The sequence below is a fragment of the Furipterus horrens genome, unplaced genomic scaffold (assembly GCF_987537825.1).
Source record: "Furipterus horrens unplaced genomic scaffold, mFurHor1.1.pri manual_scaffold_2, whole genome shotgun sequence".
NCBI classification, from domain to species: domain Eukaryota; kingdom Metazoa; phylum Chordata; class Mammalia; order Chiroptera; family Furipteridae; genus Furipterus; species Furipterus horrens.
The window spans coordinates 88,920,830-89,055,314 of NW_028327172.1; the positions used below are offsets into that span (position 1 = coordinate 88,920,830).

At 39.6% G+C, this 134,485-nt stretch overlaps 5 protein-coding genes, 1 non-coding gene and 2 pseudogenes across 9 annotated transcripts in view; 7 read left to right on the top strand and 1 right to left on the bottom strand.

Moving 5' to 3' along the window:
- The window catches only part of CD3E (CD3 epsilon subunit of T-cell receptor complex), a 9,544-nt gene extending 1,018 nt beyond the window's left edge, over nt 1-8,526 (top strand). Inside the window, exons 2-8 of one of the 3 annotated variants that reach the window (XM_090266025.1) lie at nt 1,150-1,170; nt 2,207-2,221; nt 4,770-4,787; nt 5,192-5,407; nt 6,254-6,421; nt 6,961-7,007; nt 7,851-8,526. In XM_090266025.1, the coding sequence (XP_090122151.1) occupies nt 1,150-1,170; nt 2,207-2,221; nt 4,770-4,787; nt 5,192-5,407; nt 6,254-6,421; nt 6,961-7,007; nt 7,851-7,907 (542 nt within the window). In that variant the 3' untranslated portion in view covers nt 7,908-8,526. Of the gene's footprint in view, nt 1-1,149; nt 1,171-2,206; nt 2,222-4,769; nt 4,788-4,831; nt 5,088-5,161; nt 5,408-6,253; nt 6,422-6,960; nt 7,008-7,850 lie in introns of those variants that run through there. The other 2 variants (XM_090266026.1, XM_090266027.1) reach the window with 2 other exon arrangements.
- Nucleotides 8,527-28,889: 20,363 nt separating this feature from the next.
- On the bottom strand, nt 28,890-31,575 carry CD3D (CD3 delta subunit of T-cell receptor complex). Its single transcript, XM_090267894.1, has 5 exons — nt 31,440-31,575; nt 30,119-30,337; nt 29,573-29,704; nt 29,254-29,297; nt 28,890-29,037 (listed from the first exon to the last, which is right to left on the bottom strand). The coding sequence occupies exons 1-5, from the start codon at nt 31,531-31,533 to the stop codon at nt 28,972-28,974; spliced, it is 555 nt and encodes a 184-aa protein (XP_090124020.1). The 5' UTR covers nt 31,534-31,575; the 3' UTR covers nt 28,890-28,971.
- Nucleotides 31,576-37,395: 5,820 nt separating this feature from the next.
- CD3G (CD3 gamma subunit of T-cell receptor complex) lies at nt 37,396-49,053 on the top strand. Its single transcript, XM_090267895.1, has 7 exons — nt 37,396-37,547; nt 45,669-45,692; nt 46,124-46,342; nt 46,957-47,088; nt 47,760-47,803; nt 48,199-48,282; nt 48,875-49,053. The coding sequence occupies exons 1-6, from the start codon at nt 37,445-37,447 to the stop codon at nt 48,262-48,264; spliced, it is 588 nt and encodes a 195-aa protein (XP_090124021.1). The 5' UTR covers nt 37,396-37,444; the 3' UTR covers nt 48,265-48,282; nt 48,875-49,053.
- Nucleotides 49,054-60,165: 11,112 nt separating this feature from the next.
- Nucleotides 60,166-105,728, top strand: UBE4A (ubiquitination factor E4A). Of its 2 annotated transcripts, none has more exons than XM_090266028.1 (20): nt 60,166-60,300; nt 65,345-65,506; nt 74,822-74,995; nt 75,601-75,713; nt 76,648-76,800; nt 77,799-78,000; nt 78,227-78,429; nt 78,635-78,826; nt 79,740-80,073; nt 81,155-81,275; nt 83,963-84,267; nt 85,528-85,660; nt 88,131-88,318; nt 89,878-89,978; nt 90,091-90,204; nt 91,641-91,815; nt 97,916-98,096; nt 98,521-98,668; nt 101,109-101,266; nt 105,536-105,728. In XM_090266028.1, exons 2-20 carry the CDS (start codon nt 65,386-65,388, stop codon nt 105,663-105,665), a joined length of 3,246 nt encoding a protein of 1,081 aa, XP_090122154.1. In that variant the 5' UTR covers nt 60,166-60,300; nt 65,345-65,385; the 3' UTR covers nt 105,666-105,728. The 2 variants fall into 2 exon arrangements, with proteins under 2 accessions (XP_090122154.1, XP_090122155.1); XM_090266029.1 differs by having other exon boundaries at nt 60,167-60,300; nt 77,841-78,000.
- On the top strand, nt 68,307-70,417 carry LOC150019018 (cell cycle checkpoint protein RAD1 pseudogene; annotated as a pseudogene).
- On the top strand, nt 86,662-87,685 carry LOC150019019 (MKI67 FHA domain-interacting nucleolar phosphoprotein-like; annotated as a pseudogene).
- LOC150019020 (small nucleolar RNA SNORA36 family) lies at nt 97,639-97,772 on the top strand. Its single transcript, XR_016509501.1, has one exon. It is a non-coding gene; the product is annotated as a small nucleolar RNA SNORA36 family (small nucleolar RNA).
- Nucleotides 105,729-112,422: 6,694 nt separating the features above from the next.
- Nucleotides 112,423-119,150, top strand: ATP5MG (ATP synthase membrane subunit g). The gene is made up of 3 exons (XM_090266030.1): nt 112,423-112,555; nt 116,175-116,335; nt 118,428-119,150. Exons 1-3 carry the CDS (start codon nt 112,504-112,506, stop codon nt 118,524-118,526), a joined length of 312 nt encoding a protein of 103 aa, XP_090122156.1. The 5' UTR covers nt 112,423-112,503; the 3' UTR covers nt 118,527-119,150.
- Nucleotides 119,151-134,485: the final 15,335 nt, after the last annotated feature.

Genomic DNA, 134,485 nt, shown 5'->3' on the forward strand with positions numbered 1-134,485 from the left:
GTAAGTGCTAAAGCTGACCTGGGAAATCAGGACTATGTGTCTCCAAGGCCTGTGCTCCTAATGTCTGCACTATCGGAGGTAGCCTGGCTGCAATGGTTTTATTTCAGAGCCCTAGGAGATGCTTCCCAGCTAGGGCTCCTATTAAAGCCTCAGGCATGATGTCTTCACTTCCTGCTTCACCTTTAGTTTCTCAGGCTTGTATGTACGCACAAATTACCTGGGGATCTTGTTAAACTGCAGCTTCTCTTACAGTAGATCTGAATTAGGGATTGCAATTCTGCATTTCTATAAGCTCTCAGACTTATTAGTCTTGTACTGCTCCAAAGAACGCATTTGGATTGTCAAGGGGCAGGGTGCAACTCCTGCAGGAAGCAGTCAGACATTTTCTTAGAGTGCTATAGTATCAATTATGCTCTGCAGAGAGGGCGGGGGAGAGAGAATGAATGAGTATCAAAGACCCAAGTTCTAAAGATTTGGCACCATGGTTATGACAATGTGCCCAGTCTGCTCTGGGTATTGGCAAGGGGCAGAGGGGTGCAGTCTCTCACCCAGTGTAGAGGCTATTGGTAAAAGAGAGGTCCAAGTATACAGAAAACTTTCAGGCCAATCAAGGGAAACTGGTCATTGTACTGAATTGGAGTTATTGCTGAGTGAGGGGATCTGAAAGGACCCAGTAGAAATGTGACACAGGCTGTAGCTGATGAGTAACCAGAGTTTCAGATATTTTCATCTCTGTCTTAAGTGCAAAACAAATGGAAAAACTGAAACATCGAAGAAGCAGGAACCAGAGATGCTTGTACCCAACCAAAAGCTTGTGTCTCTTCTTCCACAGAGACCAATTTTTAAAATGAAGATGTGGCTGCAAAATTTTGTTGCTATTTCTCCAGTCACCCAAAAAGCAGCCCCAGCTTTTTCTAACTTCTGTTTGTCAAATATTGTGTTTTCATGTTTAATACTAAATGCTTTCTTGCTCTGTTTCATCCCAAATTGACCAGGAATTTGGGGTACAGGAATGACTGATCCAGCAGTATTTGGGCAGGATTTGAGGTGTTCAGAAGTGGTCAGACAAGACCACAGTACTTTTTCTGCTTGGAATTTCAGGCACTCACACATTTACTAACTCTTTTTTTCTTATTATTTATTTTCTAGTTGGTGCTTGGGGGGAAGAAGGTGAGATACCTTTTCTTGTTATGAAATCAGTCCAGCATTCTTTGCACTTATGAGGGGAGCTTTCTCTAGACCTCCCTCAGAGTTTCCACAAAGTCCGATAAAAGTGGTTTCTACCATCTTCTCCTGTGCCTTTTCCTCATAAGTCTAGAGATAGTTCTGGCTATAGTCAAGAAGAGAGAAACACAGAAATCATAGGAAATAATGAGTCTTAACTATTCAAAAACAAAACAAAACTGAGACTATTAAGTCGAAAGCACCAACAGTTTTCATTTGTTTGCACTGAGAGTTTTTAGAGGGTAGGTGGATTGAATGAATGCATAGGGATGCAGCTTTTGAGTGCACATTCAGAACTCATGTCCAAATACTCTGAATGTGTGTGTATATGTGCTCATATGTGCATGTGCATATGAATGTGCCTGGCCTGGACTTATTTTCTCAATCATAGCAGTAGAGTCAAAAATTGTCCCAATATTGGAAGCCTTTCTATTTTTTTGTGTTTAAAGGCAGTTATGGTACCAATCTACATTCCAGTGCAGTTCCTAATTTATAGTGTCCTTGGAAGCCCCCCTCCCCATTTTTTTTGCCATGCAGCATATTTGAATAGCTCATTTCTTCTGCATGCTATTGCCATTTAGAGTTGTTTTTTGTTGAGCATTTAATTTATTTTCAATATACATCCGTTTTAGTGCTCACTTCGGCAGCACATATACTAGATCTGTTTTTCTCAGCTTTATTGAGATATAATTGACATAAAATATGATGTAAGTTTAGGTGTAAAATGTCATGAATTGGTGTAATATATATATTTTATATATATAATATATATATATGATTTAGAATTTATTTTTATAAATAGCCATCAGTTGTTTAATGTAGGATATAGAGCCCAGAACAGCTTTTCATGTATAGCCATGGGGAATTTGAAGAGCTACTGTTATTTAAAGGTTGAAGAAAGAGTCCTAACCCATGGGAGCAGGATCTGATCTTAGTCACTGATAGAAGTATTGCTAATGGTTTCTTATTGTTTCCTTTTCAGAGAATGAAGATACTGGTAAGAGGATTTTTGCCCTATACAACCTCTTTTCAAATGGTGGTTTTAGAGGACAATCATTGAAATAAACACTGATAACCAGAACTGTTAGAGAAAAAGTACAATTAACTTTCAATAGAATATGTATGTGGAGTATCTTTTTTGTTTGTTTGTTTGTTGCTGTCATGTTTAACCATAGCTAAGCATGGAATGTATCTCTGAGCATATTTTCTGGGAAGAATATACATGTGGGTAAGGGTTAGAGCCACCATAAGTTTTTGTGTAAATCGTGAGTTCATTTAAGGCAGAGATGGTGTCTTACTTACCTGGCCCAGTGCCTGGCACAGGACAAGTGCTCAGTGAATTTTTTTCATGAATAACTGATAAGACACATTAATAAATCAGTAATTCCCTCCCCTCAAGAAGCCAATGGTCTTGTGTGAGAGATAAATAATTGGTAGTATACTTTGCTGCATGCTATTATATGGGTAGAGACAGAGTAAAATAAAATATAAAAAGAGGATTGATTGGTCAACTCCACAGAGTAGTTGAGGAAAGCTCCCCAGAGGAGGTGATTCTTGAGCCAAGTTTTTTTAAATGAGCTTGTATGTTAGGGAAAAAGAGGAGTTAAGACTGTGTAGTATGAGGTTAAGAATCTAACTTTGCAGCTAGACTGCCATATCTGAATTCTGGCTGGATTTCTTACTTGATGAGTTCCTTTGAATAATTTATTTAACTTCTCTATTTCACAGCATCATCACAAACTACATAGCTTATAGGATTGCTATGAGGATTGAGTAATTCACTTAGAATATTATCTAACATATCAAAGGCAGTTAGTGAATTTTAGTTATTATTACATGGGAAGCATGCAGACTAGATAATAAGCATTGAAGTTTATTGAGCATGTATGTTCTAGGTATTACTATAAATATTTTACCTGAATGTCCCCATCTAACATCCTTATTCTACAAATAGGAAAATCAAGTTTAGAAAATAAAAATAGTCCAATCGCAGAGATAAATTTAAATGTAAGTTTAGCTGATACTGAAGCTCACATTCTCAAACATTATGAAACACTATCTCTGGATGTGTGTAAAATCTTTGTGAGCCTATGTTCTATTTCTAAGCATAAACTTACAGGCCCTTGTATGAGCGTGTATAAGTCTCAGCTCTGCTACTAAATTTGTACCAATGGGAGTTGTGAACAGTTTTCTTTACATTTCCTTTTCCATCAAACACACCAGGTGGAGCGAAATGCCTATTAGCTTTTTAAATTCTTTTATTTATGGTTTCTAGTTTATTAGCCTTTCTAAAAAATATCATCACTGAAAAACTATTTCTAAGTAAAAATAGTATCAACTCTCTATTGTCATTATACTGAACTCCCAATTATTAACAGGTGGATAAACCCGGAGAATGACTTTTTTACATCCCATATGATCTCAGCCAAAGAGTTGCCTAAGCGACTGGGTCAGAACTCAGTTCTATTCTACAATGTAACAGAACCTTATGAAGGAAAGAAAGGAAATAGCTAATTTTTTTTTTTAGCATCTGCTATGCTCCATTTATTTTTGTCTCCATAATTCATTTAATTCCCACAAGTACTTTGTGAGGCAGATATTTTATCTCCATTTTCCAGATAAGAAATGGAGGCTTAAAGAAGTTAAATGACTTGCCCTTGGTCACACAGTCTAAGGCAGAGCTGGAATTCAAACACAGGACTTCTGGCTCAGTCCAGTGTTCTGTCCCCAATAGCACACTGTAGCAAAACACCCCCAAAAGAGAGAAGACTGTCTCTGAGCACCACCACCTCTCCTCTTTTCCAGCTGTCATATCCAGGCTGAAATAGCCTGATTCTGCTCAGCGTTTCAACTACAAGTCTTCCAGAAAATGAGGTGCACCCCAGCCCCACATCCCTGGGGTAAAATTGCCTGCTGTGGGGAATGTGACTGGATCCCAAAGTTCAATAATGGATTTCAGTTGTCCACACCAACAGTTCCTCTCTCTAGCAAAAATAATTGAGAGTTGATTATGCTCAGCAATATTTAAAATAAAGCCACTTTTTGTTGGGAGAACCATTCCCTTAAAGTGTTTATATTGCTTCACATAATTTAAGGGCTATAACATAAATGTGGTGTAGAATAAGAAAAAAACATTTTTGGTCTCTACTATGAGGGATTCTGTTAGTTATAAAAAGAACGTCTGAATAATGAAAAAGAGGTAAGCCCAAGAATCAATGATTCAAAAATGTGAAATCCTCTGTATCTGAGAAGACACTTCCATGTCTATCTGAAATATGGTTCTTGCTAATGCAAGAGGATAGTAAGCTTGAAGACTTCTAGAACTTTTCAGCTTTAGAATTTGAAGACTTTCTGAGCTTTAGTGGATCTAGAGCATAAAGCACATGCTGGTATATTCTCAATTTGATGTATCTGAGTTATTATCTACAAGCTCACCTCTTCAGGAATCCTTGGGGATAATGTTCAGTCCTACTTGAAAAGTTTATCTACAATTTAAATTTAAACCAAGGTTATTTTCTTATGTTCTTTTCTTTTTTCATTTTCAGGTGTATCTCAACAGATGCGTAAGTTTATCATTGTTTTAGGTATTCCCTATCTGTGGATAGAAGAGAAGGAATTAATTGATTGAGAGAAATAATCTCAAGAACTGAGGACCTCCCAACATTATATTTTAGAAACACTGCAAATAGGGACTTTAATAGGTCTTTCTTTACTTCCATTCTCCCCTTTTCCAGTCCCCTTTCCATGCTTACACTCTAAAGTCACTCTCAAAATGTTCTCTAGTCCCTCTCTGTGTAACATCTTTCCTACATTTTAGCCAGCACAGTTCCCTTTGACAAGAAAATCTAAGACCTGAATGACAGGTGACTTTCTGCATTTGGCTGGTTATTTTGTTACTAATTTTCTTTTCCTGAAATCTTAGTGGCTTCTTCTTCAGATTTCCCTTTTCTTCTCTCCCATTCCCCAGCATATAAAGTCTCCATCTCTGGAACCAAGGTAGAGCTGACATGCCCTGAGGCTGCTGGACTTAAAACAACTTGGGAAAAGAATGGTGTAAAACAAGATGATGATAAGGATCACCTAATAGTAAAGAATTTTTCAGAAATGGAAGACAGTGGTTATTATTCCTGCTACACAGATGAGTCGAAAAACAATCGCAAATATCTCTACCTAAAAGCAAGAGGTAATATAGGTCTCCAGTGCAAGCACTACAAGACTATTTAGGAAGGACTATTTCAAAATGGTTTCTCTGTTATTTCACCTAACCCAACTCACAGTCCCCTGGCATCTTTATGCCTCTCCTGCACTCAATACTGGGACTCTCTGGGGCCATGTAGCATCAGCGTGTTCTGAAATATTGACTAAACAGCAATATGGGACTGGCTAGGTAAGCTCAGTCAGCACTTCATCTAAAACAACAACTTCCCAAGAGACATGACTGGGTCATTTGCATTACAGCACTCCAGAATTATGGCACATTGATAAGAGTTAGTCAGAAGTTTTATCCAGAAATAAATTCTTCAGAATGGTTTGCAAAGGAGACTCAAATCTACTATAATAAAATGTCATAAGCTAAGGCATAATAATAAATCCTAATGATAGCTAACATTTATTGAGTGCTTATTAAGTTTCAAGCACTATACCAAAGACTTTCCAGGGATTTTTCTTTCATGTAATACTCTCAACAACCATATGAGTTAAGTACTATTTTATTCCCATTTTATAGATGAGTGAATAAAGTCTTTGGGAGCTAAAAACACATTTCATAATTCTCATAGCTAGTGATTAATGGAGCTGGGACTTAAACCCAGACTGTCTCCAGAGCTTCTACCCATAACAGCCAGACTTTGCTTGTTGTTATAAACATATTGAAAGGGAAGGTTCTACTTGCTATGGCCAGCATGTGAGTATTAAAAGGAGAATCACCTTCATTTATTCCTTTATCATTTCCAATGTCCTTGTGTCTCTCTTTCTTGGTGATTTTTCCTCTTCTTCCACTCCCCTGTTCCCCTCGACACCTGCTCCCCAGTGTGTGAGAACTGTATGGAGGTGGATCTGGCAGCAGTGACTGCAATCATCATAGTTGACATCTGCATCACCCTGGGCTTGCTACTGCTGGTGTATTACTGGAGCAAGAATAGAAAGACCAAGGCCAAGCCTGTGACCAGAGGAATAGGTGCTGGTGGCAGGCCCAGTGGTAAGAAACATGGAATTGAATGGGAGGGGATTCCCAGCTGGGGCAGGATGGGCAGCAAGTCCATCACTGGGTCAAGACAGCTTCTATAGACTATTCACTATGTTGCCAAGATCTCAACAGAGGGTTTCATATTTCAGATTACTCTTCTTCCCACCTTAGAAAAGTACAAAACAGTTCAGTAACAGGATGGGCTTCCTCAAATGTCTGTCAGTGTTTTGAAGTAATCAGATTCTACCTCCAGTCTATGGGGAGAGAGACTCTGGGACATTAATTTCTGCCTTTTCCTTTCCCTTCCTCCATGAGAAAGGAAAGAGTGAAAGGACTTTGAGCTGAGAAAAGCCACAAAATGTTAAGAAAAGCGGTGGTGGGGGCATTAGTGATGGGATGAAAGAAAGAAGAGAAAAGGTGGCTGAAATGGAAAAGGGAGAAGTAGAAGAGAGGAAGTATATGTTTGCCATCCTTGATCTGGGTCTCATTGCCACAAGACTGGTGTTCCTGAATGGAAACAACAAATCTCCCCCCACCACTTTCCTCTGCAGGACAAAACAAGGAGAGGCCACCACCTGTTCCCAATCCAGACTATGAGGTAACAAGAGATAAAGTGGGGAGATAAGGTCTTTCTATGGGAGAAGAGGACAGGTGCAACTGCTAATCTGGCCTGCCCTCCTCTCAGGGCTCCAGAACAGTTTACGATATGCCCACCTCTGCCTCCATCTCAAGGCTGCATGGCCTCCACCACTGAGCAGCTGGGGGGTGGGGCAGGGATGACACTCCTCTTTCTCTGGCTTACTTATTCATTAGCTGGGATACAGCCATGGGGAATAACACTTATGTAAATTCTAACATAAACTCAGGGTTGATGTACCACCAGCATGCACAAATACAGTTGTACCAGTTATTGAATTATTAAAATACTTCACTGATAAATAGCCTCAAGCTTCCCTATCCCCTTCACATAATGCCAGATATCATAGCTGCTCCCCACTGAATTGCCTCTTGATTTGACAACTAAAGAGTTAAGGTCTGGCATAGCAGAAAACCATCAGCATTCTTCTGATTAGTTGCTGTGTGTACACTACAATTATTAAATTTTGAATATCATACTTGAACAAACTCAACAAATATTCATTGTGTACCAGCCAAGTATACAGTATTCACTTTCCCATGAATGACTTTATTTAATTCTGATGAAAACCCTGATAAATGGGTCTTTAGATTCCCATTCTTAATATAAGAAAGCTGAGACTCACAGAAGGAGGTGACCAGATCAAGGCTATTACCAGTTATTGCCAACTTAGAGTTTCAGCCTGCCTCCTGACTCCTAGCACAAGGTTCTTTCCACTGCACTAAAGCTATATTGTTGGAGTCCCATCTTTCTTAGGAACTACTTCCTCCCATCCTGCTGACCACTGCCTCTATTTACTCCTAGCCCATTCGTAAAGGTCAGCGGGACCTGTACTCTGGACTGAATCAGAGATGCACCTGACAGCTCCTGAGAACACTGCCTCTCCCATTGGCCCAGGCTTGGCTTCTTCTTCTCCAGGCATCCTGCTACTCCATTTCCTGGGCAAGTCATGGACTCCACAGGAAAACAGTACCTCTGCCTAGTGTAGAACTCACTGACACCTACCGCCTTGTCCCCTGCCTCTTTCCAGTCTTCTCTGCTGGAGCCTAGTCCTAGGACATTGTTGCTTCATTGTTCTTTGAAATATCATTGTTACTCACCCCCTCACCATGGCCTGCAATCTTGTTAGGATATTTATTTCTGCTATTCACGACCACTCCCAATTCCTTTCTTCCCTGGTGGATGTTACTTCTCCCTTCAGTGCCCTTCTTTTCCTGCTTATCAATTGCCCCCAACCCTAACTGTTCTGTCTACTTTTCTATTTTTCCAACTCTTCTTGTAAACCCTTTGTGGGAAGGCTCTGGGTAAATGTTGGCAGAGGTCTTGGCCCAGTCACAGACACTGGCCCAGAGCCAGCCCTTTGTTTCCTCTCCCCTGTCTCCACTGTAGGCCCCTGGATGGTCATTGCCATCTCCATGAATGTGCTAGGTTTCTTGTCAGCTGGGAGAGAAAAGAAATAAAGTGTATTTGGCTAAACGAATTACTGTCTCTCTTTTATTGGAGGCCCTCAGAGGCTACCTTGTTTCCTGAAACAACTCAGAACCTCTGTACCTTTGACTAAATTCCCAGCTTTGACCCCAAAGGCAACTACTACCTGTTTTCATGGCAGCTCTCTTTGGAGAGGAGGGTATTAGGGAATAATTGAAAGAGAGAGAGAACAATTAGTCACTTGACTAACATCTCTTGAAGAAAAACATCAAGGGTGGCAGAGACTGATGTCTCCTTGACAAAGTGGTCAGTTCAGAAAATGGCTGAGACAGAAACAGGCCTTAAAAGACAGATGAAGGCAGCAGCTGAGACAAGTGTGGGTGCAAGGGGACTGGGTGCCAGGACATAGAGTTCCACAAGCTGCACCACCAACTAAGTGACCTTGGGCACATCACTTAAACTCCTAGTGCCTCTCTTTCCTCATCTGAAAATCAGATATGCTGAAAAGATTAAATCAATTAATCTAGGCAAAGTGGTTACCAGGGCCTGGTGCCTAGTAAGCTTAAAAATAAAAATAAAAAATCTGAGGTCAGATTGTGTCTGCCTTATTTTCATGACTGCATTACCAGTGCCTAGAATAGAGACTGGCACATGGTGGGGGCTCAATGTTGAGTGAATGTGAAGAAAGAGCTGTATACAGTTCAATACCTAGTAGACAGCATCACAAGTGATCATGATTTGAGGTGATGTGCACCACTATAACTGCCTTCACCAATAGGGCTAATCAAGATGTGACTCACACCTTCTATCTCAGCAGTGGGTTTCATAGTTGGTGAAGACACCTAGGTACACTTCTATTTCAACTTCAAAATGTGAAGGAAAAAAGTCTTTAATGCAGTCAGTATGATGTAAAAAACATTTTTTATTATATAAAGCATTCCAGAAAATGTTTATTAAAAACTGCTTTTTATAAGATTAACTTTATTGTAAATGAGTAGATAAATTTCTATTAGAATTTTGGTAGAGGTTTTCATAAATAAAGGATCTTCATCATGTGAAGTAAAAGAGAAAAAGAAAGCTGCAGAGCCGGGACTGGAGGAAATGGGGGAAGGAGGTGCCCTCAAGCAGGCACCACTCCCTCCACTAAGAGAGGCAGCAGCTTGCAGCTAGAAGCAGCTGCGGTTTAGTAGCCAGGATGTGGGCTACAGGCTGAGCGAGGTGAGAGATACAGCAGTAACCAAAGGCCAGTGTGGGAGGGCTTCTTCCTCAGGCTCCTAAGGCACATGCTTGCTCAGCTTACAGAGAGGAGGCCAGAGCACTGAGGATATGTCTTAGTTCAGCTCAAGCCAGCAGGCTCTCTTCACTCCCATCTGCACTCAGAAATCTCCCTGCTGACCACAGGGCTATTTATGTGTGTGACCAGGACTGAAAAATCCATTCATGGTTACCAGTCCTCAACATACTGTACACACTCAGCATTGGGCTTGTGGCTACAGTTCCTATATGATGGTCCCTGTTGAAACGCTGCTCCTTTTCCTCTAAGCACTCCATACTTACGCTCATAAGGAGTCTCCATGATGTTGACCTTCACTAGCTGCTGATCAGCAGGCTGGCTCAGGGGTGGCAGTTTTGTCCCAGGTATATTTGATGATGCCCAGTCAGGGAAGGTGTGGTTCAGCATGAAAAAGCAATAACATCTAAAATTTAGTGGGCATTTGCTCTGCTTCAGAAATTGTGCTTAGCACTTTATGTGTGTTATCTCATTTAATTCTTATGATAACTCGACAGGGTACATGTTGTTGTCTTTGTTTTACAGATGAAGATACAGGGAATCAGAGAAATAATGTCACTTCCTGTAAAGATGTACAGTTAGTGAAAAACAGAGCTGGGCCCTGGCTGGTGTGGCTCAGTGGATTGAGTACCGGCCTGTGAACCAAGGGGTTGCTGGTTGGATTCCTGGTTGGAGAACGTGCCTGGGTGGCAGGCCAGGTCCCTGGTTGAGGGTGTGAGAGAGGTAACCACATATTGATGTTTCTCTCCCTCTTTCTCCTTCCCTTCCCCTCTCTCTAAAAATAAATAAATAAAATCTTTTTTTAAAGAAAGAAAGAAGAACAGAGCTGAAATTAGGAGCCAATATTGCCCAACTCCAATGCTCTAGACAATTACCCAGGGTCAACTGTAATCATAAAGAATACTTTCCATTTTCCTGACTTAAGAGCTCTGTATGTAATTGTTTAGGTATTCTTGGTATGAGTGCTTTTCTTATCACTCATGTGACAGACCATCACTGTGCTAAGTGCTCAGGGAATACAAATAAACAGTTTCAGTATTCAAGAAACTTGTAGTCATATAACACAGGGGAACAGTTTTTAACAAAATTCCTGTTCAGTTTGATTTTTTTTCCAGCTGTTTTAGACTTAAATAAGCATACTAATTTCAAAACTGCAGTTAGTTTTCTTCTATCACGTCAAGTTTCTTCTGTACAGCTTATCTTTTTTCTAAGTATATTTTATTGATTATGTTGTTACAGTAGTCCCAATTTTTTTCCCTTTGCTCCCCTCTGCCCAATACTCCCCTTCACTCCAGCAATCCCACCCCCCTTAGTTCATGTCCATGGGTCGTGCATATAAGTTCTTTGGCTTCACCCTCTCATATATTATTCTTAACTTCCCCCTGTTTATTTTGTTTCAACCGATTATCCTTCTTAGTCCCTGCACCATTTCCCCATTTTGCCCTGTCCCCCCTTCCCAGCTGATAACCCTCTGAATGATCCCCATACCTATGATTCTGTTCCTATTCTGGTTTGCTTAGTTGGATTTTGTTTTTATTTTTTAGATTCAGTTGTTCATAGTTGTGAGTTTGTTGTCATTTTAGTGTTCATAGTTTTGATTTTTTTTCTTAAATAAGTCCCTTTGAAATTTCATATAATAATGGCTTGGTGATGATGAGCTCCTTTAGCTTTACCTTGTCTAAGAAGCACTTCATCTGCCCTTCCATTCCAACTGATAGCATTGCTGGATACAGTAATCCTGATTGCAGATTGCCTTTCATCACATTGAATACTGCTTGCCAGTCCCTTCCTCCCTGCAAAGTGTCCTCTGAGAAATCAGCTGATAGTCCTATAGACACCCCCTTGTAGGCAACTCTCTGCCTCTCTCTTGCTTCCCCCAGGACTCTGTCTTTATCTTTCACCTTTGGCATCTCAGTCATGATGCATCCTGGTGTGGTCCCCTCTTGGTCTAGCTCACCCAGGACCCTCCGTGATTCCTGGACCTATATGTCCATCTCCTTCACAAAATTTGGGAAGTTTTCCTCATTTTTTTCAATTCTTGCTTCCTCATTCTGCACTGGTTGACTGTTTTTGTCTTCTTCCTTATGTTCCAAATCATTGATTTGAACTCCAATTTCCTTCCCTTCATCATTGGTTTTGTGTGGATTTTCCTTTGTTTCACGTAGCATAGCCTTCACTTCTTCTCTTAAGCGTTTGCCGTACTCAAGCATATCTGTCAAGCCAGTGAGCATCTTTATCACCAGTGTTTTGAATTCTGCATCTGTTAAGTTGTCTATCTCCTCATCTGTTAGGTTGGCTACTTCCTTGTTGCTTAGTTCTCTCACTGAAACCTTGATCTTTTTTTCCTTTTGGGCCATACTTCTCTGTCTCCTCATTCTGATAGGCTCCTGTGTTTTTTGCCTCCGTGTCCCAGGTAGAGCTGTGGCTCCTGTTATGTTGTAAGGGGTGGAGCCTTAGAGATTCGTGAGTACAGGGCGACCTGTTTCACCACGTTGTGGCGCTATGTGTGGGGGACGGGTCCGAGAAGGAACAATGCCGGCTGCCCAGCACTCGCCCCTTTTCCAGGCTCTCTCCCACTTCTGCACTGGACTGGAGCCCCTCTAGCTTTTGCCCTGGCCGTCGTTCCCAGAGTGGATGGGTCTGTGGATGTTCTAGGACAGTGTGGGCCCTTTAAACAAGCGGACTCTGCTGATATCAGCAGTTTCTGCCTCCACCCCAACCCCCACTGGTCTGCATAGACAGAAGCAATGAGGCTTAATTTTCCCCAGTGCTGGGACTGTGAGCTTCAAGGTCCAGTAAGGAGCTGGGAACACTCCCCAGGTGTCCCTCCTGACTTTTTAAAACGTGTGACTTCGCTTTTCACCAGCCCGCCACTGGTGCCACAGCTCTTGCTACCACACCGCATCCCCTCTGCCCAGGCTCTGCCCCTCCTACCTGTCTGGATGAGTATTTCTTCTTTATATCTTTGTCTGCTGGACATCCATGCAGTTTGATTTTCTGGAACTTCTGGTTGTTTCTAGTTTTGAGATAGTTGTATTCTTTCTTAATTGTGGAGGGAGATGCAGTGTGTCTGTCTACACCTCCATCTTGGCTGGAAGAGTGTACAGCTTATGTTAATGTGACCACTCTAGGCTGGATCAAGCCTGTATCGAGGGAAGCACTAGTGCTCTCCTATTAGCTGAGAGCAAACCTCCCTTGAGTAGGGAGGGGTGGAGGATGAATTTGGAGACCACCGAAATGTTCATACTTTTCTAGGCTATTCAGTTACACATGAGACAGTGTGGTGAGAAGTTGTGTGCCACTCGATATAGTGAATCATATTCCAAAGTGTAGTCTTAGTTCTTCTCTGTATAGAAGGAGTTAGCAGAATTTATTTATTTTTATTTACATATGTACTTATTTCTTTTTTTTCAGGTCATGTCTGCCTCTGCTATTTCTCATCATAAGTGCCTAAACTACCTTGATTCATTTTGTTATATCTGTGGCAGTTTCACCATTCTTAGTCAAAGGACAAACATCAGCGCATTTGTCAGGCAAGACCATTTTGCATATTTTAAAGTAAAACTTGGTGCTCAAGATAAGTCTTGGGCCCCTCACAAGGTGTGCAAGCAGTGTGTTGAGAGTTAATTAATGTGGGTGAAGGGAATATGTGATAAATATGTGATAAACCTATGGTTAGGCAAAAGCCCAGAGATCATTCAAGTGACTATTAATTTTGTATACTGAAAACGTCAGAATATATATGGTGTCAGATCATAGAGACCCAAGATGGAGGAGGAGTAAGTGGAAGCTACACTAACCTCCTTTCAGGACCAGTTTGGAATGACAACTTAATTGTGGAGAAATCATCTGGAATAAGTAACTGAACAGTAGCGGGAAAGAAAATTTATAACCATGGAGAGACAGAAAAGGCTGCTTCATCACAACGTGACTGGTAAGAAGTGCAAAGATGCAGAAAGGCTGGCTGGGCTTCCACGAGTGGCAGATGAAGGGACTGAGAAACAGCTCAGCAGTCGGGGGTACCCCGTGACAAGGGCAGGGTCTAAAACCCCAGCTGGGCTTCCCAGCCTACAGCAACAGAATGGAAAGTAAAATAGTATCCAGCTGTGAAAAGTGAAAAGCCACAGGGTTTTTGCTGGCCTGAAAAAAACAGCTGGAAAAAGAGAGCTCTTAAACGGATCACATACAAAAATATTTTGGCACCCTCTTACCCTGGGCTCAAGCAGAGGGAGGACAGAGAGGACTAAAGATGCTTGGGGAAAAATTGGGGTGGTGGATTTGAGGAGAGAACGGAGGGAGCAGCCGACCAGATCCCAGTGCTGATTCATTCCCCATACAGCAGGCAGACCATTCCCCTCCAAGTGGCATCATCCTGAGGGGAAGCAAAAGCCCTGCCCTCAGTAATTGACCTGCCCCACCCTTGGTGCTTATGCCTGAGGACTGATCACAAATTGAAGAGATTAACAACTAAAGGAGACAGACAAAGGCAGTAAATCTCTGGTGGTCTCCAACAGGCTGGCTAGACCCAGATGGTATGTGATCTGAGACCACCAGGGGCAGATCCAGGAAGTGCATATGAATCTAAAAAACAGCAACAAAAAAGAAGAGTCACAAAAATGGGGAGACAGAGAAACAACACCCCATCAAAAAGAAAGGAGGAATCCCCAGAAAGAGTGTTAAATGAAATACAGGAAAGCAAACTATCAGACAAGGAATTCAAAACATGCATTACACAGAAGCTCAAAGAGCTCAGCAAGCTCAAGGAAAACTACAAAGAACTACAGGGAAATTACAAGGAACTTATTGAGAATTACACCAGCATGAAAAAGGACATAGAAGCTATCAATAAGAGACAGGAGGAAATGAAGAATACAATTTCTGAATTGAAGGACACAGTAGAAGGAATTAAAAGAAGGCTAGATCAGTGAGCTGGAGGACAACATAGAAAAAAATTCCCAGACAGTGCAAGAAAGTAAAAAAAGACTGAAAAAGAATGAAGAGGTTTTAAGAGAGCTGCAGGACAACAGGAAACGTAATAATATCCACATCACAGGAATACCAGAGGGGAAGAAGAGGAGCAAGGAATAGAAAGCCTGTTTGAAAAACTAATGACAGAAAACTTCCCTAACTTGATGAGAAAAAAAATCAGGCAAGTCTAGGAAACACAGAGGACCCCAATGAAGATAAACCCAAACAGGCCCACTTCAATACACAGCATAATTAAAATGGCAACATTTAAAGACAAAGAGAGAATCGTAAAAGCAGCAAGAGAGAAACAGCTAATAACACACAAGGGAGGTCTGATAAGGCTATCATCAGATTTCTCAACAGAAACACTACAAGCCAGAAGGGAATGACAAAAAAATATTCCAAGTAATGAAACACAAAGGACTACAACCAAGACTACTCTACCCAGCGAGGCTCTCTTTCAAAATAGAAGGTGAAATAAAGAGTTTCCCAGACAAAAGAAGGCTAAAAGGATACATCTCCACCAAACCAGCATTGCAAAAGATGCTAAAGGGTCTGCTTTAAGAAGAAGAAACAGAGAGAGACAGAGAGAAACACAAGTACAAAAGGGGGAAATGAAAATGAATAACTATTAATAATAATCTTAAATATAAATAGATTAAAAGCACAAATAAAAAGACATAGGGTAGTCAAATGAATTAGAAAGCATGACCCACATATATGCTGTCTACAAGAAACCCAACTCAGAACAAAAATCTACACAGACTGAAACTGAAGGGATGGAAAAAAGTATTCCAAGCAAATGGACATGAAAAAAAAGGTAGGGTAGCAATACTCACATCAGACAAAACAGATTTCACAGCAAAGGCCATAAAAAGAGACAAAGAAGGACATTTCATAATACTTAAGGGAACAATCCATCAAGAAGATATAATGGTTGTAAACATATATGCACCCAATATAGGAGCACCCAAATATGTAAGGAAATTTTTTAGAGACTTCAGGAAGGATATAGAGAGCAACATGTTCATAGTAGGAGACTTTAACACCCCATTGTCAACAATTGACAGATCTTCAAAGCAAAGAAACACCAAAAATATTGAGGCATTGAACAACACCCTATATTAAATGGACTTCGTTGATATATAAAAAACATTTCACCCCAAAGAAGCAAACTATATATTCTTTTCAAGTGCCATGGAACAATCTCAAAGATAGACCACATGGTAGGACACAAAGCAAACCTCAACAAATTCAAGAAAATTAAAATTATATCAAGTTTCTTTTCAGATCACAATGGCTTGAAACTGGAAATCAACTTCAAGGAAAAAACTCAAAAACTTTCAAACTCATGGAGAATGAATAACATGCTATTAAATAATGAGTGGGTTTACAACAACATCAAAGAAGAAATCAAAAAGTTTCTGGAAACAAATGATAATGAACACACAACAACACAAAACCTATGGGATAGAGAAAAAGCAGTCCTGAGAGGAAAGTTCATAACAATACAGGCCTACCTGAAAAGGACAAAAGAACCTGAAATAAAAAATATTAACTACAGCTACAAGAACTAGAGAAACAACAACAAACAAAGCCCAGAGCGAGTAGAAGAAAGGAAATCATTATGATCAGAGAAGAATTAAATGACATAGAGACTAAACAAATAATTCAAAAGATCAATAAAACCAGGAGCTGGTTCTTTGAAAAGATAAACAAAATTGATAAGACTTTAACGAGGCTCATCAAGGAAAAAAGAGAGGAGATAAACAAAATCAGAAATGAAAGAGGAGTAATCACAACTGATACCACAGAGATACAAAGGATTGTAAGAAATTACTACAAACAACTGTATCACAAGAAATTTGACAACCTAGATAAAATGGACAAATTTCTAGAAACATATAATCTTCCAAAACTGAATCAAGAAGCAGAAAACCTTAAGAGACCAATAACAACTAGTAAAATTGAAGCAGTAATCAAAAAACTCCTGGCCCACAAAAGCCCTGGACTGGATGGCTTCACAGGTGAATTTTATAAAACATTTAGGGAAGAACTAACACCTATTCTTCTCAAACTAGTCCAAAAAATCCAAGAAGATGGAAGACTCCCAAACTCTTTCTATGAAGCAAGCATTACCCTAATTCCAAAACCAGGTCAAGACACAATAAAGAAAGAAAAATACAGGCCAATATCGCTGATGAGCCTTAATGCTAAAATCCTCAACAAAATATTGGCAAACCAGAGCCAGCAACACATTAGAAAAACCATACACCACGATCAAGTGGGATTCATTCCAGGGATGCAAGGATGGTTTAATATTTGCAAATCAATAAACATAATACACCACATAAACAAAATGAAAGACGAAAGCCACATGATCATATCAATAGATGCTGAAAAAGCATTTGATAAAGTACAACACCCATTTATTATTAAAACACTCAGCAAAATGGGAACAGAGGGAGCATACCTCAACAAAATAAAGGCCATATATGAGAAACCTGAAGCCAATATCATACTCAATGGGAAATAACTGAAAGCATTCCCCTTAAGATAAGAAACAAGAGGAAGCTATCCACTCTCTACACACCTATTCAACATACTGTTGGAAGTTTTAGCCACAGCAATCAGACAAGAAAAATAAAAGGCATCCAAACTGGAAAAGAGGAAGTAAAACTGTCATTATTTACGGATGACATGGTAGTGTATATAGAAAACCATATAGACCACAAAAAACTACTCGATATAATAAGTGAATTTGACAAAATAGCAGGATACAAAGTCAATATTCAGAAATCAAAGGCATTTCTGTACACCAACAATAAAATATCAGAAATAGAAACTAGAAAAAAAAAATCCCATTTACATTAGCAACAAGAAAAATAAAGTAACTAGGAATAAACTTAACCAAGGAGATAAAAGAATCAGAAAACTACAGAACACTTAAGAAAGAAATTAAGGAAGATACAAATAAATGGAAGCATATACCATGTTCATGGATGGAAAGAATCAACATCATTAAAATGTCCTACTATCCAAAGCAATATATAGATTCAATGCAATCCCTATTAAAACACCAATGACATTTTTCACAGACCTACAATAAATACTTCAAAAATTTATATGGAACCAAAAAAGACCCCAAATAGCAACAGCAATCTTAAGGAAGAACAACAAAGTAGGAGGAATCACAATACCTGATACCAAACTATACGACAACGCCACGGTAATCAAAACAGTCTGGTACTGGCTTAAGAACAGACATATTGATCAATGAAACAGAACAGAGAGCCCGGAAACAAACCCAGATCTATATGGCCAACTAATATTTGACAAGGGGGGAAGGAACATAAAATGGAGTGAAAAGAGCCTCTTCAACAAATGGTGTTAGAAGAACTGGACAGGGACATGCAAAAAAATGAAACTAGACCACCAACTTATACCATACACCAGAATAAATTCAAGATCAAAGATTTAAATGTAAGCCATGACACCATAGAAGTCCTAGAGGAAAACATAGGCAGGAAAATTTCAGATACTCCACGTAGCAATATTTTTACCGATATATCTCCTAAAACAAAAGAAATAAAGGAAAGAATAAACAAATGGGACTACATCAAATTAAAGAGTTTCCGCTCAGCAAAAGAAAACATCACCAAGATGAAAAGGAAACCAACCATATGGAAAAATATATTTGCCAATGATACCTCAGACAAGGGATTGGTCTCCAAAATACATAAAACTTATACGACTCAACTCCAAAAAGACAGACAACCCAATTTAAAAATGGGCAAAGAACCTGAACAAACACTTCTCCAAAGAGACATATAAAAGAGTGGTCAACATCACTAGCCAACAAAGAGATGTAAATTAAAACCACGATGAGATACAACCTTGCACCAGACAGAATGGCCAGCACCAACAAATCAACAAAAAACATGTGCTGATGAGGATGGGGAGAAAAGGGAACCCTAGTGCACCACTGGTGAGAATGCAGACTGGTGTAGCCACTATAAAAAACAGCATCAAAATTCCTCAAAAAACTAAAAATGGATCTGCCTTTTGAACCAGCAATTCCATTGCTAGGATTATATTCAAAGAATTCTGAAACACCAATTCAAAAGAACATATGCACCCCTACGTTCATAGCAGTACTATTTACAATAGCTAAGTGCTGGAAACAATCTAAGTGCCCATCTGTAGGTGAGTGGATCAAAAAACTGTGGTACATTTATACAATGGAATACTATGTAGCAGAAAGAAAATAGGAACTTCTACCATTTGCAACAACATGGATGAAACTAGAAAGATTTATGTTTAGTGAAATAAGCCAGGCTATGAAAGAAATATAACATATGATATCACCTAATATAGGAGACTAATGAAAAACACAAACACATGAGCAAAATTGAACCAGAGGCATGTAAACAAGGAGTAGACTAACAGTGACAAGGGGGGAGGAGGGAGGGGGAGAAAAGGGATAAGAAGGGGAAGGGTCTAGTCAAAGAATATATATAAATGACCCATGGACATGGACAACTGGGTGGGAACTGACTGTGGGAGAAGGGGTGGACAGGGTGTGGGGAAGCAATAGGGGGAAAAGTGGGACAACTGTAGTAGAAAAACAAACAAAAATTTTTAGTGGTGTGAAAAAATGAAAGCAAAATGAATTAATAATTGAGCCAACAAATCCCCCTTCACACACACACCCCAAAAAACCCTGACATGTAGGGAAAAAAGAAGTCAGCATATAACAAGAAAAATAAATATAAGATAGAGTATCTTGGTCTACCATCAGCTACACATCCAGTGCCTCATTGAGCTGAAATCCCAGACCAGCTTTCATTTAATTGCCCTCTTTAGAAAAACAGGCGTATGGTGAAAAACTAAGTGACAGAAATGATGAAGATTTTGAAATTGAAGATGACTCAGTTCATAAGGAATTTGATCAACATGAGTTGAATGATTTGGCATGAGGTTTGGGACTATCTAAAAAGGCTTCAGAACTCCTAGCATTAAGACTGCACAAGGATCCGGCCAAGATGGAGGCCTAGACAAACACGTTGCATCTCCCTCAACAACTAAGAAGGAATACAATTACCTCAAACTAGAAACAACCAGAAGTTCCAGAAAATCAAGCTGCACAGATGTCTAACAAACAAAGATATAAGGAAGAAATACTGATACAGCAGGTTGGAGGGGCAGAGACGGGGTGGAGAAGGCGCGGTGTGGTGGCGGCAGCAGTGGTGGCAGGGGCAGGCTGCCGGAAAGCACAGTCACACATTTAAAAAAGTCAGGAGGAATACCTGGGGAGCACTCCCAGCACCAGGCCAGACCATGCAGCTCACGGTCCCAGTGCTGGGGAAAATAAAGCCTTGTTGCTTTGACTATGCAAACCAGTGGTGGTTGGGGCAGAGGAAGAAACAGCTGGTCTCTCAGCAGAGTCTGCTTGTTTAAAGGGCCCCCATGGTCCTAGAACATCCGTAGACCCACACACTCTGAGAACAACAGCCAGGGCAACAACTAGAGAGGAGCCAGTCCCATACAAAGTGGGAGAACTGCCTGGAAAAGGGGTGAGTGCTGAACAAGCAACATTGTTTCCTCTCAGACCCCTCCCTCACATACAGCGCCTCAACGTGGTGAAACGGGTTGTCTTGTACTGATGAGAAAACCTAAGGCTCCGCCACTTACAATGTATCAGGAGCGACAGCTCTACCTAAGACACAGAAGCGAACAAACACAGGAGCCTGTCAAGATGAAGAGACAGAGAAGTATGGCCCAAAAGAGGGAATGGATCAAGGTTCCAGTGGGATAACTAAGTGACGAGGAGATAGCCAACCTAACAAACGAGGAAATAGCCAACCTAACATATGAAGAGTTCAGAACACTGGTGATAAAGATGCTCACAGCTTGACAGATTTGCTTAAGTACAGCAAACGCATAAGGGAAGAAGTGAAGGCTATGCTAAATGAAATGAAGAAAAATCCACACAAAGCCAATGGTGAAGGGAAGAAAACCAGGGTTCAAATCAATGATTTAAAACATAAGGAGGAAAACAACAGTCAACCAGTACAGAATGAGAAAACAAGAATTGAAAAATATGAGGAGAGGCTTAGGAGCCTCTGGGACAACTTTAAACATGCCAACATCCAAACCATAGGGGTGCCAGAAGAAGAGGAAGAAAAAGGAACTTAAAACTTATGTGAGAAAATAATGAAGAAAAACTCCCCATATTTGATGCAGGAAATAGACATACAAGTCCAGGAAGCACAGACAGTTCCAAACAAACTAGACCCAAAAAGGACCACACCAAGACACATCATCATCAAAATACCAAAGGTTCAAGATAAAGAGAGAATCTTAAAAGTAGCAAGAGAAAAGCAGAGAGTTACCTACAAAGGGGTACTTATAAGAATATTAGCTGATTTCTCAAAAAGAACTTTGAAGGTAAGAAGGGACTGGCAAGAAGTATTCAAGGTGATGAAAAGCAAGGACTTACAACCAAGATTACTCTATCCAGAAAAGCTATCATTTAGAATGGAAAGGCAGATGAAGTGCTTCCCAGACAAGGTAAAGCTAAAGGAGCTCATCATCACCAAGCTACTATTATATGAAATGTTAAAGGACTTACTTAAGAAAAAGATCAAAATTATAAACATTAAAATGACAACAAACTCACAACTTGATAGTTTAACTGAATCTAAAATATAAGAACAAAATCCAACTAAGTAAACCAGAATAGGAATAGAACCATAGGTATGGGGATCATTCAGAAGGTTATCAGCTGGGAGGGGGAAGGGGGAGAAATGGAGATATGGTGCAGGGATTAAAAAGCATAATTTGTAAATACAAAATAGACAGGGGGAAGTTAAGAATAATATAGGAAAGGGTGAAGCCAAAGAATGTATATATACGACCCATGGACATGAACTAAGGGGGGTGGGATTGGTGGAGGGAAGGGGGGTACTGGGCAGAGGGAAGCAAAGAGGAAAAACATTGAAACTACTGTAACAACATAATCAATAAAATATACTTAAAAAAAAAAAGGCTGCATGAGAAAAACTTGCTTGAAAAAGGAGCCCAGGTATCCTACTTTCAATCAAGAGAAATTGCATTTCTGTAGTACTTTTGAAGTGATGATGGCTTTGTGTATTGCCATAACATACATGGTTTAATGGAGGAATTGGGAATTCCAATCTATAATGCAACTGAATGGTGACTGTTCATCGACAGCTCAAAGTGGAGCTTGAAGTGTGTCCTCCTCCACAATGGCAATTTATTTGGTGCAGTCCCAATTGGCCATTCAGTTTGTTTTCATGAAGAATATGAAGACATAGAATCATCGATCTGTTGCAATATCACAAGCACAATTGTATCATCTGTGTTGACTTTCAAATGGTCTGCTTCCTTCCTGGTCAGCCATGCAGATATACCAAGTATCCCTGTTTTCTGTGTGTAGTGGGACAGCAGAGCTCATGAGAAGCATTGGGTGGAGTCAAACTGGCCTCCAAGATCTGACCTCAAACCTGGTTATCCAAACGTTCTACATGAGTAACTTGTTGACAGAAAGAATGTTATATCTCCACCTCTGCACATAAAACTGGGTCTCATGAAGCAATTTGTTAAAGCTTTGCCAACTGAAGGAGACGTTTCAAGTATTGCATTTTGGCATTTCCTAGCCTGTCATTTGAAAATATAAAATACCTTAATATGTGTGTTTTGTAGCAGAACTTTACACTTGTACACAATTTGACTTACAGTAACAACACATTGCCTTTATAGAAATAAAATAACTCTAAATAAACAGTATATTCATGTAATTCTTTATTTTTCTTTGTATGTACATTTTGTATGATTTTTGGGACAAAGGGAGGGTATCCTATATCTTAAAAAGTTGATGTGATAGAGAAAAACTGGAGTCATTTTTGGATTCAGATGCCAAAAGTTAGTCAAAAACAAGTGTCAGATCTAGCTCAACAAATTTGTGTTCCCCAGTATAATAGTACCCAAACATGCAGGAAATTAAACAAAAACAGAACAAATGTGATTAAGCACACATGACTACTACAGACAGTGTTACAGGTGTTCTGAGAAAGAACTGAGAGAGTTGAAGTGGTTGGGAAAGCTACATGGATGAGGAGAGACTTGATCTGGGCCTTAAAGGGGAGGATGGGTAGAACTTGAAGACAAAAGAGAAGGCACTATATTCACTAAAAATGAAATAGATAACCTAAATAGCCCTATAGTTATTAAATAAGTTGAATTTATAGTTAAAAACCTTTCCACAAAGAAAAGTCCAGACCAAGATGGCTTCATTTGTGAAATCTAGCAAGCATTTGAGAAATAATGCCAACTCTACACAAACTCTTCCAGAAAACTGAAGAGGAAATACTTCTAACTAATCCGATGGAGATCAGAACTTATCTTCTGCACTGTTTAATTGTATGTGTCAACTTGGCTGAGCCATAGTAGCTAGATATTTGGTCAAACACATCTGGGTGTTGTTCTGAAAGTGATCTTTCTTAGTTGAGATTAATATTTAAATCAGCAGACCTGGATTAAAGCAGATTTCTCTCCATAATGTGGGTGAGCCTCATTTAATCAGTAGAAGGCCTTAAGAAAAAACAGACTAAAGTCTTCTAAGTAAAAGGGAACTCTCTGTCTCTAGACTGCCTTTGGACTCAAGCTGCAACATCAACTCTTACCTGAGTCTCTAGCCCTCCAGAAGACACCTGGCAGACTCTCTCTCTCTCTCTCTCTCTCTCTCTCTCTCTCTCTCTCTCTCTCTCTCTCTCTCTCTCTCTCTCTCTCCCTCTCCATACTCTCCATATATATAATATATGTGTGTGTGTGTACTTATGTTCACAAGAAGTTTTTATTATGTTGACCTTCACTAGCTGCTGATGCATATATATATATATATATGCATCGTATTAGTTCTATTTCTGTGGAGAACTCTGACTAATATAACCTGATATCAAAACCAGACAAAGACATTACCAAAACACTGCAGACCACCCTGGTTGGTGTGGTTCAGTGACATGAGCACCGGCCTGTGGACCAAAGAGTTGCTGAATCGATTCCCAGTCAGGGCACATGCCTGGGTTTTGGGCCAGGTCCCCAGCTAGGGGCATGAAAGAGTCAACCAGTGCATTCTCTGACACAGCAATGTTTCTTACCCTTTCTTTCCCACTACCTCTTCTAAAAATAAAATTTTTAAGTATTTTAATGCATACCAACATTCCTTATAAATAGATGGAAAAATTCTTCACAAAATTTTAGCCAATTTAATCTAATAATATATTTTTAAAAATGTCATAATAACCAAGTACAGTTTACTTTAAGAATGCAAGATTTGTTTAACAGATCATGTCATCTATGTAATTTACCATGTAAAAAATTATGATGTAATTTATATGGTTTTACTAAAAAAATAAAACCATGTAAACATCTCAGTGGTTGCAGAAGAAGCACCTGACAATACTCTCCAACTATTTTTGCTAAAAATTCTCAACAAACTAGAAAGAGAAGGAAATGTCCTCAGCTTATTAAATGGGTTTTAAGAAAAACCTAAAGCCAATATCATACTTAATAATAAAAAACAATGCTTTCCCCTCTAAGATCACAAACAAGGCAAGAATGTCCTCTCTCCACTTCTATCCAACATTGTACTGGAGGTTCTAATCAGTGCAATAACCCAAGAAATTTAAGTAAAACACATCCAGATTGGAAATGGAAAAGTTAGGATATCTTTATTCACAAACAACATGACCATCTATGTAGAATAACAATGGGATCTACAAAAGCAAAAAGATCGATGTACAAAGAGCAATTGTATTTTCATGTACTATCAATAAACAATTGAAAATTGAAATTATAAAAGTACCATATACAATAACATCAAAATATATAAAATACTTAAGAACAGACTTCCGGCCAAGATGGAGGCATAGACCGACATGCTCTGTCTCCCTCCACAACTAAGAAGGACGACAACTACCACAAAACCAAAAATAATAAGACGTTCCAGAAAATAAAGCTACATGGAAGTCCAACATATGAAGTCATAAACAAGTGATGCTCGTCCAGACAGGTAGGAGGGGTGAACGCGCGGCTGCGGAAGATTGAACTGTGCTGGAGGCGGCAGCTGCAGCAACGAGCAGCGGGACCCGGTAAGCAGACACCTGTATTTGGGGGGAGGAGAGAAGCACCTGGGAGCTGGCCCTCGCTGCAAACCAGACACGTTGGCTCACGATTCCAACGCTGGGGAAGGCAAACCCCATTGTCTCGGATTGTGGGGACAGGGGAGGCTCCCAGATCCTCAGCGGAGAGTAACAGCAGGAATACATCTTGGACCCCCACCCCCAAGCAAAGTGCCACAGTGTGGTGAGAAAGGTCACCAGGTTGTGACAAGCACACAGGGCTCCACCCAATATAGCACAGGAGGTGTGACAGCACCCCGCCCAAGAAGGAAAGATAAATAAAACAGTCAGAATGGCAGAATTAATGATTGAAATACCAATCACACAGCTAACGAAAAAACAAATAAAGGCCTCCACCAATGAACAAATAGCGAATCTTTCTGAGGCTCAGTTTAGAGCTATAGTGATAAGGCGGGGCTGAATTAGGACAAGGAAGGAATGAAGGCTAGTCCTGCTGAAATGAACAAAAATACATACAAAACAAGTGGTGAGGAAGGGAAAGCCATGGATCAAATCAACAAATCGAAACATAGGGAGGGAACAAACAGTCAAGCAGTGCAGAAAGAGGAAACAAAAAATGAGGAATATGAGGAGAGGCTCAGAAACCGCTGGGACGGCTATAAGCAAATGAGCATTCAAATTATAGGATTGCCAGAGAGTGAAGAGGAAAAGCTAGAAATTGAGAAATTATTTGAAAAAATAATGAAGCAGAACTTCCCTAACTTGGGGAAGAAAATGAACTTACAGGTCCAGGAAACACAGAGAGTTCTGGATAGGCTGGACCCAGGGAGGACCATACCAAGACACATTATCATCAAAATGTCAAAAATTAAAGATAAAGAGAGAATCTTAAAAGCAACAAGAGAGAAGAGAAGAATTATGTACAAAGGGGTCCCAATAAGACTATCAGCAGATTTCTCAAAGGAGACTTTACAGGCAAGAAGGGACTGGCAAGAAATATTCAAAGTAATGAAAAGCAAAAACCTACAACCACAATTATTCTATCCCGTGAAGCTGTAATTCAGGATAGAAGGGCAGAGAAAGTGTTTCCAGGACAAAGTAAAACTGAAGGAGTTTGTTAGATCCAAGTCACTGTTATATGAGATGTTAAAGGGACTTGTTTAGAAGAAGGAGGATCAAAACTATGAACATTAAAATGAAAACTGTATCACAACAACCAACAGGAGAAGCTAGGGGATCAAAACAAAGGTAAATTAAGTAGGTAATGAGAGTGGAAAAAGAACTGTAAGTACGAGGAACATATTGGGGGGAGGTCAGCAGGGAGGGAGGGGGAAAAGGGAGGGATGATGCAGGAATTAAGAAGCATAATAGGAGGGAGAGGAGCAGACAGGAAGATGTTGAGAAGAACTATATGCACAAACAATGGGCATGGACTAAGTGGGGGACAACTGGAGGAAGAGGAAAGCAGGGGGAAAAAATTGGGACAACTGTAACAGCATAATCAATAAAAGAAAAGAAAAAACAAACAAAAAAAGAACAAACCTGACAGAAGACATGTTCATGAATTGAAAGACTCAATATCATTAAGATGTCAGCCGTGGCCAGGTAGCTCAGTTAGCTGGAGCATCATCCAATATGCTAAAGTCATGGGTTTGATCCTGGATCAGGGCATACACAAGGATCATCCAGTGAATGCTTAAATAAGTGTATCAACAAATTAATGCCTCTCTGTCTCTCTCTCTCTCCTTCCTCTATCTCTCTAAAGTCAATTTTTTAAAACATCACTAAGATTTCAATTCTCCCCAAATTGATCTAAAAATTCAATGCATTCCTGATCAAAATCCCAGCATGCATTTTGTAGTAAGAATTTGAGAAGCCAATTTATATGGGAGTGCAAAGGAACTAGAATAATCAAACTATTTTCTTGTAAAGTTATATCCCAGCGATTCCCCTTCTGAGTGTTTATCCAATAGAAATAAAAGCATATGTCCACACAATGACATATGTGTAAATGTCCAAAGCAGCTTTATTTGTAGTAGCCAAAACCAGGAAACAACCCAAGACTATCAAAAGGTGAATAGATAAATAACCATGTATATCTGCACAATGGAATACTACTGAATAATAAAAAGAGAATAATCTATTGATAGATGCAATAAGGTGGATGAATCTCGGAATAATTATTCTGAGTGGAAGAAGCCAGACCAAGAAAGAGCACATGTTATATTATTTCACTTATGTAAACTGTAGGAAAATGAAAATTAATCTGTAATGACAGAAAGCAGATCAGTGGTTGCCTGGAGTGTTGGGGGATAAGGAGAGAAAGGAGGGAAGGATTCATGCAAAGGAACACAAGTAAACGGTTCAGGGTGTTGGATATGCTTATTATTCCAATTGTGATGATGTTTCACAAGTTTGTACATATGCCAAAACTTACCAAATTTTACACTTTAATATATGCAGTTTATTCATGTCCATTTACCTCAGTAAATGTGCTTTTTCAAGGCAGGTTGGGGAGAGAGGGGGAAGAGAGAGAGAGAGCCAAAAGGAACACCAGGTTCCAGAAGTACTCAGATGAACAGCAGTGTTTCTCAACCTTGGCTTCCTGTTAAAATCACCTTAAGTCCTAATGCTCCAGACCAATAACATTAGAATCTCTGGAAGTGGAATCACCCAGACAGCAATGCATTTAAAGACCCCCAGGCACTTCCAATGTGCAGCCAATGTGGAGAACTGGTGAGAGATTTACAGGGGTATAATAGCATATGAAGAATAAACATAAAGGGAAGTATGCAGGACATAAGCATTGGTGTAATACATGACATGGAAGGGTTGCCCAAGGTCAAAGTATGATCTAGGGTTAGGAAGACTACAACAGCAGCAATATAACGATGAATCTAACATGGGTTGTAAATTGGAAGTTTATTCTCTCTACCAAAATTAGGGTCTGTGTGTATCTTGAAAAGATAGTGGCAAGAAACATTCAGCTCTCTAGCTAGGTGGTTGTTAATTCTTTTCTTTTGGGGGGAAACCCACTCTAGAAAATGCCCACTCCCATTAAATTTCCTGGAGTTCATTAAATTACTCTATTCAAAGAACAAAAGGAGGGAATCCCACATATGGTAGACAGAACAGGCATAAATGATACAAGAGGGTGGCCTTAGTTCTTCCTCTAAGCCAGAGACTCTCTGAATTGGGATTGTTTCAGAATCACCTAGGTACTACATGCCTAGAGTGAGGCCCAAGCATCTATATTCTTAATAAGTTCCTTAGGCTCCCAAAGTTTCAGAACCAAAACTAACCCACCAGATGAAGAGGACATCTGCTGAAAATATCCTAAGCCCCAACCCAGTCTCAAACTCCAGCTCTCCAAGTGAGCAGAGAAGAATGATGTGTTTTAATTGATGAAGGGTTTCTGATGCCAGTTTTTCACCCATGCAGAAGGTAGGGGCAGGGCAGGTTCTGGGGAAAGGAAAATAAATGGTAATGAAGGGGCTTAGGCTGAGACCTCCTCACAGCTAGTGGCCTCACAGAGGTCATAAAGCCAAGGTCAGCCCCTTAGCAGAAGGGGGAGTTTCTCATATACACATCTCTTGAAAAGAAGTGAGTCCCAGGGCCTTTAATGTCTCTGCTACCTACGCTCATGATGTCATGGAAACTTCTGGGTGGCTGGGTCCCTGAAGACTGCAACCGCCTCCACCTGTGGTGAGGAAGTCAAAACTCTGAAAGGGTTGTGATAGGGCCTTACTAGAGGCAACAACTAGCTGGGGGAGTGTGGTGAGGACATCCTGCACCCAGGGAACCCACCAGGTCAGAAACACCAGTGAGCCAGGAGGTAGTGAGACTGACCATCCCACTATTCATGTGGGGTAGAGGAAGAGAAGCAATGAATGAAGAGCACGAGTGGACAGGGAGGACAAGGGCTCTGCCGAATCAAGACACCTCTTATGCCATGCCCCAGAGCCTTGAAAAGTCCAGGCACCTGCTGGGTGAGAGAAGACATCTTTATTGGCTGAGAAGGAGAGATGGTACAGTTGATAAATGGTGCTCCTATAAGCCATCAGTCTCAGTTTCACTTGTTTCGAGGCCAGTTTTCACCAAGACGACTGTACTGAGCATCATTCCGATCTCTGAGAGGCTAAGAGATAAGAATGGGGCAGGGTCAGGACTCTCCCAGGGAAGACACCCCCCCACCAGCAGATCTCTGAGAGCTTATGCCTGAGCTTTTCAGACCCTACTGCCAGTGAATTCCCCACTACGACCCTTCATACATGCATATATAACACCTAGTGCCAATTTCTCCTTCCTACTCATTCCTTCCTCCCATTCTCATCTTTTTCTCCTCAGGGCTCACCTGATAGAGCTGGTCATTCCTCAATAGAGCTTGAGTGTCAGCAGCTAGAAGAACCAGGGAAATACAGTTATAAAGGGCACAGAAGGCTGAGACAGCGAGACTCCTACAGCTGGTCACACTGTCAGAAGTCTGCATGAGCAATATGGGCACAGAAGTTCTTTCAATAAACAGTTGTAAAAATCTTTATGAGATTTCAAGAGTGATTCCCACATGAAACATAACCCGCTCTAGCCCCGTTCCATTCCTTAGTAGATGCACACTCATACCCACACCCACAACACACACATACACACACACATGCTCTGTCCCTTCCACTTACTTATAGAGAGCCTTCCAGTCTCATGTCCAGCAAAGCAGTAGACTCCCAAAGAAAGGAGCAGAGTGGCAATGACATCAGTAACCACCATGCCAGCCAGGGTAGCTGAGTCCAGCTCCACACAGTTCTGGCACACTGAGGCAGGGAGACAAGAGGAGAGGCGGGGTGTTTTCAAGATCAGAAAACCATCCCTGCTTCCCAGGGCAGCCCCAGGACTTCTCAAGCCAAGGCCTGAACTTAAGATCCTTGGAGAAAGGCCTACTCTTCATCCCTACAAATCCCTAGGGAGAGCCAAGAAGTAGACTCAGCTTTGTAGGAAATTTAACAAAGCAAAGACCAAACCACTCTCCCAATAAGACCCCTACTGCTCTTTCTTCATTAGTTAAGCTCTCTCCAATTCTGAGACCCCAAAATCTGGCTCATACCATTATAAGAGTGACCCCAGTTTGTTTAGAGAACAGATTGGTCCACTACAGCCCCCACCAGCTAGAAAGTTCTCACAGCCAGAGGCCCCATCCATTCCCACCCAAAGGTTTAGGAGGCACATACTCCGATAATATACTTGCACAGTAGATATGTTGATGTCATTATTTTTTCCATGGCACTCATACAGTCCCCGTGGGTCCAGGATGCGTTTTCCCAAGTCCATACGTTTATTGTCTGAGAACAATTTCCCCCTTGTTCCCTCTATCCGTGTGATGCTGTTATTGCAATTCAAAAACACTTTGTCCTCAAGTTCTTCCACAGATGGCAACTGCAAAGGGCTCACTGAGAAAAAAAAATACCCCACACCCCTTGTTTTGCTGATGCTCATACTTAAGGACCACTGTCCAACAACTAATAAGGGCCAATGATGGTTGAGGTTATGAGAAGCCGGTATGAATTACCAGCCCAATGAATGGTCCAGAAGGGAACCCAGGGCAAATCCCATGTAAACAGTTTTAGTTGTTCTATCCTTGCTTAAAGGGATGGGGGCAGGAAAAAATTATATCAAATCTATTCTTGGGGCTCCACACAAGTAAAGTCTTGTGGGGAGTTTAAGGGCACCTTTCTAGATCCACTGAACTGCTTTGACTAAGAGCATCTCCACATTCCACAGAGGTACTGTGAAATCTACATTCTCCCTGAGCTTTATACTCAGTTACCAACTGGATACAAGAACATCCTCTAGAAAACTAGCGCCTCTGAAACAGGACAGGAACATAAGCATGTATACTCAGGGAGATACAAGTACATCAGATACTTCATATCCTGCACTCATGTCTTCTTGGGGATCTATTTCCAATGTAAATACTGAATGTTCCAAAGCCACTGACTCCTAGGGTAACCACTCAACCCAGTTTGCCTGGGATTGATGGGGTTCCTAAGACACAGACTATCAGTTTTAAAATCAGGCAGACAGAAATGAGTTGGTCATTCTCCTACTCCCAATCTGCCCTCCCTCGTGCTCAACCTAAAGTTAGCTTTTCTCTTAAAGCATTCCCCTGAGTGCTGGGGCATGGCTCCAGGAGTTGACATAATGATGGTCCAATAACCAATAGTCCTGGAGGCTATCTACCCTAAAGGAACAGTGTTCCCATTATCAGTCCTAGTCTCGGGTATACACATACCAGCAACATTTTCTATGGATCTTTGGCCTAAGGCATTCAGAGAGATAGTGAAGCCAAGATGTACCGCTAACTGGAGTCTGTCAAAGCCAAGAGACTGTTTCCACTACCTGGCAATACATCCCAACTCTGCTCTTCCTAACAACCCTGCCTAGTGAATTGAAGCTAGCACTGAGGGCTTTCAAGTGGACCTCACTCCAGGTGGTAATGTCCCTCTCAGGTCCCTTCTCCAAGATGCTTCCACCCACCTGGAGAAGCCTTACCTTGGGAGAGGAGGGCAGCCACTATCAGGCCAGCAAGAAACCTGCTTTGTTCCATCTTCCAGCAGAACTCATGCATTAGATAAACCCAGGTCATAGAACTATCAGCCAGAATGAGAGCTTCCCTCCCCCAACTGACTCACATACCGGAAAAGTAAAGGGTGGGGGAGGAACTAGAAGGCTCCTATTTCTCTGCTCTTTTCCGTTGATAAAGGATAAGGTAGGCTGCAGATGGGGTAGGAAGGAAGCAGGTGCAAATTGCTCTTTCTGAGCAGGGAGTTTAGGGTTGAAGTGAAAGGGAGAGCAGAGAATATGGAAAAGGTTGCCTAGAATTCTGGAAAGTAAAATGAAATTTGGGATGGTTCTTTCCTGAGTCACTGATGAAAAACAAAAACTTCAGAGTTCCTGTGAACAACAAAACTACATCTACTTCCCACCTAAAAACCGCCACCTATCAAAACTTGAGAGAAACTGTGAGTCCCATCCCATACCAGCTAAGTTCCTCCCATGCCTGGTCGTTCTTGGGACCCTGGCCAAGGTCCTCTCTGAGCAGCTTGGGAAAACAAACTACATAGTTCTTACCAGTGAGAGGTTCAGCTTTAGAGCCTCCCAGACAGAGATTTGAATTCTGTCTTCAATACTACTGTCTACCCATTGGGCCAGAGCCAGTCATGGAATTTTTCAGAGTCTAATTCCTTCAGGATCATGATAAGATTTGTGTTATTTTTCCTAATTTTAATTACAATTGACAGTCAATGTTATATTAGTTTCAAGTGTACAGAATAGTGCTTAGACATTCGTATAACTTACAAAGTGATCTCCCCTCACCAGGAAGTCTTGCACCTACCTGACATTATATATAGTTATTACAATATTATTGACTATAATCCCTATGCTGTACTTTACATCGTCATGACTACTTTGTACTTACCAATTTTTATTTCTTAATCTCTTCACCTTTTTCACCCAGCCCCAGAACTCCCCTCCCATCTGGCAACCATCAGTTTGTTTCTGTATCTATGGGTTTGTTTCTGTTCTGTTTGTTTGTTTATTCTGCTTTTTGGATTTTACAGAAGTGAAATCATCTGGCATTTGTCCTGCTCTGTCTGACTCATTTCACTCAGCACAATTCCCTCTAGGTCCATCCATGTTATTGTAAATGGTAAAATTTTATTCTTTCTTATGGTATGCAGTTATTGCCTTTTTATTGTTTTCTGATTGATTTTATAGTTCTTCTCTGTTTCTTTCTTATTCCCTTGCTCCTCTCTCTTGTATATTGATGACCTCCTGCAGTGTTATGTTTGGATTCCTTTCTCGTTATTTCTTGTATATCTGTTGTAGATGTTAGGTTTGTGGTTTCCATGTGCTTCATATATATCAAACTATGTCTATAGCTGTCCATTTTAAACTGATGATCTTTAAGTTCAAACACATTCTAAAATCACTACCATTTTTACTCACCTCCTCCACATTTATGTTTTTATCATTATTGTTTCTTCTTTTGTGTGATTGCGTGTATCCTTTAATTTACTGTTGTAATTACACACGATCATCCTAATTTTGCATTTTTTGTTACATTTTAAAAATTATCTTAATTTAGGTTTCTGATTCAAAATAATTTTGAATTTTAATCTTTGTACTTGCTTTAATGTTGATCGATCCACTGCTTTTATTATGTGTTTGTCTTTGTTGGTGAGATATTTTTCTTTGCAATATTTACTTATTCGTGTTTTTTATTTTCTTCCTCTTCTTCTTAAAGGAGTCCCTTTAATATTTCTTGTAATACTGGTTTGGTGGTGATGAACTCCTACAGTTTTTTGTTGTTCTTTTTTTGTCTAAGTTCTTTATTTATTTTTTATTCTAAATGATAGCCTTTCTGGGTAGACTCTTGCTTTCATCACTTTTAATATTTTATCCTAACCCCTGTGGCCTGCAAGTTTCTGTTGAGAAGTCAGCTGGCAGTCTTATTAGAGATCTCTTGAAGGTTACTAACTGCTTTTCTCTTGCTGCTTTTAAGATTCTCTCTTTGGTATTTTAATTGTGATGTGTCTTGGTGTGGGCTTCTTTAAGTTAATTTTGTTTGGGACTCTCTGCACTTCTTGGACTTGTATGTCTATTTCCTTCATCAGCTTAGGGAAATTTTTCATCTTTTTTTGTGTGTGTGTGTGTGTCACCCAGGTATATGTTTATTATATTTTAAAATTATATTTTATTGATCGTGCAATTTCAGTTGTCCTGATTTTTTCCCTTCTGCCTCCCTCCACCAAGGAACCCCCTCTCTCTCCAGCACTCCTCCCACCATTGTTCTTGCCCATGGGTCATGCATATAAGTTTTTTGGCTGTTTTATTTCCTATACTGTACTTTACAACCCCATGGCTGTTCCGTGACTACCTATTTATACTCCGTAGTTTCCTCACCTCTTCACCGATTCCTCCACACCTCCCTCCCATCTGGCAACCATCAAAATGCTCTCCATATCCATGATTCTTTCTCTGTTCCTCTTGTTTGCCTTGTCTTTTAGATTCAATCATTGATATATACATATTGTCAGTTTTCTGTTCATAGTTTTAAAATTCTTCTTTTTCTTAAATAAGTCCCTTCAGCATTTCATATAATAATGGTTGGTGGTGATGAACTCCTTTAGTTTTTTCTTGTCTTGGAAGCTTTTTATCTGCCCTCTATTCTAAGTGATAGCTTTGCTTGGTAGAGCAATCTTGGCTGTAGGTCCCTGACTTTCATGACTTGGAATATTCCTTGCCAATCCCTTCTAGCCTGCAAAGTTTCTTTGAGAAGTCAGCTGACAGTCTTATGGGTACTCCCCTATAGGTAACTAACTGCTTTTCTCTTACTGCTTTTACGATTTTCTCTTTATCTTTAACCTTAGCATTTTAATTACAATGTGTCTTCCAGTGAACTTCTTTGCATCCATCTTGTCTGGGATTCTCTGTGCTTCCAGAATTGCATGTCTATTTCACTCAATAGGTGAGGGAAGTTTTTCATTATTATTTTTTTAAATAGGTTTTCAATCCCTTGCTCTTTCTCTTCTCATTCTGGTACACCTATGATTCAAATGGTGTCATGCTTCATGTTGTTCCATAGGTCCCTTAAACTATCTCCATTTTTAAAATTATTTTTTCTTTCTGCTGCTCTGATTGGTTGTTCTCCACTACCTTATGTTCCAAATCACTGATTTAATCTTCTCCTTCATCTATTTGCTGGGTTTTTTTAGTATATATTATTGATTATATTCTTAAAGTAGTTGCAATTTTTTTCCCCTTTGCTTCCATCTGCCCGGTATCCCCCTTCCCTCCAACAATCCCACTACCCCTTAGGTCATGTCCATGGGTCGTGCATATATGTTCTTTGGCTTCACCGTTTCCTATATTATTCTTAACTTGCCCTGTCTATTTTGTACCAACCTATTATGCTTCTTAATCCCTGCACCATATCCCCATTCTCCCTCTCCCCCCTCCCAGCTGATAATCCTCCAAATGATCCTGTTCCTATTCTGGTTTGCTTAGCTGGATTTTGTTTTTATTTTTTAGATTCAGTTGTTCATAGTTGTGAGTTTGTTGTCATTTTAGTGTTCACAGTTTTGATCTTCTTTTTCTGAAGTAAGTCCCTTTGATGTTTTATGTAATAATGGCTTGGTGATGATGAGATCCTTTACTTTCACCTTGTCGGGAAGCACTTCATCTGCCCTCCCATTCCAAATGATAGCCTTGCTGGATACAGTAATCCTGGTTCCAGGTTGCCTTACATCACATTGAATACTGCTTGCCAGTCCCTTCCTGCCTGCAAACTGTCCTTTGAGAAATCAGCTGATAGTCCTATAGGCAACCCCCTGTAAAAAACTCTCCGCCTCTCTTGCTTCCCCCAGGGCTCTGTCTTTATCTTTCACCTTTGGTATCTCAATCATGATGCATCCTAGTTTGGTCCCCTCTGGGTCCAGCTTGCCTGGGACCAAGCGTGCTTCCCAGACCTGTATGTCCATCTCCTTCGCAAAATTTGGGAAGTTTTCCTCATTTTTTTCAATTCTTGCTTCCTCATTCTGCACTGGTTGGCTGTTTTTCTCTTCCTTATGTTCCAAATCATTGATTTGAACCCTTATTTTCTTCCGTTCACCATTGGTTTTGTGTGGATTTTCTTTCGTTTCACTTAGCATAGACCTCACTTATTCTCTTATGTGTTTGCAGTACTCAATCATATCTGTCAAGCCAGTGAGCATCTTTCTCACCAGTGTTTTGAATTCTGCATCTGTTAGGTTGTCTATCTCCTCATCTGTTAGGTTGGCTATCTCCTCGTCGTTTAGTTCTCCTACTGGAACCTTGATCCATTCCCCCTTTTGGGCCATACTTCTCTGTCTCCTCATTTTGACAGGCTCCTGTGTTTGTTTGCCTCCATGTCCCAGGTAGAACTGTCGCTCTTACTATGATGTAAGGGGCAGAACCTTTAGGGATTCATTCGTCAGTGCAGGTCGACCGGTTTCACCACGTTGTGGCGCTGTATGTGGGGAGGGGTTCGAGAGGGAACAATGTCACCTGCCCAGCACTCACTTCTTTTCCAGGCTCTCTCCCACTTCTGCACTGGACTGGCGCCCCTCTAGCTTCTGCCCTGGCCATCGTTCCCAGAGTGGGTGGGTCTGCGGATGTTCTAGGACCAGGGGGGCCCTTTAAAGAAGCAAATTCTGCTGACAGAACAGCAGTTTCTGCCTTCACCCCAACCCCCACGGGTCTGCACAGTCAGAAGCAATGAGGCTTGATTGTCCCTGGTGCTGGGACTGTGAGCTGCGAGATCTGGTGAGGAGCTGGGAACCCTTCCCAGATGTTCTTCCTGACTTTTACAATGTGTGACTTCGCTTTCTGCCAGCCTGCCGCTGCTGCTGCCACCACCGCACCGAATCCTCTCCACCCCGGCTCCACCCCTCCTACCTGTCTGGATGAGTGTTTCTTCTTTACATTTTTGTTTGCTAGACTTCCATGCAGTTTGATTTTCTGGAACTTCTGGTTGTCTCTAGTTTTGAGGTAGTTGTATTCTTTCTTAGCTGTGGAGGGCGATGCAGCGTGTCTGTCTATGCCTCCATCTTGGCCGGAAGTGTCATTTATTTGCTGTTGATGTGCTCTAATATATTCTTTATTCATGATAAGGATTTGAACAAAATGTTTGCATGATGCCTGAGACATCACATGTACTCAATAAAAGATAGCTATTAATATGATTAGCTCGTAGGCAGAATTGAGCCTTTCCAGGAAACAAATGGACTTTTTTGGTTTATGGGGATCTGAAACTCCCTACACTGCTGCAGTTGGACTGTAATTTACCTAAGGACAAAGATCACGTATGTCTCACTAATTTCTGTATTTTCAACACCTGACTTGTGCCTTCACATAACGAAAGTTTCATATATTTTTATTGACTTGCTGACTGACTGACTGAGGTAGACAGGGGCCTAAGATACTGGAAATGTATGGCCTATCTTGATGGGTTTGTCCTACCTATTTCCTTTCAGGCAGGCACCTCTTTGATGTTATCGGCTTAAAAGGACAGTAAAAAAAATTCCTGAATGAGGACCTGGACTGAGGTGGCTTTCTTCTCAGAGCTCTAGCCCTGAGCACCTGAGCAGTCTCACCTAAATTATTAGTTCTAGCAATGACAAGCAACAACTGGCTGAGATACTGGCAATAAGTGGTAGTGAAGATGTTTATCTCCCTTGTGAAGAAAGGGGCCCAGGTCATTTACCACCCAGCACCCAAGGCTATTCTCTGTGCAAGCCAGAGTCTCTGAGATGGGAATCCAGCACTCTCCCCTTCTCCCTCCTCACCACTTCACAACCTTCAGGCCTTAACGGAAAAGCAAGAGATATCTGCACCTGCAAGGCTGCTGAGGCTCCAGCTGCACACACTTGAAGCCATGGGTGGAGACTCTGGGCTCTTGCTTTCTTTCAGGGGCCCCAGCCAGAAGAACGCTGGGTGGAGCCAGGCTAGCTACTGAGCAAGCTTGCTGGTTAATGCTAGAGCCTGCTCAGTGCTTCTGTGAGAGAAGGACAGAGACTGACATGGAGCTGGGGAAGCATCTGGCTGGCTTCATACTGGCTATTTCTCTTCTTCAAGGTAAGGGCCTGCTTACGGGGTCTGGCAGCCTAGAGAAAGACTCAAAGGAAGAGGCCACCACTGGGGACAAGGATATTGGGATCCCTGATTTTGAGCCTACTGCAGCGGTCACCTCAGAGTTCAGAGAGGAGAGGGCAAAAATGAAGCCTCTTACTATTCTCTGTTAGAGAGAAGCAGCATCCCATAATAGAGATGGGGTCCTTTTATCTTCTCATAAATCAAATCAGAGAATTTAGCTGGCTAGAGAGAGAACCTAGATGTTGCCATCTTGGATTTGAATGTAGCCCAAAAGGGCACAGTCCAGAAACCTGAAAGGAAAAGATATGTGTTTTTTTGTTTGTTTGTTTTTTGTTTTGTTTTTGTTGTTGTTGTTGTTTTTACCTCAGAGCTGGGGTTAGGAGTAGATCTGTGAAGCATTCATTCAGTTGGTAAGTTCTTTCAACTGATCAACAAGTATAGTGATGTCCTACTGTGTAGTAGGCTAGGAAGATATAAAGCTAAATAAAAAAACCTTCTGCTCTAAAGAACTCGTAAACGAATTAGATAATAGGTTTCAGTGTTGCCATATTGAGTTTAAGGTATAACATAAGATGCCTGTATAAATATTAAGTTTTAAATATCCAGCTGGAAGTGGATGAACTGGGCCAATGACTACATTTGGGACTACAGATGGTTCACTCAATGGGGAAGTTAACATCATGAAAGCTGTTGAAATCACGCAAGTCGTCGTCGTCGGCAGCCGTCCGTCTCGAGAGACGATGGTGTAGCTTCTTAAGAGTATCTGCACCGCCGAGAATGGTTGTGCAGTCCGACTCGGGAGTGACACGGTATCTGTCTCCTCCCGTGTTAAATCGACATCTTGCGATGACGCTGGAGTGTCCTCTCCAGTGGAGCTGAAGCTACAGAGCCTGGGCAGGGTGATATGGAGGGTCTGCTGTTGCCCATGCAGCAGACCCCCCCTCTCTTCGCAGCTGAAGGATCCAAGGGAAAGACGGAGTCAATACAGCTTGGCTTCAGGTGCGCCGCAGGAGTTGCCGGTGTTGACTACAACGTCAAACCGCCTTAGGGACTCCGGCTCCGGATTTTCTGTCGGGGTTTACTCCCTTAGCCTTTCCCCTAAAGAGGTATGCCGCAAGGCAGCGGAGGTTTTTTGGAGTCAGAGTTTTCCTTCTCTGATGATCACGCAAGTATTACATTAGATATGAGGAAGAGAGGCTGAGGGTGGAATTATAAGGATACCTTTAAGATGTAGCTAGAGAAAAAATATCTCTGGAAAGAGAAAAGGAAATGACCAAAGAGCTGGAATAATCAGATGAGTCTAATACCTTGGAAACAAAGAAAATAGAGAACTTCCAAAGTAGAAATTCACCAAGAGTATGAAATATTTAAGAGCGATCCACTGATATAAAAATATATTTAACAATTTAAGTTGTGGTATTTGGCAAAATAAAGTTCATGGATGATTTAGAACAATAAAGTTCATGGATGATTTAGAACAGTTCCCTTGGGGTGGGATGAGTAGAAGCCAAATGGAAATGAGTAAAAAGGGAAGGACAATGGTAAAGAGGAGCAAGTGTAGACTATTTTTTAAAGAAGTTTGGGTGAGAAGGGATGAGAGTTAAGAGTGGTAATTAGAGGGGGAAATGGAGTCTAAGAAGGAATTTTTTTGAGTGTGAAATAAACTTGAGCACATTTCTAGGCTAAAGGAGAAGATAGTAAATAGATTGAGGTCCCGGAGTTGATGTTGAAAGGACAGAGGCAATAGTAAGGTGAAGGAAACCTTACCCTCTGAGACAAGAAAAAATGAAGTACAGATGGCTTTGGCTGTGGGAATTCTTGTAGATGGAAAGGAAACCGAAGAAGAAAGAACAGCATCTATGTTCTCAACAAACTAGAAAGGGAGGCAATGCCACCTTCCAAAGCTGAGCTGGGTGATGGTCGAGTGGGGGACATGAAAAGATCAGTGAGAGTGTGGAATTATTTATGAGGGACAGCACGGACCACACCGGCAACACGAGTTGAAGGACAATGCAGAAAGCCTGTGTGAAACAGCTCTTTCTGTAAAGCAGAAATCTAAGCTCAGCCACCAATGAGCTGTGTGAACCTGGGCAATGTCTCCTCCCTCTGGGCACAGTTCTCTCAGCAGGCAACTTAGGAAATCTGGCTAGATGAGTTCTCAAGTCCCAAAAGGAAGCAGAACTCAGATAAGCAAGATTGAAAGATGTCAGCAAACCCTCTTTCCTATGGAACCTGAGTTTAAAATGAGGGGTCTCTTTGTCCTTCCCATGGTGATCAGGTGGTCAGAGAGAAGAGTTAGTGAGAAATCTACTTGTTTGTCTTGTTTTTAAAAAATTCAATAATTTATTCGTTTATACATTTATTCAACAAATATAAAGTTCCTATTATGTTTCAGGCACTGTGCTGGGTACTATTCATAAACAGTTCAGCCTTGTGTGAAGGTCTAAGACAGTTGACTTTTTTCTTAAGAATATTTTATTGATTATGCTACGGCAGTTGTCCCAGTTTTCCCCCTTTGCCCACCTCTGCCAAGTACCTCCCTTCCCTCCAGCAATTCCCCCTCCCTTAGTTCATGTCCATGGGTCATGCATATAGGTTCTTTGTCTTCTCCATTTACTTTACTATTATTAATGTCTCCCTATTTTGTATCTACCAATAATGCTTCTTGGTCCCTGAACCTTTTTCCCCATTCTTCCCTTCCCCCTCCCCACTGATAGCATCCCACATGATCTCCATATCTATGAGTCTGTTCCTGTTCTAGTTGTTTGCTTAGTTGCGTTGGTTTTTTTATATTCACTTGTTGGTAGTTGTGAATTTGTTGTTATTTTACTGTTCATAGTTTTGATTATTTTTTTCTTAAATATGTCACTACATTTCATATAATAAGGGCTAGGTGATGATGAACTCCTGTAGCTTTACCTTGTCTGGGAAGCATTTCATCTGCCCTTCCATTCTAAATGATAAGTTTACTGAATAGAGTAATCTTGGTTGTAGGTCCTTGATTTCATCACTTCGAATACTTCTTGCCAGTCCATTCTTGTCTGCAATTTCTTTTGAAAAATCAGCTGACAGTCTTATGGGAACTCCTTTGTACATTAGTCTCTTCTTTTCTCTTGCTACCTTTAAGATTCTCTCTTTATCATTAGCCTTTGGTATTTTAATTATGATGTGTCTTGGCATGGTCCTCTTTGGATTTAGCTTGTTTAGGACTCTGTTCTTCCTGGACTTCTATGTCTATTTCTTTCCCCAAATTAGGGGAGTTTTCATTCAATATTTTTTCAAATAATTTTTCAATTTCTTACTCTTCCTCTTTTCCTTCTGGCACCTCAGTAATTCAGATGTTGGTATGTTTAAAGTTGTTCCAGAGGTTCCCAAGCCTCTCCTCATATTTTTCAATTCTTGTTTCTTCACTCTACTAGTTGACCGTTTATTTCTTCCTTATGTTCCAAAGTATTGATTTTAACCCTGACTTCCTTCCCTTCACCATTGGTTTCATGTGGATTTTTCTTCATTTCTTTTAGTATAGCCTTCACCTCTTCCCTTATGCATTTGCCATACTCAATAATTTCTGTGAGCATCATTATCACCAGTGTTTTGAACTCTTCACCTGTTAGGTTGGCTACCTCTTTGTCACTTAGTTATCCTTCTGAAGCCTTGATCTTCTCCCTCTTTTGAGCCATACTTCTCTGTCTCCTCAACTTGACAGCTGCCTGTGTTTGTTTCTGTGTACTAGGTAGAGCTGTTGCACCTGCTACGTTGTCAGGAACAGAGCCTTAGGTATTCATCAGTGATGAGCAACCCTTTTCACCACCTTGTGGCACTGTATGTAGGGGAGCGGTCAGAGAGGAAACAATGCCACTTGCTCAGCACTCGCCCTGTTTCCAGTCACTTCACCTGCTTCCCATATGTGACTGGCACCCCTCTAGCTGTTGTCCTGGTGATGGTTCCCAGAGTGGGTTGGTTTGCATACATTCTAGGACAATGAAGACCTCTAAACAGACTCTCCTGAGAGACCAGCAGTTTCTTACAGTGCCCCAACCCCACTTGTTTTCACAGCTAGAAGCTATTAGGCTTTATTTTTCCTGGTGCTAGAACTGTGAGCTGTGCAGTCTGGCCTAGGACTGGGATCATTACTCTGGTGTCCCTCCCAGCTTTTATAATGCACGACTGCTCTTTCTACTGGCCAGCCATAGCCACTGCCTTGCCACCACTGTGCTGCATCCTCTCTGCTCTGGCTCCTCATCTCTGCCCCTCCCACACAACTGGATGAGTATTACTTTTTTATATCTTTCGTTGCTCGACTTCCATGCAGTTTGATTTTCTGGTAGTTCTGTTTTTTTTTTTTTTGTTTTGAAGTAGAAGTACAGTATTCCCTCACTTATTGCGGGTATTATGTTCTAGACCCCCTGTGAGGTAGGAACCTTACATTTATTTTACACTCTTAAACCTACGTAACTTTAACAATATATGTATACAGTACTGCAAAGTCCCACAATATGGCAAAAAATCCACGATAAATAATTAAATATAATATTTTTTAAAATCCCGCGATACAGTGAGGCCATGATAAGTGAACCGCGATATAGAGAGGGACTACTGTAATCCTCCTTATGATTGTGGAAGGAGGTGAAGCATGTTTACCTACAACTGTATCTTAGCCAGAAGTTTGACAGTAGACTTCTTCCAACTATTTCCACCATACTTTGATTCATGCCCCATTTTTTCCCTCTAGCCATATTACCTCTCTTGTCCTTTTCCAAATCTGTATTTTTGCTGAGCTATTCTTTCGCCCCAGAATGTCTTTCTGTCTTGTGAATTCTTACTCATTCTTTAGACCCAGCCAACAGTCACCTTCTCTGGTAAGCTTTCTCTGTCACTCACACTTGGGCAAAATCAATAGTTTTTATCCCCTTTATATGTATTCATATAAGTACTAAATGATCACTTATGTTTTATTACATTAATTACATATGTAATTTTTTTCCACCTCATTGGAAACTCCTTGGAAGCAGCAACTAGTTCTTCATATCACCATCCTTTTCTTTCACTTTATTTAATCATGTCAGGAACATAAAAGTGCTTAGTAAATGTAAATTAAATCCAATTGAGTTGAACTCCAGTGCTAATTCTCTATAGTACTTCTACCATACAACTCCACTGCTCTGGGTTTTGAGACAAATTTTAGATCTACTAAACAGCTAACTATCCTAGGACATTCAGGGTTTCTATAAGAAATGGATCATCAGACTTCTGGCCAAGGTGGAGACCTAGACAGATGTACTGTGTCTCCCTCCACAACTAAGAAGGAATACAACTACCTCAAAACAAGAGACAACCAGAAGTTCCAGAAAATCAAGCTGCATGAAAGTCCAACAAACAAAGATATAAAGAATAAATACTCATCCAGACAGGTAGGAGGGGTGGAGTCAGCGTGGAAAGGACGCAGTGTGGTGGTGGAGGCAGCAATGGCAGCAGTAGGCCAGCATAAAGTGCAGTCACATGTTTTAAAAGGTCAGGAAGGACACCTGGGGAGCATCCCCAGTACCAAATCAGACCATGCACCTCACGGTTCAAGCATCAGGGAAAATAAAACCTAATTGCTTTTGACTATGCAAACCAGTGGGTGCTAGGACAGAGGAAGAAACTGCTGATATATCAGCAGATTCCACTTGTTTAAAGGGCCCTCACAGTCCTAGAATGTCCACAGACACATCCACTCTGGGAGCGACAGCTGGTGCGGCAGCTGGAGGGGCGCCAGTCTCGTACAGAGTGGGAGAAGTGCCTGGAAAAGGGGTGAGTGCTGAGCGGGTGGCATTGTTCCCTCTCGGACCCCTCCCCCACATACAGCGCCACAACATAATGAAATGGGTTGCCCTGTACTGATGAATGCCTAAGGCTCCACCCCTTATAATATAACAGGAGTGACAGCTCAACCTAAGACATAGAGGCAAAAAACACAGGAGCCTGTCAAGATGAAGAAAAAGAGAAGTATAGCCCAAAATGGGGAACATATCAAGGTTCCAGTGGGAGAACTAAGCGACGAGGAGATAGCCAACCTAACAGATGAGGAGATAGACAACCTAACAGATGCAGAATTCAAAACACTGGTGAGAAAGATGCTCACAGGCTTGATACATATGCTTGAGTATAGCAAACACATAAGAGAAGAAGTGAAGACTATGCTAAGTGAAATGAAGGAAAATTCACACAAAACCAATGATGAAGGGAAGAAATCTGGGGTTCAAATCAATGATTTGGAACATAAGGAAGAGAAAAACAGCCAACCAGTGCAGAATGAAGAAGCAAGAATTGGAAAAAAATGAGGAAAACTTCCCAAATTTTGCCTAGGAGATGGACATACAGATCCGGGAAGCATGGAGGGTCCCGGGTGAGCTGGACCCAGAGGGGACCACACCAGGATGCATCATGACTGAGATGCCAAAGGTGAAATATAAAGAGAGAGTCCTGGTGGCATCAAGAGAGAGGCAGAGAGTTGGCTACAGTGGGGTGCCTATAGGACTATCAGCTGATTTCTCAGAGGACACTTTGCAGGCAGAAAGGGACTGGCAAGCAGTATTCAATGTGATGAAAGGCAACATGCAACCAGGATTACTGTATCCAGCAAGGCTATCATTTGGAATGGAAAGGCAGATAAAGTGCTTCCCAGACAAGGTAAAGCTAAAAGAGTTCATCATCATCATGCCATTATTAATATGAAATGTCAAAGGGACTTAAGAAAAAGATCAAAACTATGAACACTAAATGACAACAAACTCACAACTATCAACAACTGAATCTAAAAAATAAAAAGAAAATCCAATGAAGCAAACCAGAATAGGAACAGAATCATAGGTATGGGGATCATTTGGAGGGTTATCAGCTGGGAGGTGGAAGGGGGAGGAATGGGGATATGGTGCAGTGATTAAGAAGCATAATTGGTTGGTACAAAATAAACAGGGGGAAGTTAAGTATAATATAGGACACCAAAGAACTTATGTGCATGACCCATGGACATGAACTAAGGGGGATGGGATTGCTGGAGGGAAGGGGGGTACTGGGCAGAGGGGAGCAAAGGGGAGAAAATTGGAACTACTGTAACAACATAATCAATAAAATATTCTTTTTAAAAAGTCATTTGTTGGAACCTTCCTCATAATTTAGAAAGAACTAATTTTTCTACCCCAAAGACAATGCTATCTTTACATCTGATTCCAATAGCTGTACTACTACTTCCCAAAACCTTCATAGCATATTCAACTTGAAAAACTCTTCCATCAGGTAAGAATGTAGAGGCTTACAGGTCATACCTTGTGCCAATTGAGCCCATCCTGCTGAAACCAGTGGGATGTACCTACCCTCACTTTAAATGCCAAGCACGTGTTCAGAGGTCTCCAGAACACTCACACTTCTAATGAACTGGATACAAATCTGAAGGGTTCCAGTGACCCCCTCAGGTCTGTTAATTTTTTAGAACAACTCACACAACTCAGAAAAACATTATACTTACTATCACAGTTTTATTATTAAAAAGAAAATCAGGACTAGCCAAATGAAGAGACACATAGGGTAGGGCCTGGGATGTTCCTGTGCATGGAGCTTCTGTGCCTCTCCCTCTGGAATCAGAATACATCACCTTCCTGGCATATTGATGTGTTCACCAACTAAGACGTTCCACTGGGTTTCATTACATAGGCATGATTAATTGAATCATTGGCCATGTGACTAAATTCAATATCCAGAACCCTCCTCTCCCAGAGTGCAAAGTCCTAATTCTCTAATCATGAGGTTGGTCTCAACCAGCCCCCATCCTGAATCATCTCATTAATATACACTCATATATAGTCCTAGGTTCCACCAAGAATAACAAAGGCACTCCTAAAATGCCAAGGGTTTAGAAATTCCTTCCCAGGAATTCATGACAGAGAGCAGACAAATTCTTTATTACACAACACCTGAATTTAATTTGGTGATTTAGGTTAACAATACAGGGACATAGGTCTAGATACTGTATTAGAATATCTCTTCATCTTTGCTTCAAATGACCACAGGACATCTGAATAACTGCATGCCCAGCTGATCCTCTGTCTCTCTTCTTCTCTACAGGTACTATTGCCCAGTCAAAACAAGGTAGGGAAATGGCTTCTTTCTATGCTCAAACTCTGTGGAAATTATGAAAATATGGCTTCCTACAACAGTAGTTCTGGTATATGTATGATAAATAGCAAGCCTCTTCATTGTCAACCAAATCAGTGGCCAGTCATGACCAGCAATTAACTGATTCTTGGAGGAGAAACAGGATGCTTGCAGCTGGCACTACTCAAAATGTTATATATGAATCAGTAGCATTTACATCACCTGGGAGCACATTAGAAACGCAGAACTTCAGCCCCTCCCCAGAACTACTAAATTAGAATCTGAAATTCTAACTAGATCTCCATGTGATTCATGGACACATTAAAGTTTGAGAAGCTCTGCTGAACAGTCTTCTTCTGATACCCTGGGATAGAGAGAATTTAAGAGGCAAGATCCTTAATATACGGTGGCTTTTCCCTTTTCAGGAAAACATGTGGTAAGAGTGGATGACAATCAAGAAGATGGTTCAGTACTTCTGACTTGTAACTTGAAAGACAAATATATCAAATGGTTTAAAGATGGAAAGGAAATAACAGCAGAAAAAAATACATGGAATCTGGGAAGTAGTTTGAAGGACCCTCGAGGGACATATTGGTGTCAAGGATCAAAGAACAATTCCAAACCACTCCAAGTGTATTATAGAAGTATGTGATCCCCTATGGTTTGTTTGTTGTGAAATTAAGCTGTATTAGCTGTTGGAAACTTCCTATCCAGAGTGAGTATGAAAATAGATGCTAAACAGTGATAAAATAGGTGCTAAACAGCCAATTCTCTTAATCTCAGCTTGCCTCTTTTTGATTATATAACAAGACAGTTCCTCCAGCTTCTTGGTAGAGCATAGCCAGTCCTGAAAGCCTGGTTTACCTTTGGGTGGGCTCCCTGGAGTGGAGCAGTCACCAATTTATATAAACTGAGTTAGGGTGGGTAGGGAAGAAAGGAGATTATAAGGTAAACAGCAGTGAGATGCAGAAAGCAATTGAGCATGGAAAAGAGGATCTGGTCTTCCTTCTATTTCACATAATTCCAGGTAATAAGACTACATGGGCTTCCCCAGGACTCCTGGAGGAGAGAGGGATATCAAGAAGCATTGTATTCTTAGTCCAAGGATCTTCCCAGGCAATTCCCTAGCCATACAACCCACAGAAGGAGAAGCCTGTTGCCCTAGCTAAACAAACGCATTATCGCTGGTGGCAGGAGAAAGATTCAGAAAAATGACTTTCACACCCTGAAGTAGGCTTGTCCCTCCCTTTCCTCATAGTGTGTCAGAACTGCATTGAACTGAATGCATCCACTGTGTCTGGCTTTGTCTTTGCCGAAATCATCAGCATTTTTTTCCTTGCTGTGGGGGTGTACTTCATTGCTGGACAAGATGGAGTTCGGCAATCAAGAGGTAAAAGATGTTCTTAGATGAGATATGAGACCACCTGGAACCCTCAGCTTTCTTCCTACCAAAACAGTCCTGAGAGAAGAGACTGTGTTGGCACATGTTACTAATGTGCACGGTTGGGTAAGGCTCTCTCTCTAGTCAGGAGAAAAGGATACTTGCTATTTTCACAGCATAGCTACCTGTTTCAAGATCCAACTCCCTCTGATTTGTCCTCTGTGTTTTTTCTTTTTTTAACTCCTAACTGAAGTAAAACCTACATACAGAAAAGTGTATAAATCACAAGCATACAGCTCAGAAAAGAAAAAATTTAACCAAGCAAGCACACCCATTAATCCAGCACCCAGTTTAAGAAGAACATTACCAACACCTTAGAAGTTCTCCATGTGGTTATTTCCAGACTCTACCTATCCCCAAAAGTGAGAACTATCCTGGCTTCTAAGATTGATTAATCTTGCCAGTTTTTGTTCCTTCTGTAATATGGACTAATACAGTAAGCACTCTTGTATGTGGCTTCTTTTACTCAACAATATGCTTGTGACATCCATCCATATTCTTGTATGTAGGTGTATTTCACTAATTCTCATTGCTATTTAGTATTCCATTGTGTGAATATAATCAAATTTATTATCCATTCCACCTCATGTGTGTATGTGTGTTGTTTATCTTTTGTGCAGCTTCAGACAAGCAGACTCTGTTATCCAATGACCAGCTCTACCAGGTAAGGGAATGAGGAATGACAGAAACATTGCTACAATCAGTGGTGATTTAAAATTTTTGGAATGGGGGCAGGAGGCAAATTATGTAGAAGATACTATATAGATAAGAAACTGCTTAGAACATACCAGATGATGGCATAGTTATCCCTTTAGGTAGAACGGGTGAAATAAGGAGAAGGGTTGAGCAAGACTGAGGTCAAGATCTAGTGAGAAAAATTAAAGAACACTGAGAGGGAAAATATATACAGAACCTCCATCTTCTTGTCCTTTCTGCCCTCAGGGACCACAGAGCACCCACTTCTAAGTCTTGCACATAAAAAACATTCAATATATATGCATCAAATTAATTACTAAAGGATGAGGGGAAATGAGCTCATGACTATGCTGTCCTTTTTAGCCTCTCAAGGATCGGGAAGATGACCAATACAGTCACCTTCAAGGAAACCAGCTGAGGAAAAGTTGAGCTCAGCAGTCAGAACAGGTGTGTCCTTCTACACCATTTCTAAAACAGTACCTTTGCATTACCTGCCCTTCCACTGCTGCCAAGTTTATTCCTTTCCTCAAACAGCTATAAAGACCAGATGTGGGGAGTAGGGTAATTATGGAGGCCCATTTCTCAAAACACAGGGGCCAGTGCTAATTTTCTTGGCCTAAGAAAATATGAAAGCTGTGTGTATCTTTAAATCTTTTCAGAACAAGAATACTGAATATTAATATCAATTCTATATAAGTGTTTCTCAATATCCACACTATTAAAATTTTGGTCTAGATAATCTTTTGTGGTGGGGATACTGTCCTGTGCCCTTTGCTTTGTGGGATTTTTAGCAGCCTCCCTGGCCTCTATTCACCAGATGTCAGCAGTACCCCTGTTTTGACAACCAAAAATATCTCTAGATATTGCAAGTGTCCCTCAAGGGCAAAATTGCTCTTAGTTAAAAACCACTGATCTATATTAACTTTTCAACCAACCAATGAATCAATCAGAAGTTTTGATTCAATCAGGAAAACAGGGCCCAAGCATTATTATTTGGTTTTCTGAACCACTTGTTGTTGTTTTTTTTTTTTTAATACAGGTATTCTACTTTGTATCCAGTTCTCAGAAACAAAGCAATACATTGTGGAGCATTCCTAACAGAGATACTTTCAGCTCTAAAACTACTCAGAGTTTCAGAGGTGACAAATGGAGAAGAAAGGTCATCAGAACAAATTTATTATTTTCTCAAAATTAAAATAAAACTAAAGTAAAAACATGTATGGTTTTTCAGTAGTATCATCTATTGGGAAGTAATTTTTCTGTAAATGATAAAAAAAAGTCAATAACCCCCTCTATTTGAATATAATTTTTTAAAGATTTTATTCATTTACTTTTAGAGAGAGAAAGGGAGGAAGAAAGAGAGGAAGGGAAACATCAATGTGTGGTTGCCCCCTGCATGCCCTCAACTGGGGACCCAGACTGCAACCCAAGCATGTGCCCTGACTAGAAATCAAACCGGCAATCCTTTGGTTTGCAGACTGGGGCTCAATTCACTGAGCCACACCAGCGGGGCTTGAATATAATTTTTTAAGTTTTTACTTTTATTTACTTTTTGTATAGGTTATAATTCACATGGGTCAAATATGCAATGAAACATCTCCCTCCACCTCTATCCTCAGCGACCGAGTTGCCCTCTCCAGAGGCAAACAACATACTAACTTTTGTATATCTTTCTAAGATGTATAATGTATTCTATATCAGAGGTATTCTAGACATACATGAGCAAATTCTTAGTTACACATTTTCTCCCTTCTCCCTTTTTATACACAAATTGTATCATAGTATACATCTTACACCTATCATCTTAAAGAAACCTGAAACTTATTTTATATCAGCATATAAAGAAGCTTTTTAAAAAATATATTTTATTGATTATGTTGTTACAGTAGTTCCAATTTTTTACCCCTTTGTTCCCCTCTGCCCAGTACCCCCCTTCCCTCCAAGCCCACCCCCCTTAGTTCACGTCCATGGGTCATGCATATAAGTTCTTTGGCTTCACCCTTTCCTATATTTATCTTAACATTCTCTGTCTATTTTATACCAGCCGATTATGCTTCTTAATTCCTGCACCATTTCCCCATTTCTCCCCCTCACCCCGTCCAACTGATAACCCTCCAAATGATCCCCATATCTATGATTCTGTTCCTATTCTGATTTACTTAGTTGGATTTTGTTTTTATTTTTTAGATTCAGTTGTTGATAGTTGTGAGTTTGTTGTCATTTTAGTGTTCATAGTTTTGATCTTCTCTTTCTTAAGTAATTCCCTTTGACATTTCATATAACAATGGCTTGGTGATAATGAACTCCTTTACCTTCACCTTGTCTGGGAAGCACATCATCTGCCCTTCCATTCCAAATGATAGCTTTGCTGGATAGAGTAATCCTGGTTGTAGGTTGCTTTTCATCACATTGAATACCGCTTGCCAGTCCCTTCCTACCTGCAAAGTGTCCTCTGAGAAATCAGCTGATAGTCCTATAGACACCCCACTGTAGGCAGCTCTTTGCCCCTCTCTTGCTGCCCCCAGGATTCTCTCTTTATATTTCACCTTTGGCATCTCAGTCATGATGCATCCTGGTGTGGTTCCCTCTGAGTCCAGTTCGCCTGGGACCATGCGTGCTTCTCGGACCTGTATGTCTATCTCCTTCGCAAAATTTGGGAAATATTCCTCATTTTTTTCCAATTCTCACTTCCTCATTCTGCACTGGTTGACTGCTTTTTTCTTCCTTATGTTCCAAATCATTGATTTGAACCCCAGTTTCCTTCCCTTTACCACTGGTTTTGTGAAGTTTTTCCTTCGTTTCACTTAGCATAGTCTTCACTTTTTCTCTTAGGCGTCTGCCATACTTAAGCATATCTGTCAAGCCAGTGAGCATCTTTTATCACCAGTGTTTTGAATTCTGTGTCTGTTAGGTTGTTTATCTCCTCATCTGTTAGGTTGGCTATCTCCTTGTCGCTTAGTTCTCTCATTGGAACCTTGATCAGTTTCTCCTTTTGGGCCATATTTCTCTGTCTCCTCATTCTGACAGGCTCCTGTGTTTGTTTGCCTCCGTGTCCCAGGTACAGCTGTTGCTCCTGTTATGTTGTAAGGGGCAGAGCCTTAGGGATTCATCAGTAAAGGGAGACCTATTTCATCATGTTGTGGCACTGTATGTGGGGAAGGGGTCCGAGAGGGAACAATGCCGGCTGCCCAGCACTCGTCCCTTTTCCAGGCACCTCTCCCACTTCCGCACCAGACCGGCACCCCTCTAGCTTCTGTCCTGGCCATCATTCCCAGAGTGAGTGGGTCTGCAGACGTTCTAGGACTGTGTGGGCCCTTTAAACAAGCGGACTCTGTTGAAACCAGCAGTTTCTGCCTCCACCCCAAACCCTACTGATCTTCACAGTCAGAAGCAATGAGGCTTGATTTTCTCCGGTGCTGGCACTGTGGGCTGCGTGGTCTGCTGAGGATCTGGGAACACTCCCCAGGTGTCCCTCCTGACTTTTTAAAATGTGTGACTGTGCTTTCTGCCAGCCTGCCACTGCCACCGCTGCTGCCACCACTACATCACGTCCTCTCCGCCCCGTCTCTGCCCCTTCTACCTGTCTGAATGAGTATTTCTTCTTTATAACTTTGTTTGCTGGACTTACATGCAGTTTGGTTTTCTGGAACTTGTCGTTGTTTCTAGTTTTGATGTAGTTGTATTCCTTCTTAGTTGTGGAGGGAGATGCAGCATGTCTGTCTATGCCTCCATCTTGGCCAGAAGTCCTCTAAAGAAGCTTTTTAAAATATTTTTTATTGATTATGCTGTTACAGCTGTCCCAATTGCTTTTGCCTTTGTTCCTCTCCACCCAGTGACGCCCTCCCTCCAGTTGTCCCCCCACCCAGTCAATGCCCATTGGTTGTGCATATAGTTCTTCTCAACATCTTCCTATTACTCCACTCCCTCCTACTATGCTCCTTTTTTTTTTTTTTATTTTATGTAGTTTTCTATGTACAGATGTTTTACCTCTTTGGTTAAGTTTATTCCTAGGTACTTTATTTTTCTTGTTGCTATGGTAAATGGGATTTTTCTTTTAGTTTCTATATATGCTTCTTAATTATTATACCATCTCCCTCCCTTTCCCCCTTCCCCTTCCCTAATGACCTCCCCCAAAAATGTTCGCCATACCTATAATTCTTTTCCCACTCTCATTGCCGACTTAGTTTGTTTCGATTCCCTAGCTTCTGCTCTTGGTTGTTGTGATACAGTTTTCATTTTAATGCTCATAGTTTTGATCCTCTTTCTCCTAAACGAGTCCGTTTAACATTTCATATAACAGTGGTTTGGATCTGATGAACTCCTTCAGTTTTACTTTGTCCTGGAAGCACTTCCTCTGCCCTTCTATTCTGAATGACAGCTTCATTGGGTAGAGTAATCGTGGTTATAGATTTTTGCTTTTCATTAGTTTGAATATTTCCTGCCAGTCCCTTCTTGCCTGCAGAGTTTCTTTTGAGAAATCAGCTGATAGTCTTATTGGGACCTTTTTAATGTAATTCTGTTCTTCTCTCTTGCTGCTTTTAAGATTCTCTCTTTATCCTTAATTTTTGACATTTTAATTATAATGTGTCTTGATGTGGTTCTTTCTGGGTCATATTTTTTGGAACTCTCTGTGCTTCCTGAACCTGTAAGTCTATTTTATCCCCCAAGTTAGGGAAGTTCTGCTTCATTATTTTTTCACATAATTTTTCAATTTCTAGTTCTTCTTCTTCTTCACCTTCTGGAAATTCTATGATTCAGATGTTGGCCCAATTATAGCTGTACTACAGGTTTCTGAGCCTCTCCTATTTTTCATTTTTTGTTTCTTCTTTCTGCACTGCTTGACTCCTTGTTCCTTCTCTATGTTCCAATTTGTTGATTCAATCCCTGGTTTTCTTTCCCTTACCACTAGTTTTCATTCATTTCAGCAGGACTAGCCTTCATACCTTCCCCGTCTTGATTAAGATCTGCTCTTAGATTTGTAAGCATTTTTATAACCAAAGCTCTGAACTGTGCCTCAGAAAGATTTCCTATCTGCTGAGCCATTAGATTAGATATTTGCTGTCTGGTCAGCTTCGTCACCAGGATCTCTATCATGATCTGTGCCATCCTGACAGTTTTGCTTCCTGGGTGGGGATGTCACACCTTTGACGCTATAGGGGCAGAGCCCCATGCACTCATCACTACTGGGTGACCCTTCTCACCACACTGTGACATTTTCTGTGGGGGTGACAGTCCAAGATAAATCCCTGCTGTTCACTCACCACTAAGAGACCAGGAGCCTCTTCATTCATCTCCACCCCCTCCGGGCCTCACAGTCCAAGGCAATGGTGGTCTGCCTTCCCCAGTGTTGGAATTGCAAGTTGACAGGTCTGGTCTACAGCCATGGGTACTCCCCAAGTGCTTCTCACCTCCCCTTAAATACAGGTGTCTGTACTTACCGCCGTCCCACCACCATCCCACCACTGTCGCTGGTGCTGCTGCCGCCACCAGCACAGCTTGACCTCTCCACCCTGGCTTCACCCCTCCTACCTGTCCGGACAAGCACCACTTCTTTATAACTTCATATGTTGGAGTTCCATGTAGCTTTATTTTCTGGAACTTCTGGTTATTTCTGGTTTTGTGGTAGTTGTATTCCTTCTTAGTTGTGGAAGGAGACAGAGCGTGTCAGTCTAGGCCTCCATTTTGGCTGGAAGTCCAAGAAGCCTTTTTTAATGCACCCACATTTACAGATCTATTGCAATTTATTTAACCAGTCCTCTACTCATTTAAGTTGGTTCCAATCTGTCACTCTTACAGTGAATGCTGCAATGACTAACAGTGTATAAATGTCATTTTTTAAATTGCATTGAGATATAATTTGCTATAAATTTCACTTACTTTAAGTGATTTCACATGTTCCTAGTAATTTTTAGTTAATTTATCTAGTGGTACAACCATAACCATAATGCAGTTTAGAACATTTCCATCACTCTCTTTTAAGATCCCATATGCTGTTTGTAGTCACTCTTTATTCCCACTCTTAGCCCCATGAAACCACAAATCTCTTTTCTGTCTCTTTAAATTTGCCTTTTCTGTTGAAGCATCCAGTACACCAAAAGTTTGTGAATTCGATTCCTAGTCAGGGCATATGCCTCAGTTGCAGGTTTGATCCCTGGTTTAGGCGCATATGAGAGGCAACCAATTGATGTTTCTCTCTGAACTCTCTCTCTCTCTCACCTCTCTCTCTCTCTCTCTCTGTCTCTCTGTCTCTCTCTCTCTCTCTGTCTCTGTCTGTCTCTCTCTCTCTCTCCCTCCCTCTCCCTTCTCCCTCTAAAATCAATAAAAATATCCCCAGATGAGGATAAAAAGTAAATAAAAATAAATTTGCCTTTTCTGGAATTTCATGTAAATGAAATCATACAAAATGTTGGTCTGGACATTATCATGCAAGACTTTGTGTGGACACACTTTTTTGTTTATCTGGGGTTGATACTTAGTAGTTAAGTATTGCCAGGTTATATGGAAAATTTATGATTAACTCTTTAAGAAACTTCCTGCTTTCCAAACTGACTGTACCATTTTACATTCCCACCAGCAATGAATGAGGGTTCCTGTTTCTCCATATTCTCACCAATATCTGTTACTATCATTTTTTTAGTATAGTCATTCTAGTGAGTATAAAATAGTATCTTATTGTGACTAATTTGCATTTCTATAGTGACTAATAACGTTAAACATCTTTTTATGTGCTTATTAATCATTTTTATATCTTTAGTGAAATGTCTATTTAAATCTTTTTTTTCTTTTTATTGAATTTATTGGGGTGACACTGGTTAACAAAATTTTATAGGCTTCAAGTGCACAATTACACCACACATCACCTGTATACTGTATTGTGTGTTTACCACCTCAGTCAACTCTTCTTCCATCACTGTTTATCCTCCCTTTATTCTTCTTCACTGCCCCCCATACCCCCTCCTCCTAGCAATCATCACACTGTTGTCTGTGTCTATGAGGGTTTTTTTTTTTTCTCTCTTTTTATTTTGCTCAACCCCTCCACCCAACCCTGCTTTTTCAGCTGTCAGCCTGCTCTCTAAGAGTCTGTCTCTATTTTGCTTGATAGGTTATTTTGTTCATTAAATTCCACATATGACTGAAATCACATGGTATTTGTCTTTCTCTGACTGGCCTTTTTCACTTAGCATAATACTTTCCAGGTTCATTCCTGTTGTCATAAATGGTAAGATTTCCTTCTTTTTATGGCAACATAGTATTTCGTTGTGTAAATGTACGATAGTTGTTTATCCACTCATTTACTGGTGGGCACTTGGACTGCTTCCAAATATTGGTTATTGTAAATTATGCTGCAATAAACATAGGGATGTGTATCTGCTTTTGAATTAAGGTTTCTTCAGATAAATTCCCAGAAGTGGAATCACTAGATCATAAGGCAGTTCCACTTTTTATTTTTTGAGGTAACTCCATACTGCTCTCCACTATGGCTGCACCAGTCTGCATTCCCACCAAATGTGCACAAGGGTTTCCTTTTCTCCACATCCTCACCAACACTTGTTTGTTGACTTATTGATGATAGCCATTCTGATAGGTGTGAAGTAATATCTCATTGTGGTCTTAATTTGCATTTCTCTGATTATTAGTGTCATTAAACATCTTTTCATATGTCTATTGACCATCTGTATGTCCTCTTTGGAGAAGTGTCTGTTCAGGTCTTTTGCCCATTTCAGAGAAGTAGATGTTAAGCACTAAAAAAAAACAGAAATTTGTATAGTGTGGCATGTGTTACAGGGATAAGCTTTTTGTATAGGCTTCAAATTTAGCTCTCTTTGAATATTTGCCAGTTCATAAAAGTGGTTTAGAATACATTCAAAGATTGATTTCACTACAAAAATGAACACACTTTCTGGGGTCTAAGGGATTTGTATTTAAAGATACTCCAGTCAGCAGAGGGGTCATGTTAAACATTCTGCAGAGAGAATTGTTTCAGATCTGCTGCTGCCAGGTAAACCTTCACACTACTGAGCCCAGGCTCCAGACAGAGCTGTTAAACCTCTTTCTTCATAGCAATGACGCTAGAGGAACCAGGTGTGGTGCACGCAAGAGCCTAGCATATTTGCTGGAAGTGGGTTGGTCATGGTCTGCAGGGACAGATAGCAAGGCCCAACTCTGTTTTAATTGGGTTGTCGTCTTACTCTTTGTTATTTGTTGTTTGTTGAATGTAGAAGTTCTTATATATTTGAACACAAGTCCTGTATCAGGTATGTAATTTGTAAATATATCTACCAGTCTGTGACTTGTCTTTTCATTTTGTTAATGGTGTCTTTTGAAATACAAACTTTTTAATTTTGATGAAGTCCATTTTATCCATTTCTTAAAATCGATTGTGCTTTTGGTGTCATATTTAAGAAATATGTGCCAAACCCAAGGTCACAAAGATTTCTCCTGTTTCTTTTTATATTTTTAAAGTTTTATAGTTTGATTTCTAATGAGCACTGTCATTCTGAACATGCTTAAGACTATATGTAACAAATACAAAAAAAATGTAATTGCTGATCCATATGATTTTGCACTTGTAATTTGATTAAAATTGGCAAATATCACTTCATAGAAATTGGACCAATATACACTCCCAATACAAAAAGAGAGAATTTCTTACTCCATATACATTCCAACACTGTAGTATTAAACATTTTGAAATTTGCCAATCTGTTAAAAATGGCATCTCTACATAGTTTTATCTTCACATGAGGACTTTTTCTTTCATTGCTTTAGAAAAAGGGGGAGAGAGAGAAACATTGATGTGAGTGAGAAACATCTATTGGTTGCATCCCATCCACATCCCAACCAAGGATTGAACCCACAACCTACGCATGTGATCTGACCAAGAGTCAAACCTGCAAACTTTCAGTTATGGGATGATGTTCCAACTAACTGAGCCACACTGGCCAGTGGTCTCAGTGTAGTTTCAATTTGCATCTTTCTTATTAAAAATGAGTGAACCATTTGCTTTTTCTTCTAGGAAATATAAGCTTATATCCTTTTATGTTTTTCTTATTGTCTTGCAAAAACCCTTTTCATATTTGAGAAACTAAATTAAAGAATCTAGTTTGTGCCCTGACCCAGTGGCTCAGTTGGTTGGAGCATCATCCCATACAAGAAAAGGTTGAGACTTCAATCTCCAATCAGGGCACATGCCTGAGTTGCGTGTTTGATCCCTGGTGAGGGCAAATATGGGGGGCAACTGATCCACTGATGTTTCTCTCTCTTTCTCTCTCTCCCCGCCTCATCTCCCCCTCTCTCCCTTCCTCTCTAAGCCTATCCTCGGATAGAGATTTTTTTAAAAAGAATCTAGTTTGTGACATTAGTTGCAAGTATTTTTATTATTTGTATTTTTACTTTACTTATAGTTGGTTTTCTATGCCCATTTTTATGACTTCTAGGTTGTTTCATATTTATAAAAGTCTTCCCCTATTTTAAGTGTTTTGTTTTTTTTAATTATCCCAAGAAGTTTGGTCATGATGGTGGCATAGATAAAGACAGTACTCAGAGCCTCCCACAACCACATCAAAATTATAACTAAGGAAAAAAACATCATTAAGAACCACATGAAGTCTAGCTGAGCAGTTATATCCTATAGCTAAGGATATAAAAAAAGAATGCCACACAAGACTTGTAGGAGGGGCGGAGAACAGGCTGACCCCACACACACTTGTGATGGTTAAAAATAGGAATGGAATCTCGACTGTCAAGGTCCCCACTGAGCAGCAACGGTCTCAGCCCCACATCAGGTCTTCCCAGTTCCAGTGTGGGTAAGAGAAGTCCCCATAATTTCTGGCTGTGAAAACCAGTGAAGATTATGGCTGAGTTGCTCAGAGAGCTAATGGAGTTCCAGGCATTTCTCTTGAAGGGCCCATGCACAGATTTACAAGGGCTCACTTGCTCTGAGTTCAGGTGTGGGTGCTGCAGTTCAAAAGGCAGTTTGGGGAGAAATTGAATTGTCTGGCACCAGAGAAAGAGCTGGAGGGGCAACTTTTTCTCAGGCAGAGGTTCTGACGAAGGCCATTGTTCCTTTGATGAGCCCTCCTCATGCACAGCAGGCAAGTGGGCACCATATATGAGCCTCCATCAACCTGGCTGACACTGTTTGCCCTGCACTAGTGATTCCCTGAAACACTGCTCCACCCAACTTTCAGACCCATCCAAGGCCTTTCCTATGGCTTTTCAGCAAATGGTGTGTCTTGGCTCAAACAAGCAGCATCTGGCCTCAGTGTGCCCCATACATCTTGCTAAGAGGACCAGACCCAGCAGTATAAGCAGCCAACCTTGGTCACAGCTTGACCTCCCCTGGGCACCTCTAAGCCCAGTACAAGTAGCAGTCATCTGCAGACTGCTTTGTAACTCATGCTGGGTGATCCTGGGAAGCTCACAGGCAGTGGCTGACCTTGGCATGTACCTTGAGAAGGGAAGCCCCAGAGCCAGTGCACCCAGTAGACAGCTACAGACCATGCTGAAGCATTACCCAACCACCTTCACAAGTGACATACTCAAAAGTGAAGTTGATGGCTATCTGAATTCCACTGAAGTGAATTCTGCAACATGGAGTTGGCCCCTGCACAGCAAATATTTCATGGTGGTCACAGGCAGTCTTGGCAGGGGCCAGCCCTCACAGCCGATTGGCCAGGGGGTAAATCCCACCCATTAACATCCCAACAGCAATTAAGGCTTAACTACAACAAGAAGGTGTACACAATCCAAACAGGTGTACACCTGGAGCACCCAGCTTATGTGACTTGGGAGGCTGCACTACTGGGACCTATATAAAACCTACTACATAAAGCCATTCTACTAAGACTGGGATATGTAGCAAGCTTACCTAATAGTAGAAACAAACACAAGGAGGCTGCCAAAATGAGGATACAAGGAAACATGTCCCAAATGAAAGAATAGAACAAAACTCCAGAAAGAGAACTAAACAAAATGGAGACAATCAATCTACCAGATACAGAGTTCAAAACACTGGTTATAAGGATACTCAATGAAATTAAAGGAAGAGTAGAAGAATTTGGTGAGAACTTCAACAAGAAGATAGGAAGCATAAAAATAGAGATAGGAAACATAAGAAAGAACCAGTCAGAAACGAAGAATACATTACAGGGAATCAACAGTAGAATGATGGAGCAGAGGATCAAATCAGCAAATTGGAAAGTAAGAAAAACAAAAACACCCCAATCAGAATAGCAAAAAGAAAAAAGAATCCAGTAAATGAAGACAGTGTAAGGAGCCTCTAAGATAACTTCAAGAATACCAATAGTCACATCATGAGAGTACAGAAAAAGAAGAGAGCAAGTAATTAAAAACCTAGCCCTGGCTGGGTGGCTAAGTTAGTTGGAGTGTTGTTCCATATACCAAAAGGGTTATGGGTTTGATTCCCAGTCAGGAAAATACCTTGGTTGTGGTTTTGGTCCCAGGTCAGGACATGTATGAGAGGCAACTGATTGATATTTTTCTCTCACAGTGATACTCCTTCCTTCCCTCCTTTATTCCTTCCTTCCTTCTTTCCTTCCTTCCTTCCTTCTCTCTCTCTCAATGAAAACATTTAAAAAATAAAATAAATGAACAAAGTGGAAACAAACTCATGCATACAGAGAACAAATTGATAGTCACCAAATGGGAAGAGGGTTGGGAGAATCGGTGAAAAAGGTGAAGGAATTAAGAAGTACAAACTTGCACTTATAAAAGTCATAGGGATAGGGAATATGATCAATAATATTGTTAATAACTATGTATGGTGTCATAGGGGTAATAAACGTATTGGGGTGGTCATTTCATAAGTTACATAAATGTCTACTTGGTATGTTGTACACCTGAAAATAATACTGTGTCTCACTGAAATTGAAAAGTAATAATTTTTTTAAATCTTAAAATAGCGTATTTTATCATACTGCCTACCGACCAATAATCGCTCAAATTTTTCAGTTATTGTTATTGCTGATTGCTATTGTTGCTGCTTCATAGCTAATAACGAGTGAAGAGTAACAGAAACTACTTCAAAAAGGCTTAAGACAGTAGTAAAACTAGAAAACAGAAACCCACATAAATTGTAGTAGTGCCAGGAATCCCCAAGTCATATCTGCTGGCCATACACCGATCTCCGAGAAGGCGCCCCAGATTTCACTAAGTTTCAAACAGCCCTTCTGGATTTCTCAGTCGCCGGCGCCCGCAGCGGAAGCCAAGGCCACTTCCTGCTACATCCGCCCCGCCCCGCCAGGTGGCGCAAGCGCCGTGAGCGTGATTGCGCGCCAATTTCGGGCGTTGGGTGACACACCCTGTTTCCGGCGTCTGGTTGAGATTCCACAGGCCTGGCGCCTAATCATGATGTAAGCTCCGGTTGCCTGGCTGACTCGGAAGTGGGAATTCTTCGGCCAGTGAAGCTGTCGTGTGTCGTCGCTGCTGGCCCTTCAGGCTCTGGTAAGAGAGGAAATAGCTGAAGGGGAGGGGATCGTGGAGTCCGCGGTGGGGTTCTTCTCTTCTAATCGAATGCCAGTTCAGGCCTCTGCACTCTTACCTCCTCCAAATTCCTTGTCCTGTGCTTTCCTGACCACTGACCCTCTCCTTCATGAACTTCGATCCTGTCTGATTTGGGAACCCGTGAGGAATCCCATCTCTGGAGTCTATACCACTCTTTGCCATTCCTCTTCTGGAAAAGGCCCGAAATCTGGCCTTGAATTATATGTGACTTCCTTTCTCTAGAACGTGCACCTGGTGGGTGGGTCTCCCTCCTTGCCGCCAAGCCCTTATGGAACCCGGAGAGATAAAAATATTAAGAGTGGACAACAGATAGCCGGATGCCAGAGAAGATAATATTAAACAGGAGTCGCAGTACACAAACCAGTTGAAAACATATGGCAAGGTGTTGACATTTCATAGGTGATCACTTCACCGCTCAAAACTCACCTGGCACTCTGCTTTATGCTTCCTCCGCAATTAGAAGAGGCTTATATTTGAGGAGTCTTCTCCTTGGAATCAGTTTTTCACTCCCAGAGCAAGAATGTATTTAGTCTCGCTGCCCTGAACTGAGATGAAATGGGACCCAAGAAAAAATACTGTCTGCTTTTTGACTGATTATATCCTAGCTTGCTGATGTGTTGGAAGGATCTATTGCCACATAGAGGGGCCTGAAAGGATTGTTCGATGGAACATACAGCAATGAAAACATTTTTTGAATTCTTTTTTTTGTTTGTTTGATATATATATCACTCATCAAGACAGAGACCTTATGGATTATGATTTAATAGAGCTTGATTTTGACAATCCCAGTTTTACAAAGTACTTCACAAGTATTTGTTTAAAAGCAATACCAAGTCTGATGTTAAAACATTTGTGTGCTCTCCTCTTTAAGAGTTGATAACAGATTAACAGTACTGTTTGTAAACTAAAGATTGAATCGGGATTGTGACAGTATTTTGTAGGTGGGGATAGACAGCTATTACAGATGCAGGCCCTTGTAGTGAGTATATCAGAGTGGAACAGTTTTAAGGAGAACATTAAAAAAAAAAGAAACCCATAAGCTCTAAAGATTAGTGGTGTACTATCACAAAGGCTAATAATAGGATAGTTCTGTATCTTTGTATGGCAGTGAAAATAGCAGACTATAAATTACCAGTGACATTGAATTTAAAACCAAAAAATATCAAGGTCCCATTTTATCCAACCTTTCTTTCGGAATGGGTGGTGTCTAGGTACTCGTTTACATTTGTGAGGCCATTGAACAAATCTAGACGGAGATCTCCACAAAGGTTCTCATCAAGTGATTAGTCTTCACTTTTCCTATAAAACTTTTCTGTAAGTGGTTACATAGTGTTAGCCCTTTCTCCAGGAAAATAGTTTGTGCACAGTTTTGAAGTCCATATGAAAAAGATGAGGTTAGTAAGATAGGCAAAAACCTTTTTGTTTTTCAAAAAGACTCACAGCAGAAATGGCAACAGATTTACTTCCATTCTCTATTCTATACCTGCTGAGATTCCATAGAGACATGTGTCTGGCTTGACTTTCCACCTTCAATCCAAGACAAATAGTAAAACCTTTACCCTGAAGTAGGTTCGTGGTGCTGCTATTGATTATGAGGTCAGGATTAATTACACATAAGACTGAATCATTCAATAAATACTTACTTGGGATTTTGTGATTATGACATATATAATGCCAGACACAGGAGAAGTAATCAAATATGAACCTGTATTCCAGTTGCTTATAGTCTAGCACAGAAGAAGATCTGCATTAAGGAATACAATGTAGAAAGTTATAAATTCTATTAAAAATATAGGTAAAATGTAATGGGAAGCTAGCTTCATATGTGCCAGTAAAGTTTTCAGAAAAGGAGAAGATAATGCTGTTTATCCTTCCTTTCTCTTGAAAGTCTTAAGAGCCTGTCTGTCATATGTTCTATATTACTTTATAGTTGGCCCTTGAACAACATGAGTTTAAACTTTGCTAGTCTGTTTAAATACAAATTTTTTTCCAATACATACTTAGAGTACTGTAAATGTATTTCCTCTTTTTTATTATTTTCTTAATATTTTTTCTCTAGCTTTCTTTATTATAGTGTATAATACATATCACATACAAAATACGTGTTAATTGACTGCTTATGTCATTTGTATGGCTTCTGGTCAGCAGTAGACTATTTGTCAAGTTTTGGCGTAGTCAAAAGTTATAAGTCGATTTTCCACTGCATAGTGGATTGGTGCCCCCACCCCATGTCTTTCAAGTGTCAACTGTACTTCTTTCTGTGTAGATGGTACAGGTGATGCATCTCCTTTGTTCTAAAATGAACTCTTTTGAGTTGTGTTTTTAAAAACCAATTCAAACTTGCTTACACGATATAAGGAAATCTATTGGCTTTTATAACTGAAAAAACTTTCCGTCTCTCACTTATGTTTTCCTGTATGTTGGCTTAGTTTTAGGCTAAGCCATTTCTAGATGGTGGAAAGATGACAACTCCATGTTTATGTCTTAACCAGCGTAGCAACTTAAGCAGTTTTTCCTTTTCAGTACATTCAGCCAGAGGCCTGAAGCTGATGTTTAATGAATCTGATAGGCTTTGCTAAGGTCTTGTGCCTGAATCAGTCACTTGGGCCAGAGAGTGCTGTATTCTTTTTGGCCAGGCCAAATTCATATACTCATTCCTGACGCTAGTGGGTGAGGTCATCTCCTTTTAAATATGTGGACTAAGAAGGGATGGATCCACATAATATAGGTAATTATGTTGAAGAAGGAGGATAGTGTTTTCGAGACAGAAAATAACAAGAGCTCACTATGCTTTTTGCATTCCTCTGGACATCAAAGTACTTTAGAATAGAAGTAGGGTAGTAGTCAGGTAACAATGAGACTATTATTGTCCTCTATAAAATTAAGGTTAATAATTAAGTTTATGCAGTGATTAAATGGGGGGAAAGTCCACTCCAAGATTGTTAATTTAACACTAAATATGCTAATTTTTTGCATTATTAAGCTCAACTAAACTATGTATAACAAAAAATAAAACACAGCAACAAATAACAGTTCAATTCCTTGAAGCAGTAAAGCCTAGCACCGTGCTGAGAGAAGACTAGACTATCTGCCTAAGTCATTACAGCTAATTAGTCATCAGCTCTTATTCAGAAAACATGACAGAGGAACTTGAAGCATCTGGTGGAGATGCCTCAGAATTGTCAAGAAGTTTTATAGTCTCTTTCTCCAAAAAATAAGGGTAACTTTTCCAATTTGCATTAGCTCTTGTTGATATGATTCTGTAAGAAATCTTACCTCTATAAATTAAAGGTAGACCAAATATTCTTTTTTCCTCTTTTCTTATACCTCTGCCCTCACTTCTGCTAAGACCTCTGTTCTTATAGTAGTTCAACATCCTTGTAAGCAGAATATTCATACCCTTTTTCTCTTCACATGCTTTTCTGGGTTGTATTTCTGTGCTGTGCCCTTAAATTTTCAGAAATAGGAGAAAGCTTTTCAAGAAGCTTTGCTCATCCCATTGTGCCTGCATGTCTCCTTAGTACTTGAATTGAGGAAATGTAATCAGAAGAGTGCAAATGCAGGCTCAGTCAGCTCCACTAAATACCTTTAAGGTTATGTCTATTTCATATTACACATTAGGAATTTGTGTTTCTTCAATATTGTAAAAAATCAGATAAACAAAGAACATTAAATATAGAAGTAATCAAAGATTATTAGTTTTTAGTGGAAGAAATATTCATAGTTGTAAGCTTAAGAGTAGAGATAGATTTATATATATGTATATATCCAGGAAGTATTCAGCCATGTAATATGAAAAATAGAGACATTTATTGAAGAAGATACAAGAAACATTGTACATAGGACAATGATGCCTCAGGCCCCTTCAAAGTAGGCACCTTGGGACCTCACACAATTCTCCCAATTGCCATCAGATGCCCCATTGTGTTTTGCTGAATCTCAATGGTCTGAAATCTCTTTCCTTTCAAAGGTGATTTTAGTTGTAGGAAAAGCCAGAACTCTCAGGGCACCAAATTGGGACTATACCTGGGCTGAGTCACCTGGGCGATTTGATGTTTCACCAAAATGCTGGATGAAACATGCTGCACGAGCAAGTGCAATGTCAGATGAAGCTGCCAATCACCAGTTGCTCATAGCTGTGGCCTTCTGAATCATCTGAATAGTTTCCACAGAGCAATGTTCAAGCTTAACACAAAATTTGATGCAGATTTGTTGCTCTACTCACTCAGTCATTCTAAATGCGATGACCACACCATACACATGCTCACTCAGTGGCTTCTGCCACCCCCAATTACTAGTACAGTGAAGTTGTCAAATTGTTCGTGCATGTACATTCCAGCCAGGTTTCATTGATGTCACGCAATCCATCCTTGTTATGTTAACAATGGTTGGACTTTTTCCAGACAGACGTGTGTGTGTGTGGTTTCCCACAACATGCTGCTAATCTAGTTTCTATCCTGATTTGTCAATCCATGTCTGAGATATAGGCTTACATTTGGTTTATATGTAGCTGAGGAATTCCCAGCTCCAATAAATCAAGTCATGGAAGCCTAAGCAAGTACCACCTTATGCTAAATGAGTACTAGTTGAGTTGGCCAGCCTAGAGATTTATGGGAAATCCATAGCTTGGATATTACTTTTAACTGTCATATTGTTACAATTAGTAGGTGAGTCTCCTCTTTTTTTTTTTTCTTCTACTTAATCTATATTTTAAAGGTATAACAAATAGAAACATGTCAACAGATAAATGAACATTTTGTTAGCGTTTTTGTTTTAGCCACCCCCAAAGCAGGCCAACTTGTCCAGTTGGTAGTTTGTAACCATTTTGCCAAAATGTCTTCAATCTTGGAATAGGAATGTTAAAGTCTTACCAAAGCCTTTAAAAACATGATATGTTTGAGAAATGGAAAAGAAAACAACTATGGGTATATTACAACTGTTGTGTTATCTTCCCTTCTGTGTCTAATACCTGTCCTTTTTATAGCCCTTCCTTCCAGGTCTGGATGGAGGACACTTTAAAGTGAAATGACAGACCAGGAGAATAATAACAACATCTCAAGTAACCCCTTTGCTGCTCTTTTTGGCTCTCTGGCTGATGCCAAGCAGTTTGCAGCAATCCAAAAAGAGCAGCTGAAGCAGCAGTCTGGTAAGTGGAGAAGCCAATAGCAGCAGATCAGTTGACCTAGAATGGGTCTTCCCAAATTAAATATTTTCTGGGCCCTTAATTGCAATTGGAATTTAAGTTTGGGGCAGAAGTTGTTTTTGTTTGTTTAGGGCATAAATTGGAATGGGGGATTGTTCATTTTTGTTGTTTATTTTGTTTTGGAGACTTTTCCTCCCTGTCCTCCCTGTGCATAAAAAAAAGACCAGATAACAGGTGGCTCTGTAGTAACAGGGTCGTGACCCCAGACTGTCAAGCTGTTTTATTTTTTTAATTACCTAGAAAAAGATTTAAATAAATCTTTTTAACATAGGAAACTGAAGTTGTTAGGCAGAGGTGCCACAAGCAGGTCACATGCAACTATAGAAAACAGATATGTAAAAGGAAAAATTATAAAAGTTTTTTGGCCTGAGATTTGTTCTCAAGCCCAGATTATAGTCTATCTCAAGTGAAATGCTGCTTCCACTCCACGGAGTGGCCACTATTGTAGCTTACTGCTATTGCAACAGAATTCTGAGAAAATATGATCCTTAGTCTTAGTGTGAAAAAAAAATCAGAATAATATCTCACTGATCAGAAAAATGGTTTTCCTCATCTGGGACCAAAATTAAGAATCAAGCCTAGTTTCCTGTTGCAAGGAGACATATAGACTAAAGGAATTAGGGTGATTTTTCTCAAACTTATTTGTGTTCAGAGGGTATTCACAATATTTCAATTCAGAAATTTTTCCCCATATATTACCTACAAAAAGGACAAGTGTTTTTCTTTTTGAAAATGAGAAATGTTTATATTTTCCCTTTATTTTATTTATTTCAAAAGGGTTCTGACGTGTAGCTGAATTGTGACCTTGCTCTGTTTAGGATTGAATAAAAAGGAGTTAAGGGCAAGACAGATGAGTCATAGACAGGGTGATGGTTGAAGCAAGGGAGAAATAAATATAATGCTGACTTTTTTTTTTTTTTTTTTGTATTTATAACTACTTGCTTCCAGTAATACGAAGAGAGAAACAACAGGCAGTGGTGTCTTTTTTTTTTTTTTTTAAGACTTTATTTATTTATTTTTAGAGAGAAGGGAGGGGAGGAGGAAAGAGAGAAGAGAAACATTGATTGGTTGACTTTCACACACCCCCAACTGGGGACCTGGCCCCGCAATCCAGGACTGTGCTGGCAACCCTTCGGTTTGTGGGACAACGGCCAACACACTGAGCCACACCAGTCAGGGTGGCAGTGTGCCTTAATGCTGTCTTTTTAATGTGATAGAAAGAGGCAGGTCTGTGTCTCAGTCTCTAAAATCTCTTCCAGATTTCTAGGATACTGGCTCAGAATGAGAAACTTTGTATCAGGAGATTGTAGGTAAGGAAAGAGAATGAGGAACAGGAAAAATAAAATGAGAAAATGAAATGTATGAGTGTGTGGTTGAGGGCAATTTTGCTAAATAGGTTCTTAGCTCCTATCATTCTTGGAGTACAGAGAACTTAACTGTATGAGTAGAGTGACAGAACACTTGTCATTCTAACTGTAAACAAACATAAGGCTGGCTAGAGTTGGAAGCATTGTAGGCACCAGGCAATGGGGACAAATCAGGTGCATGCCCTTCTGTTACCATTTTAGCATCTCATCATCTTAGTTTGTTTACATTGAGTTTATTATGCCACTACGTCTAACCTGTTTTCTTTTCCACCAGTAGTTAATACACTGCCAAAACTTTTGGCCCCATATATTGAGCTTCACTTTTATTAAATTCACAACACTGAAGCAGCTCTTCTGAGAGTTTTGCCTGGACTTTCTAAATAACCATTTTGTCAGTAACAAAAAGCATATACAGACCTATCTGTGGCTTTTAGTAAAAATACTACTTTTATACTTATTCACCACAAGTGTCATGCTGAGAGGCAGTCTTTTAAGTTGCTTGATAAAAAAGTAAAGGGATTTAATCAGTAAGAAAGAAAATAACAAATCACAAAGAAAAAAAGTATGAATAAAGAATTTATATAATAATCAAATTATTTTAAAAGTCAGTCTCAGTAGAATTGCTCCTTAAAAATAATTAGATAGTATTTCTGTTTACCTATGACATTTGTGAAGATTTAAATAGGCATTTTCTCATATTGTTACGGCTACATAGGCAAAATTGAACACCCTGAAGCGGTGTATAAAGTTAAGCAAAAGATTTTAATAATGGCCAGGAGTTGGGCAGACCCTGAGCTGGTCTTTAACATGCTCCAACCTACAATGGAGTCTAAACACTGGGTTTTTATACTGGTGCAGTCTCTTTGTTTCTTCTTTGGCGGGAAACAGCCTTAGGAAGAAGGGGCTGGGCTGGACTGCAGGAATGTCTTGGCAGTAACAGGAACAGAAATTCGCAAGGCTATAAGGTTATCTCCGTTGGCAGCATAGCTCTTCAGCCAGGGACGAACTCCCTGCGAAGCAATTTATTTTCAAAGGGCTAGACATTCTGCAAAGCACAACCTTCACAAATGTTATAAACTAGACACAAGTAAATGGAAGGTGATAGAGTCTGAGTTGCTTTTAGCTTGTAAATCTCTAATTGCTATAACACTCCTTCTTACATTCCTTTTTTCAAGGCCTTTTAGCAAGTCCTTGCTACTTCTTACAAAGAACATTTAAAGCCTTTACATACTTACATATTGAAACTTTTTACAGGGAATATTTGGTGCCCCTACAATATATTGTTGGTAAGCATGTAAATTAGAGCACCATTTCTGAGATAATTGGTAGTATATGTTAACTTTTAAGTGTTCAAGTTCTTTAACAGTTCTACTTCTATGAATTTAGCCTACAGAAATACTCATACAAGTACAGAAAAAGAGTAAGTTAATAGTCTCTGCAATACTGTTTAAAATCATGAAAAATTGGTGACAATCCAAATGTTCATCAGTTGAGAAGTAGCTCCATAAATCACAGTATGTACATACTATGCGATACACTGCAGTTGTTGAAAAGAATGAGGTAGACCTGCGAGTGACTTAACAGAGAAGGATGTTGGTGCTGATTGTATTTAAAAAGCAAGTTGAAAAGCAGTATATTCATACAGTATAATCTCATTTTTTATAAAAACTAAAAATCATAGAAATAAACATTAGCACCAGAATAGGAAAAAAATGTGCAAAACTTTGCTAAGTTAAGGGGTTGTCTATAGGGAATGGGTTCAGAGGGGACTATTTATGTTATATTTCCCTGTACAGTTTGGAATTATTAAAACAAATGTGTTCTGGCTGTATCACTTCCTCCTCATTTCTCCAGAAGCTTCATCTTGCTGACCTGGCTGGAAAGGGCTCTCAGGCATCCAGACCCCACCACAAAGGTGTTTCCTGGTCCACAAGAGCAGGTGTTGGAGCCAGGAGCATCCCTCAGGGCCAACTGTGCAGTGGACAATGTCCCTATTAACCAACAGATCCCAGATAAGAGTGACTACAGCTCGGTGGTCAGCCTCAACAACATTAGGAATCTCCAGTGTTCTGAATGCTATTTATTTCTGAGAACATGGCACGTGTTTTGCTACTAAAAATGGAATCAAGGTTACAATGGAAAATGCAAAGTATGTGCAAGCAAATGCTTCTTTTCAGGCTGCAATATTTCAGGAGGTTAAAGTTCAGGAAGAGCTTGTTACTTTTCTAATTAAGCTGTCCTTTTAATCTGCTTTTCTATTTTTGGATCAAATCCTAAGCCACAGAATTTAGCTGCACTTGGAATGTGTTACCAAAGTTATGGTTACCTTGTGATGCTATATCTGGAAGAAAGAGTCATGACAGTCTATAAAATCAGTACTCAAGAGTCAGAGGAAACTGAATTTTGATTTCTGCAACACCAATGTTACTAATAAAATTATTCTGAAGTCAGAGGGACTCCATGAAGCATTTTCCAAATAGGATATGACTAGTGAGATCCTACAGATCACCATCTCTTGACAAGCCTTATTGCAGGTTATCTTCTTTAGGGTATGCAGGAAGCTCCCACCTTAACTATCCCAAAGATTCTTATTTGATGAAATCATTTAATTATAATCAGACCCACGTCAACAGATAAAAGATTTCTTTTTTTTTTTTTTCAGATAAAAGATTTCTTTACTGAAATCCTCTGCAAAACCATTAGTCCTCCTTTGTAAGGTATCTGTCTCTTCAGATAAATAGCCAACGATTCCTCTCATTATCATATATGATTAGAAATGAAGATGGACAAATATGTTTTGTGGAATAGTACCGCTGCCCTGATAAAGAAGTTCCTAAATCTGAATCTTAAGTATGACAATACACTCTGACATTTATATATACATTCACGATAGATCATGTTCTCATTCTCCATGATTTCATATTGGATTTTCTAAAGGGAGGAAACATGGATGAGATAAGAGCAAGATCCCCGTACCCTAAAGTTAGTGTATATTTTGTAAGTAAATGTTTTAATATAGTCACAGATTATCCAGTACTAGACTATCCTATCGTTCTGTCTTTTGAACTCATGGGAATTATTATGAGCCAAGATGAGTAAATTATATATTTTATTCTGTTTAAGTAAGACATTTCAAAAGCTGGAAAATGTAAAGTTTGATGGGGCCATATAGGAAATGTTCTTTTATTTATTTACTGTTAGAAAAAGCAAAGGTGTGTGAGCATTGCTTATTAGTGTGAATTTTGGAGAACATATCTTAAAACAACGATTCTTAAAGTGTTGTGCCTAGACCGACACCATCAGCATCACCTAGAAACTTGTCAGAAACTCTATGAGTGGGCCAACAACCTACAGTTTAAAAAGCAGCCCCTTCACTCCCAGAAATCCTGATATATGCTAAAGTTTGAGAACCACTATGTTCAAGGATACCTTTTTTTAAAATAGCATTGAATTGCATTAAAGTGATTGCTTTTTGTTGTGACTTCTTCATAAACCTTCTGAAGTGTAGACATCACCAAACAAATCTGAAAATTATATGATTTATTTTTAAAGTATTCATTTTGAAGAAATTATGAACAAGGTATAAAACAGTCTTCAGAGTTATAGATTTTCTTCCTGTTCTCAGAACTGTTCAGAGTAGGGAATACTAAAGTAAGTACTTATTAGATACCTTCTATTTCACTGTAAGAGTTTCCCAATCAACTAAGGAATAGAAAGCCAGTTACTAATTGATTTTGCATTTCTTGGGTAATTTGCAATAAAATAATTTTGCAGCATGTAGATATTTAATAAAATGTAATACTAAAAAATAAAAGTAAATGAAAAGTGTTCCCTAAAATCAGGAAAAGGCCATATAATTAAAATAAGTAAAGGCATATTGATCTATTAGGTAATTTTTTGTTCACTAGGATTCTGTAGGGAAAATCATATTGCTAATTTTGACAATGTGCAGTACAATTAATTATGAGTAGAAAGAAAAAAACTTTTTTTTAACCTTTGATTTGTAAATGTGGTAGGACAAGATATTGCCTAGTCGCAAGATATTGCCTAATACAACTCAATAGCAAAAAACAAAAACAAAAACAAAAATTGTATTAAAAAATAGGCAGAGGATCTGAGTAGTACAGATGACCTACAGGTACCTGGAAAAGGCAATCAATGTCACTAATCAGCAGGAAACTGCAAATTAAAACCACAATGTGATATCACCTCACACCTGCTAGAATGGCTATTATCAAAAAGAAAAGAAACAAGTATTGGTGGAGATGTGACGAAAAAGGAACTCTTTTGCTCTGTTGGTGCGAATGCAGATTAGTACAGCCACTATAGAAAACAGTATGGAGACTTCAGGTCAAGATGGTGGCATAGACAGACATGGCTCACCTCTTCTCACAACCACATCAAAATTAAACTAAAATATAGAACACCTATCAGCCAGAACCATTAGAAATCGAGTTGAATGGAAGTCACACAACTATGGAATTAAAGAAACCACATCCATTGAGATGGGTAGGGGGCCACAGACACTGAATAGGATGGTCCCACATGCACGTGTGGTAAATAAAAATTCGGAAGGAGTATCCAAGAGCGAGGAGTCCCAGCCCCACACCAGGGTCCCCAGACCAGGGTTCCAGTGCCAGGAAGATAAGTTCCCACAACTTCTGGCTACACAAACCAGCAGGGATTTAGTCCATGGAAGAAACTTCTGGAGCCCCAAGCAGTTCCTCCTAAAGAACCCACATGTGAACTCACCATCTCAGATTCACTCCCTCTGAGCTCAAGTACTGGGATAGCAGCTTGAAAGGCACCAGTGGCATACAGGGAGAAACTGAAGTGTCTGGCATCAAGCCAAGCAGAGGCCATTGTCTCTCTTCTGAAACCTCCCCCTACAGAGCTGACAAGCTGGTGCCACATCTGAGACTCAATCCACCTGGCTGACACTGTTTGCCCCTCCTTAGAGATCCCTGAGAGACTCTGCCCCACCTAACTCACAGACCCACCCAATCTGTTTTTCCATGTGAATGGCTGGGCTTGGCTCATGCTACACAATTTCCTAAATCCTCTCAAACAAGCAATAGCTGGCCTCAGTGAACCCCAGGCCCTGCACTAGTTTCAGCGAGCCTAGATTCACAGCTTGGCTTAGCCTGGGAATCTCCAAGCCCAGCAACAGTAGCAGCCACCTCAGATTGCTTTATAGCTCAGGCAGGGTCTCCTAGGAAAAACACAGGTCGGGGAAACCACCCATTTCCACCTGGGAATCCCAGGGCCAGCATACCAGTGGCCAGCTACAGACCACATCAGAGCAGCATCATCCAGCCCCTGCACAGCTGATCCTCCACGGAGGGCAGAGGTTGGTGGTAAGTGGTCACAGCTGCTTATTGCATCTGACTGGCCTGATAAATCCCTCCCATTGATCTGCCAACAGCAACCAAGTTTCAACTAGAAGAGGAGGGTATACTCAGCCCACACAAAAGGTGTACCTTGAGTACCCAGCTTGGGTAATAGGGGAGACTATGCCACTGGAACCTACAGGACATCTACTACATTAGGCCACACTACCAAGACATGGAATCAAAGAAGCTCTACCTAACACATAGAAACAAACAGGGAGGCTACCAAAATGAGGAGACAAAGAAACATGGCCCAAATGAAAGGACAGATCAAAGCTCCAGAAAAAGAGCTAAAGAAAATGGAGATAAGCAATCTATCAGATGCAGAGTTCAAAAGACTGAGTATAAGGATGTTCAAGGAACTCAAAAGCATAAAAAGGATCCAGCCAGAAAGGAAAGATACACTAATTTAAATAAAGAACAAGTTACAGGGAAACAACAGTTGAATGGACAAAGCTGAGAACAAATCAATGATTTGGAACAAAGGGAAGCAAAAAAGTACCAATCAGAGTAACAAGAAGAAAAAAGAATCAAAAAAAAAAAAAAAAGAAAGTATAAGCTTCCTCTGGGACAACTTCAAGAGGTCCAATATTCGCATCATAGGGGTGCCAGAAGGAAAAGAGAGAGCAAGAAATTGAAATACTATTTGAAAAAATAATGAAAGAAAACTTCCCTCATTTGGTGGGAAAGAAAAATAGACATTCAAATTTAGTAAGCACAGAGAGTTCCAAACAAGATGCATGCAAAGAGGCCTACTCCAAGGCACATCATAATTAAAATGCCAAATGTTAAAGAGAGAATCTTAAAAGCAGAAGAGAAAAGCAGTGAGTTACCTACAGGGGAGTTCCCATAAGACTGTCAGCTGATTTCTCAAACAAAACTTTGCAAGCTAGAAGGGGCTAGCAAGAAATATTCAGTCATAAAATGCAGTTACTTAAGCCAAGATTGCTCTACCCAGCAAAGTATCATTTAGAATGGAAGGGCAGATAAAGAGCTTCCCAGACAAGAAAAATAAGGCGTTCATTATCACCAAACCTTATTATATGAAGTGTTAAAGGGACTTAATTTAAGAAAAAGGAGATCAAAACTGTGAAAAATAAAATGGTAAGAAATACATATCTATTAACAATGGAATCTAAAAAACAAACTAAGCAAACAATAAGAGCAGACAGAATCATAGATACAGAGAGCATTTTGATGGTTGCCACATAGGAGGGAGGTGTGGGAGAGTGGATAAAGAGGTGAGAGATTAAGAAGTATAAATAGGTATTTACATAGTAGTCATGGGGATGTAAAGTACAGACTAGGAAATGGAGTAGCCAGAGAACTTATATGCATGACACATGGACATGAACAATGGTGGGGGGATTGCCTGAGGGAGTGGGGGAGGTGCTAGGTGAAAGATGGCAAAGGTGAAAAAATCAGGACAACTGTAATAGCATAATCAAAAAATATAAAAGAAAAAACAGTACGGAGATACCTCAAAAAAATAAAAATAGAATTATCATACAACCCAACAATTCCCCTCTGGGTATTTATCCAAAGAAAACAGAAACACTAACTCAGAAAGATACATGCACCCTCATGTTCATTGCAATGTTATTTTCAAACATCAAGATATGGAAACAACCTAAGTGTCCTTCAACAGAAGTACAGATAAAGAAAATGTGATATGTACATACAATGGAATATTATTCAGCCATAAACAAAAAAGAAAATCTTGTCATTTGTAACAACATGTAGGGACCTTGAGGGTATTATGTTAAGTGAAATAAGTCAGACAAATATTTTGTGATCTCATTTATATGTGAAATTTTTAAAAGCCCTGGCCAGGTAGCCCGGTTAGATAGAGCATTGTCCAAATATGCCAATGTTGTGAGTTCGATCCCTGGTCAGGGCACATACAAGAAGCAACCAATTAATGCATAAATAATTGGAACAACAAATCAATGTTTCTCTCCCTCCCTTCTTTCTCCCTCCTCTCTAAAATCAATAGATAAAAATATTTTTAAAGGAAAAAAAGAGCTCATAGATACAGAGAACAGGTGTGGGTTGGGGTGAGTGTAATGGGTGAAAGGAGATCAAAATTATGAACTTTCAGTTTTAAAATAAATCCATGGAGATGTAATTGTATAGCGTGGTGACTATAGTTAATAATACTATTCCATATTTGAAAGTTGCTAATAGAGTAGATCTTAAAAGTTCTCATCATAAGGAAAAAAATTGCAACTGTGTATGGTAACATGTTAACTAGACTTAGTTTGGTGATCATTTTGCAATATATACAGATATCCACACTTACATTATAAACCTGAAACTAAATAATGTTATATCTTAATATTTTTAATGTTGCCTGATTTGAGATGTTCACTAATTAGCTGATTAACTTGTTTCACATGCAAAATTATTCTCCTCTTGGTTTCATTTATTATTTTTGGTAGTATCCATGATTCTCTTAAAAGAGAGGAGTGTAACTGTTAATGGCTTACATTTTTTGGCAGATGAACTCCCAGCTAGCCCGGATGACTCAGATAATAGTGTGTCAGAGAGCCTGGATGAATTTGATTATTCTGTGGCTGAGATTAGCCACTCATTCCGTTCACAGCAGGAAATATGTGAGCAACTCAACGTCAATCACATGATCCAAAGGATCTTCCTCATTACTCTGGACAATAGTGAGTTACAGACTTGCAGCCGGTCTGTTTATTACTCTGCCCTTCCTGCTTTGGCTAGGGACTTGCTCTTAGAAATCTGTTGTATCTAATGGTTAAGCAGACCCACTGTACTCCCTGGAACACAGGGCTTATATTTCAGTGAAGCTTCGATATAACCTAAAATCAGTAGTTAGACACAGCTGGAACTTTCATTCCCATTTTGATACTGACTGGGCTATATAGCTATTTGCCTTTACTACCTTAAAGAGGAAATGGGAATGAATCCATTTTCTTCTCAGGGGTGACCTAAACATTTATACGGAAGCTCCAACAGGTATGAGACAGTATTTTCCCTCTGTGCCTTATCTGTTGTTAAACCCAACGTAAGTGCTAATGGCTGGGATTTACTCTTTAAATGTCATGATGTTAGGTTTATAACAAGCCCATACTCTTTTAACTGGGGGGAGGGCGGGGGATTTAAATCTTTAGACACTGCTTTATAAGTCAAGATCATTCTGATATTACCTGAGTCAAACTTGGAGTTCAAGAGAAGTGCTATCAAGATCAGTTGTCTGTATAAAGCAGAAGTATTATCCTTAACCTACCAGATTAAAACAATTTCCCAGGTGACCCAAGCTTGAAAAGTGGGAATGGTATCCCCACCCGCTGTGTATATTTGGAAGAAATGGCAGTAGACCTTGAAGATCAAGACTGGCTCGATATGAACAACGTTGAGCAGGTAACATTCAGATATTCCTTGTGTGCCTTCAGCAAAAATTAGCCATGCAGTTGAACTCTGCTCATCTTTCTCCAGCCATGATTTTGCTTACCTCCATCTCTTCCATCGTTTGTGGTGTACCTCTTTTGGAATCTTATTGACTATGGCCAGATGTCCAAATCTAACCATTAAGACCAGTTAAAATGTCTCCTTATCTCTTTCTTCTTTACAACTTTTCCAAAATCAAAACAGGCATTTTACCTTATAGGTGCCTAATTGACATTAAAGGAATAAAAGTTTGGTAGGAAAGACATTGACAACTGGTAGTTTAAATTACCTTTATAATTAATACCAGAGGCATGGAAACAAGGAACAGACTGACAGTGACCAGAGGGGATCGGGAAGGAGGATAAGGGTGGAAAGAAGGGGAAGGGACTAATCAAGGAACAAACATGAATGACCCATGGACATGGACAACAAGGTGGGGATTGACTAGGTGAGGGAGTGGGGGTGGGGTGGGCAGAGGAGAGCAAAGTGGGAAAAATTGGGACAACTGTAATAGAACAACAATAAATTATTTAATTTAAAAAATGTCCAAAAACAGAGAGAACCACAAAAAACATAAATTACCTTTATAATAAAGTCTGAATGACATTGGCAATCACACAGACTAGTAGATTTCATATAAATTTAATCTCTAATTCTCTATACCTTTCAACAAATATTATTTGAATGCTTATTCTGTTCTAGGGGCTAAACATTTGAGCTCGATTTAAGATAACTTTATACACAGTTACATTGTATACATAATATTTTCTAAAGTAATAAGACACTGGGTCCTGTTTTCCCTTTTACTCCATATCCTGTGACTGTTGCAATAACCTATGTCATCTTGACGGTCTTCGGTTAACTTTACAATGGTCTAGTATTTTTGTTTATTTGTTTCTCTTAATAGGCTGTCTTTGCTCGCTTATTACTTCAAGATCCAGGCAACCACTTGATTAACATGACCTCTTCTGCAACGTTAAATCTTTCTGCTGATCGAGATGCAGGGGAGAGGCATATTTTTTGTTACCTTTATTCCTGCTTCCAAAGAGCCAAGGAAGAGGTAATAATAATAATTCCCATTAAGTACTGTATTGTCTTTAACATGTAAGCCAGAGATTTGGATCAATGTCTTTTATATCAGTTTATATCGTCGGCAGCCGTCCGTCTCGAGAGACGATGGTGTAGCTTCTTAAGAGTCTATCTGCACCACCGAGAATGGCTGTGCAGTCCGACTCGGGAGTGACACGGTGTCTGTCTCCTCCCGTGTTGAATCGACATCTTGCGATGAAGCTACAGAGCCTGGGCAGGGTGATATGGAGGGTCTGCTGTTGCCCATGCAGCAGACCCCCCCTCTCTTCGCAGCTGAAGGGTCCAAGGGAAAGACGGAGTCAATACAGCTTGGCTTCAGGTGCGCCGTAGGAGTTGCTGGTGTTGACTACAACGTCAAACTGCCTTAGGGACTCCGGCTCCGGATTTTCTGTCGGGGTTTACTCCCTTAGCCTTTCCCCTGAAGAGGTATGCCGCAAGGCAGCGGAGGTTTTTTGGAGTCAGAGTTTTCCTTCTCTGATGTGCCCTGACTGGAAGATCGAACCAGCGACACTTAGCTCGCAGGCCGACGCTCAATCCACTGAGCCAAACCAGCCAGGGCTGATATCAGTTTATATACATCATAGTATTTCTGTAGCTAGATTACTAGCCACTGTTAGTTAGCCTTCTATAAAGTCTTAGCCACTGTTAGTTAGCCTTCTATAAAGTCTTAGTCTTCTTTCTGTGATTTGGGATCCACTCCTTTCCCCAGTGAACCAGCCTCTTATTCTCTCTACAAACCTCTTTAAAAAATCACACCCTTAAAAAAGATCTGATAAATTTATTCCCCTAAGGTGTAAATAATAGAGTAGGCCAGGCTTGGTCATTTCCAGGATTGGAATTCTACCAGGTAGATGATTCCTTAAACCAAAGAATGAATTCTCATGGATTTTCAAGCATCCAAGGGAGAGCAGTGTTGTTTTGGAAAACAATATTTTTGCATTCTCTTTGCTATGTCCACCCTTCTTCCAGGTCATAGAACCACTCTCCCTCTCTTCTTTATGCTGTTTCCAGATTACGAAAGTTCCAGAGAACCTGCTGCCCTTTGCGGTGCAGTGCAGGAACCTCACTGTGTCCAATACACGAACCGTTCTCCTTACCCCAGAGATGTATGTTGACCAAAACATCCATGAGCAACTGGTAGATTTGATGTTGGAAGCCATCCAAGGAGCCCGTGAGTATATAATAAGCAAGATCTGTGAGCTCCTACATTTTGATTCGCAAATTTAAAATTCCTCTAAGTGCATTGGAAAGCCTCAGAGCCACTATGGTTCCAGTAAAAATTAAGGAAGAGAGTTCACACCCTCACCTTTGAAACTGAATTTTAGTAGAATTATCAAACGTATCAGAAGAGTATATAAAAATTCCTATGACCTTCTTTCTCATTTGCGTTTTGTTAGATTTTGAAGATGTAACTGAGTTTTTGGAAGAAGTCATTGAAGCCTTAATATTGGATGAGGAAGTTCGAACATTTCCAGAAGTTATGATTCCAGTGTTTGATATTTTATTGGGCCGCATAAAAGATCTAGAACTCTGCCAGATCCTGTTGTATGCATATCTGGATATTCTTCTCTATTTCACTAGGCAAAAGGATATGGCAAAGGTAAGACTGAAAGGTGGTATATAAATAGTTGAGCTGGAGATTTAATAATTTATGCTTCCCTATCCTGAGGGCATTATAATATTACCTATTGAATAAGAGAAAAATGTATTGGTTGTTGTGTAGACTTAATTCTTTGAGGCCCACTCACCCTATCACATTTATCTCATCATACAAACAAATAATTTAGACTTATCTTCTCCTACAGGTTTTTGTAGAATACATTCAGCCCAAGGACCTTAGCAATGGGCAGTTGTACCAGAAGACCTTGCTGGGAGTAATCTTGAATATCTCCTGCTTGTTAAAGACTCCGGGTGTAGTAGAAAATCATGGCTATTTCTTGAATCCATCTCGTTCCAGTCCCCAGGAGATCAAAGTACAAGAGGCCAACATCCATCAGGTGGAACTGTTTACAGTCTATCCCAGCCCCCTGATCTCAGATTAAGTAGAGGTTTCTCAGGAAGCAGATGCAGATAAGGCTGTTTGAGCCTTTTTGGGAAAGCAGGTTAATCTGTTTGGCTTTCTACTATAATCATGTAAAGAAATAGCCCTGTTTATAGCATGTGCTAAGAGTCAAGGATAAACCTAGTATGGTTTCAGGAATAAGCTGCTGCAATTCTTTGTCCTATGCTGTAGCACAGCCTCTTCCTCTTAACCCTTGTTTTTTTCAGCAACCTATTTCTTATTACTTTAGATCCTAAATCTTCTGACTAAGCTCTGGCCTATAAACCAATTTTTTCCCTTTCCCTCCTTCCTATGTCTTCTCTATTTGGGTTTCTTACTATAAAGTATAGTAGAAGTCTGGCCAACATGAGGGAGCAAATGGCTGAATTGGGGTAGTTTAAATGTCCCATCATCACAAGTTTCTAAAGCACAGGTTTACAAATTACAACAGTAGCCAAATTCTGCCTGCCACCTGTTATTGTTAATAGTTTTATCGAACACAGCCATGTGCCTATTTGCATATGTGTTGTTTATGGCTTGATTTTGTGCCATAATGGTACAGTTGAATAGTTGCTACAGAGACCATATGGTGTGCAAAGCCAAAATTATTTATCATTCGACCCTTCACTGGAAAAGATTACTGACCCTACTCTAAGTGCTATCTGCAGTTTGGCAGCTCATCAGAAAATCTCATTAGTGCCCAGAAAAAGAAAATTTTAATCAGAACTTGGGGTAAGGCACAAGGAGAGTGAAGAAAAAGATTAAGATTGATGTATTTTTACAAATTACCAGTGGCTAAGGTTTGGGAGTAACAAATATTGGGATTGTGAAACTGGAATGTTCTGTGGTTATGTTTTTTGGTTAAACAGTTCATGGCTCAGTTCCATGAAAAGATCTACCAGATGCTGAAGAACTTACTCCAGCTCTCTCCAGAAACCAAACACTGTATCTTGTCATGGCTTGGAAACTGTTTACATGCAAATGCAGGCCGCACCAAGATTTGGGCCAATCAGATGCCAGAAATCTTCTTCCAAATGTATGCCTCGGATGCCTTCTTTCTGAATCTGGGAGCTGCTCTCCTGAAGCTGTGCCAGCCATTTTGCAAGCCCAGATCCTCTCGGCTTCTGACTTTTAATCCCACTTACTGTGCCCTGAAGGAGTTGAATGATGAAGAACGAAAAATTAAAAATGTACACATGAGAGGTAGAGGAATACTGGGCTTCCCAAAATTGTGTGTGTGTGTGTGTGTGTGTGTGACATCTAAGGCACTCACGTCCGTATTCTTTCTCACAAAGGTGCCTCTTTCCCAAAGAAGATGAGGCAGAAAGAAGAGCTATTATGAATTTTACAAGGACAGACTTTTAAAAATAAAACTAGTAGCTTTTAGGTATTGTGCTTTAGTGAGACCTCTCTGAATTGGCAGCTTTGGATATTCATTCATTCTTTTCTTTAAAAATGAATAACGCTTAGTCCCTGTCATTTATAAATTCAAAACCTCCAGAAGAAGGCAGATATATTAACATAATCATAATATGGTATAGGGCTAAGCTATGGGGACACAGAGGAAGGAGTGAGAAATAAATTCTAGAGAAGTTGGAGGTTTTCATAGCTCAGTTGTGAGAGATGAGATGGTTTTATCAGGCAAAGGAGCAAAAGAATCTCTTTATACAGGAGTAACAAGTATAAAGATACAAAGCTATGGAAAGGCTTGACTAAGGAATACTGAAAAAGTCATTGGGGCTAAAGCAAGGAGTATGTGTGGGAAAAGAAAGGTATGGGAATGGCAGGAAATGAGTTTGGGGAGGCAGAAGATTGGGGCCAGGTTAGAGAAAACTCAATACAGAGAAGTGAAAAGAAAATAAATCGTTCATAATTCTACCACTAAGAATGAACCATGCTTGATTTCAGTGTGTGTATTTCCTCCCAGTTTTATAACTTTTAGTTATAAAAGTAATACATATTCAAAAGCAAATAATCTTAAATATAGAAAAGCACAAAATAGATGTAAATGATTCATTGTCTAACATTTGAAAAATATATAGTTATCTATCATTTCTTTTAATTTTTGGTGATACCATGATCACCAAATTTAACTGCATTTCTATAGATAGTGAGAAGCCAAAAGATATTTTTAGACAAAGGAGTAGTAATGTGATGATAAGATATTACTTTAAAAAAATAACACTGGTAGCAGTATGGAAGTTGAACTAGAGTAAAGGGGCCCTGGAGACCAAGGATAGATATATGTGGCTAGCCATTGACTGTTCCTTTTAACTTCTTTGAGGTTTGGACAGAGAAACCTGTTTGATCCCAGCTGTACAGGAGCCGAAGTTTCCCCAGAACTACAACCTTGTAACAGAGAACCTTGTCCTAACAGAGTATACCTTATACCTGGGATTTCACAGGTAACCCTTCTGATATCATTAGGAAAGAACTATTTAGTTATATTGATAACGAGAAAGTTCAGTGAGTCTTATACAATCCCACTTTCTTCTAAGGGCTCACATTAGAATCTAGTAGGAAAAGGACATTATATGCAAGTACGGGTACCCCCCGTATACAGTATTCCCTCACTTACAGCGACTATTACGTTCTAGATGCCTCCGCCCCCCCCCCCCCGTGATAGGTGAAAATCCGCGAAGTAGGAACCTTACATTTATTTTAGTATTTATATGTATTTTAAGGCTTTATAAACCCTTCCCACACACTTACAAACCATTCCCAGTCCCTTATTAACCTTTCCCACTCCCTTATTAACCTTTTCCACACTTTTATAAAACACTACTTATGCTCTTAAACATATTCTACACTCTTAAACCTACGTAACTTTAACAACATACATATACACTACCGCAAAATCCCGCAACATAGCGAAAAATCCATGATAAATAGTTAAATATAATATTTTTTTAAATCACGCGATACAGTGAGGCTGCAATAAGTGAACCGCAATATAGAGAGGGACTACTGTACCATGGTACTTCTATAACACGGTTTCACTCTAACAGGGTTAGAGAATTTGGGAACACCCGTATAACACGGTACTTCTATAACACGGTTTCATTCTAACATGGGTAGAAAATTGGGGAAAACTCCATACAATGCTGAATGTGATAAAAGCTTTGAAGAGCAAAAGATAACTCATTTAAAATTTTTCGTTCAAGTGCGTACATTGTATCAGATTTACCTGTAGAATTTTTAAATTAATGAGAATTTTAAACCCATTTTGTTCATGGAGTATTAGAGTCATATTTCTTAAATGAAGATCCTTTCACTGAAAGGAGCACAAAGTTTAAGAGAGAACTTCAAAAGTGCTTAGCGCCATATAACGGAATTTATAAAGATCTCTAAAAGCATGCAATCTAAAATAACAGATTTTTTGCAAAAAGTAGAGCATAGAAATCAAAGATAATGCTGAAGAAAGTTCAGAGGATGAGGATATCTTGTCAAAAAGAAAACATTCGGTTAATGGAGCTTAGTAGTGATGACAAAACATTACTTTATATTAATATGTAATACTTTTGATGAAAATTGCTTTAATAACGGTATTTACCTTATTATAAAATGTGTTTTTTAAATTTTTGGAACCTATCCCGCTTTTTTGTAATAATTTTTTATTTCATATAACACGGCATTTGTTAGGAACCTAACAACCGTGTTATACGGGGGGTTACCTGTATTTGTGTTTGCTGAATTGCCTTTATCCAGATAACTTTAATTTATTTTTAAGTTATTGACCTCTTAAGCCTTTTAAAATTAAAGATATAGTCCCATATTTTTCTCTAAACTTGCAAATTTTTAAATTACTCTCTTCCTATTGTCATCTGTGAAAGTGGCATTGTTTTCATTTAATATTTCACTTTCTGCTCTTGAATCTTCATTACTTATTACTCTTGATGAAAAAAGGCCAAGTTCTACTCTGTGGTGTAGATACAAAATTGGTAAAATTAAAGAAATGTTTACAAGGGATTCCAATAAGATCAGTAGGACCACAAAAGACCCATGTTTCAAAGATAAAGAGGAGTCTAGAAGTATGAAGATTTGAGAACTGGAGTGTATGACTTTAAAAAATGGTCATTCTAGGATTCTGTAGTCATTCTAGGATTTTTTTTTTCCCCCTCTGAGTCAGCTGATTGTGACTACAAGTTTAAATAAGGAGAGAAAATATCTGCTCATTCATACTTACAGTCTATAGGTAGGGGTATTGAGGATAGCAATTTTTAATACCTTCCAGTGTACTTAAATTGACAGCATTTTTCAAATTTCTGGAAAAATGAAATTAAATCTTTATTAGAGAGTTTTTTATCCCTATCATTGACATTTTAAACACGACAACAGATAACAATTCAGCCTGTGTTTGACCTGTTCAACCACCTTGATTCAAACACAAAAATGAATGTCATCTAGTTTCCTGATACAGACTACCTAACCCCAGACATTATCTACAGGACCAAAGAATATGATTTCAGACTGTGCCCACAGAGAAAACTATCTGTAACATTGAATTATGGATCTTCCTTTAATCAGAGAACATTTAGCTAACCCTTTGTGAAAAATAATTTAATATGGAACAGTAGAAGGCTGGGAGCCACTGCTTTTAGATTGCATCCCAGGTGGCTAGTCACTTATATGTGGTCATTACTAATGTAGAGTTCTTTTTCACCTTTTAGTTCTCTTCCAACCATGGATAGACTGTCTATATAACTACATCTAAGTACAACCACTGCACTTGTGTGTTTTCAGACTCTCCTGCTGGGCTTCTTATACTTTGCTTAATAGTTATTTATTTTATATAACAGCCCAATCTACAACCTGCTCAACCAGGCTACTGTTCTTTGGAGGCTGCTAATTATATGTAATTACATTTAATTACGTTGAATACTTGGTAACATTTTTCCAGTGCTATGCCCCCTGCCTCTGTATTATCAATAACTTTCATGAGTACCTTCTGTATCATCACAATTGCAGCTCCCTACATCCTAAAAGAGATAACTAGAATAAAAAGTGAGGTTTTGTATTTCTAGAATGGTCTATACTTGACTATTCCTATATGAGCCTCCTGACCCAGTCTCTTCTGCTTTCTTGGGGGCAGGTTGCATGATCAGATGGTAAAAATCAACCAAAATCTGCATCGGCTGCAGGTCGCCTGGCGAGATGCTCAGCAAAATTCTAGTCCTGCTACTGACAACCTCCGAGAGCAGTTTGAACGACTAATGACCATCTATCTTTCTACCAAGACTGCCATGACTGAGCCACAGATGCTGCAAAACTGCCTAAATTTGCAAGTGTCCATGGCTGTTCTACTAGTTCAGCTGGCCCTAGGCAATGAGGGCTCACAGCTGATCGAGCTGACCTTTCCTCTGCCAGATGACTACAACTCTTTGGCTTATGTGCCAGGTAAGCAGGTCTCCCACCAGATCTTCCTCTTTATAGCCATCTAAGTTTAACTGGTTCACTTTGGAAGTTCAGTCCTCAAAATACCCTTCCATAGTTATTATTCAGCTGTTTGGGGACAAGCTACTCATACTTGCAAATAAATATCTACTGCTGAAAGCATAGGGGAACTGACAGCTTTGTACTCAGCCTTGTGTCCTCACTGCTATATATATCAGGAAACAGTCTTTAAAGGACTAAAGGCAGCCAGGGTTTTCAGAGCAGTTAGTTTCTATCATTAATATTGTTTGTCATTTAACTTGGAAATTAATCTAACTCTCCCTGTTCTATTCTTTAGGGGAAAAAAATCATCTGTTGGTTAACTGAGAAGGGAGATTATTTGTGTAAAAGTCAGTGAGTGGTTGACAGGTATTGGCCATCAAAATCAGATTATATGTTCTTGATCACTGTATTATTCATCTATTGCTGAGTAAAATATTACCCCAAAATATAGAAACTTTAAAACAACCAACATTATCTCACAGTTTCTGTGGCATCGGGAATCCAGGAGTGGCTTAGCTGCATGGTTCTGACTCTGGGTCTCTCATGAGATTACAATCGGGGCCATAGGAACCTGAAAACTTGAGCAGGACTAAAGGATCTGCTTATAGTCCTAGTCGTGTGGCCATTGGCAGACCTCAGCTGCTTGCTGGCCTATGTTCTAGACCACACAGGTCTCTCTTTAGTACTACTCATGATACGGAAGCTAGCTTCCCCCAGAACAAATGACCAAAATGGAAGCTGTTGGCTTTTATAACCTAATCATAGAAATGACATACCATCACTTCTGTATGCCTCAGGGTATATATTTTACCCTGGAAGAGTGTAGGAGTGGACTCACAAGAGCATGAATACCAGAAGGTGAGGGCCATCCTGGAGAGTGGTGAGCATAGTCACCTAATGAACCTTTATTTGAGATTCTTCATACATCTAAAGGGTTATTTAGTACACAGTTAACCTTGAGTGTGGAAAAATATTGTATCAGTATACTTTCTTAAGCTGCACTGGTATGTTGACAATATTTTGTGTCTCTACTGCTCTTATATTTACTTGGATAAAAATAAAAATTAAAACATTTAAAGGAGAGTCTACATTTATTAACTTACCACCATTCCTAGTACCTACAAGACATTTGGGTTTTGTTAACCTTCATTATGTACAGTGTAGAATTTGTAAAAACAAAGAGTTGGACATTTGGCTAATTCCAATGAAATTTTTTTTCAGAATTTTTTGCAGATAACCTGGGTGATTTCCTCATTTTTCTCCGCCGCTTTGCCGATGACATCTTAGAGACATCAGCAGATTCCCTGGAACATGTCCTTCACTTTATCACCATTTTCACTGGAAACATAGAAAGGTGAAGTACTGAAAGCTTGACTGTCACTGTTTAGAGCGGCAAAACATTGAGAAGACTTCTAAACCAAGAAATAAACAAGTCTGACTCATAAGGGGTTGCCTTCAAAAGTCGTGTTAACATTAATGGATCACCTGACCATCCTTATGGGCAGCCACAAAATCCCATTCTTGACAGGCAAAGGACTTTGCCTACAGAGAATTTGAATTTTCATTTAAGGTACCTGAGAGGAATTCTATTGCCTAGTCCCTGGTTAAAATGGTTACCTTAATGAGAAACCTTAACAGTGGCAACCAGATGCTAATGATCTTTTAATAATTGTCTGATACAGCTCGCTCTTAAAATCCTGAGGTGGATGAGCAATAAACTTGGGTAAATGATTTCTGATCTAAGTCTTTCTCATTCATATCTCCTAGTCCTCTTTCCCAAAGGAAGATATTCATTGACCTATAGAGATGCTTCTCTGATTTTTTTGGTGCCTAGGCCAAAGGAAACAAAGTGTGTATAAATGAATATTTGCTACACAAAGAAAAGAATGACCCACAGTCCCCGGAGCCATGTCAGTGAGAAGTAGGTAAAAGCCAATCCTTCGTTGAGCTGAGCAGATCTAATGAGAAAACGTAAGTCAGCAAGTATTTTAGGCACACATGGTAGGCATTGTAAGTAACATAGAATAAGTATATCCTGCCCCTTGCCTTCAGAAAGCTTGGAAAAGCAAGTTTATCCCAGGTGAAACAGAATAGTGAGTAGTAAAGAAAGTATTACCATCACAGAGAAGTACACAGAATGGCTAAAAATTAAATACAAACTTAAGTACTCATCCTCATCCTTGGGAAGCTGTGACTTCAAAAGTTGACTGGTATCTCCTACATTATGCCCCAGAAAATGACAGGCTTAAAACTGCAGAATCCTGTTTTCTCCCCACAATTGTGGTATAGAATATTTTGGCTCCTGTGGAGAGAATAGTCATAAAAAGTTGACTCCTCGGCATGGATGCTTTTCAGATGGTAGTCTTTGTAGGCCCGGCCAAGCCAATTCTGTCCGTGAATCTGCAGGAGGATGCCAAGTTTCACAAGAAGATAGTGACTTAGGTTCACCAGTGTTGCAACCAAGCAACAGAAGCAATAAAAACAAAAACTTATTTCTGGAGTAATCTATGTGGGCCACTTACCTCCAGCATTTTATAAAACCCAGGTCCAAGCATATTTCTCCCAGTTCGGCACTGTTACAAGATTCAGTGTCAAGCAGTGAAAACACTGGAAGTAGTAAAGGCTATGCCTTCATGGAATTTGAATCTGAAGATGTTACCAAGGAAGTTGATGAAATTGAACAACTACCTTTTTGGTGAAGTCTCTTGAAGTGTCATTTTATGCCACCTGAGAAAGTACATGAGGAAGTTTTTAGAGAGTGGCATATTCCATCTAAGAAGCTGTCATATCCAACAGTCAAACAGTATAATCAGAACCAGACACTTCTTCAAAGGCTATGGATGGAGAAGCAATTTAAAAAGAAAGAAAAATAACTCAGGAAGAGATTAGCTAAGAAAGGAATTGATTATAATTTTCCTTCATTGATTTTATATAAAAATGTAAATGTAAACCTACATTTCTGATCTTCGGAAATCTACAAATAGCCAGGCTTTACCTAAGAAGAAAAGAGGTTTTAGTCACTCCTAATGCTCCTGAGAAGAGTGCATAACCAGGGCCCCAAACCAGTGTGTACACCAATGTTTTTGGAGAAATGAAAATCTAAAGTGGCTGAAATGATTCTAGGTTACGCTGTAGTGCAAAAGAATTCCTGGTTCTTTCGGTGCACAGCTGACATTGTGACGTTCTGCTGTTGCTGGATGGAATTAAGGAACATAAGTATATTTAAAAAATAAAAATAAAAAAAAAAGTGGCTGAAATGAATGATGATGAAGATAATGAAAGTTTTCAAACAGCCTTATCTCGCATAGAGGAAGAAACACAAGAGACTAAAAAACCTATGTTTTCAAGGAAAAAAAGCTGAAGAAAAAGCAGCCAGTGATTCTGAATGTGTTATGTATAATATTTCTGGAAAATGTGACTTTGTGAGGGCTGATTTGCGTGTGTGAGTGTGTGTATTTAATTAGATACAATGTAATGCAACTGTTGACAAGATTATCAGGGGAATAAAATTTTTTAAATTTTATTTTATTTTTTAAGTCAATAAGGAAAGCAGCCAGTAATTTTGGCAGGCCAGCCCTGGCTGAACTAAACCAGCTTGTAGTGGCCAGTCTCAAGCTGCCTTTTTGTCTCAGTCCGTTTTAGTTTTCTTTGCAGATTGTATCTGTCTTTAGTTACTCTACCTGGATAGAAGGGTCATCATTAACTTCAGGTTTAAGTACTAAACTGAAGTCTTTGTTGTTACCAACAAATAAAGAAAATAAAATCACTACCAAAAAAGAAAAAGAAAAACTACCAGCTCAGCTTGCTTTCTGCCCTATTTGCAGGATGAAGAATCCCCATCTAAGGGCGAAACTGGCTGAGGTGTTGGAAGCAGTGATGCCCCACCTGGATCAGACCCCAAATCCCTTGGTATCCAGTGTGTTCCACCGGAAACGTGTGTTCTGCAACTTTCCCTATGCACCCCAGCTTGCAGAAGCTCTAATCAAGGTCTTTGTGGACATTGAGTTTACAGGTAAAGCAATCTAGAACTGAAAAGCTGATAGATGTGGAGTTTTATAGCTTGAACAGTAATTGAATATCAGAAAAGTGTCATTATCCATCATTTATTGTGCCAGCCTTGATGCTAAGTGCTTTTTTATTTTTTTTACATAGTCTCATTAATTTGCCATTATATGGAAAGTTTTACTGTATTATCCTCATTTTACATGAGGACATGAATCCTCAAAATGATTAAATTTTGTGTCTATCATATGACTAAGTGGTAGAGTCAGGTCTGTCTCACCTAAAAAAGACCACATACTCTTTATCAACTTTATTATATTGACTGATTAAATCATACTCAAAGAAATTAGGCTGTCCAGTAAAAACTTGAGTCTTTATTTTCTCTGCCTCAAAATTGCAGAATAATGGATAATGAGACGGTATGCTGGTTTTGCTATTCTTTTATCGGAACTGTCTAACTCTTAACAGTTCAGTTGTTAGATTAAGAATAACAGCAGGCAACATTCCCTTTCTCTCTGGTCTTTTGAGATCTAACCCTAACATACTATGTTTGAGTAAACAGTACTCCATCTTAACCAGTAAATGAAAGTTGAACAGTTATTTAAGACCCCTTTTAAAGGGGATGTCCTATCCAATGATAAATACAACATTTATTACTTTTTAATTTTATTTTTCAATTACCATTTACATTCATTATTGTTTTATATTAGTTTCAGGTGTATAGCATAGTGGTTAGACAGTCATATATTTTATAAAGAGAGGTTTAACATTTTATTAACTGCCTTTCCATATTTGGATTTTGACTTTGTCACCTGCTCACCTGAGCCTTGGTTTCTTCACGTGTAAAATGGGTTGAAATGATGAGTGAGGTAGTACATGTAAATCTTCATAATACATAAATACCACAATAAATTGCTGCAATTATCTAATTATATGACCATTACAACAACCCTTTGGTTGGAATGGTAGAGGGTGTATTAAAATACCTATCTTTTTAATGAGGAAGTGGAAATTGTAACAGGTTAAGAGACTTACATTATATGGAGCAGAAGGAACACCTAGGTTTTCTAAATCCATACCCCTAGCTCTTCCTTTATTATATGACCCAGCCTATAGCTTTCTAGTGGTACCTTTGGTGTGTCATAAGCCTCACACGTTTGCCTCCTAAACCATTTGACTACACAGTTGACATGTTATCTATGAAGAATGTGGGGATTATTTAATATCCCACTCTGCACATGGCTGTCACTGCCATAGTGACCAGCTTAGAGGCCTTATTCAAAATCTAATAACTATTCTACATATAAGGTGGGAGCATTTGTTTTCCTTGGCTTTTATTATACAGTTTGGTCCTTGTCCTCATCTGTGTAAGTTATCCTTTTATTCTGTCAGTAAGAAAATAAGCAAACACTGGGCTACAACTCTAGGCCTTTATGAACTTACAAGGCCGATTTTGTCAGTAGCCTTGACACATTCAGAATAAAGGAAAATAGCCACACACAGACAAAAACTCTTACTCTTTCTCTAATAGCACCACCTTTGCTGGTTTTTGCTCTTACCTTACTCCAGGAGACCCCCATCAATTTGAACAGAAGTTTAATTACCGCCGTCCCATGTATCCCATTCTAAGGTACATGTGGGAAACAGATACCTATCGAGAGAGCATTAAGGTGAGAGTGTTCGATGAAACCAAAACTGCATTATCTGAGTTTTGCTTCAGATAAACCCCAGTAAGTTGTAGTGCAGTACTAAAATGATTTTCTCTTGGGCGGGGGCTTACAGGATTTGGCTGATTATGCGTCTAAGAATTTAGAAGCCATGAATCCCCCTCTTTTTCTCCGCTTTCTTAACCTGCTAATGAACGATGCCATCTTCCTTTTGGATGAAGCCATACAGGTAAAAAAATTTTAAAAATTAACTGCTCTTATACCATCATATCATGACCAGTACATACTTTTCACCTTTTAATCATAATAGAGCAATCTTCATGCTTCTTGTATCTGTCTTAGATACCAAAAATTTGGAAGTAGTAGTATACCGCCAACCTTACCATTACAGAGCTTGAGAATTGTCCCATTAGAGATCAAGATCAAAGCTCATTGAAACCTCAAGCTAGGATGATACTTTGGCAGAGGGTGGAAAAGAAAGTGTGATAAGGCCAAACTAAGGTATACTGGCAGAGCTGATTAGTCCAAAACTACGGAAGAAATCAGCATCTTGTGTTTGGTCACTGAATTTCAGCCCCTTCCATCCCAACACATTGTAACAGTGGCTCACTAAGGCAGTGATTCTTATCCCTCTCCTAAAAGGTTCTGATATTTACACCACTGCTTGAAAAAAAAAAAATCTCTGGTTTGGGTTATCTTTTCATATAAAGACTAAGTTGACACTACTCTTCATCTCCACTGCCTCTCAAATCTTTAGCTGTATTTGAAACATGAGTTTCATAAAGTGTACAGCAGGTAACTCTCTGCTCCTTCAGTGTATCGTATCCTTTACCCTCCTTATGGAGCTGCCTATTGCTCCTAGAAAAACTTTCTTCATCTGCAACAGCTATAATGTAGGACAGTGACCCAAAGGGAGATGCAGCAGGCAAATCATAAGGGCAGCCTACTGGACAGCCATGAGCTCCTCATAGTGATTAGCAAATCTCCCAGCAACTTGTATTTAATTTCTGAAAAAAGTTTCCTACTTTTTCAATAATCCTATAAGATTTTTAGATAGATTTTCTTAGAAAACAAGAACAAGCCGTATAATAAACAGACCCTTTAAGCAAGAGCTGAGTGACACAAAAAGTGACACAGATGGCATTTTCATAGGGCTGTAAGTTTAACACATTTGCTACAACAGCAAGGGAGAGGATTTTAAATATGGGTCTCCTTCCAGACATATTGCATGTTTGATAAAGCTTTGTTTTTTAATAAACAGCTTTGGTTTGGTTTGGTTTTTTGTCATTGTTGTTTTTTATCTTTCAGGAAGGATTCATCCTTTTTTTTTTTCATTGTAGTTTGTTTTTGCCTAGGTTTCACCTGTTACGTTGTTTATGCTCCTTTCTGTTTCACAGACTATATTTCTAGGGGAATTACCAATAAGTCTACCTAGGCTGAAACAAAGCTATATGAAGCCACAATTTCTTTTTCTTTTTTCTTTTTTTCCCCCCAAATTTCTTTTTTTAGCTTTAGCCCTATGGTAAGAAGTAAAGCCTATGTCTCTTAATGTAATCCCTGGTTTTCCCAGCAGACTGGACTCAGTTTGAAATAAGACTTCTTAAATATCTTCCTATCAACTGCATTTTTTTTTTTAATGATTCTTTCCACCTCTGGTTTCTATAGTATTTGAGCAAGATAAAGATTCAACAGATTGAAAAGGATCAAGGTGAATGGGATAGTCTGACTCCAGAAGCCCGCAGAGAGAAGGAAGCGGGCCTGCAGATGTTTGGACAGCTGGCACGTTTCCATAACATCATGTCCAATGAAACAATTGGTACCCTTGCCTTTCTGACATCAGGTAAGGACACAAAGCACTGCCTTTCCAAAGAATGCAGTGGTCAAGACCTGTTTCATTTGAGGGATCAGCCCAGCTGAAATTCAGACTGATGACAGTATCCTCCACAATACGAGAGAGAAAAATGAATCACTAGAGAAGCTTCAAAAATGATGATGCCTCCCTGGACTATGCAGGTTTGATTCCTGGTCTGGATGCATGTGATCCCCAGTCTGGGTGCATAAGGGAGGCAACCAATCAATGCTTCTCTCTTGCATTGATGTTTCTCTCTCTCCCTCCTTCTCTCTAAAAGCAATGAAGAAATGTCCTTGGGTGAGGATTTAAAAAAAAAAAAAAAGAAGAAGAATGATCCCCATTGTTGACAGGGGAATGAGAAATTGGCCACCTCACACAACTTCCAGAAATCATAAGTGGGTATAATTTTTCCCAAGGACAGATTAGCCACAGAAACATATTGGGGGTAAGGGTGAGGATTATTAACCTGAAAAATATTCCTGAACTCTGGTTAAATGTGGTAGATTAAAGACATGTATCTCTACCCCCTTCTAGAGCTACACTGTCCATTTCAGTAGCTGCTTACCACATCTGGCTAACAAACATTTGAAATGTTGCTATTCTGAATTGAGATGTGCTATAAGTAAATATACACTGAAGACTTAGTATTAAAAATATATATTTGATTAATAAATTTTATATTGCTACACACAAAATGACAACCAAGGATCATTAAACATTTGAGGAAGTCTAACATGAAACAGATAATAAAAGAAAATCCTTATAATCTCAGAGGGATAAGAAGATATAGCATGTCAGCAGAAAGGTCTAAGATAAATTTAAGGAACTTTATTTAAAAGATTTTATTTATTTTTAAAGAGAGGAAGGGAGGGAGAAAGAGGGAGAAAAACATTGGTCCATTGCCTCTTGCACACCCTCAACTGGGCACCTGGCCCACAACACGGGCATGTGCCCTAACCAGGAATTGAACCTGTGGCCTTTTGATTTGCAGGACAATGCCCAACCCACTGAGCTATACCAGTCAGGGAAAATCAAGGAACTTTTCCATGAAAGCAGAACAGAAAGGACTGGAATCCTCCTACAATCACATCAAAAATACAACTAAACTACAGAACAACCATCATTCAGAACCACCTGAAATCTAGCAGAACAAAAGTTCCACAACTAAGGATATAAAGAAACTACATCAAGACTGGTAGGAGGGGAAGAGACTCAGGACAAGCTGGTCTCACACTCACATGTGGCAGATAAAAAGTGGGAAGGGTGTCTTGGCTACAGAGGTACCCCTAAGGAGTAAGAAGGGGTCCCAGCCCCACAAAGGGCCCCCCAGCCCAGGGTTCCTGTGCCGGGAGAGAATTCCCCGTAACTTCTGGTTGTAAAAACCATCAGGGATTGAGGCTGAGTGAGGTTCAGGGCTTCTGGAGTCCCAGGCAGTTCCTCTTAAAGGGCTCATGCATGGACTTAATCAGACTCACTCCTTCTGAGTTTCAGCACTGGAGCAGGAGAGCGAAAGGCAACAAGGACGTACAGGGAGGAACTGACGTGCCTGGCATCAAGGTGAGAGCTAGGTGACAGCTTTCTCATGGACAGAAGTGCTGGCAGGGACCATAGTTTCTTTGCTGAGCACCGCTTCCCCCGCACCACTCCCACTCCCCAATCCCAACCACACACAGAGCCAGCAGGCAGGAACCATAGCTGAGACTCCATCAACCTATCACTGTTCTCCTCACCCACATGATTCCCTGAGACCCCGTCCCACCTACTTGTAGACCAATCCAAGCCACTTTCAGCGTCTTTTCCATATGAGTGTTCTGTCTTGACTCATGCTTCAGACTCCTAAATTCTCTCAAACAAGCAGCATCTGGCCTCAGTGTGCATCATACCTCTCACTAAGTGGCCCCAGGCCTGGTAGCAACTGGCCTTAGTTCACAGCTTGGCCTCTCTTAGGTACCTTCAAGTCCAGCACGAGTAGCAATCATATGTAGATTGCTTTGTAACTCATGCTAGGTGGCCCCAGGCAGAAAACAGGTGGTGGCTGACCTTAGTCTGTACCTCCTGGGAGGCCTCAGAGCCAGCACACCTGACGGACAGCTCCACACCACACCACACCAAAGCACCACCAGCCACCTCCACAGAAGACACACACAAGGGGTGGACTCAGTGGGCACCAGAGCCCCCTAAAGTCCTACTCCATGGGACTCCACCTCCACAGTGGTGGTAGCCAATCATTGTGGCCAATCAGCATAGGAGTAAATCCCTCCCATTGACATGCCAACAGCAATCAATGCTCAACTACAACAGGAGAGTATATCTGGAGTGCCCAGTTCAGGTGAGTAGGGAAGCTGTGCCACTGGACCCTACAAGACACCTACTATATTAGGCCACTCCATCAAGCCTGGGATACATAACAGCTCTACCTAATATACAGAAACCAACTCAGGGAGGCTGCCAAAATGAAGAGTCAAAGAAACATGCCTCAGATGAAAGAACATAAAGCCCTGATCGGCATGGCTCTGTGGGTTAGGTGTCATACCACAAAGCAAAAGGACACCAGTTCAAGTCCCAATCAGGCCACATGCCTGGGTTGCAGGGCAGGTCCCTGGTTGGGTGTGTGTGAGAGGCAGCCATTCGATGTTTCTCTCCCTGTCTTTCTCCCTCCCTTTCCCCTCTCTAAAAATAAATAAATAAAATCTTTAAATAAAGAGAGAGAAAGAGAGGAAGGAAGGAAGGAAAGAAAACTCCAGAAAAAGAACTGGTTATAAGGATGCTCAGTGAACTTAGGGGAAGAGTATATGAACTTAGGGAGAATTTCAACAGCATAAAAAAGGACATGGAACCATAAAAACAACCAGTCAGAAGTCAAGAATACACTAACTTAAGAATAATTTACAGGCAATCAACAGTAGAGTAGATAAAGCCAAGAATCAAAACAACAATTTGGAATATAAGGAAGCAAAAGACACACAATCAGAACAGTAAAAAGCAAAAAGAATCCCCTCCCCACCCCACCCTCTCAAAATTAGGATAGAGTAAAGAGCCTCTGGAACAACTTCAACTGTACCAACATTCACATGGGGTACCAAAAGAAGAAAAGAGAGCAAGAAATTGAAAACCTATTTAAAAAAATAATGACAGGAAACTTTCCTAATTTGGTGAAGAAAATGGACATACAAGTCCAAGAAGCACAGAGTCCCTAACAAGATGAACCTGAAGAGACCCACACCATGACACATCATAATTAAAATGCCAGAGTTAAAGAATCTTAAAAGCAGCAAGGGAAAAGTAGTTAGTTACTTACAAGGGGCTCCCATAAGATTGTCAGCCGATTTCTCAACAGAAATTTTTCAGGCCACAAAGGATCAGCATGAAATATTCAAAGTGATGAAAAGCAAGGACCTACAAACCAAGACTACCCAGCTAAGACATCATTTAGAATGGAAGGGCAGATAAAGTGCCTCCCAGACAAGAGAGAGCTAAAGAAGTTCATCACTACCAAACCAGTACTACATTTAATGTTAAAGGGTCTTCTTTAAGAAAAAGGAAAGAAAAGAAAAAAGATTAAAAATATGAACAATAAAATGACAATAAATACATATCTATCAACAATTGAATCTAAAAAACAAAATAAATGAACAAGCAGAACAGAAACAGACTCATAGAACATTTTAATGGATGCCAGATGGGAGGGGAGTTGGGGTGACTGGGGGAAAATGTGAAGGGATAAGAAGTATAAATTGGTAATTACAGAATAGTCATTGGGATGTAAGTACAGCATAGGGAATATAGTCAGTAATAACTATGTATGGTGTCAGGTGGGTACAAGTTTTATCAGGATGATCACGTAGTGTGCAATATAATGTCTAATCACCGGGGTGCACACATGAAACAATGCATGTCAACTGTAATTGAAAAATAAAAAATGATTTAAAAAACAAATTAAAAAGCAGAACAAAAAGATCTATAAATACGAAGGATAAGAAAATAAAGGATCAATCTAGGAAATCTCAAAAGAGAAGATTGGAAGGTAGGAAATTATCAAAGAAATAATACCAAAAAATCCCCCAAACTAAAAGCCTCTAAATTGAAAAGAGCCACCAAGAGTCCAGCACTTGGAATTTTTAAAACCTCCACACTATATTATTGTGACATTTCAGAAAATCAGGGTAAAGAAATAATCTTAAAAGGTCCCAGAGAAAAATTAGGTTATATACAACGGTTTAAGTATGAAAATATCCTTGAATTTTACAACAGGGACATTTGAAAGTGGAACACATTCCTGATGGGAAATATTTTTTCATCCTAGAATCTTGTAGCCACCAAACTATTAATTCTGTTAGAGGGTGAAATGTAAGGATGTTTTCAGACGTCAAGGTATCAAATTTACTTCCAGTGTGCCCTTTCTTGAAAGGTACAAAAAGATATACTCCATCAAAGTAAGGGAATAAACCCAAAAGGAGGAAGGTAGAATCCCATAAGAGACATAAAGGAAGTTCCCAGATTAGAGGGATGGATAGAGGCTTCCAGAAAGAACATTACCAAAAATTCAAACTTCTAGAAATTATTGTATTCAAGAGTTTTAAGTTTTACATTTCTGGTGGAAAGTTTCAGAAAGATTGAGTGATAGGTTCTTTGGGGCAGAGGGGAGCCCTGAGTGGTGTGGCTCAGTGGGTTGAGCACTGGCCTATGAACCCAAATGTTACAAGTTTGATTCCCAGTCAGGGCACATGCCTGGGTTGAGGGCCAGGTCCCTGGTCGGGGGTGTGCAAGAAGCAACCGATCAGTATTTCCTTCACACATCAGTGTCTCTCCCTCTCTTTCTCCCTCCTTTTCCCTCTCTAAAAAATAAATAAAATCTTAAATAAAAATAGGCAATAAGATATTCATATTATATTAAAAAAAAACAAAATACAAAAAAACCCCAAAAGGTATATAGATGACCTTTGTGCAACAGGAGGGTTAGTGGCACCAACCCTTCACTTCTCTGCATGTGGTTGAAAACCCACATACAACCCTGGCTGGCGTGGCTCAGTGTATTGAGTGCCACCTTGCAAAATGAAAGGTTGTCAGTTTGATGCACATGCCTGGATTGAAGGCCAGGTCCCTGGTTGAGGGCATGCAAGAGGCAACTGATTGATGTGTTTCTCACACATCGATGTTTCTCTCCCTCTCTTCCTCCCTTCCTCTCTTTAAAAATAAATCAATAAAATTATTTTTTTTAAAGAAAGAAAACCTACATATCACTTTTGACTTCCCAAAACTTTTTTATTTTTATAATTTATTTGTTTGTTTTGTTCTGTTTATTTACTTATTTATTTATTTTTAGAGAGAGGGGAAAGGAGAAAGAGAAAGAGAGAAACATAACTGTGTAGTTGCCTCTCACTCAAGCCCCAATCTGGGGACCTGACGTGCAACCTAGTCTTGTGCCCTGACTGGTAATCGAACCTGTGGCACTTGGCTCACAGGCCCAATACTTTTAATAACTAATGGCCTACTGTTTGACTACAAGCCTTACCAATAATATACAGTCAATTAACATGCATTTTGTATGTTATGTATATCATATACTGTATCTTAAAGTAAGCTAGAAAAAATGTTATTAAGAAAATGGTAAAGAAAAATATATTTCTAGTATTTACTGAGAAACATCTGCAAATAAGTGGACCCGTGCATTTCAAACCTGTGTTGTTCAAGGGTCAACTATATTAGCAAGATGTTAACAGTGTTTATTTCGGGTTGGTAATTTTTGTATTTTATTTGTTTGCTTTTGCTTGTGTATATTTTCTAATATTACTGCAATGAAAATGTATTACTTTCCAAAGTGTTGAGTTCAGTTCAGGGCAGCTTCCCTGTTCTGTTAATTAAACTTTGGGACATTGAAACACAGGCTAGGGGAGATGGTTGGATAGAAAGCATTGTTCTATTCTTTTATCTCTCAGTCTACAAAAATGAAAAAAAAAAAAAAAAAGAAAATGTATTACTTGTGTAATTTTTTAAAAAGTAATCCCCAGAAGTCTCTAAGCAAAACTTATAAGACATAAGTAAAAAATTGTTAACAAATTAAGTTTTCACAGACTGGCTTTTTTTCCAGAAATCAAATCACTCTTTGTGCATCCTTTCCTGGCTGAGCGCATCATCTCCATGCTGAACTACTTTCTGCAGCATCTGGTTGGCCCCAAGATGGGAGCCTTAAAAGTCAAGGACTTCAGTGAATTTGACTTCAAACCCCAGCAGCTCGTATCAGATATCTGCACTATCTACTTAAATCTTGGGTACCTGAGATTTAAATTGGGCAAGCCAGAGGGGATGCTAATGTTTTAATTTGGGGTTTTGATAATGGAATGACTGGTTGGTAATTATATGGAAATAGAAAATCATTCGTTTCTAGTTGGCTGATGAAAGAATCTTCTGTGATTTTAAATAATGAGATTTTATATGACCCGTGGTATATTATTTAGAATTTCCAACATTTTGCCTTGCTCCATGCAGAGATAAACTTTGCTGGTTGTACCATTGTTTGGAAAAGCAGTATTCTTTTAAAGCCTCAGAATACTTGATAGACCTCCTCCCTAAAAGTTAGAAGAAATCTTTCTATAGCAAAGAACATTCATGGCATTTAAATGATGGGGACCCTTGTTCCTCAACTCATTCGTTACCTCCTCTAATACTCCATTTCTTTCCAATACGACCTTCCAGAGATGAGGAGAATTTCTGTGCCACTGTGCCCAAGGATGGACGTTCCTATTCCCCTACTCTCTTTGCACAGACAGTTCGAGTCTTGAAAAAAATAAATAAGCCTGGGAATATGATCATGGCTTTCAGCAATTTAGCAGAGAGAATCAAGGTAAGGAGGATAATTTACTGATTAACATGTTCCATAAAAATGACATTGTTGCCCTGGATGGTGTGGCTTAGTAGCGGGTTGAGTGCCAGCTTGTGAACCAAAAGGTCACCAGTTCGATTCCCAGTCAGGGCACGTGCCTGGGTTGCAGGCCAGGTCCCTGATTAGGGGTATGCGAGAGGCAACCAATTGATGTTACTCTCCCTCTCTTTCTCTGTCCTTTCCCCTCTTTAATTATGAATAAATGTTTAAAAGATCACGTTGTTGACTCAGCTCTTCTGCTTTTTACCCTGTTTCAGGGGGGTAAAATTATTGTCTTGAGAAAATATAAACATGATTCTTTCTGGTTAGTCAATAACTAGAACTACTGTATTCTTAACCCTTTGAGTGCCATGCGTAATTGCTAAAATTCGTGTGAGAAATGCCAGGCTATTTTGCTGAGAAATGCAATTTATAAAAAATGTCTATAAAAACATTATTATTCATAATAATTTGCTGAAAATTTCATGACATATAGTAAATACACTCTTCTCTTATAAGCAGTGTTCTTTGACACAATTTAGCAAGGAGTTTATTGCATTAAAATTATTATAACAATTATTTTAGAAAAAATAAATTCTTTCCTTCAATATGGCTTTTGAAGTATAATATATGGCATAATATAAGACCTATCATTATAATTTGAAAAAACACATAGGAACATGGATAATAAGCAAGAAATTGCCAAATTTGCATAAATTTTTTGAAAAAAAAAGAAAACTTCATAACATACCAAAAAAATGAACACAAACAGCATTCACACTAGAGACATATATCAATAGATATCAACAGTGAAAAACAATTTATAAACAAAAATGAAATGCAAAAACAACACAATAATAGTAAAATGTTTATATATTAATATTTGTCACTATTGACGCATCTTGGGTGCAGCCCTTTGTCACATCTCACACATACTGTTCTTGACCTGATTTTTCTTTCCAGTATTGAGCATTCCTTACACAATCTTAGCTTTCTTTCTGGAAGCATCTTTACACTATGTAGGTGAGGGGGACCTGGTGGATTTTCTTCATTGCTGGATTTGTTAACAGTGTCTCTAACCTCATGCCATTCTCTGGCAAGCTCTTCTATTATGGAGATGTTGAAGTTCAATCAAGACATTGATTTGTTCCCACCTAAAAAGTTTTCCTTATAAAGAATGTATGCATTCAGCAGCATTCTTGATAATACATTGAACAAAACCTTCTTCCAATACTTTAGTGTTCTTTCATCTAAATACATGTAAAGCATCATATCATGCATACTGCTTAGAGTTTTGACGAGTATTGCAAAGATAAATTAAAGGGACCATTTCAAATGTAAGTAAAAATTATAACAGAATTAGTATGTCAGTATTTGAACAAGCCTAAAAATTTGAAATTTGGATCAACATGAGAAAAAGTTATATCAAAATATAACCTGAGGTACAAAAAAAGAGAACAAAACATAAAATACGAATTATTCCATTGTTATTTACATTTATAATCTTCAAAAAAAGAGTTACTGGGAGCAGTGCTGGCACTTTTAGGAAAATTTGTCAGCATCGCTCACAGCAACGCTGGCACTCAAAGGGTTAATACTACTCTTCAATGTGAGAATGAGAACAGAAAATTAAGAAGCTTCTGCTAGAAGAATGTACAGATATTTGTAGGCTATTTTTATGAAAACTTTTGTGCAGTGTTACAAATTTGAAAATCTATATTGCTAATGCAGAACTTTTTAGAGTAGAATTCAAGATTAAAATGCTCTATTGTATTTAGCTAATCCCTTTGCTAGAGTATGACAGAGCTCCATTAGCGGTTATGAAAAAGAAGAAATTATGGCAGTGTCTGATAGCAGACTTCTCTTATTGATAACAGTCTTCCCTTTATTGAGTTACTTACTTTTTGAGTTGGGCTTCATCTTTGTCTGGAGTTTAGCCAGGTAGGGCTGTGAGTCATGAAAGAACCAAATGTTGAAGCAACTTTTAAATTCTTAGACCTGTTTGTACCTAAAACCGGAAACTGCTTTTCATACACAGATTTCATGAGTGACTTTGTAATTATGTAAATAATAACCTCCACCTCATCCCCTTTTGAATTATCATATTTACTACAGGACTCCTGCTAGAAATATGTGATGTGTTTCTTTTCCCTTTAACATTTCAACTATTTTAATCATGACTGCTAGCTGCTGAGCCAAATTGAAGTTTCATTATGGGGGCTGAATGCTAGCTAAATTTGCTCTTATAATATCCATCTTGGCTTGTTTAGAAAATAAAGTTGAGAATTTCCATTATCACTGTAAAGGATTATTACCTTTATATATACCTTTTAAGATTATATACCCTTTAAGGTTTAGTCATTGAGCATTTTGAATTCAGCTGCTCTTGAATTCACCTCAACTACTACGTGTTTATGTTCAGTCTCTAGCAGACCTCCAACAACAGGAAGAGGAGACCTATGCAGATGCCTGTGATGAGTTCCTGGACCCTATCATGAGCACACTGATGTCTGACCCTGTGGTGCTTCCTTCTTCCCGAGTCACTGTGGATAGATCCACCATTGCCAGACATTTGCTCAGGTATGCTAGCCCAAAACAGCCTCAAGAGTACAGACATGTGATTGTTTGCTATCATTTTTTTCTCCCAGATTCCTAATTACAATATAGTATACCGAATAGGTGCCTATATTGTTGATCTATTAATGTGTAGAGATATATCAGTTGATTGTTAAGTATTTAAACATCTAAAACAAGACAACCTGTTGAGATGTTGGTTCTAACCTTATCTGTTCCTTTCTTAAGGAAATAATTTCTATTAACATATGTTATAAAACATATTAACCTGCAGTATAAGTGAGCATGAAATTGTTTTAATTTGGGGATCTGGTCAAGATTGTGGCATAGGCAGACATGGCTCACCTCCTCTCACAACCACATCAAAATTATAACTAAAAAATAGAACACCTATCAGCCAGAACCATTAGAAATCGAGCTGAATGGAAGTCACACAACTATGGAATTAAATCACATCCATTGAGATGGGTAGGGGGCCACAGACACTGAATAGGATGGTCCCACATGCACGTGTGGTAAATAAAAATTCAGGAGGGGTATCCAGGAGCAAGGAGTCCCAGCCCCACACCAGGGTCCCCAGACCAGGGTTCCAGTGCCAGGAAGATAAGTCCCCACAACTTCTGGCTGCAAAATCCAGCGGGGATTGAGTCGGTGGAAGAAACTGCTGGAACCCCAAGCACTTCCTCTTAAGGAACCCACATGTGAACTCACCATCTCAGGCTCACTCCCTCTGAGCTCCAGCACGGGGATAGCAGCTTGAAAGGCACGAGTGTTATACAGGAAGGAACTGAAGTGTCTGGCGTCAAGCCAAGGAGAGGCCATTGTCTCTTTTCTACACCCTCCCTCCACAGAGCTGGCAAGCTGATGCCATACCTAAGACTCCATCAACCTAGCTAACACTGTTTGACCCATCTTGAAGATCCCACAGAGACTCCACCCCACCCAATATACAGGCCCATGAAAGCTGCTTTTCCATATGAATGGCTGATCTGGGTGCATGTTTCACAACTTCCTAAATCCTCACAAACAAGCAACGGCTGGTATCAGTGATTTCAAAGCCCAGCACTACCAGCAGCCAGCTTAGATTCACAGCTTGGCTTCACCTGGGAATCTCCAAGCCCAGCAAAAGTAGCAACCATCTCTGATTTCTTTATAGGTCAGGCAGGTTCTTCTGGGAAAAACACAGGTGGAGGCTGACCTTGGCCTACACTACCCAGAAAAGCCCAGAGCCAGCACACCCAGTGGTCAGCTACAGACCACATCGGAGCACCACCACCCTGTCCCTGCACAGCTGATCCTCCACAGAGGGTGGAGGTTGGTGGTCAGTGGTCACAGCCAGTCCTTGCAGCTGACTGGCCTGGGTAAATTCATCCAATTGATCTGCCAACAGCAACCAACTACAAGCTCAACTACAAGAGGAGGGTGTACTCAGTCCACACAAAGGGTGTACTTCTAGTACCCAGCTTGGGTGATAGGGGAGGCTGTGCCACTGGACCCTACAGGACACCTACTACATTAGGCCATACTACCAAGACACGGAATCAAAGCAGCTCTACCCAATACACAGAAACAAACATAGGGAGGCTGGAAAATTGAAGAGGAAAAGAAATATGGCCCAAATGAAAGAACAGAATAAAACCCTAAAAAAAGAATTAAATGAAACAGAGATTGCCAACCTATTAAATGCAGAGTTCAAAACACTAGTGATCAGGGTGGTCAGAGAAATGATTGAGTACAACTACAAAATAAAGGAAGAAATGAAGGTTATACAAAGTGAAATAAAGAAAAAATATACAGGGCCCTGGCTGGTGTTGCTCAAGGGATTGAGTGCCAGCCTGTGTTCTGAAAGGTCACTGGTTCTATTCCCAGTCAGGGCACGTATCTGGGTTGCAGGTCTGGTCCCCAGTTGAGGGCATGTGAGAGGCAATGGATTGATGTATCTCTTGGACACATCAGTGTTTCTCTCTGTCTTTTTCTCCTCCCTCCCTACCTCTCTCTCTAAAAGTAAATAAATAAAATCTAAATAAGTAAATAATAGTTTTTTTAAAGAGAAAAATATACAGGGAACCAACAGTAGTGAGAAGGAAGCTGGGATTCAAGTCAACGATTTGGAACAAAAGGAAGAAATAAACATTTACCCAGAACAGAAAGAAGAAACAAGAATTGAAAAAAACAAGGAGAGGCTTAGGAACCTTTGAGACAACTTTAAACGTATCAACATCCAAATAATAGGGATGCCAGAAGGAGAAGAGGAAGAGCAAGAAATTGAAAGCCAAGTTGAAAAAATAATGAAAGAAAACTTCCCAAATTTAGCAAAGGAAATAGACATATAAGTCCAAGAAGCACAGAGAGTCCCAAACAAGTTGGACCCAAAGAGGGCCACACCAAGACACATCATAATTAAAATGCCAAAGGCTAAAGATAAAGAGAAAATCTTAAAAGCAGCAAGAGAAAAGAAGAGAGTTACCTACAAAAGAGTTCCCATAAGGCTGCCAGATGATTTCTCAAAAGAAACTTTGCAGGCAAGAAGGGACTGGCAAGAAGTATTCAATGTAAGGAAAAGTAAGGACCTACAACCAAGACTACTCTATCCAGCAAAGCTATCATTTAGAATGGAAGGGCAGATAAAGTGCTCCCCAGACAAAGTAAAGCTAAAGGATTCATCATCACCAGGCCATTATTATATGAAATGTTAACGGGACTTATTTAAGGAAAAGAGGATCAAAACTATGAACATTAAAATAACAACAAACACAACTATCAACAACTGAACCTAAAATATAAAAAACAAAGACAAACTAAGCAAACAACCATAACAGGAACAGAATTATAGGTACAGGGGATCATTTGGTAGGTTATCAGGTGGGAGGGCAAATGGGGAGAAAGGAGGAGATTTTGCATGGATCAGGAAGCATAATTGGTAGGAACAAAATAGGGAGATGTTAAGAACAGTATAGGAAAGGTTGAAGCCAAAGAACATACATGCATGATCCATAGACATGAACTAAGGGGAGGGGGGTATTGCTGGAGTAAAGGGCAGCTACTGGGTGGAGGGGGGCAAACAGAAATGTAAGAATGGAGTCGCTCAGAGAACCATGAGGAGGCAGCAAGCAGACAAAAAGAAGTTTATTGAGGAAATTAGCAAGTGGGGAGGAAGCCGTGCCGAGAATGGCCCAACTCCAGGTTCCTAGGGAAGGAGGGGGCTGTTTTATAGGAGGAAGAAAAAAGAAACTATTGAATTCAGTCGTTTATCATGCAGCTGCGAGTCTGGAGGCTGATCAAGGCCAAGTGGAGCTCAGCTTGACACTCCCCACTATCACGGGAAACTCCCAGACAGCTGCAGGTGGGCTGGGGGACAGGGAGGGCATGGGAACCAAGGCTGTCAGGAAAAAACTGGGACAACTGTAACAGCATAATCAATAAAATATACTTTAAAAATTTGTTTTAATTTTATAAAAACATAAAAATGGGATGCTTTTTAAATTCACATTTTAAACTACATGCATGATATAGGTTAGCCCACGTTCTGCTGCTGCTGTTACACTCACCCATGGTGTCCAGGAAATTTCCCTATTCTGTACGCAATATTACATAGAAATGGTTACTGAGAGATTCTGCCTATTTAAAATTAAGTTATATAACTTGAACCAAATTTAAGGAAATACACTTTTTAAAATACCAATAAAAAAGGATTTTCTACTTAATGGTATTTGGTATTAAGCATTAACTATATGCATGATGCATGACTTTTCCAAAGTGTGAATGAAAATTTATATTTTATTGTGTCCTCAGGGAAAAAAAAAAGAAGATATATCAGTCCTTAAAGGGTGTTATAAACCTCCTTACCTGTCAGGAAACCATAATCTTGTATAGCAGTCAGCTAACGAAATCAAGTGACAATTCACAAGGCTTTATCCTTTAACTTCTTATTCTATTTTGAGAACCTGTCACTAAAACTACAAACAGCTCTTCATGCGGACATGAGTGTACAGGGTCTCTGCCTTAGGGAAATAGAATCAAATATCATCTGAACAACAGTGTTGAAAGGAAGTTTGTTGAAAAGCAGAAAGACAATGTAGCTAAATAATCTGCAAAAAAAAACCCTCCTGAATCATTCATTCTCATCTTACTCTTTCTAACTTCAATTCAGCACTTAATTCAAAGTTATAATGCACTCTAGCTTCAGTCTCACGGTGAGCCCAGGTGTTCTAGTTTTGGCTTAGGATGTTATAATTTATGGAAATAACCCCATTTTCCTTTCTTTCTTTATCCCAGTGACCAAACAGATCCCTTTAACCGTAGTCCCCTCACAATGGACCAGATCCGGCCAAACACAGAACTAAAAGAAAAAATCCAACGGTGGCTCACAGAGAGGAAACAACAACAAAAGGAGCAACTGGAATAAATACAGTGACCTAAACAAACCAAAAACCAACCCGAGTGTAGATAAACAATTGTTTGTGATTTCTCTTCGGTTCTGTTGCTTTTTTTTCTTTCTTTCTTTACTAAATTAGAGAACTGTTCTTGCTCAAATAATGATAATTAAGACTCCTAAGAACTTTATTTACAATGTTCTCCTGGCTTGCAGCAAATTATAGTTATAGCATCACCAGGTTCAGAAATCATCACTAATTTTTACCCTTTTTTCTCTCTTCCTTTTCTTTCTTCCTCCCTTCTCTACCTTAAATTATATTAACTTCAACTACTAACACTTCCTGCTGTCTTACTAGATCTCTTCCAAGAACTGCTCAAACATCTTCAGTGAGCACTGCTTTAAGTATATATCACATATTTCAGTGACAGCTGATATCATCAGAAAGTCCTGTGTTATCAAAATTTTTACTAGTCAACATGACCCAGACTTCAGCTCTTTTCCTTGATAACAGCTCTGCAGTATTACAGGATAACCTTTCACATAAAAGCAGGTGTCTTGATGTTTGAGTAGACTTTTGAATAAGATGATAGATTAGATGAAAAAAAGAAAGGAATCTTATGCAATTCTGTTGATAGTTCTTAATTTTGTGTTATCTCATAACTCAGAGATACAGTGGAGGACAGATACTCTCCCATGGGGTTGTCATTACCACAAAAGACTTAGGTCTACAATATTTTTCAGGGGATTGACAAGACAAACTTGCCATTTTTGACACTATTCAAAAAATTCTGAGGTGAAAGAATAAGGAAGCTGTTGAACCCAATATAGCTTATGGAAATTAGTTGCTACAAGAACTAGGCTTGAATAGAGAAGTTGGACAACAAATATTGTAAGCAGGAAAAATCTCATTTTAAAACACTAATAGCAATAGTCTATCTCAGTATATATACACCATGTGCTTTTTTAGATTGGTCTAGTGTAAACTGAGTACCACTTTAAATCATCTCTTCCATGGTAAGATATATGCAGTGTGTGGCCACCAACACTTATTCTAGGCAAAATTCTGAGACTATGAAATGTATATAGCTAATGTTTGGGATTATGAATTCCAAGAACTGCTTCTAACTCAGCCTCATGTCAGCAATTAACAGAAAAGGGATTTGAGCACAACCTTGTCCAGAAACCATGTTAACTATCAGCTTAGCCGTCTGTAATTAGTAAGTGAGTAGGCTACACTTTTACCAGTTGAGCTTGACATGTTACGTGTGAGTCACATTCCCCTGTGGACCGTCTATATCACTGTCCGTCTAAACCCAAAGATGCCGAAAGTGACAAGAAAAATGGTGTAATCTAGAAACGGGTCATTGCTTCATTTAGAGGACATTTTTGTTAACCATGGTATCTTTCAAACAAGATACCAATTTTATAATAGTCGAAGTTTATCAACAGCCCTTGATATGTTTTTGGTGGTATCAGCTGGATCAGAGGGCATCCCACACTAGATATAAAGATGTTGCCTATAAATGAAAAGGCAAGTCTAAGACTTGCAAATGCCAGAATGTAAGATACTAATTCAGTGTGCTCCCTGGGCCTTTAAGACATGGTTGACAGGATTTGCTTATTTCCTTAAAATAAGCTTTATGTCATATTTATTATCCTCCTTGACTGAGAATGAACTGTGTATAAAATAAGCTTCTACCTACTTGCATTTATCTCCCAAACCCAAATAGGATGTTTTCATTTTTAAAGAAGTGAGGAAAAGACCAGAGTTTTATGAGAGAAAATTGGAGAAAAAGGCACAAAACCTCAGAAGGCAGCTGTTCCCAGGAGCTTTCTAGTCAATAACCTCTGTGTTTTTATCTGTGTCAGTATTCTACTTCTATATTTACTCTTCAGATTTTATCAGTATTCTACTTCTACATTTACTCTTCAGATTTTAAGCCTTTTCAGCCAAGCTTCTTTTTTTAAGAGCTTGTCCTGAAACTTACAGGTGGCTATGGCACCATTAATGCTGCTGAACGTGTTTAAACTCATTACAAAGGCAAGTGTGTAGCTTAACGCCACTATTGGTAAGAAAACCAGGTAATTTAAGAACATCCAAAAAATGAGACTAAAAAATTTACCATTTTGGTACAGCACAGTGTGTAAATGCACTTGGAAGCTTAAAGAAGTGTTTTCTTACCTGCAACTCAGATGCAGCTCTAAATCTATTTAAGCAGACTTTCTGACATACCTAGTTTTATGTGTTGGCTTTGCTGGAGTGCGATAGGAAAATGAAGACTCTAATCAGCTCTAATATGTATTGCTTACTAAGAGTAATACTAAACTTGGGGAATTAAGTAGGTTTTATCAAGCAGTCTGGGTTTTTTTAATGGATATGTAAAACCTGAGAGAAAATTGAAAGGTTTAATGGTGCAGGTAAAGGTGCCAGTTACTATTTGGTATCACACTCTGCAAAAGCTTCATTACTTTATTTGATGCTGTTTGCTAGGTACCCATTACACAGAAGGGTAAGTTTACTGAGGTACCTTTACCAGCCAGAGACTGATGCTGCAATGTTGATGACATGAGGAAATAATGCACATGCTCTAACTGCTAAACAGGAAATAAAGAAAATGAACAAAACAAAAAGGCTGACTGAAAAAACTTAATCAACATAACTGTATTTTGAAACATTCCTGAAAGGTTATTTCTTGTCAAACTTGTCTGGGGGTATTTGTTCCAAGCTCGTATTTAATAAATGAACACCTAACTTGTAATATTTGTTATCCCTTCCTTTGTTACAGTATTAAAAGCAAGTGGCAGTTTCAGAAATCCCTCTGGGAACTTAAAGGACTCTGACAAATTCTGACCTGGCTCACCTAACCTGCCTTATCAGATAACCTCTGGATCCTGTAGTTATCTTTGGGAGATGAGTCTCCTAATCAGTTCACTTTTGGCTTCACTTTTCTTTATATGACCTATAACCCAAGTCTTTCATTTTAATCATTTACCATCTTGTTTCCTTTGCCTCTTGTTCCTATACCTCTGCCATGCAAGTCCTCCACCTAGATTAACTCAGCCAACCCATCTGCTCCAACATCCAAACTACAGACCACTGTTGGAGAAAATTGACACAATCTTTAGAATGATACAACTACATACAAACTTGTGTTTTCTAAATTGCCCAAGAATGCTTCTGTCTCGCTTTTTAAATATTTTTTAAATTTTTTATTTATTGAATTTTAGCGAGAGAGAAACCTCAATTTGTTGTTCCACTTATTTATGCATTCATTAGTTGATTCTTGAATGTGCTCTGACAGGAGGTTGAACCCACAACCTTGGCATATCAGGAGGACACTCTTAACTAGGGCCTAATTTTCTGTGTCTTTAACTTCAACAGCTATTCCCAACTTTAAACTCATTCCTCAAATTCTTTCCAACCCTCTCATTTACCCTTCCCACTAAGATGACCTTGCCTCACTTCACTAGGAAGATACAGACTTCAAATTTCCACTTTCAAATTTTTCTCCCTTTATCCCATCGGTGGAAAAGTCCCCACTGTTCCAAGGCTAATTCCTCCAACCTTCTCTTGTACCTGATCAGGGATCTTGTCAATGCCCCTTCTCTATATTCAATCTCTCCTTTGACTTCTACATACCTGTTTGGTTTTCTCACTTGTTTTCCTATATAGCCATATTTCTTCATTCATTCACTCTGACTTCTATCCTAATTTTTTTTAACTGCTCTAGCTAATGTTTCCATACTGCCAAATTAACTTCACCATCCTTAATTTTATTTCTCTATAGCATAAAGGAGCCAAATCACTCCACTGAAATTCTGCTCTTGGTTCCTAATTTTTCTTTCCACTTCTAACCATTCCATCAACCCAGAAGTTTTACTTAGACTCAGGCTTCCCTGGGGTACATTACTTATCATGGTTTCTCATCAAATGCCACATGCCTACTAGGTTTTCTTCCAGTCATTTTTTTTAAAATATGTTTTATTGATTATGCTGTTACAGTTGTCCCAATTTCTTTTCCCTTTGTTCCCCTCCTCCCAGTGACCCCCTCCCTCCAGTTGTTCCCCTGCTTAGTCCATGTCATTGGTTGTGCATATAGTTCTTCTCAACATCTTCCTGTCTACTCCACTCCCTCCTACTATGCTTCTTAATTCCTGCACCATCTCCCTCCCTTTCCCCCTTCCCCCTCCCTGCTGACATCCCCCCAAAAGTTCCCCATACCTATAATTCTTTTCCCACACTTGTTGCCTACTTAGTTTGCCTTTGTTTCAATTCCCTAGCTTCTGTTGTTGGTTGTTGTGATACAGTTTTCATTTTAATGTTCATAGTTTTGATCCTCCTTCTCCTAAAACAAGTCCCTTTAACATCTCATATAACAGTGGTTTGGATCTAATGAACTCCTTCAGTTTTACTTTGTCCTGGAAGCATTTCCTCTGCCCTTCCATTCTGAATGACAGCTTCGCTGGATAGAGTAATTGTGGCTGTAGGTTTTTGCTTTTCATTACTCTGAATATTTTTTGCCAGTACCTTCTTGCCTGCATTTTCTTTTGAGAAATCATCTGATAGTCTTATTGGTACCCCTTTGTACGTAATTCTCTTCTTCTCTCTTGCTGCTTTTAAGATTCTCTCTTTATCCTTAATTTTTGACATTTTGATTATAATGTGTCTTGGTGTGGTCCTCCCTGGGTCTAGTTCTTTTTGGAACTCTATGTGTTTCCTGGACCTGTAATTCCATTTTCTTCCCCAAGTTAGGGAAGTTCTGCTTCATTATTTTTTCACATAATTTTTCAATTTCTAGTTCTTCTTTACCTTCTAGCAACCCTATAATTTGGATGTTGGCCCGCTTATAGCTGTCGCATAGGTTTCTGAGCCTCTCCTCATTTTCCTCACTTCTCATTTCCTCTTTCTGCACTGGTTGACTGTTTGTTCCTTCCCTATGTTCTAATTTGTTGATTTGATCCATGGTTTTCCTTCCCTCACCACTTGTTTTGTATGTGTTTTTGTTCATTTCAGCAGGACTAGCCTTCATTCCTTCCCCATCTTGTTTAAGATCTGCTGTTAGGTCTGTAAGCTTTCTTATACCTATAGCTCTGCACTGAGCCTCAGAAAGATTATTTATCTGCTGGTCCAATAGATTATATATTTGTTGTCTGGTCAGCTGCATGATTAGGTTCTCTATCATGATCCCTGTCATCCTGACAGTTTTGTGTTTACCTTTGCTTCCTGAGCAGGGCTGTCACACCTCGGACGCTGTAGGGGGTGGAGCCCCGTGCACGCCTCACTACCGACTGACCCTTCTCACCACACTGGGGCGCTTTGCATGGGGGCGGGGTTCCAAGATGGATTCCTGCCGTTCACTCTCCCCTGAGGGACCAGAAGCCTCCTCCTCCGTCCCCACACCCTCCATCCATCACAGTCCAAGGCAATGGGGGGTCTGCCTTCCCCAGCATTGGAATCACAAGCTGATGGGTTTGGCCTGCAGCCAGGGGTGCTCCCCAGGTGCCTTTTGCCTCCCCTTAAATACAGTGTCTGTGCTGACCGCCGTCCCACCACCATTCTGCCACCGTCACCGCTGCTGCCGCCACCAGCACAGCTTGACCTCTCCGCCCCAGCTTCATTCCTCCTACCCGTCCGGGCAAGCATCACTTTTTTATAACTTCATATGTTGGACTTCATGCAGCTTTATTTCTGGAACTTATAGTTATTCCTGGTTTTGTGGTCGCTATAATCCTTAGTTGTGGAGGGAAACAGCATGTCATTCTAGGCCTCCATCTTGGCCGGAAGTCTATTCCAGTCATGTTTAACTATAAAGTTTCCTCTCTAGTATACAGCTCTTCTGTTATGCATCACCTCAAGGATCTGCTTTAGGAAGTCTTCCCAGGTCAGCAACATGCCTAATCTGATACTGTTGTCGCTTCTCTGTTTACCTTGCCTCTTCCAATCCATCTCTGCCATTCACTAGCTATGTGACCATTTATTAAACCTGGTCTTAAATGAGGACCCTACCTAAAATACAGGCTCTATTTCTTTTATTCATTTTTTTAGAGATTTTATTTATTGTTAGAAGGGAAAGGAGGGAGGAGATAAACATCAATTGGTTGCCTCTCGCACGCCCCCACGTCCCCAACCCAGATATGTGCCCCTGAGGAAATTGATGACTTTTGCGGATGACATCGACCCACTGAGCCACAGGAGTCAGGGCACGCTTTAAATTCTGAAACGCCTGGCATATTGGGAGCCTCAGTAAATGTGATTTTGCTCCTCATACTTGCATAATTTCTTGTGGCTGGTTAGGGAATTAGGGGACTGGATTCTCATCCTGATACAGGATGAGGGGAAACCGGGACAGCTAAAGAAAAGCAATGGGCTGAGTTGGGGGTAGGTTGTGTGGCGCCTGCTGCCGCAGCTTTATGTGTTTGGCTTAGGACCCTCTCTACCTTCGTGAAACTACAGTGTTGGCCTGGCACGCTCAGCGATACCTCCCAGCCCCACCTTCCCATATTCTCAAGTAAATGCTCCTCGGTAGTCAAGAAACAGCAAGGGAGGCAGGCTCAGAGCGCATGCGCCTTTCCTCCACTCGCGGGCCTTCCGGGCTTCAATGAGCGGCTGCCCCAAGAAATGCCTGTTTCTCTGCGGAATCACACTGTTCTCCATGTGTACTCTGATCTCATCTCGTACTTTCTCCTCTGTGGCTCAAGAAACTAAATTAACCAGCTACATTCCGGAAAGACTGTAGGGCAAGTAAATATCTTGGACAGGCGCAGAAGTAGGCCTGACCTTGGGAGCTGAACGGGGTCCTTCGATGGGTCCTTCGGAGAGGTGACCTTCAGCAGGCCGGTGGGGTTGCGGGATTTCCATCCTCTAACCATGGCCCAGTTTGTCCGTAACCTCGCTGAGAAGGCCCCAGTGCTAGTAAATGGTGAGCACAGCGTTACCTTTCTTGGGCGGATAAAGAGCAGGATGGGACACCCGCGACGCCCTGAGGAAGACGCGGGCTTTGGGAATCCGCGGGGTCTGCGGGAGCTGGGAAGGGGAGGGTGTGAAGGTGGGGGACTGGGGACAGGAGTGCGGCTCCTCTGGCCTTCTGCTCTCCCGGCTTGCAGGTTGGATTTTCAGTGCACCCTAGCATTTGTAGATTGGAAAGACTGCGGTGCAGGGGTTATGTCTGCTGGAAGCCCCGCGCGGCCGTCATTACCCTCTGCAGACGGGAGGATATGGCTCTGTTAGGAGAGCAAGGGCAGAGGACGTCAGTTCGGCCTCATCAGGTCGGCTGGTTCCTAATACTTTCAAGTCTGCAGGAGTTTTGAAGGTTGAGTGAGTTATTGAACATTGGCTTTGCTTTCTGTCCTGCCAGGTTCTGAGGGCATTATCCCTTCCCCAGTAAGCATAAAAAGGGGTATGTGTAAACAGCAGTTAGTCGTTATTATTACAGCTTAGCATTCATGGGGTTTTCCGTTTGGAAAAGCGGACGTTTTACTAGTAGAGCGCTGTATTTCAAAACAACCCGAATAGCTACAGCCTTGAGCAGCGGTCTGTTTTGTCAGTATTTCACTTGTCTGCTGGGTAGCAGGCTATTCGTTTTATTTCCAAAGTGAGGTAAGTTAAACTGACGGGAGCTTTCTCACTAGGTGTACGATTCTAGTAAGAGGTTGAAGTCCATGTCTATCAAGTGGCTTCCGCTCAAATTTGGTTATGAAATGTGAATAGAATTTTTTTAAGACATTAATATTTTTAAGTGTATTTTACTTTTATTGGTATTTTCTCTTTATTCTTTCTTCCATCAGCAGCCAAAAAATGAGTTATTGAAGGCCTTACAGTGCCAGATATTATAACTATTCTCTCCCACAGTCTAATAGTTTAGAAATTTTCCCAAAGAACTTAAGTTTGCAATTTTACTTACATCATCAAGGTATGTGTATGACAAAATTCTAAAATTTTTCATAAATAAAAAGAGAAGGAATAGCAGCTTCATTGTTTGGACTTTGGATGATTTGAGGCAATTTTTTAAAGCTCTAAGTGGCTTTCACATCATTTTGATGGTGCAGGTTGGGGAATTGCAAACTAATTTTAATAAAATCCAAAAATAAAGGTTATAAAAAACTAAATTTTTATTATGAAATAGATGAACCCTTTGCTCTAGTATGTGAATAATTGAAAGATAAGGCTGGTGGTTCTTCCAAAAGTACACAGAAAGGGGAACTCAGCGGGCCAGGATGTTCAAGTGGAAATATATTTTGCTTTGTAACATAACTCAGCTTACTAAATGTGAATGTTAACTATGTAATTAAGATACTGTACCTGTTCATTACTCTGGAGGACAAAGATTTCTACAAGTAATTTTAACTTCCCCTCAAAGTTCAGAGTATGGGTTTATGTTGTTTTGTTTTTTTCTTATTTACTAAACTTAAGACTATTTGGATTTCACCAGTTTTTATGTTAATCTTTATTCTAGGGTGCCACATTACATGGAGTTGTCCTATCTCCCTAGCTCCTTTGGTGTGTGACAGTTTTCCAGTGTTTCCTCGCTTTCATGACAGTTTTAAGGTATCTGTTTAGGTATCCTATAAAGATGCTCCCCAATCTAGATTTGTCTCGTGTTTTTCTCACGATTAGTCTGGAGCTATAGGTTTTAAGAAAGAATACCACAAAAGTGAAGTGCCCTATTCACATATCAGGACATATGTGATATCCATATAACGTCACTGATGAAATTCACTTTCATCACCTTCTTAAGGTAATGTTTCTAGGTTTCTTCACTGTAGTTACTTTTTTTCCCTTTTCATACTCTGTTCTTTAGAAACAAGTAACAAGTCTAGTGCATGATGTAGGAGGTAGGGAGAGAGGGGTAGCAGCAGCCATCCTCAGGGATTTTATCCTCTAGAAAAAGGGTATTTCTATATACATTTTAATGGAATTCTTCTATGAGAAAGATTTGTCTCTTCCCCATTTATCTATTTGTTCAGTCATTTATTGTATAGACTCATGTACATGTATTTCATACTTCATACCTCCAGTAGTATGTTATTTATTTTGTTGCTCAAATGGTTGCCACCTTGGCCATTGAGAACTCCTTCAGTTTGGCACCTCTATCCTTTTGACATGCCCCTTTTACTTGCTGGTACTACAAGATGCCTCAGACTCATCTTTTATTTTCCCTGCCTTAGACTTACCCATTTCTCCAAGGACCCATATTTCCTTTTATTGGACAATGGTATTTTGGAACTAAAATCTAGGCACTGGATATATTCCTCGCTGCTAAACTACTATATCATTGCTTCTAGGCCCTCTTAGTGAACAAGGGTATTTGTGTGCACACTAAGCCATGTGTATACGTGCATGTTATATGTATATAAATTGCTTCTGTATCCACATGTATACATGTATTAAACTAAACATAAGTTCATATGAATGTCTCCAGCTCTAATCCAGTACCATGGGATCTGTTCTTGCTTTTCTTTCCTACCAGTAACTTATCTCCTAAAGTACAGTGCTCGTGTACAGTGTGCTGATTTTTTAAAAGGATGAAGTATCTGTGTATTTGGAGTTCAAAGTTTAAAGAGTTATACAGGCTTTGTACTTTTTGATAGCCCCATCTTCAGGAATTTATATTTCTGTTTATAGAACTTAGAGCTTTGTGTCTGCCTAAAGATTTACCCATAACCCTAAGCACAGAGCATGAGGGAAATAGTAATTCTAAGAATAAACACAGGCAATTAATAATAGGAAGAGTACCAAAGCCTTGGATCTAACTTTGAACAATATACACTTTATGGATGTTCATGCGTTCGTGTTTTTATTACATTTGTCTTGTAATTTTTAAAAATAAAATGTCTTTCTCTTGCTGAAATCACTACATACTTTCACATCTACATTGGTTGTTAAAAAATCTTTTTTCCACTGGTTGTTAAAAATCTTTTTTTTTTTTTTTAAGGAATTTCAGCTTAGTAATAGATTCAAATTTTGTCTGCTCTTAACAGTGCATGTAGGTTTTATTTTTATTATTTCTGGTGTTTTGCAGGAGGATCAGCTGTGCTTTTGTTAAAGAAAATGGATACTAATGTATAATTCCATCTGGACTTGTGACTAATATTGTGACAGGTTTTAATATTTTCTGAAGGATGCCATTCTACATATCCCTCCCCTACTGTACCTTTTCCCTCCAAATTTTCTATAACACCACCAAGAAAGCGTTACATTGCTGCTGTTTTCTTGTTTTTGAATTCAACTTTTAGTGACTTTATAGTTCATTGGATTTCTCATTCATAAATAAAGTAACAGTACTAGCTGCCCACTTATGAAGTCCTGGCATAATTGAATGTGCTTATAGTATCCTGCCTAATTGAACTTCCCTGTGACACAGGTGTTCTGCATCTTTAAAAGCCTCTTATTACCAGGGAGCAGCTTTGACTTCACACTGGCTGCACATTTGATACAAGCAGTGAATGAATGTGATGCATAAATAAATATTTGTGTCCAGCCCACACATCTGCTTCTTTCTGTCTCTAGTGAGTTCATCCTGTTTTATTTTGTTTTTCCAGCTGCTGTGACTTACTCAAAACCTCGATTGGCCACGTTTTGGCACTATGCCAAGGTTGAGTTGATTCCTCCAACCCCTGCTGAGATACCAACAGCTCTTCAGAGCTTGAAAAAAATATTCAGTAGTGCTCAAACTGGTAGCTTCAAACAGCTCACAGTGAAGGTAACTGTGCTAAATGAAAACATATACATAAAAGAAAATGTCTTCTCTTGAGATTTTTCTGATTGTTTTGATTTTTCCAGCGAGGCTGAAACTAACAATGAGAGAGAATCTCTTTCTTGACTGCAGAGTGATTGGGCTATTATATATTTTACTTTTCTATAAGTCTTACAACAAAGAAGTGAGCATTTACTAGGCAAATTTTTTTTCCCCCTTCCTATTTTATTTAGTATACTAAAATAGGATGGCTTAGCCCTGACTGGTATGGTTCAGTGAGTTGGGTGTCCTCCCTCAAACCGAAAGTTAGCCAGTTCAATTCCCAGTCAAGGCATATTCCTGGGTTGAAAGCCAGGTCCCTGGTTGGGAGCATGCAAGAGGCAACTGATAGATATTTCTTTCACACATAGATGGTTTTTTCCCTCTCTTTCACCCTTCCTCTCTCTAAACATAAATAAAATATTTTATAAATAAATAAATAGGGTGGGTGTAGCAGGGGAGAGCAATGGTGGGGGGGGACAACTATAATAGGACAATAAATTAATAAAAATAAATAGGATGGCTTACTTTTGCTGATTCTGTATCTTTGTTCATCTCTAGTCCTGGAACTATTCCCAATTTGGTCAAAAGACCTCTTGGAATATATCACAGTCAGACAGCTAACATTCATATGAAGGATAAAAATATCAAAACCGCCTAGCTGGTGTGGCTCAGCGGACTGAGTGTTGGCTGGTGAACTGGGGGGTCGCCAGTTCGATTCCCAGTCAGGGCACATGTCTGGGTTGTGGGCCAGGTCCCCAGTTGGGGGCACGTGAAAGGCAACCACACATTGCTCTTTCCCTCTCTTTCTCTCCCTTCCAGTCTCTAAAAATAAATACAATCTTTTAAAAAAAATTTTTTAATAAATAAAATAAAAATATCAAAACCTAGCAAGCATATATTATGAAATGAAGGGTTATTGAATTGTGTGAAGATAAAATCTAAAGACTTGGAAATGTGTTTTATATTTGCATGATCTAAGCGTAGGATTTAAAAAACCCTAAATAACTAAATTATTGCTGACATAATGCCCTGGCTGGGTAACTCCGTTGGTTGGAGCGTAGTCCTGATATGCCAAATACGCCAAGGTTGCTGGTTTGATCCCCAGTCAGAGCACATAGAATTATCACCCATCGAATGCATAAATAAATAAATGAAGCAAATCAATGTCCCTCTCCCTTTCTCTCTTTCCCTCTCTTCCCCTTCCCCTTCCTCTCTCTAAAAACAATAAATAAATTATTGCTGACTTAAGTATCTACATCCTGGAAAATAGAGTTGTTGTTTTTTTTCAAAAAACTTCCAATATGTCTGGTCTAATTTGAAGGAGGAAATTCATTTCCAGATGATAAAAAAGACTCGACTCAATTTTATTGTGGAAAGATTTTTTTTTTCAGCAAGAGTTTCAAGATCCATATTTGCACTTGCATGTAACACTGCTTTCTGGAACCATACACAAAAGTTAGGCAAATAATAAATGAATAAAAATTATGTCTAAAGGAGAATACAGAGCCTTTAATGTAAACGTCTATTCAGCCCTGGCTGGTGTGGCTCAGTGGACTGAGCTCCAGCTTGTGAACCAATGGTTGCCAGTTCAATTCCTAGTCAGGGCACATGCCTGGACTGCAGGCCAGGTACCCAGTTTCTTCCTCCCTCCCTTCCCCTCTCTCTATAAATAAAATAAATGTCTATTCAGAGACTTGCCTTCTCATAGCCATTCTTTCATATGAATGCCCTGTCTAAATGTGTCAGTTCTTTCTAGGATGTGGGTTATTTGGGGGCTTATAAAGTGTCTTATAAACAAAATGAAAGTATTGTCAGTTCAGATCTTTAAAGAATGCTTTGAAAGAATTTATAAGCTCTAGACTACCTTATGTAATTGAAAGTTCAAGGGTTCTCAGTTAAAGAAATTTGACATCAGTAATTCTTAACTGACTAAAACTGTGCTCTAATTTTAATATCTATTTTCTGTCACTCAGTCCTCAAAAATAATAGTTTTAAATAAGTAAAAGAAAAAAGTGCATTAAAATTTATGCTTTTTGTTTGTTTGTTTGTTTTTCAGGAAGCTCTGCTGAATGGTTTAGTGGCCACTGAGGTGTGGATGTGGTTTTATGTCGGCGAGATCATAGGCAAGCGTGGCATCATTGGCTATAATGTTTGAAGACCAATCTTTAACATCTGTTTCTTTTTGGTTTATTATTTGAATGTTCTTGGACCATGAGTGATCAGAATGGTATTTAATAAAAAAAGATATTTCAAAATCAATGTTTTCTATATCAAACACTGCATGGAAAGGTCACAATTTCTCTTGATATTAGGTTGGATTGTCTTTTGCTTAAATAACGTTAATACAGATCTGAATGCATGTCTTTGCTTAGCCTGAAAATGGGAAGCATATATGTGAGTATACCAATCTGGTACATATATTTATGAGGATAACATTTTTAATTTGGAGGTTGGAAATATGGTATTTCCAAAAAAGTCAGGGAAATGACTTTGAAAAAACTAGAACTTGCTGCAGTAGAAATAGTAATGCCATGTACTAGAGTTAAATCATGTCAGTAAAGAACAAAATTTGGTTGGTTTCTCTTTGCTAAAATCAGAGAAAGACCTTTCTGACAACACCTGTGTCTGACTTAAATGTTGATATATTTGCGGTATTCTAAGTATGTATAACACCTTTTAATGCCAGGACAGTGAAAGCCATGACCTACATTATTTTATCTGGCTTTATGAGTTTTAGAACCTATCTTTGCCAGAATAAAATACTTTGTGGATATTTAAACAGAGTTATTACTTGGTATCACCCATGGATCTGAAAAGTATATTATGTCCTGCAATAACCAGTATGGCTCAGTGGGTTGGGCATCATCCTGCAAACTGAAAGGGCACATGTATGGGTTGCGGACCAGGTCCCCAGTTGGGAGTTGGGGGCATGCGAGAGGCGACTGATCAATGTTTCTCTTCCTCTCTTTCTCCCTCCCTCAGCCTCTAAAAATACATAACTTAAAAGGTTTTTTTTTTTTTAAGTATATTATGTCCTAAATTGCCCTGGCTGGTTTAGCTCAGTGGATTGAGCGTCGGCCTGCGAGCTAAGTGTCGCTGGTTCGATCTTCCAGTCAGGGTACATCAGAGAAGGAAAACTCTGACTCCAAAAAACCTCTGCTGCCTTGCGGCATACCTCTTCTGGGGAAAGGCTAAGGGAGTAAACCCCGACAGAAAATCCGGAGCCGGAGTCCCTAAGGCGGTTTGACGTTGTAGTCAACACCGGCAACTCCTGCGGCGCACCTGAAGCCAAGCTGTATCGACTCCGTCTTTCCCTTGGATCCTTCAGCTGCGAAGAGAGGGGGGGTCTGCTGCATGGGCAACAGCAGACCCTCCATATCACCCTGCCCAGGCTCTGTAGCTTCAGCTCCACTGGAGAGGACACTCCAGCGTCATCGCAAGATGTCAATTCAACACGGGAGGAGACAGATGCCGTGTCACTCCCGAGTCGGACTGCACAGCCATTCTCGGCGGTGCAGATAGACACTTAAGAAGCTACACCATCGTCTCTCGAGACGGACGGCTGCCGACGACGGATTATGTCCTAAAACAAATAGAAGTAATTGGTTATCTGTCTTATCATCTTGAGCCATTTTATTGAGGATATAGGGAAGACTTAATCATTGGCTTTTTGCAGATTTTACCATCTTTGAATACCTTATTGGTACTTTCCGAATCCATTTAGAACACTACTACTTTAGTTTAATAAAGGTCACATCTCTTCTAAGTGATAGTCTCCATAGAGATTGCTATTCTGAAATAAGAAGTAATGCCTAACATTGCTTCAGCAATAAACAGGTGGTCAAAACTGATACTACCTCTTTTCAAAAAGCAGTCAGTAATTTAAAATATTCATAGCAGAAGACTAAAATGATACAGTAATGGTGATGTTTATGAAGTTCTGTTTTTGTGCAATATTAAAATTAACCAAAAACTTTTTCATTTATATGTAATGCAATTTTTTTTAAACCACCTGGTCACCCCAGAAAGTTTTCAGCATAAACATTTACTACTTACGTCACTGATACTTCCTCCTCCTCTGCCATACAGCACATCTCTTATATATAGTGTCTAATCTCGCGTGTACAGATCAAGCAGTGACCTCCTTGAAGTGAACACTTGACTTTATCAGGCTTGTTACTTTTTGCTTTCCTAAACCCCAAATGCCCTGTCTTCTAGCAGAGAGCCTGTGAATTTGTGTGTGCAAGTGTTTGCCACTAACAACTCATACCTCAGATATTTATTGTGTACCTCCTAAATCCTGGCATTATGCTAAATGGTAGAAACATTCATGAACAGAAATGTATTTAACTTTCACATGAGTTTGGTCAGCTGAGACAGATAATGAAGCATGCAATACAATAACATGACATGCTGTAATGAGGGAAGTGGAAGGTAATGCTTAACTATGTATACCTCAGCATTATTCTCCTTGGATAAGTTTCTTTTTCCACTCCATATTTTACATGCGTAAGTATTTCTTCTGCCGTGATTTCTAAGGATAGCTCATACTACTTTTTAATATTTCATATTTGTATTGCACTTTACATTTTCAAAGCACTTGGACTATCTTATTTAGCCCTCAGATTTCCTTTAAGCACATGGCATAAATGATAGACCCATTTAACAAGTCAGGAACTAAGCAGCAGAAACATGATTTCACTAGTGTCCAATGAATTTTGTGGGTTTTTTTGTTTGTTTATTGATTTTAGAGAGAAGCATCAATTTGTTCCAGTTATATGCATTCATTGGTTGAGTCTCATGTGTGTACTGACTGGGGATGGAACCAGCAACCTTGGCGTATCAGGACGACACTAAGCAACTGAGCTACCTGGCCAGGGCAGGATTCCTTGAGTATTAAGAGATGGAACCACTGTTTGGGCCCAGGTGATTGTCCCATGTTGTAGTCTGCACCCTGACCACCTCTCAGACATTGCTACTTTATATTTTCACAGTTCCATTCTATATTACTTTATATTCTCAGTCCTGTTTTACCCTACCATCGAGCTATTTTAAGCTGTCCCATCAGATATCAGCCTACCTAATCTTATGTAAAGTGATATCCAGCTTTGTAGGACTTAATTTCCTAACTAGTGTGGTTTTATTTCTACCGGAAGATTAATTGGTACAATTGTGGTCACTCTTGAGGTTAATAAAGTAGCAATTTCCCCAGAGAATTCCTTAGCAGGGAATTTGCACTAGACCTGCCTACCAAATAAAAGACCCTGATACTAATAAAATACTGACCTGCAAAGGTGTTTGACAGTCTGCCTATAGTGTTTCCTTAATCTCATTTTGGGGACAACCATTACTTCACGCAATTTCTAACCACTCCATTAAAAACTCCCAGATTTAAGTATCAGGTTATACAGGGGTGGGTAAGGTAGGTTTACAGTTGTGAGTATGTGCAGCAGTTTATTCTTTTATTATTCTTTATATTATTTGTCTTTATTATTGCTGTTATTTTGTATCCTTACTTACGATTTATCATTTAGATAATGGTGGCTGGTAATTTACCCACTTTTGCCCACCCCTGCATACCCACTGCCCCTGACTGTTAACATTTTTCTACCAATCACCAGGCCACTCATTTCTTGACAATTCTTTTCTCTTGGCTTGCTGCCACTCTACAAAACTACTTCTATCTTAATGGTAATTTCGACACACATATGGATCAGTGGATTTCAAAGTATGGTCCCTGGACTGCATCAGCAGCAGCAGCACTAGGAAACTTAGAAATAAAAATTCTCAGGCTCTACCTAGAAACTCTGAAGGTGAGATCTGGCAGTCTGTTCTAATTAGCTTTTATGTATAATAATTCTGATTAAGGCTAAATATTGACATAAATGATCCAACAAACTAGCTTCTCAGTTCTCTTTTTTAAAAAGTCCAATGATTATGTCTTTCACCTCCCTTGACACCCATCTCATTCCAATGTCTTTACCAATGATTACCACTCCATAGTTTGAATTTCATGCATCCCTCTCTCTGACCACCTATTATCTTTCCAGCTCACTTCAATTCAGAGTCACCATCACCATTAATAAATTGATCTCCCTCACCACCTGAATGTCCTCTTTTCCTTTCTTACCCAACTTATTTGTATACTATGATCAATCATAATCACTCTTGAATACATCCTCAACTTCCTTGCCTCTCACTCTGCTGCACTCATTTACCAAAATCACATCCTTTACTAAAGTGTACCTGCCCTGCACTTGCACCCATGTAGCTGGAGAAAACAATATGGCTAGTCTAACTTTATATTCATGGTCAGAACCTTACAAAACCATTGAATACTACATGACAATCACACTGTATTTCTTTGGGTCATGATTATCTGTCAACAGATGACTTGCTTTCTGCTTAACTAAGAAAATTGAAGCAATTGGAGAACTTCCATTGACTCCCACCACATCATTGACTCACTATGCATTTACTAGATTGTTTATGCTCCCTTTTTTTAAAAATCTTCATCTAAGAATATGATTATTGAATTTAGAGAGAGAAAGAAACAGATCGATTGCCTCCTGTACACAACCTCGACTGAGGGTTGCCTCCCAAATGCTCCCCAACAGGGAATCAAACCAGCAACCTAGGTATGTGTCCTGATCAGGAGTTGAACCCACAACCTTTCAGTGTATGGATGACACTGCACAACCTGGCCAGGGCTGTTCGTGCTCCTTTTTAAAGCCAATACATCCATTCAGTGTCTCTGCCATCATTTCTCCCCTTTCCTACATCATTTTTTTTTTTTTCACCTAGTGTTTCTGAGTATATACATTAGCCCATCTTTTACAAAATTGGCTTTTGCAGCAAAGCACTTCAAAAGTTGTCAATATTCACTGCCCCCAGTTTCTGTTCTCTCTTGAATGCACTCTGGTTCAGTGTTCGTTCATACCATTCCACTGAAACCGCTCTTTTTACACGTTAAATGCAAGAGTCACTACTCAGTCCTCATTTTTTCTCACCTTTCAGCAGTATTTGACTCAGCTGAATATTTCCTCCTGCTTGATGCACTTTCTGACACACTTGACCTCCACAGCTTTTCTTTGGCCTTTGTTACTCCTTAATTTTTGTTCACATTTCAGTTTCCTATTCTGGTTCCCCCTTCTCCTGGCCTTCTGTCTTTGGAATATCCCAAAATTAAGGCTCAGTACTTCCTCTGTACTCATTTTATTGGTGATCTCATCTAGTCTTGTGGCTTTTAATAACATATATCGACTTGATGACTCTCAAATTTAATCTCTAGTCCACATCTCTCTGAATTCTAGAATTATATGCCACTGCCTATTTGGTATCTCCACTTGGGTCTTCAATAGACTTCTCAAAATTAACATGTCCAAAATTGAACTGATTTTCTCAGACTTGTTCAAGAGTTTTCTCCCTCAGCTGATGACAACTCCATCCTTCTAAACTCTCAGGCTATAAACCTTTACAGTCATTCTTGACTCCTCTCTCTCATATCCCATATCAATCCATGAAGTCCTATTGGTTCTACATTAAAAATATATCCACTTCCAGCCAAGATGGAGGTGTAGACAGACACGCTGCGTCTCCCTCCATAACTAAGAAGGAATACAACTACCTCAAAACTAGTAACAACTAGAAGTTCCAGAAAACCAAACTACATGAAAGTCCAGCAAACAAAGATATAAAGAAGAAATACTCATCCAGACAGGTAGGAGGAGCGGAGCCGGGGCAAAGAGGATGCTGTGTGGTGGCAGCAGTGGCGGCGGCAGCGGCAGTTAGGCAGAAAGCGCAGTCCCACGTTTCAAAAAGTCAGGAGGTACACCTGGGGAGCATTCCCAGCTCCTCAACAGTCCTAGCAGCTCACAGTCCCAGCACCGGGGAAAATCAAGCCTCATTGCTTCTGACTATGCAGACCAGTGGGGGTTGGAGTGGAGGCAGAAACTGCCAGTCTCAGCAGAGTCTGCTTGTTTAAAAGGCCCCCACGGTCTTAGAACACCCGCAGACCCACCCACTCGGAATGACGGCCAGGGCAGCAGCTAGAGGGGCGCCAGTCCGGTGTGGAAGTGGGAGAGGTGCCTGGAAAAGGGGAGAATGCTGGGCTGGTGGCATTGTTCCCTCTCGGACCCCTCCCCCACATACAGTGTCACAACATGGTGAAACAGGCCGCCCTGCACTGACGAATTCCTAAGGCTCTGCCCCTTACAACACAACAGGAGCGACAGCTCTACCTGGGACATGGAGGCAAACAAACACAGGAGCCTGTCAGAATGAGGAGACAGAAAAATATGGCCCAAAAGGGGAAACGGATCAAGGTTCCAGTGGGAGAACTAAGCGACGAGGAGATAGCCAACCTAACAGATGAGGAGATAGACAACCTAACAGATGAGGAGATAGACAACCTAACAGATGCAGAATTCAAAACACTGGGTATAAGGATGCTCATAGGCTTGACAGGTATGCTTGAGTACGGCAAACGTATAAGAGAAGAGGTGAAGGCTATGCTAAGTGAAACAAAGGAAAATCCACACAAAACCAATGGTGAAGGGAAGAAAATAAGGGTTCAAATCAATGATTTGGAACATAAGGAAGAAAAATACAGTCAACCAGTGCAGAATGAGGAAGCAAGAATTGAAAAAAATGAGGAAAACTTCCCAAGTTTTGTGAAGGAGAGGGACACACTGGTCCAGGAAGCCCGGAGGGTCCCGGGCGAGCTGGACCCAGAGGGGACCACATCAGGACGCATCATGATTGGGATGCCAAAGGTGAAAGATAAAAGACAGAGTCCTAGGGGCAGCAAGAGAGAGGCAGAGAGTTGCCTACATGGGGGTGCCTATAGGACTATCAGCTGATTTCTCTGAGGACACTTTGCAGGCAGGCAGAGACTGGCAAGCAGTATTCAATGTGATGAAAGGCAACTTGCAACCAGGATTACTCTATCCAGCAAAGCTATCATTTGCAATGGAAAGGCAGATGAAGTGCTTCCCAGACAAGGCGAAGCTAAAGGAGCTCATCATCCTCAAGCCATTATTATATGAAATGTCAAAGGGACTTACTTAAGGAAAAGAAGATCAAAACTATGAACACTAAAATGACAACAAACTCAAAACTATCAACAACTGAATCTAAAAAATGAAAACAAAATCCAACTAAGCAAACCAAAATAGGAACAGAATAATAGATATGGAGATCATTTGGAGGGTTATAAGCTGGGAGGGGGGAGGGAGAGAAATGGGGAAATGGTGCAGGGACTAAGAAGCATAATTGGTTGATACGAAATAGACAGGGGGATGTTAAGAATAACATAGGAAAGGGTGAAGCCAAAGAACTTACATACATGACCCATGGACATGAACAAAGGGGGGGGGGTTGCTGGAGGGAAGGGGGTTACTGGACAGAGGGGAGCAAAGGGGAAAAAATCGGAACTACTGTAGCAACATAATCAATAAAATATACTTTAAAAAATAAAAAATAAAAATATATCCAGAATCTGACCATTTCTTAGCATCTTTACTGCTAACACCAAGGCACTACCATCTCTCACTAGGATTACTAAAATGGCCTACTTTCAAGCTTACCTGTCTACAGTCTGTTCTTCACATCAGTCAGAGCTATCCTATCAAACTGTAAGTCAGACCATATCACTCCTCTATTCATAACCTTTCAATGGCTCCCACGTCACTCAGATTCAAAGCTAAATTTTTACAGTGGGCTGCAAGACCCCAAAAGATCTGACTTTCTGTTGTGTCTCTGACTTCATCTCCTACTACCTTCCCCTTTCTCACGCTGCTTCACTGGCTTCTTGCTCTTAAGCGCACCAGGCAGCTCCTGGTTCCTCAGCTACAAATGCCTTTCCCCAAGATATTCCCAGGTCCGGTTCCCTCACTTCATTCAAGGTTTTCAGTGTGACCTTTCTCAACCACCCTAATTACAATTGCAAGAACCCGCTCTCCAAATTTTCTTTTCCCTTACCCTATCTTTTCTTCCCAGAAATTTCAACTTCTCATATTCTATATTATTTATTGTTTTTTTATGTTTATTTTTTAATTTTTTTTACCTTGTTAAAATACATGCAAGTCCCACAAAAGCAGGCATTTTTAAAATCTGTTTTGTTCACTGATAAATCCCAAGCTCCAAGCACACAGAGTTCACTCAATACAAATGTGATGAATAAATTTATCCATTAATGAATCCATACCTTTGTAAATGCTGTCCCTCTGCCTTCATCCCAGCCCTTTCTACTGGCACATCTCTGTTCCACTTTCAAAACCAGTCAATAATTGCTTTTGAAAAGTTTTTTGTTTTTTTTTTCCCAAAAGGCTTTACCTTGCCCTCCTGTTGGGCCTCTTATAGCACACATCATTGTACTCTAATGATATATTTACATTTGTTTATTTCCCTTACTAATCTGTAAGCTTTTTAAGGAAGGTACAGTGTCTAATTAATCTTTGCAATCCTAGCCTATCACCCTATTTGGCTTGTATATAGTTTTCAAAAAATGGAACAGCAGGCTACCGAGTTGTTAAACAGCAGAATTTAGAAACAGTTTGCCACAGAGGGAGATGCAGGTCTTGGGGACTCATTTCCTGAAGGCCTATAGGCTGGGACTGCTACAAAGCTGATGCCAGATGAGTCACTTGTACATCTCAACCTCTAACTCTGAAATGGAGATTTTTATTCCTGATTAGCTGCCCTTTTCTACTGAGCAAGGTTAATACAGGGCTGCCTTTGTATAAGGCCTAGGAGGGAAGAATGAGAGGGTGGGCAACAGAAGATCCTTTATAGAAGACCTAGCCTGATACCCCAGAAATTCCTTACGAACTGATCATCTTAACTCCCTCTTTCTTTGCCAAGCCTGGATTTCAGGACTTACAGCCTTAGTAGAGCTGAAAGAAGTACATCATGTATAGGTTTACAACACCACACTTCTACTTCTAGGATTTACCCATCCAATCTTTGGGTGGGTTTTTATAAGAATTAACATGTCGACTTCTTTCACAAAGGAAGAAAGGTTATCTTTAGAGGCTTCACGTTTTAATGCATTCTGGTATTGTCAAATGTAAAAGCTATTAAAACATTGTTGGGTGGTTTTGAATTATAGTCTACTTGTTAAAATATCTATTGTTTCCCCTAAGGACAGACTGCATTTTTTACCTTGATGTCATCTCAGTCTCAAGAGGGTAGGGAACTGAATAGAACAAGTAAGTAAATATAGTTCTGAAATAACAGTGAACTTGTGTCAAAACCTTGATATTTCCTGGATTTTAAGCAATAGGATTTGTTAGATGTTAATAGAAAGGGCTCAGAATAATGAGAATAAGGCTAAAGAGGAGAGGCTAAAACCTAATCCTAAACATTTTAAAAGGTAAATTAACCAGTGATCATTTAACTACCTATAATGTTTCAAAATAAATTCTCAGCTTTTTTAAATTAAATTTATTGGGGTAACATTGGTTAATAACATCATATAAATTTCAAGTGTACAACTTTATAATGCAATATCTGTATATTGTGTGCCCAACACCCAAGTCTAGTCTCCTGTCCCTACATATTTGACCATCCTTTACCCTCTTAGTCTTTCCCCCAACTCCCCAAGTTCTCAGTTTTTAAACTTGATAACAGAAGCTCATGTACCTTCACATATGAGAGACATTAATCAAGGTAGCTTTTAATTTAGGCTTACATTTTTGTTTCAGAGATGATAAGGTCTTTGCCTTGTACAATAATGGCCATGTTCTCATGATTTTGTTGTTGTTTTTTACTTTAGTTATCTACCAAAACATATACACTGTGTATTTTTTTAAGTCTAGGAATTAATAACTAAACACTGCATACATTGTAATATGGACTCAAAAACATGTCCAAACAACCTTACCCAACTGTCCTTGAGAAAGGCAACTTTTGGAAAATCTTCCAGGCCAATCATGATTGCTGAAAAGAAAATAATCAAATGCTTATCACTCAAAGGGCTTCTTCAAGTGACAAGAAATTTTAGTCTTTTTTTTTTTCTTAAGATTTTACTTATTTATTTTTAGAGAGAAGGGAAGAGAGGGAGAAGGAAAGGTAGAGAAACATCAATGTGTGGTTGCCTCTCACTCGCGCCCCCAACTGGGGACCTGGTGTGAAACCCAGGTGTGTGCCCTGACTGGGAATCAAACCAGCGACACTTGGTTCACAGGACGGCGCTCAGTCCACTGAACCACACCAGCCATGAAAGAAATTTTAGTCTTTCAATACTAACACCTTCACTTATGGAAATTCATCTCAGAATTCAGGAATTGATAGCTTCTAGTTCCTCTGAGAATATTCCTCAATCAACAACTTGTCCACCTAGTAAGGGGACAGCTTCCTGGAATTAGACTGCAGAACCTAGGTTATAATTAACTCAGACTTCCTTCTTCTCCTGTACCTTAGCCATAATCTTAATCCTCACCTAGATTTTCCATCCCATTTATGGATAAAAAATTTGTTCTAAATCAGATCAATTGAATTCTAGTTGTATTAGTGTAAAATAAGTTGGCATTGGTGGCTGAAAGGAATCTTAAACCAATTTCAGACCATTTAGTTAGACATTAATCATGACAAAAATACGAAGCTAGACATCCCAATGGGAGGCTCAGTTTTACCCTTTTTCTCACTGTAGTGAAAAAAACATTACTTGCTAGCGTTAGTTAGGTCTAGTAAGTATTTTTTAAGTAATTTGGAGGCAAACAAATGTTTCCAATTGCAGGAACTACAGCACTGACAATACACGGAAGAATGAAAAGGAATGACAAACTGGGAGAGGCTTTGGAACTTAGCTTTCAACTGAATGGATTTAAAGTCATATTTAAGTGACAATCAATGTAGGTCCATTGCTACTTTAGTTAAAGAACTCAAAGACCAACATGACTGGTGTGGCTCAGTAAGTTAGGCATCCTTGCAAGCCGAAGGTTCACTGGTTCAGTTCCCAGTCAGGGCACGTGCCTGGGTTGTGGATCAGGTCCCGGGTTGGGGATGTGATGAACGTTGTTTCTCTCCTTCTCTCCCTCCCTTCCCCTCTCTCTAGGAATAGATAAATAAAATCTTTAAAATTAAATAAATAAAAAGCTCAAAGACCTATCCTATATGATCTCCTTGGTTCTTATAACTTTGCAAGAGAGAGGGTTTATGGGATAAAGAGAAGAATCAACTGTGTTGCATGTGTGAAAGTTGAGATTTAAAGAAGCTGTTACAGATACATCTTCATTCACATGCAAGAGAAATGCCTTATATACTTAAGCCCTGGCTGGGTGGTTTAGTTGGTTGGAGCATCATCCAGTACACCAAAAGCTTCCCCCCCCCCCCTTTTATTTTTTGGTTTTTCAATTACAGTTGTCCCATTTTTCCCCCATTGCTCCCCCCAACCCAACCCACCCCCTCTCCCACAATTATATCCCTCCCCGTTGTCCATGTCCATGAGTCATTCATACAAGTTCCTTGACTAGACCCTTCCCTTACTTATCCCCCTTCTCTCCCGCCCCCCTCCCCCCTACAGACTACTTATTCTACTCTTTGTCCTATTTACTTCGTTTGTTTGTGTTGTTCTTTAGTTTCCTGTATTAGGTGATATCATATGGTACTTTGCTTTCTTTGCCTGGCTTATTTCACTAAGCATAATTCTCTCTAGTTCCATCCATGTTGTTGCAAATGACAGGAGTTCCTTCTTCCTTTCTGCTACATAGTATTCCATTGTGTAAATGTACCACAGTTTTTTGATCCACTCATCTACAGATGGGCACTTAGGCTGTTTCCAGCACTTAGCTATTGTAAACAGGGCTGCTATGAACATAGGGATGCATAAGTTTTTTTTAATTAGGGTTTTAGGATTTTTCAGGTATAATCCTAGCAGTGGAATCGCTGGTTCAAAAGACAGTTCCATTTTTAGTTTTTTGAGGTAATTCCATGCTGTTTTCCATAATGGCTGCACTAGTCTGCATTCCCACCAACAGTGCAGTAGGGTTCCTGTTTCTCCACATCCTCGCCAGCATTTGTTGTTTGTTGATTTGTCGATGATGGCCATTCTGACTGGTGTAAAGTGGTATCTCATTGTGGTTTTTATTTGCATCTCCCTGATGGCCAATGATGTTGACCATTTTTTCATGTGTCTATGGACCTTCTGTATGTCCTCTTCGGAGAAGTGTTTGTTCAGGTCCTATACCCATTTTTTAATTGGGTTGTTTGTTTTCTTGATGTTGAGTCATATAAGCTCTTTATATATTTTGGAGATCAGTCCCCTGTCTGTGATATCACTGGTAAATATGTTTTCCCATATGGTTGGTTTCCTTTTCATCTTGCTGATGTTTTCTTTTGCTGAGCAGAAACTCTTTAGTTTGATGGAGTCCCATTTCTTTATTTTTTCCTTTATTTCTCTTGCCTTAAGAGATGTATCCGTGAAGATATTGTTACGTGGGATATCTGAAATTTTCCTGCCTATGTTTTCCTCTAGGACTTTTATGGTGTTACGGCTTACATTTAAGTCTTTGACCCATCTTGAGTTTATTCTTGTGTGTGGTGTAAGTTGGAGGTCTGGTTTCATTTTTTTGCACGTCCCTGTCCAGTTCTCCCAGCACCATTTGTTAAAGAGACTCTTCTCACTCCATTTTATGTTCCTTCTTCCTCTATCAAATATTAGTTGACCATAGAGGCCTGGGTTTATTTCTGGGCTCTCTATTCTGTTCCACTGATCTATATGTCTGTTCTTATGTCAGTACCAGACTGTTTTGACCACAGTGGCTGTGTAGTATTGTTTGATGTCTGGTATTGTGATTCCTCATGCTGTGTTCTTCTGTTTCAAGATTGCTTTCACTATTTGGGGTCTTTTTTGGTTCCATATGAATTTTTGGAGTATTTGTTCTAGGTCAGTGAAATATGTCATTGGTATTTTAATAGGGATTGCATTGAATCTGTAAATTGCTTTGGGTAGTATGGCCATTTTCATGATGTTGATTCTTCCCATCCAAGAACATGGTATTTGCTTCCATTTATTTGTATCTTTCTTAATTTCTTTCTTCAATGTTGAGTATTTTCAGTGTACAGGTCTTTTATATCTTTGGTTAAGTTTATTCCTAGGTACTTTATTTTTCTTGTTGCTATAGTAAATGGTATTTTCTTTTTTGTCTCTGTCTCTGATATTTTATTGTTGGTGTACAGAAATACCTTAGATTTCTGTATATTTATTTTGTACCCTGCTATTTGCCAAATTCACTTATTATATCGAGTAGTCTTTTAGTGGAGTTTATAGGGTTTTCTAGGTATACTATCATGTCATCTGCATATAGTGATAGTTTTATTTCTTCTTTCCCAATTTGGATGCCTTTTATTTCTTTTTCTTGTCTGATTGCTGTGGGTAGGACTTCCAACACTATGTTGAATAGAAGTGGAGAGAGTGGACAGCCTTGTCTAGTTCCTGAATTCAGGGGGAATGCTTTTAGTTTTTGTCCATTGAGTATGATGTTGACCTCAGGCTGCTCATATATAGCCTTGATTATGTTAAGGTATGCTCCCTCTATTCCCATTTTGCTGAGTGTTTGCATCATAAATGGGTGTCGTACTCTATCAAATGCTTTTTTTGCATGTATTGATATGATCATGTGATTTTTGTCTTTCATTTTGTTTAGGTGATGTATTATATTTATTGATTTGTGAACATTAAACCATCCTTGCATCCCTGGAATGCAGCCCACTTGATCATGGTGTATGATCTTTTTGATGTATTGCTGGATCCTGTTTGCCAATATTTTATTGAGGATTTTAGCATCTATGTTCATCAGTGATATTGGCCTGTAGTTTTCTTTCTTTGTTGTGTCTTGACCTGGTTTTGGGATTACGGTAATACTGGCTTCCTAGAAAGAGTTTGGGATTTTTCCCTCTTCTTGAATTTTTTGGAATAGTTTGAGGAGGGTAGGAATTAGTTCTTCCCTAAATATTTTGTAAAATTCACCTGTGAAGCTGTCTGGTCCAGGGTTTTTGTGTGCAGGGAGATTTTTGATTACTGTTTCAATTTCCTTCTTTGTTATTGGCCTGTTGATACTTTCTACTTCTTCTTGATTCAGTTTTGGAAGGTTATATGTTTCTAGAAATTTGTCCATTTCTTCTAGGTTGTCAAATTGCTTGCCATACTGTTGTTTGTAGTAATTTCTTACAATCATTTGTATTTCTGTGGTATCAGTCATGATTTCTCCTCTTTCATTTCTGATTTTGTTTATTTGGGTCTTCTCTCTATTTTTCTTGATGAGCCTGGCTAGAGGCTTGTCGATTTTGTTTATTTTTTCAAAGAACCAGCTCCTAGTTTTGTTGATTTTTTGGATTGTTTGTTTAGTCTCTATGTCATTTAATTCTGCTCTGATCTTGATGATTTCCTTCCTTCTTTTTGCCCTAGGCTTTTTTTGTTGTTGTTGTTCTAGTTCTTGTAGCTTTAGGGTTAGATTTTTTATTTGAGCTTCTTCTATCCTTTTCAGATATGCCCGTATTGCTATGAACTTCCCTCTTAAGACTGCTTTTGCTGTGTCCCATAGGTTTTGGGCTGTTGTGTGTTCATTGTCATTAGTTTCTAGAAATTTCTTGATTTCTTCTTTGATGTCATTGTTAACCCATTCATTGTTTAATAGCATGTTATTCATTCTCCATGAGTTTGGGTGTCTTTGATTTTTTTCTCTGAGGTTGATTTCTAGTTTCAAGGCATTGTGGTCTGAAAAGACGCTTGATATGATTTCAATTTTCTTGAATTTGTTGAGGCTTGTTTTGTGTCCTTTCATGTGGTCTATCTTTGAAAATGTCCCATGTGCATTTGAAAAGAATGTATATTTTGCTTCTTTGAAGTGAAAAGTTCGATATATATCAGTTAAGTCCATGTGGTTTAGTGTGTTGTTCAATGCCTGTATATCCTTGGTGTTTCTTTGCTTGGATGATCTGTCTATTGTTGATAATGGAGTGTTGAAGTCCCCTACTATGAGTGTGTTGTTGTTAATGTCCTTGTTGTGGTCTTCTAGTATTTTCTTTATGTATTTGGGTGCTCCTGTGTTGGGTGCATATATGTTTATCAGTGTTATATCTTCTTGATGGATTGTTCCTTTAAGTATTATGAAATGTCCTTCTTTGTCTCTTTTTATTGCCCTTGCTTTGAAATCAGTTTTGTCTGATATGAGGACTGCTACCCCAGCTTTTTTTTCAGGTCCGTTTGCTTGGAATATTTTTTTATATCCCTTTACTTTCAGTCTACGTAAATCTTTTGTTTTGAGGTGTGTTTCTTGTAGACAGCAAATATGTGGGTCCTGTTTTCTTATCCATTCCGTTACCCTGTGTCTTTTAATTGGAGCATTTAATTCATTTACATTTAAGGTTATTATTGACATGTATTTATTCATTTCCCTTCGTATCTCTGGTCCTCTATTCTTTTTTTGTTTTTTCTCTTCCTTTTTTCTTAGAATATTCCCTTTAGCATCTCTTGCAATGCTGGTTTGGTGGAGATGTATTCTTTTAGTCTTCCTTTGTCTGAGAAACTCCTTATTTCACCTTCTATTTTGAATGAGAGTATTCTTGGTTGTAGGCCTTTGTTTTTCATTGCTTGAAATATTTTTGACGATTCCCTTCTGGCTTGTAGTGTTTCTGTTGAGAAATCGGTCAATAGCCTTATTGGAGCTCCCTTGTATGTTATTTGCTGTTTTTCTCCTGCTGCCTTTAGGATTCTCTCTGTCTTGGAATGTTGCCATTTTAACTATGATGTGCCTTGGAGTGGGTTTTTTTGGGTTCCTCTTCATTGGAACTCTCTGTGCTTCCTAGACTTGCATAACTTTTTCTCTCATCAGGTTGGGAAAATTTTCTGTCACTATTTCTCCTATCAGTTTTTCTATTCCTTGTTCTTCTGAACCTTCTTTGATTCCAGTGACTCTGATATTGTTCTTCCTTATGCTATCCTGTAATTCCCTTACCTCTTCTTCATACTTTTTCAATCTTTTTTCATTTTGCTTTATCGTCTGAGAATTTTTTTCTCCATTATCTTCTGACTCACTAATCCGATCCTCTGCTTCGTTTAGTCTGCTTTTGACTGACTCTACTGTGTTTTTCAGTTCAGAGATTGCGTTCTTC

Bases quoted from the DNA above. Each gene is read 5' to 3' on its own strand.
- CD3D (XM_090267894.1), bottom strand. From the start codon at position 31,533: ATGACCTGGGTTTATCTAATGCATGAGTTCTGCTGGAAGATGGAACAA. The intron at 29,298-29,572 runs GTAAGTGGAAGG...TGGTTCTTCTAG, and splicing joins GACTGGAAGGCTCTCTATAA to CTGCTGACACTCAAGCTCTA. The intron at 29,038-29,253 runs GTGAGCCCTGAG...CTTATCTCTTAG, and splicing joins GGAATGACCAGCTCTATCAG to CCTCTCAGAGATCGGAATGA.
- CD3G (XM_090267895.1), top strand. From the start codon at position 37,445: ATGCTAGAGCCTGCTCAGTGCTTCTGTGAGAGAAGGACAGAGACTGAC. The intron at 37,548-45,668 runs GTAAGGGCCTGC...TCTTCTCTACAG, and splicing joins GGCTATTTCTCTTCTTCAAG to GTACTATTGCCCAGTCAAAA. The intron at 46,343-46,956 runs GTATGTGATCCC...CTTTCCTCATAG, and splicing joins ACTCCAAGTGTATTATAGAA to TGTGTCAGAACTGCATTGAA.
- UBE4A (XM_090266028.1), top strand. From the start codon at position 65,386: ATGACAGACCAGGAGAATAATAACAACATCTCAAGTAACCCCTTTGCT. The intron at 80,074-81,154 runs GTAGAGGAATAC...AACTTCTTTGAG, and splicing joins TAAAAATGTACACATGAGAG to GTTTGGACAGAGAAACCTGT. The intron at 85,661-88,130 runs GTGAAGTACTGA...CCCTATTTGCAG, and splicing joins TTCACTGGAAACATAGAAAG to GATGAAGAATCCCCATCTAA.
- ATP5MG (XM_090266030.1), top strand. From the start codon at position 112,504: ATGGCCCAGTTTGTCCGTAACCTCGCTGAGAAGGCCCCAGTGCTAGTA. The intron at 112,556-116,174 runs GTGAGCACAGCG...TTGTTTTTCCAG, and splicing joins GGCCCCAGTGCTAGTAAATG to CTGCTGTGACTTACTCAAAA. The intron at 116,336-118,427 runs GTAACTGTGCTA...TTTGTTTTTCAG, and splicing joins TCAAACAGCTCACAGTGAAG to GAAGCTCTGCTGAATGGTTT.